The sequence below is a fragment of the Bufo gargarizans genome, chromosome 3, assembly GCF_014858855.1.
Source record: "Bufo gargarizans isolate SCDJY-AF-19 chromosome 3, ASM1485885v1, whole genome shotgun sequence".
In the NCBI taxonomy this organism is placed as follows: Eukaryota; Metazoa; Chordata; class Amphibia; order Anura; family Bufonidae; genus Bufo; species Bufo gargarizans.
Genome location: NC_058082.1, coordinates 582,490,958 through 582,635,136, shown reverse-complemented (window position 1 = coordinate 582,635,136; position 144,179 = coordinate 582,490,958). Strand labels below are relative to the sequence as shown.

General features: G+C 43.2%; 1 protein-coding gene across 1 annotated transcript; it reads left to right on the top strand.

Annotated features, from left to right (window-relative positions):
* Positions 1-37,509: 37,509 nt before the first annotated feature.
* ADAMTS5 (ADAM metallopeptidase with thrombospondin type 1 motif 5) lies at positions 37,510-135,032 on the top strand. Its single transcript, XM_044284354.1, has 8 exons — positions 37,510-39,412; positions 57,806-57,938; positions 79,688-79,855; positions 93,948-94,231; positions 96,930-97,113; positions 112,485-112,660; positions 113,416-113,591; positions 126,540-135,032. Exons 1-8 carry the CDS (start codon positions 38,378-38,380, stop codon positions 127,093-127,095), a joined length of 2,712 nt encoding a protein of 903 aa, XP_044140289.1. The 5' UTR covers positions 37,510-38,377; the 3' UTR covers positions 127,096-135,032.
* The last annotated feature ends 9,147 nt before the right edge of the window (positions 135,033-144,179 follow it).

Genomic DNA, 144,179 nt, shown 5'->3' with positions numbered 1-144,179 from the left:
TGTGCGCAATTAGATTTTACAGCGCATTAACATCTTAATACTGCTATTACTGGAGCTGTGGTAAGTTGACCTTTTCTTAACCGTTTCAAGAACTTCATTTTCCTACAGGACGATTTATTTGTGTGAGAATCGTGAAGGTTTTAATAAAAGTGGAGAGGGTCTGAGCTCACCGTCCTTTCTTGTGTGGCCTGATATGAGTCATCACCACCACAACCGCAGAGAAAAAAGAAGGCTCAGCACACTACTGTATATAATCACTTCACTGCAGAGAGATTATCTCCTTTAACTTTCCATTTTTTTAGGTAATGATGAGAATGTTAGAATGCTATAATTTTATCTGCTTTCTTTTTTTTTTTTTTTCTCTCCGTGGCTAATTTAAATTATTCACCTCTAGTGATGAGCGGCAGGGGCAATATTCGAATTTGCAATATTTTGTAAATATCTTGTAGAATATGCGTCATATATTTGCGAATTCGAGATTATATTCTTGATTGCAAAAAACGGCAATGTATTATTTGCGTAATGCGGGCGAAATACCGGCATGGGTCACTTTTGCTCCATTTTTCAGGCTGGTATAAGTTTCCTGAGACTGGAGAAAATGGTTAGCATGGCAGAACATTAGAATAGCTTTATATGCAGATAGAGTGCTCCAATATATTTGACCTTGTGAATTTTTGGCAATTAATGATGCGCAGATTATTTTGCAATACGTGCAACTTGTGACATCACAGCACTGTAGCATGTTTGTATGGACAGCAGATCCTATTACACTGCCTAACACCCTGCACTGGAACCAACACTGACTATCTCCCCCTAACTATCTGATGAGGGGAGTTTTGCTTATTGGAAACTTGATAAGGTTATTGAGGATTTCCCTCAGGTCCTCTATTCTCACCCAATAATCTTATGCCCCTTTTACCTTACCACTTAGGGCTCTTTCACACTTGCGTTGTCCGGATCCGGCGTGTACTCCATTTGCCGGAATTACACGCGGGATCCGGAAAAACGCAAGTGAACTGAAAGCATTTGAAGACGGATCCGTCTTCAAAATGCATTCAGTGTTACTATGGCAGCCAGGACGCTATTAAAGTCCTGGTTGCCATAGTAGTAGTGGGGAGCGGGGGAGCGGTATACTTACAGTCCGTGCGGCTCCGAGGGCGCTCCAGAATGACGTCAGAGTGCCCCATGCGCATGGATGACGTGCCATGCGATCACGTCATCCATGCACGTGGGGCGCCCTGACGTCACTCTGGAGCGCCCCAGGAGCCGCACGGACGGTAAATATACTGCTCCCCCACTCCCCACTACACGTTACCATGGCTGCCAGGACTTTAGCATCCCGGCAGCCATGGTAAACATTCAGAAAAAGCTAAACGTCGGATCCGGCAATGCGCCGAAACGACGTTTAGCTTAAGGCCGGATCCGGATTAATGCCTTTCAATGGGCATTAATTCCGGATCCGGTCTTGCGGCAAGTGTTCAGGATTTTTGGCCGGAGCAAAAAGCGCAGCATGCTGCGGTATTTTCTCCGGCCAAAAAACGTTCCGGTCCGGAACTGAAGACATCCTGATGCATCCTGAACGGATTTCTCTCCATTCAGAATGCATTAGGATAAAACTGATCAGGATTCTTCCGGCATAGAGCCCCGACGACGGAACTCTATGCCGGAAGAAAAGAACGCAAGTGTGAAAGAACCCTTACTTAGACCCCAACAAAAATTACACAAAGCCGTACATTGGAATTAAATGGCCACAGCAGCCTTTTATTAATACAAACATAACATGTAACATCTCTATAAATATATATACCTAGACCTGACAAAGGAGGTCCTAGAAGACCCGATTCCAGCTGGTGCCCCAAACACCCGGTTAAGCCACCTTGCCTCCAGCCGTATCACTCCAGGTCGGAGACACCGAGTGATGGTCACCCCACTGAAACCAACCAACTTTCCACACCTGGGAGTCCAGCCCCACCAATTGAGGCCCTCCCATCCACAAACACCAAGCCCTACCACCGTCTTCCAGGACCTCCTACCGCCACAGACGCGCAACTTGACCCTTAACCTCAAGCTTGTGGGGCCCTCCACACCCTCAAGGCTAGCTCGATCCCTTCTTGCAGACCCAATGACCACAAATAAATGCCCACTGCATTGAGGTGGACCCCGTCTGCCCTCCAAAACTCACAGACTCCGGGCTCCAAATCAAAATGACGTACCACAACTGCCCCATTCCGCGCCACAAATTTTCCAACCGCCCTGTTAACTTTAATCCGGGCCTTGTTTATCCTCTCCACAGATCGCGCCTCGCGCCAACGCCGCCTGGGAGACCACACCACTACCATCCCGGGAAACAACGACCAGACGTAACAGGTCAAACTTAACATCCCAAATTAACTCTCTCACCGGCTTCAAGCCTAAATCGTTCCCTCCCGCATGCAGCACCAATACTTCCAGAGGCCGATCCAGCTGAACAAAGCAGTGAACCTCCCTCAAACTTTCCCCCCACAACATACCTCGGTAACCCAGCCACCTCCCTATCAAAGCGTAGCTGACGACTGTTTGGCCTCACATCCACCCTTAACGCCCCCCCAAAAACAAATGGATGTCCGATAATCCACACCAGAGCCGGGGGAACACCTGAAATGAAATAATCAAAACAACCACATTAAAATTGGGGCCCTCAACCCGCAACCCTTACAGACCGCCCAAACGCACATATGACCGAAATCTACCCGATTCCCACCGGCCAACCCTGCCGCCAACCAGTCAACACCTGCCGCACCGAAAAGGTCTTGGTACAGTCCACCAGCCCCTGCAACTTGAAACCAAAAGCTAAACCCGACAAGCACTTATTCACCTGAGCCACCGACCACCCTTCCTCCTTTTTTTCACCCAAAAACAACACCAAGGGCACCTCCCCCGCATCCACCCCTACGCCAAGCATGCCACACCAACTATCCCAATCCCCATCGTACGATGCCCACGTACCGGCCAACAGAGAATCCATGAATAACCTGCTCACAGTAACTCCAAGATCTCCCACAGCAGCCCCAGACACTCCAACCCGATGACCTCCGCATCTGGCGCCAACTGCCGAAAGCGCTCCCACTGCGAACGAGAAAGAGCATCCGCAACACCGTTAGAGACCCTCGGCACATGAACCACCCACACATTTAGTGCTAAACAATGCAATACCATATGCTGAAGCAACCTAACCACTGGAGGGGATGAAGCCGACAAACTATTAATAGCCTGCACCACCCCCATGTTGTCCCAATGAAGCCTCACCTTTTTGTTACTAAACATATCCCCCACAACTCCAGCGCTAACACAATAGGAAAGAGCTCTAACAATGCCAAATTCCGAACCAAACCCCTCATCCCCCATGACTCAGGCCAGCGGTCCGCACACCACTGCCCGTTGTAGTAGACCCCAAAACCAATCCCCCCTGCCGCATCAGAAAACAAATCAAAATCCACACTATCCACAGCATCCCCCAAAACCAACGCCCTCCCGTTAAACTCTGCCAGAAACTTAGCCCACACCTCCAAATCCCTTCGCAGCTCACACCCCAACCAAATGAAATGATGCGCTGCCGTCATACCCTCAGTCGCTGCCGCCAATCGCCTACAAAATATTCGCCCCATGGACATAATGCGACACGCAAAATTCTACTTCCCCAACAACGATTGCAAATCCCTCAAATGAATCTTAACCGACCTACCCGCCCTGTCCACCTCCGCCCGCAAATCGTGCAACTTATTCTCCGGCAACCTACACTCCATAGCCACCGTGTCCAAAACAATCCCCAAAAAACTCAACTCAGTCGTGGGCCCTACCGTCTTCCCTTCTGCAAGAGGCTCCCCAAAGAAGGCAAACACAGACTGCAAAGTAGAAAGCAACAATTGACACACCCGCGAATCCGCCGGACCCAAACACAAAAAATCATCAATTTGTTCGGCTCCTTCTTTGGCACCACCCCCAACGGCAAAACCTTAAGATCATTCAACGGCGGAGCCATAAACGGACCATCCATACGCCCCAACAACACCTCCTTTGCCAGCTTCTCCGACACAACTTCCGCATGCTCCCCAGCCGAACGCAAATTCCTACCAGTAAAAGGGCTCGGCCCTGTGTCCGACGGGATACGAAAACCAAATCTAAAACCTTCCAACAATAACTGAGCCGCCGACCGAACCGGATACCTATTTAAAAACGGCTCCATCCTTCCCACCCGTACCGGCGTCAAACCCCTTTCCACTAGAATCCCCCCCCCCCTTTGGCCTACCCCCTCGGAAACATCTGTACACCCCATGGGCCCCGCCACAGGAACTTGCACTTCGCCACAAATTTACAGTTCCCTTCATTAAAAAGGAAGCACAAACCCTTTGCAGCAGCTGTTGACAACCCCGACTGCCCCGCCCCGCCACCTGCTTCCCCCCCATACACCCAATACGCCTCCCGATCGCGTCCATATAACAAAACAGCGCGGAGCAGCACTCCGGCACTTTTTCCCCAATGACGCTTGCCAAAATAGCGAACGCCTGCAGCCAATTAGAAAAAGTATGTGGAATCATCCGATATCTGCGTTTCTCATCTTCCTCTTTCTTCCCTTCCTTCCGCCGTGCCCTATCCAACTGAAATCTCTCCAAGGGCAACAAGGAAAAAATCTCTATATATTCCCCCTTCCAAATACACTCCTTCACCTCCATTTTCAAATGCGCCCCTAATGGGCCTTCAAAACAGACGTACACCTCCCCTTGTGCCGAGTCATCATCCCTCCGCTGCTCCTCCTTGCCCCCCGCCTGGGTCTGCACCGATATTGACTCCCCCCCGATGTGTAGTCTGCACCTCCCCTATAACAGCAGTCTGGTTGTGTAGTCTGCACTTCCCCTATAACAGCAGTCTGGATGTGTAGTCTGCACCTTCCCCTATAACAGCAGTCTGGATGTGTAGTCTGCACCTCCCCATATAACAGCAGTCTGGATGTGTAGTCTGCACCTCCCCCTATAACAGCAGTCTGGTTGTGTAGTCTGCACCTCCCCTATAACAGCAGTCTGGTTGTGTAGTCTGCACTTCCCCTATAACAGCAGTCTGGATGTGTAGTCTGCACCTTCCCCTATAACAGCAGTCTGGCTGTGTAGTCTGCACCTCCCCATATAACAGCAGTCTGGTTGTGTAGTCTGCACTTCCCCTATAACAGCAGTCTGGATGTGTAGTCTGCACCTTCCCCTATAACAGCAGTCTGGCTGTGTAGTCTGCACCTCCCCATATAACAGCAGTCTGGATGTGTAGTCTGCACCTCCCCCTATAACAGCAGTCTGGTTGTGTAGTCTGCACCTCCCCTATAACAGCAGTCTGGTTGTGTAGTCTGCACTCCCCCTATAACAGCAGTCTGGCTGTGTAGTCTGCACCTCCCCTATAACAGCAGTCTGGCTGTGTAGTCTGCACCTCCCCATATAACAGCAGTCTGGTTGTGTAGTCTGCACTTCCCCTATAACAGCAGTCTGGATGTGTAGTCTGCACCTTCCCCTATAACAGCAGTCTGGCTGTGTAGTCTGCACCTCCCCATATAACAGCAGTCTGGATGTGTAGTCTGCACCTCCCCCTATAACAGCAGTCTGGTTGTGTAGTCTGCACCACCCCCTATAACAGCTGTCTGGATGTGTAGTCTGGACCAAGCACTATAACAACAGGCTGTCTGTGTAGTCTGGATCACCCTCTATTACAGCAGTCTGCTTGTGTAGTATGGGCCACCACCTATACCAGCAGTTTTGCTGTGTAGTCTGCACCTCCCCCTATAACAACAGTCTGGCTGTGTAGTCTGCCCCTCCCCCTATAACAGCAGTCTGCTTGTGTAGTCTGCCCCTCCCCCTATAACAGCAGTCTGGATGTGTAGTCTGGACCTCCCCCTATAACAGCAGTCTGGCAATTATATGTACTGTGATTGTCCTTATTGCCTCCTTGGCTGGCTGGATTCATTTTTCCATCACATAATATACTGCTAGTTTTCATGATTACAACCATTCTGCAATCCATCAGTGGTGGTCATGCTTGCACACTATAGGAAAAAGTGCCGGCCTATGTGGTGGCCAGGACCGTGGGAGCGCACATAGGCTAGTGCTTTTTCCCATAGTGTGCAAGCACAGACACCGCTTATAGATTGTAAGGTGAACCATGTAAACAAGCAGTGTATTATGTGGTGGAAAAATTAACCCAGCCTGCAAAGGAAGCAATACGGACAATCACAATACATTAATAAGTGCCTTGTATTAACTTTCTCTACATGATAAATGCCACTTGCTGAAGTGAGACAACCCCTTTAAGTATCTAAGGGGGCAATAGCACTTGTGATCTAGAGTGCACAAATAGACAGTTGGGCAGCAACCAAAAAGAGGGGACCCTACTACATGTATTGTAACTTTTTTTTACCAACTTTACCAACTATATTACTATTAATTCTTTATCTACCACTATTAGTAGTAATAATAATAGTAATATAGTTTAGGTTAGTTTCACACTAGCGGCAGCCTTCTCTGGCAGGCTGTTTTGGCGGGTGAACAGCCTTCTGGATCCGTGCTGCCGCTAGTGCACGCATGCTCCGGCACCATTTACTATATTGGGGGTGGGCCGGAGTTCCAGCTGCAGCATGGCAAACATGCCGAGAGGCGCCGGACTAAAACTACATGTCGAAGTTTTACTCCGGCTGCCTCTCGGCATATTTGCCATGCTGCCGCTGGAACTCCGGCCCACCCCCAATATAGTAAATGGGGCCAGAGCGGACCTCCGGTGGTACGCGTGCACTAGCGGCAGCACGGATCCGGCAGGCTGTACACCCACCGGAACAGCCTGCCGGAGAAGGCTGCCTCTAGTGTGAAACTAGCCTTCGTAAAGCAATACACAAAAAAGATAAAGTAATGAATTTTTCTTTACATAAATCCATAAAAAGAATAACAGCCACAGAAAAACTGCTGATGCCTCCCTTGGATGCTTTGTGAATCTTATTTTGCAATGAGAAGTCCTCATTAAATGCTTAGACTTTATCTCCATGCTGTCTTTTTCTCTAAGCACTTTAAAATAGGTCAGTTTCCATTAACTCACTGCAGCCTCCATGGTCTTTTGATGTAGTCTTTCCACATGATGAATGTAATGTATTTTGAAAAAAAAGGAAAAATAAAAATACAGCATAAAACTCAAAGCAAACTAAGGCTACTTTCACACTAGCGTTCGGCTGTCCGCTCGTGAGCTCCGTTTGAAGGGGCTCACGAGCGGACCCGAACGCTTCCGTCCAGCCCTGATGCAGTCTGAATGGATGCGGATCCGCTCAGACTGCATCAGTCTGGCGGCGTTCAGCCTCCGCTCCGCTCGCCTCCGCACGGACAGGCGGACAGCTGAACGCTGCTTGCAGCGTTCGGGTGTCCGCCTGGCCGTGCGGAGGCGTGCGGATCCGTCCAGACTTACAATGTAAGTCAATGGGGACGGATCCGTTTGAAGATGCCACAATATGGCTCAATCTTCAAGCGGATCCGTCCCCCATTGACTTTACATTGAAAGTCTGGACGGATCCGTCCGAGGCTATTTTCACACTTAGCTTTTATATGCCAAAATAATGCAGACGGATCCGATCGAACGCTAGTGTGAAAGTAGCCTAATACAAACGGATCCGTTCAGAATGGATGCAGACGGTTGTATTATCTGAATGGATCCGTCCATGACGGATCCGCACAAAACGCAAGTGTGAAAGTAGCCTAACTCACCTGTAAATAACAGATAAAAAAGAAACATTTTTATTCCATCAAAGTTAAATTACCTTTTGCATGAAAACGAATAAAATCGGACAATTGAGATCAATGGATTAAAAAATTAAATTAAAATTATAGTAAAGAGCTGGCCAATAAAGTTGGCCATACATTTTAAATAGCTGTCAACCAATTGCATGTTCATTCGATAGCTATCTCTTTAGAATACCCACACACAACCATGCTTGTCTCAAGCCCTTGTGCATGTGTTCTCAATGGGAAGATTGGAGTAAAGTCCAGTCTACTTGGGTGATACACAGGGCAATGGTCAGGAATGAACTGCCCCCTCCCGATCTATGCCCAATAATTTAGCTGCAATTATCTTTTCTGTATGGAAATGAATTATCTCTACTCTGATCACTCATCTCCATACAGATTCATTGTTTGTCGGCAGCACATCCGTTCACACCGGATGCTGTTCTGCCCACAAACAATCTCAAATGCCTCATAAAGGACAACTCACCCAGAATAATTGGAGGCGATCAGCCTGTGGCATTTCTGAAGTGTTATGGAAGCCTAGGTTGCTCTGAAAGTGGCCTTCAGCTCGTCTGCATTGTTGGGTCTGGTGTCTCATCTTCCTCTTGACAATACCCCATAGATTCTATATGCGGTTTAGGTCAGGTGAGTTTGCTGCCCAATCAAGCACAGTGAAACCGTAGTTATTAAACCAGGTATTGGTACTTTGATAGTGTGCACAGATGCCAAGTCCTACTGGAAAAGGAAATCAGCATTAGACCTCATGCACACGACAGTTTATTTTCACGGTCCGCAAAAACGGGGTCCGTAGGTCCGTGATCCGTGACCGTTTTTTCGTCCGTGGGTCTTCCTTGATTTTTGGAGGATCCACGGACATGAAAAAAAAGTCGTTTTGGTGTCCGCCTGGCCGTGCGGAGCCAAACGGATCCGTCCTAAATTACAATGCAAGTTAATGGGGACGGATCCGTTTGACATTGACACAATATGGTGCAATTGCAAACGGATCCGTCCCCATTGACTTTCAATGTAAAGTCAGGAGTCCCTTTACTTTCACACTTGCGTTTATATAATATATATATATGGTTCTGTTCAGAGAGGATCCGTCTGCATTATATTGTTAAAACATTTCTAAGTGTGAAAGTAGCCTTAGACGGATCCGTCCAGCCTTTACATTGAAAGTCAATGGGGGACGGATCCATTTGAAAATTGAGCCACAGTGTGTCATCTTCAAACTTATCCGTCCCCATTGACTTACATTGTAAGTCTGGACGGATCCGCTCGCCTCCGCACGGCCAGGCGGACACCCGAACATAACTTGAAGCGTCCCCATCACCATGGGAACGCCTCTATGTTAGAATATACTGTCGGATATGAGCTACATCGTGAAACTCAGATCCGACAGTATATTCTAACACAGAGGCGTTCCCATGGTGATGGGGACTCTTCAGGTTAGAATATACTGAAAAACTGTGTACATGACTGCCCCCTGCTGCCTGGCAGCACCCGATCTCTTACAGGGGGCCGTGATCAGCACAATTAACTCCTCAGGTGCCGCACCTGAAGTGGTTAATTGTACTATCATATCCCCCTGTAAGAGATCAGGGCTGCCAGGCAGCAGGGGGCAGACCCCCCCCTCCCCAGTTTGAATATCATTGGTGGCCAGTGCGCCCCCCCCCTTCCTCCCTCTATTGTAATAAATCGTTGGTGGCACAGTGTGCGCCCCCCATCGCCCCCCTCCCTCTATTGTAATAAATCGTTGGTGGCACAGTGTGCGCCCCCCATCGCCCCCCCCCCTCCCTCCCTCTATTGTAATAAATCGTTGGTGGCACAGTGTGCGCCCACCATCGCCCCCCCTCTCTCCCTCTATTGTAATAAATCGTTGGTGGCACAGTGTGCGCCCCCCATCGGCCCCCCTCCCTCTATAGCAGTAACAACATTGGTGGCAGTGTGCGGCCTCCCATCTCCCCCCCCCCCCCTGATCATTGGTGGCAGCGTAGTTCCGATCGGAGTCCCAGTTTAATCGCTGGGGCTCCGATCGGTAACCATGGCAACCAGGAAGCTACTGCAGCCCTGGTTGCCATGGTTACTTAGCAATAGTACAATAGTAGAAGATTCATACTTACCTGCTTGCTGCTGCGATGTCTGTGACCAGCCGGGAGCTCCTCCTACTGGTAAGTGACAGTTCTTTAGCAATGCGCCGCACAGACCTGTCACTTACCAGTAGGTGGAGCTCCCGGCCGGACACGAACATCGCAGCAGCAAGAAGGTAACTATGAATCTTATACTATTGTACTATTGCTAAGTAACCATGGCAACCAGGACTGCAGTAGCGTCCTGGTTGCCATGGTTACCGATCGTAGCCCCAGCGATTAAACTGGGACTCCGATCGGAACTCCGCTGCCACCAATGATCGGGGGGGGGGGGGGGGAGATGGGAGGCCGCACACTGGCCACCAATGTTGTTACTGCTATAGAGGGAGAGGGGGCCGATGGGGGGCGCACACTGTGCCACCAACGATTTATTACAATAGAGGGAGGGGGGGCCGATGGGGGGCGCACACTGTGCCACCAACGATTTATTACAATAGAGGGAGGGGGGCCGAAGGGGGGCGCACACTGTGCCACCAACGATTTATTACAATAGAGGGAGGAAGGGGGGGGCCCGATGGGGGGCGCACACTGGCCACCAAGCTATTATTACAATAGAGGGAGGGAGGGGGGGGCCGCACTGGCCACCAATGATATTCAAACTGGGGAGGGGGGGTCTGCCCCCTGCTGCCTGGCAGCCCTGAGCTCTTACAGGGGGATATGATAGTACAATTAACCCCTTCAGGTGCCGCTCATGAAGGGGTTAATTGTGCTGATCACGGCCCCCTGTAAGAGATCGGGTGCTGCCAGGCAGCAGGGGGCAGTCTTGTACACAGTTTGTAGTGTATTCTAACTAGAAGCGTCCCCATCACCATGGGAACGCTTCTGTGTTAGAATATACTGTCGGATATGAGTTTTCACAAAGTGAAAACTTAGATCTGAAAAAGCTTTTATGCAGACGGATCTTCGGATCCGTCTGTATGAAAGCAACCTACGGCCACGGATCACGGACACGGATGCCAATCTTGTGTGCATCCGTGTTCTTTCACGGACCCATTGACTTGAATGGGTCCGTGAACCGTTGTCCGGATACACGGATCACGGCCTCGGCTGCAAAACGGTGCATTTTCCGATTTTTCCACGGACCCATTGAAAGTCAATGGGTCCGCGAAAAAAAAACGGAAAACGGCACAACGGCCACGGATGCACACAACGGTCGTGTGCATGAGGCCTTAGTGTTGATCACGAATATTCGAATTTTGAATTTTTATCGCGAATATAGGTACTTTGAAAATTCGCAAATATTTCGAATATAGTGATATATATTCGTAATTTCGAATATTCTTTTTTTTTTTTTTTTTTTTCCTTTTCTTTTTTTTTTTTTGATTCGATTATTTATTTTTTCAATCAGTACACATGATCCCTCCCTGCTTCTAGCTTGTGTGCCAATAAGAAGGCTGCAATATACTTGACTTTAGGAGTAGTGTTGTTTGCGAATTTTTGTAATGCAAATTTTTTGGCAAATTTTTAAACTTACAACTATTAGACAAAGAAGATTATAGCACTATATTAGCTAAATTGCTCTGTATTCGTTTTTTTAGAATATTCACTATATTGCTATATATTCTTATTTTAGAATATTGCGAATATTCAAAAAAACTAAGTTATAGCAATATAGCAAATATAAAAAAAAACTAATATAGAGCAATTTAGCTAATATAGTGCTATAATCTTTTTTTTTAATAGTTGTTATTTTTTTCCAATCTGAACTGCAGATGAGAAAAAAAATACAACTATCAGACAAAGATTATAGCACTATATTAGCTATATTGCTCTATATTAGTTTTTTTCGAATATTCGCTATATTGCTATATATTCTTGTTTTAGAATATTATGAATATTCGAAAAAACTAAGTTATAGCAATATAGTGAATATTCGAAAACAAAAAACAAATATAGAGCAATTTAGCTAATATAGTGCTATAGTATTATTTGTCAAAAAGTAAAAAAATTTGCAATAAAAATTTGCATTACGAAAATTTGCATATTACACGATCATTACCTTGCCGATTTTTCGAGTAAAAAAAATCGCTGAATATAACGAATATTCGAATTTGCGAATATTCCACGAATATTCTACAAAATATTCGCAAAATATCACGAATTTGAATATGACCCCTGCCGCTCATCACTAATCAGCATCTCCATAAAGTAGCATGAAGCACAAAGTGTCCCCAGAGGGAAGCATGAAGTGCTCTAAAATTTCCTGGTAGATTGCTGCACTGACTTTGGACTTGATATAACATAATGGACCAACACCAGATGACATGCTCTTCAAGCCCTAACTTACTGCGGAAACTACACCGTGAACCTCAAGCAACTGTCACGGATGGTGTTGCAGAAAACAAGAAGTAACAAATAAGGATCCGACTGACTTGATCCCAAACTAAGGAACAAATGAGTGAGCCCTATAAAAGCCCTAGAGCTCTCCCTGACTGCTCAGCCCATGCAAAGATCTTTATGATAGAAAGTTGCATGTCCACGTACCTAGACTGAGTGACATCTGCAAACCCTATAATAGTGAGGGGTCACGACCACCGGCTCCCTGCACTTAATACGGAGGGAGTCAGGGTCACCTAGAATCAAGCCAACAGGAAAACACAAATACAGAAATAGACTTAACTGAGGAACCAGCAGTAGTAGCATCTAGCAGTGAACACAATCCAGGAAGTAGTATAAACCACAAAGTGAGGCAGTATGGGAGGGGATATAAAGGGAGGCAATCACTGCTAATAGATGACAGCTGGAAGAGGGAGAAGAGATGTCAAAGCGAAACCAAAACAAAAGAACATCCTGCAGGAGGTACTGAAGAATGTCTATCAGAACTTCTCAGAGATCTGGCGGTGACAGCTACTTGGATTGTGTGGACTCCACTCTTCCTCCAGACTCTGGGATCTTGATTTCCAAGTGAAATGCAGAATTTACTTTCATCTGAAAACAGCCCCCCCCCCCCCTGTCCTGGATGTGCCTGGGTGTGGCGGCGGTGGCTCTTGAAGCACTGGTTCCAACCGCAGTCCACTACCTGTGATTCCCCAGCAAATTCTTGAATGTTCTTTTCTTGACAATCCTTTCAAGGCTTTGGTTATCCCTGTGGCTTGTGCATCTTTTTCTACCACACTTTTTCCTTCCACTCAACTTTCCATTAATATGCTTGGATATAGCACTCTGTTAACAGCCAGCTTCATCAGTAATGACCTTTTGTGACTTACCCTCCTTGTGAAGGTTGCAAATGACTGTCTTCTGGACAACTGTCAAGCCAGCAGTCTTTCTCATGATTGTGTAGCCTACTGAACCAGACTGAGAGATCATGTAAAGGCTTAGGTAACCTTTGCAGGTGTTTTGTGTTGATTAGCTGATTGGAGTGTGAGACCATGTGTCTACAATATTGAACTTTTTCACAATATCATACTTTTCTGAGATACTGACTTTTGGGTTTTCATTAGCTGTAAGCTGTAATCATTATAAAAAAAATGCTTGAAATAGATCACTTCTGTAATTAACAAATCTATTTAATATGTGAGTTTCACTTTTTGAATTAATTACCTAACTGTTTTGCCGGAGTCCAGCTCAGGCAGTGGGAAAAGTAACTAACTATCTCCTGAATGATATCAGCTAGAAACATGCAACTGGTCTTGTTTGAAAGCTGGCAGAAATATGTTCAGTACAGGGGGAAGTTATCACTGATGGAAATCAGGATGCTGTGAATGCAGCTGAAAGTGAAAGTAAAAGGTGGTTTTACCCACAATTATTTTAGCTGCCATTTTAGTCTTGTATGGAAGCTTGGAATATCAGCTTTCAAACAAGAACAGTTGCATGTTTCTAGCTGCTACCAATCAGGAGATAGGAGCATCTAAACCAGCCCTCCCCCTCCAGTTAGCTACTTTTCCCACTGCCCGAGGTGGACTAGGGCAAAACAGTTAGGTGGTTAAATTACTGAAATAAATTAACTTTTCGTTGATATTCTCATTTATTGAGATGCACCTGTACATGGTTGTTAACAGTCCAAAAATTCTGAGACAATCTACGCAAATTTGACAGAATATGGTGCCTCTCCTAAGTGGGTGATATCAGGTGGGTTTGGGCTTACCAACAAAGATGTTGATAGAAAATTCCTTTTAGGCCTCAAGCACACAACTGTATTTATTATCCTCATCCGATGTGCATTTTTGGCAGACCGCACACAGACCCATTTATTTCTATGGGTCCACAAAAAATGCGACCAGCACATGAATGTCACGTATGGCCATTACACAACTTATAGTACATGTCCTAGTCTTGTCTGTTTTGAGGACAAGAATAGGCAGTTCTAGTGAGGAGAATGAGAAAATGGTGGCATGCAGCTGTTCAGTAAATATGTATTTGTAAACTTACATCAATAATTAAAAGGGTCCAGGGTTAAAAAATATATATCATGGCTGCTTTATTCCTGTCATCCTGTCATTGGGTTGTGAAAAGTTAATGGGACTTAACTACAATACCTCACATGTCCGATTTAGCCAATACAGGACCCATATCCCCCATAAAATAACAATTTTAGAGCATATTTTCTTGTGCTATTCCTCAGGTACTCCTCTTGGAAATATATAACTAATGTAGAAAATGGGTGTTACCATTTAACTTGGACAATCAAAAAGCACTGTCCTAAAGATAACTAAACGGCAAGACCCTAAAAAAAAGCTTAAGGGAAAAAGGGTGCTGGGTGCTGTAGGTGAAAGGTATATTTAGCACTTCCTCCAGATAGCTCAACCAGGATTAGAACATACAGAGTGGTGCTTGTTAAAGAGGACCTGTCCCCTCTCCTGAAAAGTTTTAGTAACTACTTGCATAGCCCATGTAATAACAATTTTGGAGCAACTATTTTTATGATTCCTTTATTATTCCTGCTGGAAGTTATGAATGAATTACTAGCAATTTACTAGTACTGCCAGTGTCAGATCTTTACCTTTAACTGGTAACACCCATCTGGACCTCCATGGAAAACTGTTAGTAATCTATTCCTAACTCCTAGCAGGAATAATAAAGGAATGGCACAACATAGATTCATATGAATTGGTGCTCCAAAGGGAGTGTAAGTAGTTACTAAAACAAACATATAAAGTGTGGTGATGGGTCCTCTTTATGTGCGCCAATGAAAATAAACCAGTATTTAATAATGTACATTATATAACATATATTCTATTAGGCAAATGTCATCTTCCTTATTATCCAGCAGCCTGAAGTTCCCCATTCCCTGCCTCTGTAGTACCCAAGACCTGGTGGTACTACAAATTGTATATTATTATATTGTGCACTGTGTATTATATTGTTTCTGGCCATTACAACCAGCAAAGAAAGGTTGGCAGAAACAGGGTTAATCACCCTGTTCCTCCCCTCCTTGTAGGAATGGGCTAGTCCTTTTTCCTGCCAGGAGGGGAGTTCCTGTCCAGAGACAGAGTGGAGATGAAGCAACTTGCAGAGCTCCTGCTCCTGTTACAGATTTCTCCAGGGAGAACTACTCCAAAAAGCCTCAAGTAAAGCCTTGAGAGTCTCGACAGCAGAGTGACCTGTTACTTCTGCATCTACAGACACTAGATTGTACTTAATCTACTCGTCCTGACCTTGGCTTGTTTCCTGACTAGGGTTTTGACTGATTATTTTATACTCCCGCTCCAGTGCCTCTCAGTCCCTGTGGGTCATCATCCACTTGACAGAGTCTACTCCAAGAGGTAGTAACCTGGTGGTTCCCCTGCAGCAGAGTCTGAATCCCTGTATAGGTGTTAAAGGGTGAAACCAAGGGTGGCCACATAGATAATACCCTTAGGAGTAGCCCCAAGGGAAATCTATTCCAGGGCACAGTGGATCCACATCCGCTCCTGTAACACAATACTTCCTAAAGGATAAATCAAATGACATATTTCATATCTACAAAAAACTTTGAAGAGCCAACTAGAAAAATCTTGAGTTGCAGGGATTTATCCACTTGGTGCTTTAAATAGTCTTTAAACGTTGTGTAGCTTGTTGTCTGACTGCTGTTATACAGTAGTTGATCTGCTATTCTTTCAAGAATTTTTATTATGTCTTATGGGTTTTATTCTCAACCTAGCAACAAGAAGGGCTCAAGCTTACAAGAAAGACAGACAGCTCTGAAGTGGAAACAAAGAAAAAAGCTGAGATACAGGAAAAGAATAAGAATGGAGAATAAGAAGATATTGAATGGGCTCAAGTACTATGGGATGATGAACTTATGGTGTTTTATATGTTTATATGTTTTATAAGGCTGTTCAGAAAACATGGCTAATCCATCTCTGAGAGATTTCTATACATATGCTGTCATCCATTCATTTCACCTACTCGGGTTCTGTAAATGTTTTATGTTCTACAATCTACATCACAAACTTTTTCTACTAAGGCCTCTCCCCCTAGAACATGGAGATGCCTGGGCCTCACCAGTGGTTGAATTTCATGCCAAAAATTATGGGAATGTGTCTTTCACTTGTTTCCTCCACCCAGCACAAAAAGAGGTAACTTGTTCCTAAACCAGTGAGTTTGACATTGCAATACAGTGGTATAGTTTGGGGTGGCCATGGGGGCTATGTGACCCAAGTGCTGGGGGGGGGGGGGGGGGGGCTCAGTGCAAAAAGATTTTACAAATTCCAGTGAGTTCAATGATAAGTGTATGATTTCCTATCCACTGATCTCCTCCTAAGTGGTGGCTACAGGAAGCCAGTTTTATAATATATGGTGTGAGCTGAAGCAGATGATTTAGAGCAGGGATGCCCAACCTGCGGCCCTCCAGCTGTTGCAAAACTACAACTCCCAGCAATTATAGACAGCCTATAGATATCAGGACATGTTGGGAGTCAGTGTCGGACTGGGGTACCTAGGGCCCACCAGTAAAATTTATTTTGGGGGCCCACCGTACGGATACATTCGAATATAATAAATAATTTAACAAGTTTTGTTTTTTTCTATGAACATAGGCTGGTTGAGGTGCTGTACATTGAATACATGTATGTAGTGCAGTAAGTCTACTGTGTTATGTGCCACTTGTGCAGGCGGTGGGGGACTAGGGGCTCACCTTGCTCAGGGGCCCACCTGGGGATTCCCCTGTACCCCTGTGAGCCAGTCCGAGCCTGTTGGAAGTTGTAGTTTTGCAACAGCTGGAGGGCCACAGGATGGGCATCCCTGATTTAGAGCTTTATTGTTGAATGAGTGACATATTTATGAGTCACTTATAACACTCCTTCCGACATAGAAATCCAGAAAGTAGGTGAAAGCATGATTCTTATCTTCTAATAAAAAGGCCTCCTTGATATAAAAAATAGTCAATTCTTCAGAAATCTCATTGGGGCCCTTGCTAAGTGCCATGGGGCCCTATTATGAGAGTTGTACATGCAAAGTACTGCATGCGAGTGCATGTCCTGTGAATGGTTCCAACTGAAATGCAAGTAATATTGTGCCAATGACTGTTGCTGCTTGTTTGTTATAAATAGCTACCATTGCCTCATGTAGTATGATCTGGGGTGTGCAATAGGTTATGGGTCTAGTCTGGGCACTGTGCTCCCAGGGCTGGAACAGTCCCCCCGATCACCACATAAATTATATAAAAATTCTAATTATCTTCCATTCCCCAGAATATAAATAAACAATAAAAAAATGAAGATTATTTTCACTACCGCAGCCCAAAATGCCCCAACTATCAAAATATACTGTAAATGTATTTATTCTGTATGGCGAACACTGTAATGGAAAAAAGAAAAAAGAAAATGTCCGATTTACAATTTTTCATTGTTTCACATCCTAAAACAAATTAATAAAAATTAAGGAAAATGTCATGCACACTCCAAAATGGTATCAAATGACAGATCACTGCACAAAACATTAGCCCCAACACAGCTCTGTAGACATAAAGTTATGGAGGTTCAGAATATTGTGATGAAAAGAAAAACAATTTTTTCCCAAAGTTATTTGTTGTATTAAAACACAAGCAAAACCATACTAATGTGGTATCGCTTTAATCGTACTGACCCAGAGAATAAAGGACACAGGGGAGTTTTACCTCATAGGGAATGCCGTAAAAACGAAACCCACAAAACAGAAGCATTATTGTGTTTTTTTTCCCGCTTCCCACTGCATTGTATGCAATATTAAATAGTAGTATTACAAAACACAAGTTATAGTTTCGAGAAGGTAGGGAATAAAAAATGAACCCGCTAAAACAAAAAATGAGTCAGAAAATATTAATATTCTAATCCAGGTAGTCTGGATATAGTGAGGAGGTCTGGTTTTGGGTCTGAAATTAATTTAGGAGCCTGGTCTGTGACCCACTAAACTTATCGGTGCATTGAGCCCTTGAGGAGCCAGTGAGGAGGATGGGAGTGGGAGTGGTCCTGATGAGGTGTTGTGCAGTGAAAAGGTGGTTTGAAGAACCAGGCCAGAAGTAAAAGTATAAAAGTTTTTTTTTACTTAGTACAGAAGATAACTTGTGGCACATCTAGCAGTATTAAGTACAAAGTGCATTTTCTGGCACCAGATGAGGAGGTATGGTGGCTGGCTGTTTGGCAGTTAAATGTTACTTGTGGGTATAGGTGTCCACTGTGTGATAAAGGCTTGAAGTTAGTATGGCCTGGTGGTTATTTTAGGTGATGGGTGTCTGACCTGTTTTCCCTCACCGGCAGCAGGGTCTGTCAAGCTGAATCTTGCTGGTCATTTTACTGACTTTATCCACTGTAGCTTTCAGTAAAGCTGCATCTTCACTCTGGCAATCATTCTGATGTAAGGGTACATGTATGGCACTGGTCGGATCTTTAAAGATGGCGCTCGCACCTGAGCACTACGGAAACCATAGCCGCGGGTGGCCGCCTGCTTCTTATAGCAGACACCCACTGCTAATGTCCGCAACTGATAGTATTGCCGATCGCAGACATTTAACTCCTCAGATGCCATGGTCAGTCCTGACCACGGCATCGGAGCGCGTGAAACACCGGAAGCGCGCTCTTCTAGTGGTGCTCTGGCTCCCCCGGGCGGCGATCGAAGGAGTCGGAGCGTGTGTGCAGCAGCCCCTGTCTTTGTTAATGACATGAGGCTGCTGAATAGTATTTCCTATGGAGCCCTTGCCTGTAATAGTGCTCCATAGGAAACAAGCCATTTTCTCATAGACTCCAATGCTAGTGCATTGGGGTCTATGATAATAGCAATCTAATGATTGCATGTTATAGTTCCCTATGGGAACTACAAAAAAGTTTAAAAAAAAAGTTTAAAAAAATAAAAAAATAAAATAAACATTAAAATTCAAATTACACCCTTTTCCCAAAATGAAAATAAAAGAACTAAAGAAACGCCCATAGTATAAAAATATATTTCCTATAGGGCAAACAGCAAATCTAAAAAAAAAAAAAAAAGCGTCGAAATGGTTGATTTGCCGTTTTTGGTCGCTTCATTTTCTACAAAAAAATTGAATAAAAAGTGATCAAAAAGTCATACATATCCCAGAATGGTATCAATGATAATTTCAGATTGCCCCGCAAAAAATGAGGCTCTATACAGCTCCGTACACATAACTACAAAAAAGTTATAGGGGTCAAAATATGGAGACCAAAAAAAAACACACGTATAAGGTATCGCCGGATTCGTACTGACCTGTAGAATAAAAGAAACCAGTCAGTTATATCGTACATTGAACGTCGTAAATAAAAAAAAACGTAAAACTGTGATGGAATAGCTTTTTTTTTTGGCAATTTTACCCCATTTGGAATTTTTTTCCCGATTCCCACTACATCATATGCAGTATTAAATGGTGGCGTTAGAAAGTACAACTTGTCCCGCAAAAAAAACAAGCCCTCATATGGCTATGTTAACAGAGACATAAAAACGTTATGGCTCTGGGAAGGCAGGGAGAGCAAAACTAAAACTCCCCCCCTCCTCCAAAAAAAAATAAACTCCCATCCTGAAAAGGGTTAAAGTCCCTTGGAGTAGGAGCTCAAGCATGCGATTCCTATCTCCTCTCTGTTTGGACTCGAACTCCCCCTCCTGGAAGGAAGTAGGACCAGCCCACCCCTTCCAAGATGGGAAGAATGGGGAAGTACTAGTCACCCCTGTTCCTGATGACCATTACCAACTATATTTCCTCTGCTGGAAGCCTTCAGGTTAATGTCTCAGTCGCTTAGTGGGAATTTTACTTTAAAGTATTGTCCTTGCTTTTCATTTAGATCTGTCTGTTGCTTGCTTCTTTCTCTGTCCATATCTTCTTCGACATGACTAATCCAAGGTCATGTCACTGTGAGCCTGAAGTGGAAGCATGTCCACACATCTCGAGATCTGCGCAATTACCGGTGTGTACAGTAGATAACACTTTAATAACTTATTGAGCTTTGCCAGCGCTGCCCTCCCTGTAAATCTGTAATATGAAACGTTCGACACCACTTTAGAATTCCGTGTGACAATGTCAGCGTGGAAAAATTTATTATCAGATACTTTCCATTTGACACATATCTGATGCCGGAGATTCGCTCCAATCTCGACAGCTAATGTAAAAAAAAATAATAAAAAAAAACAGGAGAAGAAAAGGAGTTAAAAATAAAACTTCTGCAAAACAAACTCCAGTTAAGGCTACTTTCACACTGGTGTTTGGTGTGGACTCGTCATGGATCTGCACAAACGCTTCCGTTCAGATAATACAACCGCAGGCATCCGTTCAGAACGGATCCGTTTGTAACATAGCCAAAACGGATCCGTCTTGAACACTATTGAAAGTCAATGGAGGACAAATCCGTTTTATATTGTGCCAGATTGTGTCAGTGAAAACGGATCCGTCCCCATTGACTTACATTGTGTGTCAGGACGGATCCGTTTGCCTCCGCATCGTCAGGCGGACACCAAAACGTTGCAAGCAGCCTTTTGGTGTCCGGCCTCCAGAGCGGAATGGAGATGGAACGGAGGCAAACTGATGCATTCTGAGCGGATCCTTATCCATTCAGAATTTTTTCTCAATTTTATTTGGAGCTGTTTGGCGTTGTCACCCTGGTTTCACGTGGCCGCATGTTTCCGTCTATCGGCCTCAAGACCAGGAACTCTCTCCTGATTCTCTGATCACCAGGTGGATCCATAGTGATCTAAGTTTTGGCCACATGTGATTTTGTAACCGGTCTTAAAGCGGTATTCCCACAGAAGTTGTAGCATATCACTATTTCATGACTGGAGGTGGTCAAATCTTTGGGAGCCTCCTCGATTCTGACCACTGTGAATAGGGCTGTGTTGCAATTCCGGCACAGCGGGAGGCAAGTGAAAATCTATAAAGGTGCGGTAGGGATCGGGAGAGGTCCATGCACACACCGTTTTTTGTCCAGACGAATCCCAGGATATTAGCCAGGTAGCTGCTGTCTGATCTCATTATAGTCAATGAGAATGGTGTGTAAGCCATGTACCAGGGTGGGCTCCCCAGGATACAGCGAAGTCACAGACAAGGAAAGCGACACTGACACTAGCTAAATTTGCAAGAACAGAAACTTTACTTAGGCAAAAGTAATAACACAAGAATAACCACAACAATACAAACATGCACAGAAAACGCTATATCCCAGACCCACAGTCACTGTCTCTGCCCAACGGACAGGCCTAGCCGATGGCGGACACAGCAGAGCCTGCAAAGTCAATACTGTGCTGCAGAACAGGACAAACCTAGCTGATGGCGGACACAACAGAGCCTGCAAAGTAAATACTGCTCCGCAAAACAGTCCTGTACAACCTGACAATCACACAACTCTAACTATCTATCTAGTTTTCAGGCCTAGGCTTAGTCTCTGTTGCTTCAGGCGCCACTAGTATAAAGCATGGAGTAAACGGATGTACTGACCTGTGTCGGTTCTGGGCCCTAGGATGCTGCTTACCCGGGATGGCCACCAAGCTCTCAGCAATCGTGCGGCCTTGCTTGATGATAAGGCTTTCTGTCCACGCACTGGATCTGGTGTTCCTGGGACAACCTTTTTTTCAAAGAGATTCAGTAAGGGGAAAGCAGCTACTCTCCTTCCTTTGAGTGTCCATTCACTGCCGGACGTTCAGTCCCTCACAGCACAATCCTTTCACCATGTCAGATCAGCTCAGACTTCCTGTTTTTTTTAGAAGCAGCTTGCATGAGTCATCATCTGCTTTGCATATGCAGATCCCAGAGTGTGCTGACTGTAGCTGCAAAACAGTGGCCTCTAGTGCCCGGAATGCCAAATGACAGCTCCAATACAATCTAGGCATAAACATTACACAGGCAGAGTTTTTCCACAATCTCACAGGTGGGCTCTCCGGTAACATCCGGCAATGCCGGATCCAGAGTACTCATAATGGCAGTGTGAAACCGGTCTTAGGGCTCATACACACGACCATGTGCCAGCCGGGCCCGTGCTGCCGACCGCAAATTGCGGTCCGCAATGCACGAGCACCGACCGCGGGGCCGCCGCATGTGGATCGCGGACCCATTTATTTGAATGGGGTCCACGATCTGCATCCAACTGTCCGGACTGCAAAAAAGTAGTGCATGCACTACATTTTTGCGGTGCAGAGGCACGGACAGAAAACCCACGGAAGCACTCCATAGTGCTTCCTTGGGCTTCCTATCCGTGCCTCTGTTCCACACCACATCTCCCGGATTGCGGACCCATTCAAGTGAATGGGTCCGCATCTGTGATGCAGGGTGCACACGGCCATTTGCATGAGCCTTTAGAAGGTGTCATATTTGTATTTGGAAAGTTGTGATTTCTAAAGACTCCATCACACTGACTTTTTAAAGTTTTTTTTTTTATAAGCATTTGGGTTACCCCACACAATATTTTGTCCCTGTTTTTTTTTTTTTTGGGGGGGGGGGAGTCTCAAAGATGTTCGATTGATAAGTGTTTTTGTGGTGTTTTTTTTTAACAGTTTTGTAGTTGTTTTTTGCTCCCATAGTGTGTTTTTGCAGCTATTGTTTTTTTTATCGCTTTTGTCTGAGAGGAAAGTATGTGACCCTTTGTAATGTCACCTCCTCTTTAGAGCTGTGAGGGGAAAAAGAATATTGCTAATGTTAAAAAAAAATGCTAATGTCCATTGTACACAGGGGTGCACCTAGCCTTTCTGCTGCCTGAGGCGAAAACTGAAATGGCGCCCCTGCCTCCCCAATGCCAATTTCTTAACCTAACTCCTTCCCTTCAGCCCATGGCCCTTCGGCTGCCCCTCTTTTGCCCCTACCTGGTGCTGCCTGAGGCGATCGCCTCACCTGGTCTCATTGGTGGTGCACCCCTGATTGCACATGCATTTTTTTTTTAAGCAACAAAAAAAATATACAATGGGAGAAATACTCCAGACCATAAGGGAAAAATATCAGATTCAGAGCATGCTACGATTTGAAAAAAAAAAGACAAAAAAACACCATTGACCAAAATTAACCACACCTCGAGGGTAAAAAAAAAAAAACATCAGTGCATATAAAAGCCTGTTTGCCCCACTTTTAATATTTATTAACTTACATAGCACCGCACTTTACAGACATTATCATCCCTCACTGTCCCCAGTGGAGCTCACAATCTAATTTCCCTATCAGTGGGAGGAAACTGGAGTACCTGGAGGAAACCCACAAGGAGAACATACAAACTCCATGCAGATGTTGTCCTTAGGGCTCATTCAGATGGCCGTATGGATGAGTCTGCATCCGTTCCACAATTTAGGGAAGGGGTGCGGACCCATTCATTTCTATTGGACTGCAAAAGATGCGGACAGCACACCGTGTGCTGTCTGCATCCGTGGTTCCGTAGAAACGGTAGAGCATGTCCTATTCTTGTCCACAATCACGGACAAGAATAGGTATTTTCCATTATGGTTGCGGCCATGAGCGGTCTGCAAATTGCAGAACACACACGGCTGCTATCCATGTTTTGTGGATCCGCAAAGCACTATGGTCATCTGAATGAGCCACTGTCTGATACACTGCCATGCAGTATCTGGAGCTCGTACTTAACCTCCCTGGCGGTATGATTATGTCAGGAATTTTGTTGCAAAAGCGGTACCATTTTTTTGCATGGAAATTTGGTGTTATGTATTGTAGGCCTGCAATTCTTAGTAATTACTTACTTAAACCTGACCAAAGAAGACTCTAGTAGACCTCTCAGATGTGATAAAGTTCGAAAAAATAAAATCATGAGTTATAATCTAATAAATAATATAATTTTATTCAGTAATGTAATTAATAATGAAATTTGTCAAACAAAAGAAAATTCTGTAAACATCCTGGGTGTGGTAAATTTTGAAACATGGGACTGCACATAGACCAACGTCACAATCAGGGCAATGGAACCTGGTTTCCTTTCGGATTTTTTTTCCATTTCCATCTCGCTTTGAGCAGCAAACTACACACATCCTTGTAGGTGCTGCCTTTTTTGCGCTTGGCGGGATGTAATCCATAAAGTGACGACCAGTCAGCCTCTCTGGGTTTACAACGTCAACAGCGCGACGTCCAGATCTGTTCACGGCCACTGATGGCGTTTGGTAGTTCACAAAAATCTGCTCCGCCACCTTCCAGATGAAGTCAGAGTGAACAAGAGGCTTGTCACTCTTTCCTCCGTGCAGTATATAGGCATTCCACAGACATTGTTCCAGGAGATGCCTGAATATTTTTTTGTAGTATTTTTTTTGTTGCTTCCGCATTGCTGGATAGAATGTCATCGCCTGATCGGCTCTATCGACTCTTCCCATGGTGTTATTATAGTCGATCACAAGTTGTGGCTTTATGACATCTTTCCCACCTCTTGTGTGGACCGTGGTAGTGGAGGTGTTATGTACTGTACTCATTAGGCACACGTCTTTTTTGTCACGCCAACGCATTGCCATCATCTTTCCTTTCTGCCAGGCCACCATTTCTCCTGTTTTCAGTTTTTTTTTGGAAAACATACATGGCAGGCCACGTCGGTTGGCCCTAACGGTTCCATATCCGTCAGTCTTGTTTTTTAGTAGAAACTCGTACAGCTCAGGCGACGTGTAAAAGTTGTCTGTTGTCACACAATACCCCTGATTGAGCAATGGTTCAAGCAGTGAAAGGACTGATGACGTTGCCATCCCATAGCCGCTGTACCTGGGGTTGAATTGTGTTCCTTTGCCGGTGTATATGATGGAATTCCATATATAGCCAGTTGTAGACTCGCAGAGCATATAGGATTTTATTCCAAACCGCGCTCTCTTGGATGCGATGTATTGAATCCAGCTGAGGCGTCCTTTGTAAGCCATCAGACTTTCATCAATGCTGATGTCTCTGTCTGGCACATAGGCCTGCTGGAAATTGGTTATGATCATTTGGAATACTTCCCAGATCTTCTTCAGTTTTGGCGCTGGATGTGTGGCTTCGTCAAATTCCTCATTGTTGGTGAAGTGTAAATTCTTCATTATGAGGGAAAATCGGTACTCGGACATGATGGTGCCAAAAAATGGGGTTGCCAGCTATTTATTGGTAGTCCAGTACCATTTCTGCAGGGGTTTCCCCACCACCCCCTGAAGAAGTATTAGCCCCAGAAATTTCCATATGTCCTCCTTACTCACCGGTTCCCATTTTCTGGTTCTGGAAAACTTGCTGTGCAGAGTAGTGGATTGCTGCTCTTTGTAGCGGTTTGTCTCCGTGACAATCTTTTCAATGACGTCATCAGTCAGAAATAATTTTAGGTACGCCAAAGGATCATTGTGATCAACTTCTACCTTCATCCCAGGCGATCCTGTAAACGGGAATCTTGGCGGTGGTACTGCATCCATACCGCAATCAATAGGGCACCAAGAGCGCACCTCACTGAGCTCAAGTGCAGATTCGTCGCTGTCGCCACTTCTCTGGTCAGGTTCAGAGTCGGATGATGAATCTTTCCACGAATCGCTATCGCTGTCGCTCAATTCTGCGAGGGGCTCTGTGTCGCTGTCGCTGTCACTTATCTGATCCAAACCCGCTTTGGTGATGCTAAAGTGACGCTTTGATGCCATGGTAAAAAATATATTTTTTTTTATATTTTTTTTTTGCTTAGAAAAAACAGCCAGGGCAGTCAGGGCAGTGTAGAATGATCAGATCAAATCTGTCAAATCTGAGGTGATAGTGTAATCTGACAGGATTGTATCACCTAACTTTATGTGTGTGTGTTTGACTTATATACAATGTATTTTTTTTGAATCTCCCGCCCAGTTCCGCCTCTGTGAGGCGCTGCGGCTCACAGAGGCGGAACCAGGAAGAGAGATGAGACATCCGCCGGGGCTCTCACCGGCGATCACAGCGGGGAACATCGCCGGATCGCCGGGATTAGGTAAGGACACCCGCGGTTCCCTCTGCAATCTACCCCGAGCGTGACTCGGGGTTACCGCTTCTGGCAGCGAAAATTAACCCCGAGTCACGCTCGGGAATACCGTCAGGGAGGTTAAAGAGGCAAAAAATGAGTTATTTGTTTATATACAGGGTGGGCCATTTATATGGATACACCTTAATAAAATGGGAATGGTTGGTGATATTAACTTCCTGTTTGTGGCACATTAGTATATGTGAGGGGGGAAACTTTTCAAGATGGGTGGTGACCATGGCGGCCGTTTTGAAGTCGCCATTTTGAATCCAACTTTAGTTTTTTTCAATAGGAAGAGGGTCATGTGACACATCAAACTTATTGGAAATTTCACAAGAAAAACAATGGTGTGCTTGGTTTTAACGTAACTTTATTCTTTCATGAGTTATTTACAAGTTTCTGACCACTTATAAAAAGTGTTCAATGTGCTGCCTATTGTGTTGGATTGTCAATGCAACCCTCTTCTCCCACTCTTCACACACTGATAGCAACACCGCAGGAGAAATGCTAGTACAGGCTTCCAGTATCCGTAGTTTCAGGTGCTGCACATCTCGTATCTTCACAGCATACCATTGTTTTACTTGTGAAATTCCCAATAAGTTTGATGTGTCACATGACCCTCTTCCTATTGAAAAAACAAAAGATGGATTCAAAATGGCCGACTTCAAAATGGCCGCCATGGTCACCACCCATCTTGAAAAGTTTCCCCCCTCACATATACTAATGTGCCACAAACAGGAAGTTAATATCACCAACCATTCCCATTTTATTAAGGTGTATCCATATAAATGGCCCACCCTGTATTTATTTTATGTGTTTTTTTCAACCATGGGGTTCATTTAGGATCAGTGGCATTTTTGAAGGGCTGACATTATTTCCTCCATTATCTGGGGTTTCTTCAAGAAAACACATGTGCAATGTGTCTTGGCATGCCATATTGCCTTATTTTGTATTTCCTCAGAAAAAGATGAAATAAAAAAATTAGGCATGCAAAAAATTATAATAATAATAATATTTTGATAGCGCTTTTCTCCCTGGGGACGCAAAGCGCTGTGACCCTGCATTCTGCAGTCTCAAAGGCTCGTGGCTGGTACTAAGACACACAATGAGGGAAATTTATCAAACTGGTGTAAAGTAGAACTGGCTTAGTTGCCCATAGCAACCAATCAGATTCCACCTTTCATTTTCCACAGCTCCTTTGGAAAATGGAAGGTGGAATCTGATTGGTTGCTATGGGCAACTAAGCCAGTCCTACTTTACACCAGTTTAATAAATCTCCCCCTATATGGGCAAAAACATCTCAAAAACATCCTAGAATGCGATCCGAAAAATGCTGATCAATTCAGTGGTTTTGTGAGCCATTTTCTATTGAGACCATAATCTATGTGCGAAGGAGCTCTTAGGCTGGTTTCACTCATATACGCCTCTTTCACACAAGCGTATCAGTCCGGATTCCGGCTACGGATTCCAGATAATATGCCTCCCAGACTGTCATCAGTATTGCTTCAGTAATTTATCCGGATTTACATGCATTTTGATGCACTCCCATAGACTATAACGGGCACACAAAATTAGGCCATGCTGCGGATTTCAAATCTTGATAGAGACGAAGCAGATTCCAGTACACAAAATACACGCCATATACAGATTACAATCATGCTTGTGTGAAAGAGGCCTTGGGAAGATTTATGAAGCTGTCTTAAAGGAAAACTGTACTTGTTGCCCATGGCAACCAATCACAGCACAGCTTTCATTTTACCACAGCACTATTTAAAATGAAAGCTGTGCTGTGATTGGTTGCTATGAGCAACAGAGACAGTTTTGCTGTTCATTTACAAGTGGTGAATGTAAATAGTGAGACTTAAAGGGGGTTTTCTGGGAGATAGTGAGGTCATCAATAGCTGATTGGTGGGGGTCCGACACCCGGGACACCTGACGATCAGCTGTTTGAGAAGGCTGCTCAGCTCGCAGTAAGGGCTCATTCACACGACCACATGGTCACTGTGCCGGTGTGGTCCGCAATCCATGGATACCAGCCATGTGAATCCCGTATTGTGGTGTGGACAAATTGACTTAAATGGCTCCGCGATCCACAAAATATGGCAAAATATAGGACATATCCTATCTTTTGCAGTGAGAGGCACAGACCCGAAAGCCCATGGAAGCGCTTTAGAGTGTTTCCGCGGGCTTCCGATCCGTGCCTCTGCTCCGCAAAAGATAGGAAATGTCCTATCTTTCGCCATATCTTGAGGATCGCAGTGCCTGTGTACTACGGACCCACCGTTAGCAGTCTGCAATACGGGCACGGACCCCTCACATTCGCTTGCATAAGCGCTAACCCTGTGCTCTTCTCTCAGCTTTCCCTAGGCTGTGTGACGTTCGACATTCATTAGTCACAGGGCTTAGAAGTGAATGGGGCTGAGCTGCGATACCAAGTACATCCAGTATACAATGTACGGCGCTGTTCTTGGTGAGCTGAGAGAAGGTCTCAGCACTTCTGCGAGAGCTGCTGCCTTTTCAAACAGCTGATCGGCGGTGGTCCAGGGTGTGATACCCCCACCGATCAGATACTGATGACCTATCTGGAGGGTCATCAGTAAAAAAATTCTCGTAAAACCCCTTTAAAAAGGGTTCTCCATGATTTTTGTACAGATGACCTATACTCAGGATACGTCATCCATATCACTTTGGTGGAGGTCTAACTTCCAGAAACCCCGCCGATCAACTGATCAGGAGTAGCACTGGAACTGCACATCCCCATCCATTGAGGTTACTGCAGCGCCACTCTCATTTACTTCAATGGGAACTGCACCGCAACAGTCAGCCCCTGCCACTACTGCATGGTGAAGGGAGCTGTGTTGTTCAGGTGCCTATTGAAAAGCAACTGATCGCTGGAGGTGCTGGGAGTCAGACGCCTTAGGCCTCTTGCACACGACTGTATGGCTTTTTAAGTGTTTTGAGGGCAGTTTTTACTGGATCCGTTTTTTGTTTCCGTTGTGTCTCTGTTTCGGTTCCGTTTTTCTGTATGGCATATACAGTATGCAGTAATTACATAGAATAAATTGGGCTGGGCATAACATTTTCAATAGATGGTTCCGCAAAAACGTAACGGATACGGAAGACGTACAGATGCATTTCGTCATGTGTTTTTTTTTTTTTGTGTATACCATTGACTTGAATGGAGCCACGGAACGTGATTTGCGGGATATAATAGGACATGTTCTATCTTTTAATGGAACGGAAATACGGAAACGGAAGGCATATGGAGTACATTCCATTTTTTATGCGGATCCATTGAAATTAATGGTTCCGTATATGAACCGTATACGGAACACAAAAAATGGCTCATATACGGAAAAAAAAGGTTGTGTGAAAGAGGCCTTACATATGCATATACCAATTACATATGCATAGTTGCCAACAGTCCCTAATTTTTAGAGACAGTCCCTGAAAATTTGGGCTGCCCCGGGGAGTATGTAAATCCTGTGGTTCTGTGCTGTTAGAGGGCGTTAGGGTGACTTCTGTCCCAAATTTACCAAAGGATCAGCCACCAGTGCAAAAGTTTTAGAGAACCCCTTTAATACTACTAATACTATATACTGTAGGTAATTGGCGCCTAAGATAATAAATGGTTTTTATATCATACAGTCCTGATCAAAAGTTTAAGACCACTTAAAAAAAAGACAAAAAAATAATATTTAGCATGGCTGGATCTTAACAAGGTTCCAAGTAGTCATCAACATGCAACAATAAGAAATGAGAGTGAGACAAAACATTTTTTGAGCATTCAATTAATTGAAAATAACGATTAAACTGAAACAGGCTGTTTTTCAGCTGATCCAAATTTTAGGACCACATGCCTTTAAAAGGCCAAATCTGTGGAAAGATGTGGATTCATTGTCATTTTCTGTCAGGTAGTCACACGTTGTGATGGCAAAGGCAAAAAAACTCTCCCTTTTTGAACGTGGTCGGGTTGTTGAACTGCATAAGCAGGGTCTCTCACAGCGTGCCATCGCTGCTGAGGTGGGACGCAGTAAGACAGTCATTTGGAATTTCCTAAATGATCCTGAGGGTTATGGAACAAAAAAGTCAAGTGGAGGAATAAAAAAGTCAAGTGGAAGATCCAATTGGCTGTCCGTCAAGACACTGGACGATCCTCGACCCAAATAAAGGCCCTTACTGGTGCTGACTGCAGCCCCATAACCGTCAGACGGCATCTGAGACTGAAGGGCTTCAAAAACAAAAAACGTCTTCAAAGACCTCGTCTCCTTGAACGCCACAGAACTGCTCGTTTGGACTTTGCAAGAGAGCACCAAACATGGGACATTCAAAGGTGGAAGAAAGTTTTATTCTCTAATGAGAAAAAATGTAACCTTGATGGTCCTGATGGTTTCCAACGTTACTGGCATGACAAGCAGATCCCACCTGAGATGTTTTCTACGCGCCACAGTGGAGGGGGCGCCATAGTGTTCTGGGGTGCTTTTTCCTTCAGTGGATCAATGGAGCTTCAGGAAGTGCAGGGGCGTCAAATGGCCGCTGGCTATGTCCAGATGTTGTAGAGAGCATTCCTCATGACTAAGGGCCCTCGTCTGTGTGGTAACGACTGGGTTTTTCAACAGGACAACGCTACAGTACACAATGCCCGCAGGACAAGGGACTTCTTCCAGGAGAATAACATCACTCTTTTGGCCCATCCTGCGTGTTCCCCTTGATCTAAATCCAATTGAGAACCTTTGGGGATGGATGTCAAGGGAAGTTTTCAAAAATGGACAACAGTTTCAGACAGTAGATGGCCTTCGTGCGGCCGTCTTCACCACTTGGAGAAATGTTCCCACTCAACTCATGGAAATGCTTGCATCAAGCATGCCGAAACAAATTTTTGAAGTGATAAACAATAACGGCGGAGCTACTCATTACTGAGTTCATGTTTGGAAGTTGGATTTCTGTTTTGGGGGGGTCTAGTTTTTTGGGGGGGAGATTTGGTCCTAAACTTTTGTTTCTATTAAATTGAATGCTCAAAAAATGTTTTGTCTCACTCCCATTTCTTCTTGTTGCATGTTGAAGCTCTACTTGGAACCTTGTTAAGATCCAGCCATGCTAAATATGATTTTTTTGCCATTTTTCAAGTGGTCTTAAACTTTTGATCAGGACTGTACAAGGAAGCTTGTTTCTTACATTTCATATATATTTGTGGATTTTGAGCTATAACAGTGCACATGGGTCCTTGCATTGTGGTGGAAAACAGGCGAGCCAACCAGCTGCACAGCAAATCAATGTCTGACAGATGACCAGGTGAGGAGGAGAGTGATAGTAGCAAAAATGGTGGTTGTAGTTGACACTCACTCTGACGCTCCCCTGTATCATGCAGTAATAGAGAAGGGTGCACCTTTTACTCCTTTTGGGACACTCTGCGACCTAATGATGGTTGAGGTGCCCTTGGTGTTGGTGGATTTGAGGTGCAAGGCAGGTTCCCTTGGTGCAGCTGTGGATGTCGGTGCAGTGTGACGGTGCAGGAAATAAGCAGGCCAGATTATCAGCAAGCAGTGCTTTATTGAAGTTCAAATGCATAAGATACAGTTCTCAGCATGCATGGACTGGCAGTTCTTACACAAGTGTAATTTTGTGGTGGATACTGATTGATGATGGATCAGGTTCAGAAGAATGAAGAAGGAGAGGTGAATGGGTTAGAAATTAGGAGGTGTGATAGGCCACTCTACAAATATGTGTGTTTAGGGAGAACCAAAAACTGTGGATGTTGAGAATTAACCTGATGTCTTGGGGTAGGGCGTTCCAGAGAACTGGTGCAGCTCGGGAGAAGTCTTGGAGATGGGAGTGAGAGGTTCTGATTATGGCGGATGTCAGTCGTAAATCATTGGCAGAATGGAGAGCACCTGTAGTATGAAAGACAGAGATGAGGGAAGAGATGTAGGGGGTGCAGAACTGTGGTGACATTTTTGGGGGAGAATGAGCAGTTTAAATTGAATCCTATATTGTATGGACAACTAGTGCAATGACTGGCACAGGGTGGAGGCATCGCAATAGTGGTTAGGGCTCATGCACACGGACGTTGCTGTTTTTGTGGTCCGCAAATTGCATCCTATTCTTGTTCGTAAAAAGGACAAGAAAAGGACATGTTCTATGTTTTGTGGGTGCCGCAGAATGGACATACAAATGCGGACAGCACACAGTGTTCTGTCCGCATCTTTTGCGGCCCCATTGAAGTGAATGGGTCTGCATCGGAACTGCAAAAAATGCGGATCAGATGTGGAGAAAAAACACGGTCGTGGACATGAGTCTGGCTGCTGCATTCAGGACAAATTAGAGAGGGGAGAGTCTGCTAAGGGGGAGACCAATTAGTAATTAGCTACAAAGTCGGGAATAGATCAGAGCAACTGTGAGAGTTTTTGTTGTTTCTACAGTAAGAAAGAGGCTGCTGTGGCCACATTTTTTGCATGGTCACACAACATCAAGTGTCACTATTTCCCAGTTTAGAGGTTCAGGCTCCTTACGCTACAATACCCTAGTCAAGGGACCCTTGTTCTGGAGCTCAATAGCCTCTTGATATACCCTTGCAATAAACCATAAACTTCTTATTAGGGCTCATGCACACAAAGTATTTTCTTTCCATGTCCGTTCTGTTTTTTTTTTTTTAGGACCGTATGTAGAACCATTCATTTCAATGGGTCCGCAAAAAAAACGGAAGTTACTCTGTGTGCATTCTGTTTCCGTATGTCCGTTCCGCAAAACAAAATAGAACATGTCCTATTATTGTCCGCATAACGGACAAGGATAGGACTGTTCTATTAGGGGCAAGCTGTTCTTTTCAGCAAATTACGAAATGCACAAGGACGTGATCCGTATGTTTGTCGGATCCATGTTTTGCGGAACTCAAAATACATACGGTCGTGTGCATGAGCCCATAATATATTAAATTGACCACTATAGTGTTTTTATTTTGGTTGTTTTTGAAAACTAATGACACTTCGGCACCCTATAAGTGACAGAGACACCTTAGCATGATAGATGTGTATTTGCTGAGTGGGACCGCAGGGGAAACACGTGAGGCTACAGTGGGCCGATGGGGGTAGTAGTTGTTTGTACTCACGGTTAGAAGAGCCTCCCTGGGCCGGCAGTGCAGTGGATGGGAAGACAGCACTAAATCCTCCGGGGCACTCTCTATTTGCAGGGAACACCAGACAGATGGACGTTGAGGTGCCCTTGATGGCATAGGTGTTTAAGGTGCTTTGGTGGCTGGGCATCTGTGTTCGTGATGCCAGCACGGTAAGGTGCAAATGTTGAGTGTTGTAGTGGAAATGATGAGGAGGCAGTTGTAATAAAACTGTTGAACATTTACTGAATCAATTGTCTTCAGGTAGTCAGTACAGATACAGTTCATTTGTATCAGAAATCGGTTCAGTAGTATTCTTTTTATCAGATTTAGGCAATTGTCAGTAGAGGAGTTCTCTTTAAGGCTGACACTTTACAGCCAAGACTTCTGTATTATTCCATATCCAAACTATAGCACTCTGGTACGAAATATGCTGTTTTCTACCATATCTTGAGCTATCCAATAAGGGCGTTCTCCCTCGTGGCAGGCAAACTCTCTGCGACATTATTTGCAGGATCCTCTCCTGAAGTATTCAGGTTCACTATTTCCTGAAAGGCTTCTAGTGAATAAGGATAATTATGGCCCTTAATCATCCAGTTGTGTCCAGTAACTTGGAAAGTTACTCTTGGTCACTTGTGCTTGTGACGTCCATAGGCCAGACTCTAACCTTCACTAGGATTGCTTCATATTTAGATGTAGACTAAGGGTTCATTCACACGTCCGTTGTTTGTTTCCTGATCTGTTCCGTTTTTTGCTGAACAGATCTGGACCCATTCATTTTCAATGGGTCCTGAAAAAAATCGGACAGCACAATGTCTGATTTTTTTTCAGGACCCATTGAAAATGAATGGGTACAGATCTGGTCCAGATCTGTTCAGCAAAAAACGGAACAGATCAGGAAAGAAACAACGGACGTGTGAATGGACCCTAAGTTTGTCCTTTTCAGGATTGATCAGGTGTCGGAGGAAAGAAATTGCAGCTACATGGTGGATAAGGCCTGTTTCTCTACCATCCATACACTTGCTTTCCTCCTCTCACTACACTCTGAACTAACTGAATTCACTTTCTGTTAACTAACTTTATTAGCAAACCCCTGGCTATACATATTATGTGGCGCCAGCACCACCTAGGGGCAAATGAGTGTAATGACATTGCCAGCCTGATAAATAGGAAATACCATACAGTGCAACTACATCAGATAAATAGGCAGATGTTTAAAGTGTCCCTTTTACACATATGTGGGACGCTGCAAGTCTGCTTGGACACTCACCCCCTGGTGGAGGAGAAGACCTGCTTACTCTGCGTTTAGCATGACTGATCCATGGAGGCTCCCATTTGGTGAACTGAGGGAGGTCCACAGCCGATTTTCTAATATACTTCTATTATCCAAATTGTTCCATTCATTAGTGGGAGAGTAGGAATTTGAAAAGAGCAATGTAAGGGCTTGTTCACACGACCGTGCTGTGTTTTGCGGTCCGCAAATTGCGGATCCGCGAAACACGAATGCTGCCCATGTGCCTTCCGCAATTTGCGGAACGGACGGCCTTTTATAGAAATGCCTATTCTTGTCCAAAAAACGGACAAGAATAGGACATGACTTAAAATTTTTGTGGGGCTACGGAACGGAGCAACGGATGCGGCCAGCACATGGAGTGCTATCCGCATCTTTTGCGGCCTCATTGAACCACGGTTGTGTGAATGAGCCCTAAGGAGGCACCTTCAGCTTAAGTGCCTTATGGTATAAGTGGTTCCCACTGTTACTGTCAACTTTTTACCTGCATGATAGTGAACGGAGAACGGTGGGAGACGCTTCGGGTCTTTGTGTTGAAGTGCGCAGATACTGCCTCATATACTGTAAGTCGTCGTAGGTTGGAATTATACAGGCAGAAGCTGATTTTCTCCTTCTAGGTCCTTTTCTGGCTTTGGCGCTAAAACCTGCATTAAAAAAAATGCATGTGTGTTTCTAGCCACAACCCTGACAAGGGGCACATCGGTCAATTTAGGATAGTGTACTTGTAACAATGCCGGGAAATCAGGGGTGACGCCCCCAGTTCATTGTAGAAGTGTCATTCTGTCCATAGATCATTGATAAAGAGGCATAAGGCTAGGGCTACACGGTGACATTCATGCCACACCAATGTCGCGCAACATATTTTATAATGCTAGTCTATGATGTCACACAGCGACATGCGACTGTGACACGACAGTCGCACAAAAATCCATCTTTGATGGTTGTTTTGCTTCTGTCGCATGTCCATAGACTAGCATTATAAAATATGTCACGTGACATTACTGCGACAAATGTCGTCGTGTAGCCCTAGCTTTAGTGTTGTCATAGGGGAGACACAAATCTGAACGACAACTGCTTACAATGGTAGCATGTAATTGCATATCTAGAGACATTTTGCATTCAGGATCCTGGGAAAGTTGGATCACTTTGAGCTATAGATGGTAAACACAATTGACTATGATTATTAAAGAGAACCTGTCACTATTCCCTTCCCCCCGACACGTCGATTTTTAGTAAATCTTTGCATTCCTCAACCATTCTGGAATTTTTTTTTTTTTTTTTACTAATTTGCACTGCATTGTCCCGTTCCTCTGTTATTACTCCTGATTATTTTTGACAACTGGATGTTACCTTCCCCTTTGTCAAAGGTACACGTCCCTACATCCTGGCATTTCCACTACTGTGTAGAAGAGGCACACCTCCAACCGGTAACAGGCAGCTGTCCATTAATGTATACATTTCCATGAGGATCAACAGAGGAACAACACACAGCAACAGTATAAGAAAAGATGTCCCAGCATTGTTATGTCAGGATGACAAATTCTCTTTAACCGGGAATTACATTTACAGGTGAATCTTACATGAATTTGTTTTGGGGGGGAGGGGATGCCAGTGAAAACATACTAATGTTGGATAACGACTACCTGTAATCAATATATATATAGCATCCAGCAGAGTAGAGGAGGAGGAAGGGAGCCCCATAGTCAAGAGAAAAATGTGGTGCCTTTCGGGAGCTGCTTGACATTATTGGGTTCCTGTGGCACCTGGCACTTCCAGTACTGATTGGATAGGATCTGACTATGTAGAGGCACGCCTCCTCCAGGTAACACCCTGTTGTCAATATACATTTCCAGGAGGAGTAACAGAGGAACAGGATAAGATGCTCCAGCATTGTCAGGGGCATTGAGGCATCCTCCTTAACCAGAGAAAGAGACCAGTAATTATATTTACAGGTGAATTGTACAAGGTATCAATCATCAGCAGTCACTTTTATCAATCTGTTTTTGGGATTTTTTATTTACTTAATTTAATATATTTATTTTTATTCATTTGGAGAGGGGGGGGGGGGGGAGGGGGCTGCCGGTGAAAAAATACTGATGCTGGATTCCAAAAACCAGTACAGCACTCCAGCTGTTGTGAAACGACAACTCCCAGCAGCATGCTCCATTGTCTTCTATGGGATTTCTGAGAACAGCTTAGCAAGTGTGGATGCTGGGAGTTGTAGTTTGATACAGCTGGAGAGCTGGAGGCTGCTGATCATTGACACAGAGGAAGGAAACCCCATAGCAAAGATACAAATGTGGTGCCTTTCAGGAGACGCTTGACACTCCTGCACTGCTCCTTACTCAGGGCAGGGGATGCCCCCAGTAAACTGCATGACATCGCAGCACCTGCGGAGACCACCTACTATATGTTCTGGGACTTGTAGTTCTACAACCAGCAAGCACCCAGGCTGCCACACTGAGGGCACAGGGTTTCCAATCATACATTTGTGAGTTTCAACTCTTCTCATTAAACAGTACTGTGCCCCCCCCCCCCCCTCCTCCTCCTCCTCCCTCCTTCCTCTCCACCCCAACCCCCCTCTTTTTGGGAAATGAATCTCTGCAGGCTATTTCATTACCAGTAGAAAATATTGCTGAACTCAGATCTAAAAAAAAAAAGCGAACCACAATCAGGATCCTTAATCCACGTGTCATCTGCAATTTCATCCCAGCACAGTACTGGTGAACAGAATCTACTGGGATGGTTTCTATTTAGCACTTTTTTTTTACTGCTTCTCCATTTATGTGTGACCTACCTTAAGGTTATACAATCAGGGTGAAGGCTGCACAAGACAAATGGTTGGGCTTGTGTTTATTCAGATGCCAGTGGCACAGCATGCCCAGTCCTCCCCCCCAGACCCTTCCCAGTAAACAGGTCCCATCCATAAGGACAATTAAGTGACACCTCATCTATCACTTGACAGCTTGGATAGCAATAGACACAAGGCAGGTAGATCCAGCCAAAGCATGCAGGCAGTAGGACATTCCTGATCCAGTCCTCCTCCCAGAAGAGTCACTACAACCCCCACCATCCAAGGGGATATTTTCGTGATGATAATGATGATGATGGGATGATGACTGCCTCCTGTAAATTTTCCAGTTTCCAGGACAAGACATTAAAAGGCAATAAAAAGGAGGTGCTGGAGATGAAGTCAGCTGTTGGTCAGGACAGTTGTGAAATAGCAGCAGCAGCTAGAAGCAGAGGAGAATGAAAGAAAAAGCCATGCACAGAGTGGGAGGGAGGGGAGCACTCCCTTTAAGAGGCAGTGACTACTCACATTTAAAAAAGCATTCCAGTATAAATTCATTGTTCCTCCTCCTCATCTTCACATCTCTGTCTCTCTCCTCTTCTTGCACACGGGGCTGGAGAGAGTAAAGTGCAAAACACTTGGCTGTGGAGGACTCCAGGGAAAAAAAGCTCCCAAAAAATATCAAATCCAGGGACCTTGCTCCAGACAATCTGTGGTTCCCAAGGAGTTAACTCATGCTACCCTGCAGAGCCTAACAGCTGTGGGCTCCCAGTGCCTGGGGTATTGTTCCTGGTAGCCTAGCAAGCTGGTGGATCTGATGGAGGAGAGGAAACAAGTCACCTCCAAGAAAGTTTAGAGCCGTCTTTGCTCCTGTTGACATTTCACTGCCGGTTGATTCATTCCAGGCTGGTTCTTTCCTTCTTTTTTTTTTTTCTTTTTCCTCTTCTCTCTCCAATTTCCAGAAAGAAGAACAATGATGCTGATCGTGCTAGTTATATTAGCTGCTGCTAGTACTGCAGACACCAAGCCTGGGAATCCACCTGCTTCTTCCAAGCATCACCAAGGTTCTGAACCCCAGAGAAGGAGTGGGATAGTGCAGAACATTGACCAGATCTATGTTGGAGGAGGTAAGGTGGGCTACATCCTCTATGCAGATGGAAAGAAGTTCATTTTGGACTTGGAAAGGGACGAAATGCTGCTTTCTCCTCACTTCAGCACCAAGTACCTGGGACGTCTGCATCCTCAACATCGTTTTCATAGGCACTGCTTCTACAGGGGGACCGTAGACTCCAGCCCACAGTCCTTGGCCGTCTTCAACCTTTGTGGGGGTCTGGATGGCTATTTTGCAGTCAAGCATGCCCATTATACCATCAAGCCTCTCATTAAGGGCAAGGCAGTGATAGGGCAGATCTACAGGGACGGATCTGAGAGGGTCCTACATGTCTTTATCAAGGATCGCTTCAGTTTTGAGACTGTGCCTAGTAGAGCTAGCTGTGAGACCAGAGGTTCTGGCAAACATCTCCATAAACATGGGAATAGCTCCAGAAGACATCACAGCGAAGACCACCCTAGGTTGGGTAGCCCACACAAAGCCAACCAAAGTCTTTCCTCTTCTTCTGCTGACCCCAACCTCAAGGAAACCGTCTTATTACAGGAAGTAACCGCACTAAAAAGACGCCAGAGGAGATCCATCTCTAAGTCCAGACACGTGGAGCTCCTCCTGGTAGCTGACGAGTCTATGTCCAAGAAGTATGGGAAAGACCTCCACCATTATCTGTTGACCTTGGCTTCCATCGCTTCCAGGCTTTACAGTCATCCCAGCATTGAAAACCACATCCGCTTGGCAGTGGTGAAGGTGGTGATGGTCACTGACAAGGAGAAGGGGCCTGAGGTGAGCAAGAATGCTGCCACCACTCTGAAGAACTTTTGCAAATGGCAACATCAACACAACCAGCTGGACGATGAGCAGGACCAGCACTATGATGCTGCCATCCTCTTCACCAGAGAGGTAAGTGCTTGTGCCAATCTGCTGGGGTGGGTTCTCTGCCTTACATGACCTTACATGACTTGGTATGTTTTAGCATTTACTTTATGGTTTGCAATGTGTATTTAGGCTAACCACAATGGGAATCACTAGTTGGAGGACTTACTTTGCTGTAGGTCAAATACTTATGGCTCTTGACAATATGTATGAATGTTAATTAGGGCAGCCAGGCATTTCTATCCTGTATACCGAGCTGGCACTTGTAGTTCCCCTTTACCTGGCATGCTACAGACTACCTCCTAGTATGGAATAATGAGGGTGGAACTAATAGCTCCCAACTCCTGGAGCATGTGACTTGTAGTACCACCACCTACTGCTAATGTAAGGGTGCCAGATGTAGTATTAAACTATATTTGCCCAGAATTCCTTATTTGAGGTAGATCATCATAAAGGTTTGCTGAGATTTGTAGTTCTTCACAACCTAGAGCTTGGTTCCTAGGTGCCTACAGCTTTTCTAGGCATGAATTAGAACAGCCAACATGATTCAGCATAGTTTGGGTTAATAGAGCCAGATTTGCTGAGGCTTGTAATTCCCACGCATGATCCATACTGCCTTGTAGGTGTTGAGTAGAATTACACTGCAATCTTGGGACTTGTAGTCCACCCTGTATAGTTTATCCTTAGTAGCAACACCTTGCCTTACATTGACTTCCTATGTGATGCTTGTAATACCCGTGCTGGCATTTTCCTTGTACACATGATGGCTGCATGCCAGGGAGTGAAACACTACAAGTCTCAGCACCTCCCTGCCACCCTGTAAACCACGCAGAGGCTTCTAGTTCCCTCGCTGCCTGGCAGCCAGCCTAGAAAAACAAAATTGCCAAAAGAGCGCAACGTTAAGTATGCAAGCCTCGCCGGGACTCTAGAGCCTAGAAGCTATAGGTTACCTACATTTATGGTCGGCTGATGTCTTCAGTCGAGCTTCCCAAATCTGTAACACGGAGTCGGCTTTATTACATTACAGCTCAAAAATAGAAATCTTTGTGCACAAATACAATAAATGAATTGTATACCTCCAGTTGTGATGGAAGCATCTTGCAGTCCTTCTCCGGCAGGTGTTTCCAGTGATATATTATTATGGAAGAGTGTCCCATAATAACATATTCTAGTTCTCCAGTGTAGTCATTCATTTCATTCTGTATACACAATGGGAGAGGTACACCCGAGCTTTCATATGGCGGAGATATTCCCTGACACTATGAGTAATTGGAATAAACAAGCACATTCCTTCCACATCAAGTGCCTGGGGCTGCTGCAACCTCTTACGTCTACTAGTAAGCAGAGGAGGATTCCTTCCATATTATCTTCATTATCCGTCTATTCCTCAAAGAAATAAGAGTCAGTATGCAGTAGTTTGTAATTCTCCACTGACTTGCTTATTGAGAAGAGTCTTGACAGGTGACAAATGACAGTCTTCAGAATGTCATAGCTCATACACATGTAAGTCTCCTACCCTTTAGACACACATGTAGACGTGTCCTCTACCATATATCGGGTTCACAGCACGGTATAATTGCTTACATTGAGTTGCCAAACATGTTTTCATCCAGACCTGGAAACATGGATGCCTGTGAGATGACATCACCGACTTCTACCTGCAGACCAAAATATTAGTGTAACTAACGTTGCGAACCATTACGAAGGTGACAAGTACACAACTTGATCGTTATGCAGCATTGTTCAAGAAGGTAGTCCAGTTTTTCACTTATTTTTTGGAACCCCCCCCCCCCTTTATTTGCCTGGGGTCACGCTGAGCACTTTCTAACGAAGGCCGTGCAGGTTGGGTGGAGGAAATGTGAGAGCTGCAGCTGAAAGTTTAAACAAGGCCCTGGAGGATTGCTACAGCTGGCTAAAACTTGTATCTTGGCCGGCTGCTTTATATTTGAGAGGTCGCCCAAAGCCTTGAGGAAAGGCGTGGGTAACGTAGCTCCTGTGGTTCGTGGGTAAGATGTGAATTAGACTTTTGCCCACAGAGAGGTATTAAAGTTCATAGAGAAGGTCTTATCGTAAGCTGGAATAAAAAACACGCTTTCTTTTGACTCGACATGAAGAGTAAGATTTACACTATTTTTTATATCAATCAAATGTAAATGCCAAAAACCACATCATGGACCACAGGATGGACCATTTAACACTTGTGTATGTAATTTCTAGGCTTGATATATATATATATATAACCAACATCTGCCATTGCTAAACTATGCATAATCTGAGAAAGAGCAGGTCCACCCAGGAAGATTATTTACATGCAGTTTCGGACTGAGGTTCTTTGGGACCGAGGGAACACCATCTATCGACATCAACAGTCTACAAAACATATACTGTAAATGCAATCTAAGGGGTTATCTGCGAATCATCCCATAGGAAATAAACCCTAGTGGTAAGACTCCAAAGTCAACAAAACGGGGGTCCTGAGCCCCCTATTCCTCCACACTGCATGACTGCAGTGAGGAGAATTTGGAATGGAGCAGAGGTCGAGAATGAAAGCTGCCACTTCATTTAAAGTCTATGGGATCGATGGTGACAGCCATGTTGTCTCTCTACGTCAATCCTTAGACATTGGGGTACATTTATTATTAATAAGCCCCTGCACTGGCACTGAATTACTGAAGTTATGTAGAGGCCATCTCTTACATTTAGACCATTTTCTATTCCTAAACCAGATTCCTGGCGTGAGCGGGGGAAGAAGTCGCAGATTCTGCCACAACTTTGCATGCTACAGAATCTGTGCCAGATATACACCACAAAAGTGGCATATATCTGTTCGTAAATGACCCCATTGTTTCTAGTGGCAGGACACATGCTTGTTTACCATACCTCTTTAAATTTCTTCTCATTATGATTCTGAAGAGAGGATGAGGGCTCGGATCCTTTGTTCCAGTGACCAATGGGTTCTTATTGCTGGAGATATTTTTCGCTTATCCTTTGGATAGGCATTCAATTTCAATTTTAGGAAAACCTCTTTAAGAGATGATCGGCTTGGATGTACTTATAATAGTCTGATAGCTACTGAGATAGTGCACCCATGGTGTGATTGTCGCACTGTGGCAGTTCATCTTTTGCTCAAGTCATTTGAAAGCGACTACACTTCCAACAGTTTGGTCTTTTATATGGGACAGGGAGGTCAGGCAGTGAAGTCCTGGGCAACTAGGTCAAGAGCATATGCACCGTAGGGACAGCCAGTGTATCTGTGGGTCCATGAAGGTCCAACTAGGCTTGCCCCATCCTTCTTCCCAATGGATAGTGGAAAAAGGGAAAGGCTTAACCCAGGGTTATGTGGCCAACCGTCCTACAGTATGTGAATGTTGATGAACGAATCTGTCAAATACCTTTCACACTCAAGTAGGAGGAATTAGGACCAAGTTAAGGTGAAGTTTTCTTAGGAAAGGTGCAAGCATGCTTAGCAGCACTAAAACCATGCTATTCTATTTTCTACTGCCCCAATAGACAATCTCCTTAAAAGATGTAGTGAAGGAACAAAGCTTAGCAATCAATGTATCAGCTCACCATTTTTCTTAAGGGTTACGCCATATGTCCCAGCTTTGTTGTAGCGTTTTTGCAACAGTTTTCCTGAAAATAATAATATAACTGCTATGGGGGGACCTTTAGAGATATTACCCTCTAGCATAACTGATATTCCAACTTGAAGGGAGTTTGTCAGCATTTATAACCCTGCAAAACTGTTGACTGCACTAGATAGGAGATCTTAAGACCTGTTTAACCCTGTCATTGGGTACTGTATGTTCTTTGTATTAGCATGACACAGAGAATGTTTAACTGGCACCCACTACTTTGGCAAGTGTCCTAATGCTGTAGAGCTCTTAACTTTCTGCAGTGAGTCCTTCACAACCTCTCACCCCCTGCTCTTGAGTGATGGCTTAGCGTCCATCCAGGAGCCTGCTCCAGCCATCATCCTGTATAGTGATGTACGCTTACTGCAGATAGCCAAGGGCACCTCAGCATTAGAGAACATCCAGAGGGCACTTGCCATTGTGGCACACTATGGATCTATTCTTCTTTTTCTTGATGATACTGATAATACAAACATACACAAAAGTATGTTTAAGTGGGTCTTCTATCTAGTGCTGCAGGGTCAAAACTGCTGATAAACTCCCTTTTATAAACATTGTGGTCATCCGACCTTATCAAGGATGGAGGATCATTTGGAAGTCCTTTGGTCACCATGCTTTCACCTCCACTAGAGTTTCTTAAATATCTACAGCCACAGTGAAAACCAACATTAGTAAGTCTATTAGGGTCATCACCGCATTGTATACATACCACTGTCAAGTGGTAGAGACTCAGTCAAACATTCACATGGGAAAACCACAGCACTTTCCTGAGTGCAGAATATAATTTCTATTTATGCTGACGACTTGCATTCATCAAAGAGTCAAAAATAAGGAAATGCCACATGTGAATAAATCTTCCAATGTTACACTCCTCCCAGACCTTGATCATGGTGACAATCTGCGGTCTGTTCAAAGGAGGTCGACTGGAGGAGGATGGTTGCACCCAAAAGTGGTTTTCATATGTGACTGTGAAAGCCAATGACAGGAGGTCAAAGACAGTAGTAATATTTTTTGTAGCTACAGTACATTTCATCGGGAGCTTGGGATTGATTGCTTTGCATTTACAACAGCAGATAAAATCCTTCCAAGCAAGTGAAAAAAATGGGGCAAATTTCATTGAATCTACCTGTTTCTGGCTGATGGCTGTGCTTGACGTCAGTTATTACTATTTTAACCATACTACATGCGACTGACAAGAGGTAGTTTAATGAATACATCTTGGGTAGACCGATCCAATCTGCTCACATGGAAGAACTTTATAGTTGGTGCCTATTCCATATTTCAAGTCCTTCTACCAAAAGCTGATTGAATTCGGGGGCAAAGCTACAGGGGGTACAGAGGTAGCTGGGGAACCTGAGCCCTGGTTCCTAAAAGGACTCAGAGTCCCTTCTGCCACATAGGAAGACACCAATCGTATTAATGAAAGATGGTAGCAGGGGGCCCTGTTACAGAATTAGCTCTGGGACCGAGGAGCTTCAAATTACATCTCTGCTGGCATTTCATTGGTCTTACCTCAATGTAATTTCAATATAAATGCACCAACTGGACATGAATGGATGTGCCAGCTGTCTGTTGTATTTAAAACGGTTTTGCGAGATTCTGATTTTAATGACCTATCCTCAGGAGAGATCATGAATATCAGATTGACTAGGGAACCAACACCCAGGACCCCACTGTTCAGCTGAGGAGGTTGTGGTACTTTGGTTAGAACCATGGCTTCCTCACGTGGTCCATTGGATAGTGGCTGCGCTTTGTAGTGCAGCACAGCTACATTCACTTCATTGTGACTGAGTTGCGGGTAACGTGACTGGTGATCATGACATCACTGGACTAGGAAGAGGCCGCAGCATTCACCGGAGCGCCGAGGCCTCTTCAAACAGCTGATCAGCGGGGGTGCCAGGAGTCAGACTCCCACCTATCTCATATTGATTACCTATTCTGAGGATAGGTCATCAATATAAAAAACTTAGACAACCCATTTAATGCACCTGTGGTCCTCCATATGTAGTACACATGGCTGTCAGCTTCCATTAATAGAAGCAGCTCCTGGAAGATTCGATCTTGGCTTTCTAAATATACCTTTAACCTTTAGCTGATTTTTCATAGAGGTGGGAGGACATGGTGTTTACTCATACACAGGTGGGTTTATCTCCCTATGTTTGTCTAACCTACTGCAGAACCTCTTGAAATAGCATCAGGAAGAAAAGAGAAGAAATAGTTGATAACATTTTGTAATGACTAGTCAGTAGGACATCATCAGACTGTAAGACTCATTGCCCACAAAGTACGGTATTTATTTGCAACAAGCAGTCATTGTGCAATGGCTATTCAAGAGGAAGTCACCTCCCTTGGTGGCCCAGATATAATCCTAAAGCTAAATGGCCCCTGGTGACCCAGACAAATCCATCCATCGTCAGATTCTTCAAACGTGACACTATCGTCAGTTTCCAATGCATTACATTCACCCCGTCTCTTCTTTTCATGTTAGATGTTGCATGCCAACCTCAGAGTTTATAAATTCATTTCCACATCAGAGGTTTGGAAAAAATGTCCCTGGAATGCCTTGTGGAAACCACTCGTCCAGATGGCATGGCATAACTTCCAGAGCTGGAACTGCTTCTTAGCGGGTACTTTTGCTTTTCTCCACTTTCCTCTTGAGAATTCTTTTTGCATTATATTCTGATCCATCCTGGTGAAGCTTTATGACCCAAGCAAAATCATTGTTCTATTTATAAGTCACCATGAGACTGCAGATGACCCATTCCTCCCTCCCCACCGATGGTCTTAATCTGATTAAGAAACTCTAGATCATATTCTAGGAGAACGTGTAAGCCTGAAGTTTGGCCACCTTCCCTTGGCAAGTGGTTTCCCCTAAGATGAAAGTCTGTGAAATTATAATTGGTTCACATAAACAAAGCGTTAAATTTAGATGGTAAAATATACAATGTAGTATTTGTTTTCATGATCTACAATAGGTAGTCCCAGTAAACTTCATGCAACTAACTCAAAACATATGCTACAACGGTTCGTCCAACGCACCGTAACCCCAGGAGAAGTCAGCTTCCTAAATATGTTTGGAACAATGAAGCAAAGGGTTTGGAATTTGCAGTTACGACGTCTGCATTATTGTAATATTGAAGGCCCTTTTGGAAAAATGATATTCACGCTGGCTTGCCTGAGTTAACCTTTTATTTCAGATGAAGAATGAACACAAATCTATTACCATGAATGGCACGAAAAGGAGAAATCACCTTGGATATTGAGATTACATATTCCTCCGAAATGATCTCAGCCATTTTTTTATTTTTTCGATGCAGTGGGTAGAGCGGTCCAACTTTAGCAAATGTGTTTTTCATGTATAAAGTTGGTTGCTTGGAAACGAGACGCTAAACGACCGTCTCGGTGTTTGGATGGGCTGTGACTGCTGCCTTTGCCTAAGTTTGGACGTCCAGATGTCGTCTTCTAATGGCATGTTTACCCGCCATGAAGCAAATGCATGAGGTACATTTTCCATTCCTGTTTACCAGTGAAGTCAGCTTTGAACTTGGTGTCTATGTGTGAAAGAAATAATATTTGCATTTCATCTGTCAGTGAAATACATCTCACGAGTGGTTGGTAACTGGGAAATGCACTGAAGGTATGCATTAGCGGAACACAGGAAAATTTAGAGCCAGGCGCACAAGTGAAACTTTGGAATTTGTCATAAACATTACCTGGAGTGACTCTGTACATTCGCTTTTGTTGCCAGGTTATCCATCCTGAAGCTTATCACAACCTTGGTGCAGTTGGCGATATATTCTAAAAAAGTGAAATAATATTAATGCAAATGGAAGAATACTATGAGATATGATATAGGAAGCTGGAAGAGGTACGAAAGGTAGCGCTAAGCAGTTATGTAACCTTGTTAGTGCTTTTCACCACCAATTTCACAGTCACCATGAACTGCATGGACCTTCTGACCAAGGAGATCATTTATTATGGGACGTACGCTACTTTTTGGTGTACTTTTGTCGCAGATTTGGTCACAAAGGGGCTGAAACTGTGACTTTTCCCTGCTCACGCCACTTTTCCGATGTGGTGGAAAAAGGGGGCATGACGTGGTTTGGGGAAGGCTGGCAGACCCATCTGATTCATCATTTTATATGCCTGTTTTTGTTTTTTGTAGTAGAAAATGACTTAAATCTACACCAGCAAGGGAGCTGGCGTAGATTTAAGCAAGTCGCACGGCCGCCGGTAAAGCACCTAGGTTATGTAGAGGCCAGTGCTTCTACATAACTTAGGTGCGTCAAGCGGCAGCTGACAGGGACTAAGATTGGCGTCTAAATTGCCGGTCTTAATAAATGTCCCCCCAAGTTTTTCATTTAGGTTACGGTAACATAAAAGGTTTGATCACATGACATGAAGATTGCAATGACACATTGTGACTGCATTCGGTTTCTTTGTGGCATTCAACCTAATGTGAGCGCAACACAACTGTTGCCAAAACACTAAACCTGCTGGGTTTCTGGTTAAATATGGCTTTGAAATAGGTTACGATCTTCGGTGTACAAGTCCCCAGTTCATAACCTCAGTGTGAACTCCCATCAACTGTAGGCGAAAAAAGAGCAAGACAGGACTGGATCAGGATTCAAGCCAGGGTTAGGACCAGTATGTGAAGCAGGAAAATCGCTGGAGGACAGGATCATTAAAGAGATGATTTTGCCAGACTTTGTAACCAAAGCAGCAACCAAAAGAAGTCCCAAGGAGAAACTGATATCAAGATCTAACAAACAACAAGAATCAGAACTAGGAAGGGCAAACACAGAAGACATACCGCGCCTGGATGTGGGATTAAGACCAGGAGCCAAGATTGGGACATAACCACACAGACTTCCAGACACAAAAGATAAACCAGCTGCTATCGTAAGAGGATGTGGCACTAAGAATGAGCAAATTTCTCAAAATTATTTGTATTTTCTGAAACTGAATCTGAACACAAATCCACCCTTAGCTTTCTTCCTCTCCTTTACCAAGGTAATCTAATGTGCATATGTTTTCCCAGAGACCAAGAGGAGCATTGTCTAGCCTTTAAGACTCCTCACACCCACTAAGTGCTCAGGTCCTCTCCATAAGGAGAAATAGTACCAATGCTACTCACCTAGCTAAGCCAGTTTTCTCTGCTCTGCACTGATGAGAGACATTCTAATGTATGCTTCAAGTCCTGTTTAAAAGGCTAAGCATTGAGATATTGGATTAAGACCTATTATCCGGTGGCATCCAAGGCTTAGCTTTCTGTTCTTTTTGGAAGGAAAGCTAATATGTATACTTAGAAGAGGCTTGCCTGATAAGACTTATCCTGTAGGTGAATATCTCCCTCTCTCTCTGATAAAATTGATGTCAAATATCAATTCTAACAAATTGATTTGTTCATTTCTAAATGGCACCTTAGGGTCGGCCATCAATGTTTAGTCGGTGATGTTCTGATCTGTAGGACCCCCACTGATCTTCACAGCAAAGGGAATATGTCATTTTACCCTCATTCATAGAGGATCATCCATTCACTGCAGCTCATCTCATTCATTTTTATTTACTGGTCACCTCTTGATTTTTAGGAGGGCTAATGACAGGATAGTTTTTTATCTCTTGTACAACCACCACAAACGTGCTGGTTAGATTTCTACTAAAACCTGTGAAACATAGCGTCAAAAGTAATATCGCACTGAGAAAATCAATGAAAGCAACATTATTCTTCTGGTGCTGGGAACAATGACATTTTGGACCTCTGATCGGGAAATCAATATTAATTTTAGCTTCAGATTTCAGGAGGACATCTGTATATTTTGAAGCAGAGAACTAAAATGCCAGCGTAATCACACAATGTCATGCCCACAACGCTGCTTGTGATGAATGTACACAGATTTTCTTTCAGCTGACCGATATATATATATATATATCGGTATACAGTATACATTATATGATATAAAAGAGTAGCCTATACGTTCTGCAGAATCTAGTGCCTTGATGGACACTTGGTAATCCAGGGAGAGCATGTTTCCCCTAAATGATATCACTGCTCTTCCTGGCAAAGTGGCCTCACAAAATCTGGTGTGTGTTTCTCACCTTTACACCTAATCCAAGATCCTTGGGCCAATTCCTCATCCCTTACTTGGTAACATTGCCCAAGGAGTGAAGAATGATGCACCATTCCAAAAGTGCTAAGCCCCATTCTCTAAAGGTCCCTTGAATAGAGTCTTTGTACAACTTAGGTGTGTGATCTACGTTATCTTCACACCTACTGTAGTGTGGTAGATGCCCCTATAAGGTAAACATTTTAAAGGGTTCTCCCATTATCTCCTATCCACAGTGCCAAGCACTCTCAAACACAAATAGGTACCCAGTGTTCTCTTATTTAATGGAACGGTGGCCATGCATGCAAGCCGCCACCCCATTCATCTATGGGGGACTGCTGGAGATAGCCGAGAGCTTGTGCTATCCAGTGGTTAGGGGATAAGCAGGGGCGTAGCTATAGGGGGTGCAGAGGTAGCAGTCGCTACTGGGCCCAGGAGTCTGTGGTGGCCCAAAGACCCTTGAGCCGCATAAGAAGACACCAGTATTATAGAAAATGCATGCTGGTCAAGAATTTGGCATGGTGGTGGTGGTGGGGTGCCATTTCAATTTTTGCCTCAGATAGCACAAGGCTATGTGCTTCCCTGTCCCCTGGTCACAAAGCTTTGAGAGAAGGGGGACCCAAGCTGAATTCTTGCTTGCACCAGGGCCCATGAGCCTTTAGCTACGCCCCTGGGACAAACCAACAATTTTCTTATTTTGTTTTGGAATCATGAGTCTTCTTCTTCAAGGGAATGTTTCATTATAGATATTTATTGTATAATGATGGCACTGACCAATTGACTATAGACAATATCGAGCTCAGGATATTGTGTAATATGTACAGTCCTCTGATGTGCTCAGGGTAATTGCAGTTGAAATCTATGCCTGCCCGTAGCAGCAGAGTAGATTCTATTTTCTGTCTTTAGGATAGTCCACGATGTACCAGATTTATTAAGAGGTATTCAGCAGATTTGTCATATTTCATTCCGAGGAACTTCAGGATAAGAATAGCACATTTAACCCCAGGCTTAATAAATCTCTCTCCACCTGTCTATCAAGAAACTGAATAAATGATCATTTTAGAACAGTTGCTGAACCTTTGTAGGCCTCACTCACACATTTCTAATCCCTTCAATCCTGCTTGTGTGTGAGGAAAAAAAGGGAGTGTGACTAGTGTTGAGCGAGCATGCTCGGCCGAAAACCACGCTGTACTTTTATGCAGAAGATCGCTGTACAGTGAGGGAATTCCTCAGTGTGAGTCCGTGGCTTAGGAGTCCCTGTTCTGACTCCATAACTTCCATTTTTAGGTCCATCATTCAGTTACAGATCACTCATTTCATAATATACTGGCCTTTTTTTTTTAAAACAAATCCTTTGTACTGACAAAGTGTTAATTGATAACATGTTGTCTGCCTCCAGCCACCACTAGAGGGAGCTTAAGAGCACACAGTATACTAGGTTGTTATTAAATTTAATGCATTTCAGTATGCAATAAGTACCACCCTCTAGTGGTGACTGCAGGCATCTAGAATTTTACATTTCACTAAGTCAATGCAGAGGATTTGGGGTTATTTTGGACTTAAATATTGATAACCTATGGTTCATCATTGCCAAATCAGTTGGTGACTGATTCCCTGTCCATCAGTTGTTTGAAGGGGTATTGATAGTTGGACGAACACTTGTTTTCTGGCAGCAAATGCCTGTGGTTGTATATATTGTACACCGGTACCACCTGGGGTCATCTAATCCTCCTTCTTCATCTTTCCTGTCTTCAGGGCTGAAAAATGGCTGATGCCAATAATTAAACAGTGGAAGTGCCCCACCGATCAGATATTGATGACCGATCCTGAGGATAGATCATCAGTATTTCAGTCCTGGTAACCCCCCACAACATATCCCGCTGTATAGGCATTCTGTATGCAGAAAGCATACTATTATGGCCAATGCTGGGTGCATGGAGGACTATGGACTTGTCAGGCTTCACACCTATCAGTTAGGGTCCATTCAGACGTCCGTAGTGTTTTGCAAAACACTGACACTGCACATGGCCGGCACTATATAGAGGATTCCTATTCCTGTCCGCATCTTTTACAGCCCCATTGAAAATGAATGGGTACAAACCCGTTCCGCATAACTGCGGAACGGATCTGGACTCAAAGTGCGGACATATAAATAGATCCTTACCATGAGCCAAAACCCATAGGGAAGCCTACTCAGAGATCAGGTGTGATGTAAAGATCTGCATCTATTCTGTGTTTTTACCCAAACCTGGTTTTGGCTCCCAATCACTGATGCAAATAACTGACCAAATAACCGAAGTGTGAACTCAGCCTCAGGGCTCATGCACATGACCGTTGTCGGCCGGTGCCCATATTGGGGCCCGCAAACACCATACAGGCCGTTTGTGCACCACATCATAGATGTGGACCCATTCACTTGAATGGCTCCGCAATCCGGAAGATATGGTTTGGTGCGGAACGGAGGCACGGAACCCCAAGGGAAGAACTACGGAGTGATTCTGTGGTTTTCTGTCCATGCCTACTTTTTTGCGGTGCAAATGAATGGGTCCAGTGTCCATATACGGTGGCCCTACGGTCGGTGCCTGGGCATTGGGGACCGCAATTTGTGTATCTAGACACGTAAAAAAATTCGATGTGAACAGAGTGGATATGAGCGAATCAATTCATAAGAATTGCATCTGCGATGGGGTGTCCCCGAAGTGGAGGAAGCACGCCCCCCTCGCTGCTTGGTTAACAAGGCTGGACATTTTGGCTGGCCCTACTAATGTTGGGCCTGCGCTGTTGCTCCTAGTAGCGGCACATGCGCTGAGGCCCTGCTTTCGCTACTGAAACGGCGACTGTGCTCTCGAAGCACCGGTGCAGGAGCGAAATTGGTGAGTCCGGCTGAAATGTCCGACCCCATATCTCAAGTGGTGGGGAGAGCATCCTCAGCTTAGGGGGCGCTCTCCCTTGCAAAATCGGGCTTAATGAGACAAATCGATAGTTACAAATCAATTCATTCATCTCTCGAGTCCGCACACTGACCCTAGCGGTCCTAGTCAAAAAATAGAATGACATCCACAGGCCTGAGAAACACATACTATACAATTTTATGCAATAGTTACTGGTACTGTGAACTATTATAGAAGAGTATATACCGTAATGTGAAAATGTAATAAAAAGCTGTCACTTTCTTGGCTGGCGCGCTATCCGTCCTCCTCGTTTCCCGGTTAGGATTTAAATAGCACATCTTGTAATAATCTGTTGCCATGTTCCTTCATGATTTTATCATCAAGTTACCATGACATTTTCCTCGGTTACTCTGACTGTAAAAATCCATCATGAAAGGTAAATCTACGTATTATGTAATCCGCTCCTATTAATACCTCCTTATATAAGAAGGACAAGAAAGGAAAGCCCAATACGGGGAAAATCACTGGAAATGTTTCAAGTAATGTCATTATAACCCGGGAAATAGAAAGATCTATGACCTCCTTATCTAGGCCATGATTGCATCGAATACATAGATTCCTGTTATTCTTGGCCTGAATGGATCTTCGTTATTTCTCCCAGGTCCCTTATTTCCTAGGGATGCAGCATCCTCTGAGCGGTGGGGTTCAAGGTCAGTCTGACCTTGAGCAGAAGCCTCATACATTGCCTTCATTTCAAATCTGGAGAAAGTCTTTATTCATAAATATAAAGCAATAACGGGTGTAAAAGAGGTGAGCCTCTAAAGGGAAAAGTCTTTGGGGGAGACTTATTAGGACTGGTATCGTGTACGCCCCCGTCTTAGGCTAAGTTCATATCACCGTTTAGCTTTCCGTTCTTCTGAGCCGTGAGAAGAAGAGAAAAAAAAAATAGGATCCTGTAAAAAACGGATCTTGTAGCATCAGTTGGAGCCATTTCCGCCTGAAATCTGTTTTTTAGATGGGAAAAAAAGTACTCTCTGCAGGATCTTTTTTTCTGTCTAAAAAAAACGGATCTCGGACAGAAATGGCTAAAACCTATGACAACTGATGCAACTGATACGGTTTTTATTTTTCCTCTCTCTTCTTCTGACAGATCAGAAGAACGGAAAGATAAATGGTGATGTGAACTCAGCCTTTCTCCTGCTTGGGTGTGATATGCTCCACAATTATTGAAGGGGTTATCCCATGATTAACGCAAAACAAATTAAAATCAGACATCCTATAGCACATGACAATCTCTTTCTAACAAAGCTAAAACCGGCCCTGTACCTCACATGGGTCCAGAGATCTCTCCATTCATTGCTCCAACTGCTCTTCTACATTTATATGAAGATGGCAGCTTGAGGGGCGTGTCCTTTCTGCTGCAGCTTTCTCCCTATCACAGCTCAGGAGGCAGTTGAAGGATAGAACTGAGCATGTGCGACCATAAGAAAAACAAACAAACAGCAGGTGGCGCTATACAGATAGATTTTTATTGAATAACTCAGTGGCTATGCCAAATTTTTAATTACCTGCAATTACAAAAGTATTCAGCTCCAGGTGCTGGTTTGAAAACGTATTTTTCGCGGGACAACCCCTTTAATTATAACTGAAAACAACATATTTTCCCTCTTCTGTAGGCTTCTTTCATTGCGGTTTTATAGGTCCTTCTAAAGGAAGTGACATATCTCGGAAAACATTAAAGCTCCTAATAATAATGTTCAGCTCTTTCAGAGCCGACGTGGTGTACGGAGAATTTTTATGGGAACAATTAGTCCCTGTCCGAACGGCGTAAAATCAAATTTTCGCAGTCACAGGCGGAGGGAAGAAGCCGGTCTCGCAGAGTACAGTCAAGTGACTCTGATACCAAAGTCTTTTGTAATTAAATCAAAGGTCTCCTTATCAGCCGGCTGCAGTATTCCTGAAATTCTCCAGATGATAAAGTAAAAAAAAAAAAAAAAGAAAAAAAAAAAAGAAAAACACGAGAGCATATGGCGCGGAGTGAACGGCTTAATAGAAGTAAGCAGGATCGCCAGCCGTTCGTACACGTATGTTAATCCTGTCACCTGTGATGAGGCAGCTACCGATACGCGTCTAATCATCTCGCCTCAGCCGCACTGATTCCTAGCGGCAGGTTGGTGACAGACAAGCTTCAGCATCACGGTCGATTATAAAACAGGAATTTGTAGACGATCCGCTTTTTTTATGTTGTACGTGAATTCTAGCAATTGTATTGCAGGAATGTCTCTACACGCTGTGTCACCCGGCATGGAACCTCGCTCGTGGCAGGAGTCGAGTAAAAGTACTTCCAACCTGTGATTAGGTGCAGCGTATGATTTCTATTTTTGTAGATTGTGAGGGTATTTAGATGTAGCAGAGCTGGGTTTGTCATTTATACTACTTTGCGTGCTATGAATTATGATAAAGGGGAACTTAAAGGGGTTTTTTTTATGATATGCGGCTGCTGCATCAAGGTAGACATTAAATGAATTGACGCCCCCTCTCCATTTAATTCTATGCCCCCCTTCCCGCATCATTTCTATATTAAAGGAGTTTTCCGGGCTTTACTATTGATTACTAGTGTTGGTCGAGCACCAAAGCACAGAGCACCCGAACACAATGGAAGCCAATAGGAGAACCCAAACATTAAACCAGGCACCCCCTGCTCTGAAGAAGGGAGGGTGTCGGGACTCTAGTTCGGCTTAGGAGTCCCTGCTCTGACTCTATATATGGCTATGTCCATATATGGAGTCAGTGCTTGGGGACACCCCAATGTATTTAAATCTAATATAGCCTCTATTTCTGAAAAATTTCTGGCAGCATTCGAACTCACAACCTTCTACAGTACAGCCAAGAATCCTAACCACTACACTATAGAGCTGCAAGGCCAGTTACTTTAATAATAATAATAGTAATAAAAACTAGTAGTAAGTATTCCTATACAGCAGTAGTCTCATATATATATTTTTTGCAACTGGCCACGCAGCTGTATAGTGTAGAGGTTAACATTCTGGGATGTTATGTAGAAGGTTGTGAGTTCCAATCCCGTCGGAATCTTTTCAGAAATAGAGGCTAAATTTAATTTACACATTTACTGTATATGTTTTTAGCAATAATATATTTGCATATATTATCATATATTTAGAATATATAATATGTAAATATGTTATGGCCAAAACATCAGTAGTAGTTTCCCACATATTATGCATTCAGATATATCAGAAGCAGGCTCAGACTGGCTCACAGGGGTACAGGTGAATCCCCCGGTGGGCCCCTGAGCAAGGTGGGCCCCTAGTCTCCCACCCCCTGCACAAGTGGCACATTAGACTTACTGCACTACAGACATATACACAATGTACAGCACCTCAACCAGCTGATGCTCATATAAAAAACGTGATAGATTATTAAAGACACTACTCAGTTTATTATTATAGACACGATCAGAGCTGAGATGACTTCTAGGTATAGAGGAAAGCTACCAGTGTCCTCTTCTCCCCAGGACCTACCTTCTCAAAGTTCCAAAAGGGGCCCCTATATTCAATCATCTGGTAGCATCTTGCTGCTGTGTGAACAGGTAATATTTGAATGTATCCATACGGTGGGCCCCCAAAATAAATTTTACTGATGGGCCCTAGGCACCCCAGTCCGACACTGATCAGAAGTATGATCTTATCTATCTATCCATATATCTATATCTTCCTGCTCTCTTTGCCATAGACAGCAGCGGTGAGCATGAAGACAGACAGGAGACGGCACCTGCACACTGCATGCGTCGTCTCCTCATACAGCTGATTGGTCGGGGTGCCGGGTGGCGGACCCCCGCCGATCTGATATGGATGACTAATTCTGAGAATAGGTCATCAATATTAAAAGCCTGGAAAACCACTTGAGTAGACATGCATTACGGCCCCTCAAGAAAAACTCAGCACCGAACCTTGGGTGAATGCATCCGCGTGATAGGAGACTCAAATCATTGAAGGGGTTCTCCGACGAAAAATATTTTACAGTTTGCAAACCAGCACTTAGATCAGAATTCTATGTCATTAAACATGTACTGAGCTGTTCAATGAAATCTATCTGTATAGCGCCACCTGGTGCTTGCTCTTTTCCTAATTTCTTTGTCCACCTTGTGGACGCACATGCGCAATTGCATCCATCAAATGTTGCCAGCTGCAGTAGAAAGGGCATGCCCCCTGAGTAATGACAGGGCCCCTGGGCTTGAAATTAATCTAGCAGAGCAATTGGAGCAATCTCTGAATCCATGTGACGTACAGGGCTGGTTCTAGCTTTCATGTGTGCTGCTGTCATTTAAGAGGTGAGGACTGTTACATCCCTTCCCCATTCTTTACACTGCAGCTCTTCTTCATACTGCACCATATAAGCACAGGCATAAATACGATAAAGGCATATACAGCTAATTTCCATTACTGCAAAAATGTAAAAATAAAATTGTGATTAATGTATGATTGCCTGGGATGCCACCAGTGGTGGTCCAAGTCCCAAAATTCTGGTCCACCTTCTTCTGCGGTGGATGAACATGCTCAGTAGTTCCCTGCCCCCCTCCCCTCAGTGCTGGTGTAGTGATTTCATAGTGGGGCAGGTTGAGGACACCTCTCATTCATTCCATTGTCCGTGCCTAGAGGTATATAGAGAGTGGAGAGGGAAATTTAGGAGGGGATGATGTACTGTAGTGCTATGTATTAGGGGAACCGTTGTCTGGGCTGTGCATGAGGGACTATTTTCTATGCAAGGTAGGAAGGGGTTAACAAGAGCTGATTGCAATGTGCCCATGGGAGATGCAGGTGCTTCATGAGCTGCTGCCCACCCACAGATAGGGAAGAGACAAGTCCTCCGGATAGGTAAGTAAATAGAGGATAAAAATAACACCATATTTTTTGCAGTAATGTAGTAAATATAATTGTGCATTACTCCAGATATATATATCTATCTTATTTTTATTTTATTTTTTCAAAGGGCATCTATCAGCAGTTTTGTACCTATGACACTGGCTGCCCTGTTACATGTGCATTTGGCAGCTGAAGGCATCTGTGTTGGTCCCATGTTCATATGTGCCGCATTGCTGAAAAAAATGATGTTTTAATATATGCAAATGAGCCTCTAAGAGTAACGGGGGCGTTACCGTTACACCTAGAGGCTGAAGTCTTTCTGCAACTGCTGCACCCTCTCTACTTTGATTGACAGGCCGGGCAGTGAAAACGTGATCACAGCTGACCCTGTCAATTAAAGCTCAGTGGATGTGGCATTTGCACAGAGAGCACAGAGCTTCTAGGTGTAACGGCAATGCCCCCATTGCTCCTAGAGGCTCATTTGCATATATTAAAACATCCTTTTTCTCAGCAGTGCGAGCACATATGACCATGGGACCAACACAGATGCCTTCAGCTGCCGAGCGCACATGTAACAGGTCAGCAAGTGTCATAGGTACAAAACTGCTGACAGATGCCCTTTAAATTGATGTAGAAGATATTGAGCTCTGTCTCCCTCCTGTAAAAAGGATGAGACAGGTTAAACATCTCTGGCGTGCTTGTTTTTATACTACTCCAGTCTGCATAATACGGAAATGTGAAGGTTCTCTGGCGAGGAAGTGCCTGTTATAGAGACAGGTGATGCCTGTAATCCACCGGCCGCAGGCTCTGTCTGTGTAAGTGGCTGACAACACCTTGTTACTCACTGTTTAACGTAAGAAAACAAGATTTGCATGACTTATTTTTTTCCCTTCTTCTTGGGCAGGATTTATGTGGGCATCATTCATGTGATACCCTGGGAATGGCAGACGTGGGGACCATATGCTCTCCGGAGCGCAGCTGTGCGGTAATTGAAGATGACGGCCTCCATGCAGCTTTCACCGTCGCTCATGAAATTGGTATGTAGCGCTGTTTCTGTTCTGTGGCCAAATCAAACACTCTAACCAGCTGCATTAGGAACCAGAATACCCGTCAATGAATTCCAGGCCTGAGGTTCTCCGTCTGTTCACAAGCTCGGGTCATCAGAGGGATAGACACAGAGCACTCTTCGGGGTGTCATAGGACCGAGTGATCATGAAAGGTTGTGGATGTGTACAGGAACAATGACACCAGGCGTGTAAATCTCATAGGGTTTACCCAACAAAGACGAATCACACGGTTCACTGAGCCAGATAAGTACAGACCGCAGTGGGGCGACTTATCTCCTCAGTTCGCCTCCTCTTGACCCCTTCCTTCCACGTTGGAATCACAAATTCTATAATATAATTTATAAGATGGGGGAGGAATGCGATTCACTAATAAAAGATATTATAATATTTTAGAATACGATTCTCCATCACAGAGAAGCTCTACACAGGCGGTATAAAATCTGAGTTAAAAATCGGGAACATGAACACTCCACCCCCACCCCCCGTCAGAGCCATGGGACCCATAGCGAACACACTTAGGGTCATGCACACAAACTTATTTTTTTGCCGTATCTGTTCATTTTATTTATTTTTTTGCATTTACCTCAATGGGTCCGCAAAAAAACGGAAATAACTCCATGTGCATCCCTTTTCTGTGTGTCCGCATGGCCGTTCAACAAAAAAGATAGAACATGTCCTATTCTTGTCTGTTTTCCAGACAAGGACAGGCATTGTTACAACGGATCAGCCAGAAAAAAACGATGCAATACGGACGTCATCCATATTTTTTGTGGATCCATGTTTTGCGGACCGAAAAATACATACGTACGTGTGCATGAGCCCTTAGGCTACATTCACACGACCGTATCCATTTTCCTTGAATGGATCCGCGATCCCTCCGTTCCGCAAAAAGATAGAGCATGTTCTATCTTTCTGCAGTGCGGAGGCACGGAACGGAACCTCAGAAAGCCCTCCGTAGTGGTTCCGTAGTGTTCCGTGCTTCCGTTCCGCATCTCCGGATTTGCGGACCCATTGAAATGAATGGGTCCGCATCTGTGATGCGGAATGACAACGGGACGGTGCCCGTGTATTGTCGTGAACGGAGTTTCATATTATTATTACCTATCCTCAGAATAGGTCATTAATATCTGATCAGTGTGTGTGTGTGTGGGGGGGGGGGGGGGGTTTGACTCCTTGCACCCCATCTATCAGCTGTTTGAAAGGGCCAGTGCAGCTCCATGGTCATTGACATCACATTCATCGGTCACATGGCCTGGGTGAAGCTCAGCTCCATTCAAGTGAATGGGGCTGAGCTGCAATACCAAGCACAGCCACTATACAATATATGGCGCTGTGCTTAGTGTGTTATGATTTGGCTGTAGCGTCCACCGCAGCCTCTTCAAGCAGCTGATATGTTGAGGTGTCAGCTGTCAAACTCCCACCGATCACATACTAACGGCCTGCCCTGAGGCTAGGCCATCAGTATTGGACTTCCGGAAAACCCCTTTAACCTTTCTATGTATTACTCATATGCTCAATTCAGATGAATGACTTGCAATACTGTTACTTCATGGGAAATAACTGGTTGGCTATGTTTTTTTATGGTTTTACGAACGTAAAAGACCCCGATGTGGCAATGACAGTAGCTGAGCAGTCATGGCCACATCAAAACCACATCTGTTCTTTCATTTCCAGAGCATCTACTATAGGGTATTGTATGCCATGCAACAAATGGACAGGCAGGGTCACCAGAGAAGGATGGACATGAGGAAAAAGGTTGTCTTCATGAGACATCCTCTGTTATGACTAAGGTCAATAAGTTCCAACACCACTAGAAGATCTGATTACAAATGCCTCAATATTAGTGATGAGCGACATAGGCAATATTCATTTTCACGATATTTTGTGAATTTTTTGCATAACATTGGCAATAAATCCGCAAATTCTAGAATTCGTGATCTCCAGTCATTATTTTCGCGATTGCGCAAATCGGCAAAAATGATGCACACTTTTTCCCCCCAATAAGTGCAACTTCACATTTTATCAGGTCTGAGTAGATATTACTGATTGGCGCACTAAGTATCGTTGTGACATCACAGCACTATGTCTGTAGCATGTATGTATGGACAGCAGAGAAACAGTAATTCCCTATCACACTGCCTAACACCCTGCACTGGAACCTATCAGCTGCACTATATCACTATCTAACCTACACTGACTATCTCCCACTAACTATCTGTATTATATATATGTGAGCTAACTATCTAATGTAATAGGATCCAGATGAAAGCACAGAGCACAGCAATGACACTGCTCTCTCTCTCTCAGAACTGTAAAAAAAACTGCAGAAAATGGCTTCTGGGGAGGTTCTTATATAGTAAGGGGTAGGCAGCTTTCCTATTGGTTGCTAGGGATGTTGCTGAGCTCAGACAAAGATATTGTAGCCTTCTCATTGGCCCACAAGCAAGAAGCAGTAGTACTGATTAAAACAAAAAAAAAATAGAATATTTGCGATTACGAATATATAGCACTATATTCTAGATTTTCGCGAATTCTCGAAGTGCCGATGTTCGCAATAAAAAATTAGTGATTAGAATATTTGCGATCAACACTACTCATTATGTAAACCTTGGCTAAGATCACATTTGCACTTAGCACAACAATGCAGGCAAAAATATAATATACTGCACAGGCGTTCCATCACGTTCTTCTAGGTACTTATAGACTACACAACTGTTAGTATGATAGGATCCATCTGACTTGGACCTTGCTTCCTTGTTGTAGTAGGATATGAGGGAAGGAACTGATTGTGGTGGTGGCGGTGGTGGCCTTTGCCAAGACTGTTTAGACTGCTGAGATTTCCCAAATTTCTTTCTATTGCTGTCAGTATAGCCTTGAAGATGCTTTCATAACCTTGCTCCACATTGCAATACCCTTTATGGAATCTCAGTTTATTTGTAATGCAAGAGCCTCTTACAGTTCATATAGAAGATCTAAGGAATTAGGTCAATGGACTTCATGTGTGCTTATAAAAAAGTATAGTAAAAAAATGAGTTCTGAAGGGAGATAGCCAAGCTGCTTGTCAGACAGGATAAAAGTAAGTTGAGTAGGAGCCCTTAGTTTGGCCAAGAAAATTGACTTTCTAGGAGTGGTGCCAGCATCTTGTACAGGTCCTAGTAATGAGGGATTGGGGCACCCATCCACTGAGTATCATGAATATTTATTAGAAACCAATTAATATTCAGTAAATTTTATCCAATATCATTTTGTATGTCATTGGTGAAATTGGACTCAAAAGTTGAGGGTTTTGACTTCTCGAGAAGCGTTGCTATACATGGATTCTGTCCTATCTCCATTGACATCAGACTAGAGGCAGATGTGGTATGACATATGAACAAATACAGAGATCCCTTTGACTCATTATAAATTGCCCTTTACTTATGGTACTTAGATCATCCAGTAGCATACTTAAAGGGTTTTCTGATGGATAGGTCATCAGTATCTAATCGGTGAGGGTCCGATCAGCTTTTCCTAGGCCACTGATGACACGTTCATCAGTCACGTTGCCTAGGAGCAGCTCAGTCCCATAGAAGTGAATGAGGCTGAGCTGCAAGTACCAAGCCCAGCTGCTGTACTATGTACGACACTGTGCTTGGCGAGCATGGAGAAGGCCGCGGCACTCACAGGAGCAACGGTGCCTTCTCAAACTGTTGATCATGGACCCCCACCGATCAGATACTGATGACCTATAGGATAGGTCATCACTTCATCAGTATTAAAGTCTTGGAAAACCCTTTTAAGGCTTGGATACCCTACACAAAATATAACTTTAGTCAAACCAAGCATCCTCTATACCCGTAGGTGACTTTTCAGTTTTCTTTCGGTTGACTTACAAACTCTGAAATTTCCATTATTTCTTATTGGGGTTCATCACACCTAAGTAATGGTTTACATCTCTTCCTTTTTGATTTGTCTCAAAGCTATATGAAAGTACGGTTTTCACTCTCTAAATTGAAAGAATTTCCTGAATTGATCCACACCAAGTTGCAAAACCGAAAGGTGGATTTAATGGTCATAGGAAGGACACCCATATGGATAATAGGTATAACTCCCAGTAGAAGCAGAAGATTTGTTATTATGGATGAACTTAACATTTTTTTTACTCCTATACTGGACTCCTCGGATTATACTTTAGTTGTAAACCACTTTTCTGAGACCCCAGAAATAAAATGTATCCTACGGTATGGAATACTAGATGTTTTACAGAAGCATATCTCCTAGAAAAAAATTGTTCACCAACATGCCGTGTAATCGGATTCATGTGCATGAAATCAGAAGCATATGGAGATATAGTTAGGTTTCATATTCAGTAAGTTTATAGATGGCAAATTCCATCTTCCTGCGAGTCAGAGGTTGGATGGAACCACAATACACTTGTGTCCACGAATTCTTAGCTAAAAGAAAACCAGGTGTGGTGACATCACATCCCCAAAAACTGACTCAGAAACCCAGGATGAACCAGTCTATAACCATCCTAATGTTCATTAGGATCTGTACAGTAAATCCTATAGTAAGACCCTGTACACACTGCTCTCATGGTCACTGATGTTGACATTGACACGTAATTTACCTAATCGGTTACGGGCTGCTTCAGAGAGAAATGATTAACCAGACTGAAAAAACACAACTTCACAACACGTTATTCTCTCACTATTTAAAGTGGTTTGAACTAGTGAACCGAGACTCAAAGGCAAACTTTATTTTGATTTGGCAATGACTTATAAGTAGTTTTAAAGTTGGCAGTTTCAAAATCTGTTTCTTTCGTGTTGTTTTTTCCCTGCCAAGAACACGAAATAATATTTTCTTTTTTTTAATTTTCTCTGTTTTTATCTTTTTTTTTGTAAAATAATGATATCTCCAAAAAGTCATGTGCTTTGTACATGATACCATGAAACGGCCCGAACAGGGTTAGTTCTAAACTATCCTTTAGCTGGGGCAAACATTATATTTTCTGCTATAGCCATATATCGAAATACCCTGGTCATGGCATTTAGAACGCCAACTGAGGAACCTTAGAAGACCATAAAAGCATCTAGCACACCTACCTACCAAGGAATGCAGCATGCTCACCAAGAAACTATACAAGCCTTCTATGGCACCTAGCACACCCACCAAGGAACCTACCATGCATAAACATGCACCTAGCACACCCACAAAGGAGCCTACCAAGCCTACCAAAAGCCTAGCGTACCTACCAAGGCACATAGCATGCTCACTAAGGAACCTAGCACACCCACCAAGACACCTAGCATGCTCACTGAGGAAGCTAGCGTGAGCACGAAATACACCTTGGTTACGCCTGCCATAACTACCCGTGCACCTAGCACACCCATCAAGGAACCTACCATGCCAACCAAAAGCCTAGCATACAAAGGCATGTAGCATGCTCACTAAGTAACATAGCACACCCACCAAGGCATGCTCACCGAGGAACCTAGCGTGACTACCAAGACCCCTTGGTTATATGCCTAGGCTCATAAATATGTTGCCTAAATACATTTGTAAGCATACAAGCCTTCACAAGAGGTCTCAAACCTGTAGCTCTCCCTACAACTTCTGGTATTCACACCATGAGCTGATTTGCTCAGTCTGCTGTCTGCTTTTCTCTTAAAGATACTCATTACTTTTCCAATTTAAAGGGATTGTCCATTTTTTTTTTTAGATTTTTTTATTGCTATGCATGGTGCAAAATAATAAAAGAAATCATACACACCTTACCGAACAACCACTGATTTTGTACTGACACTTTTCGGTCCTCTGCTGGTCTCTGTTGACACGCAGGATATGGCCACTCACCCAATCCCTGGCCTCAGCTCTGACCCACCTGTGATTAGTTGAGTGGTTTATTGGTCAGAAGGAATTTTATTAGGGTGGTTAGCAGTAGACATGAGTTGGGTGCCAATTTTATGTACTGTTATTAAATAATAGAATGGGCAGTTAAGGAAACCCCTTCACTAAATCTCTGGGAGCTTTATGTTGGCAGTGTCGCCATGTTCTAAAAAAAGATAAAAACGTTGTCATTGAAATTATTAAATTTTTAGATGTAGACCTAGACACTGACCGATCATATGCATGTATGTTCTGAAGGACATAGCTGGGGATATACTGTAGTTATATTTCCACAATCAGCAAACAGTGACACACAGAGACTCTCTGACTTCTCTTGAACTTCCGCAGTTTTCTCCTTCCCCATCCTTCCTGCTGAGCTTGAGACCATTGATAGGCAGTGAGTGACATAACCTGGATCAGTGAGACCCTGGCAGCTCTCCAATGGCCGCAGTCTTGAATAGTAGGGGATAATCAGCTACAGCAGGGAAGTCACTGTATAACCGGGCCAGAGATAACAAATAGACTGACTACGTCCAGCCAGCAGGAAAGGCGAGAAAGTTGTTTTATTTCTATTGTACAGAACAGGAGCGAAGCGTTGGCATGTGTAGAGCGATCCTCGGTCTGACCTGCCAAGACCAAAGACATAACACAACGTGGCTCTAACTATTTACAACCTAACAGCCAGCTCGTATCTGCCTGGCACCGAGAAGCCTGCTGAACTCGTAGTGTTCTGAACTGGTGTAAACGTGAAGGATTAAACATCTCAGATATGCAGAATTTGCCATATGGTCACCCCTATGCAAGCCTGCAAATAGACAAAGGGCAATTTCAGCTATGGTGTTATTGTGCAGTGTATAAGATGGATTCCTGGCATAAAAAAAAGTCAAGTCCCTCATAAACACTCCTGGCAACTGGCCTTGGTGAGCTAATTGCATATGTATTTATGTTGTTCCCATTGACTTGAAGGGGTTTAATATGGATCACATCCTTAGGATAGGTCATCAATGTCAGAAGGCCAGGGTCTGACTCCAAGAAGCCCTGATGATCAACTACTTGAAGTAGAGGTGCTGCATCGAAACCAGACACCGAAACACCAAGCAGATGGGAGCGTTGCTGCCGTAACCAAGCACGCCCATTACTCAACATGTAAAGCTGTGAAGTTCTGGTGCCTGGTCCGACGCAATAGCTGATCGACGGGGGTGGGGGGGTCAGATCCCCAACTATCTGATTTTGCAGATCTATCCTAAAGACTGTGGGGCTCATTTATTAAGACCGGCTTTTAGAAACCAGTCTTAATAAAGTCCCATAGCTGGCGGAGGATCTGCCAAAGTTATGAAGAGGCGCAGGCCTCTCCATAACTTTGGCGCATCCAACGCCAGTTCTAAATTTACACCATTTTCTACGCCTAAAACAGGTTTAGAAAATGGTGAATGAGACGGGCCTGTCCCCTTCTCCGCCCACAATTTTAGACCCGGCGTGAGCGGGGCGAAGTTGCAGATAATTTAGGTGTATTTCAGCTTAGTAAATGACCCCGTCTATTTCTAATAATTCCTAGGAAATGGTCGATGTGCACCAGACTTTATTTGCACCCAGCAGATGTCAGGCTGCCAACAATTTAAGGTATCTCCCAGGCTTCCCCTACACACTGGTGACGAGATGGATTTTTTATGGTTAGGCTAAAATTATAACTGAAAAATGAGACCACTTTACTTCTGCATTAATTTGTTCGTAGAAGCTAAAAGCTTTTAGGCCAGAGGTTTAGATTTCAGGCTCTTCAGATGGTGCAGGTCCCAGTGGATGTCAGATTTCTTTTGTAATAGGACCCAAGGTTCTACTGAATTGCAGAGAAGGAACTGCAGGGGTTTCATTGAGGCTCATGCCCACGGAGTCAGTACAGCCTTAATAGCATACTTGTCACTCTCCCCCAGCCTCCAGGCCCTCAGACTCCCATAAGAGATGTCAAGCCTACTGAACATCACCTATATGGGACAGGTTGTATATGTCTGCAGGCTAAGACGCTCTCCTCCTGACTGTACAATATATTGCTCTGCCCCTTTGCATCATTGATGTGTCTCTGTGTTGTCTCATGAAAAGTATTCTACATTTTCCAAACCAGTACCTGCATCTGAATACTTTTGTAACTGAATGCAATAAAACAATTTGTATAGTCTACTGAGTTAGGGTACATTCACAGGAACGTATAATTTTATCCGCATCCGTTCCACATTTTGCGGAATAGATGCGAATCCTTAGATTTCTATGGGTGAATAAAATGTGCGGAAAACGTTCAGTATGTTGTCCGCATCCGTGTTTCCGCATTTCTAGTCAGCAAAAATATAAGGCTTGTCCTACTATTGTCTGCACAGATCGGTCCGCAGCCCCATTCAAGTCAATGGATCCGCAAATTGCGGATGACATACGGAATGGTTTTCCTATGTCATCCTTTTTTTGCAGATCCGTTTCCGCATTTTTGAAGACCTTAATAATTCTTTTTTTTTTTCTCTCTCTCTTTTTTTTTTCCTTCCATTTTTTGCGGACCGTAAAAAACGGAAGACATACAGAACACAAACGGGGGTCATTTGTCTGCAAAATGCAGACACGTGGTTCCGTTATTTGCGGACCGCAAAACGGAAAGGATTACACACGGTCGTGTAAATGTACCCTAAGTCAATTAAATGTGTATGTATAGCGCCCCCATGCTGTTTGTATTTCTAATTTCTCTGTCCACCTCAATGAGGTAGACACACATGTTCAGTTCCATCCTTCTATTGACACCAGCTGCAGCAGACAGGGCACACTCCCTGAGAAAGGACACACTTTCTGAGCTTCCAGCTTGAATTAAATCTATCAGAGCAATTGGAGCAATGTCTGATTTTCATTTCTTTACATCAATCATGGGATAAACACTTTAAAGGGGTTGTGTCACTTCAGCAAATGACATTTATCATGTAGACAAGGCACTTACTAATGTATTGTGATTGTCCATATTGCCTCCTTTGCTGGCTAGATTCATTTTTCCATCACATTATACCCTGCTTGTTATGACCACCGCTGCAGCGCAGATATGAGGTGACCCGGACAGGAGCTACCACGGTCACCAGACAGGCCACTTTTCCTATAGATTAATAGTTGCCAACTGTCCCCAATTTGCCGACTCTGATTTTCAGAGACAGTCCCAGCAAATTCAGCTCTGTCCTGGGCAGAAAATGGGTGGGACTAACACAAACCCCACCCACCATTGGGTGTTTCCAGCGTGTTCGGTGCGTTCAAGGGTCGGGGCTTATATGCCCTGATTTAACCAACTGAAATGTTGGTAATTATGTAGTTATGCAAGCACGACCACCGCTGCTGGATTGCAAGGTGGTCGTAATACCTGGAAACATGGAAGTATTGGAGAAAGCCGAGCGGTGTACTTCTCTGGTGCTCCCATAGAATTGAATGGAGTGGCAGTGTGCATTTCCGACCAGCCTGCTCCGTCCATTCAAGGGAGCTCCACAGGGTACAGGGCCCCCGTTCTTGTGATCTGTGGGGGTCCTAGAGGTAGGACCCTCACCAATCTGATAGTAGATAGGGGATAACTTGTTATAACCGGAATACCCCTTTAAATTATAAGATTAATTCCTCATGGTTTCCAGGATCTCTGCTTGCTGTTGGTGAATGGAAACAATCTCGCTTACGTCCAGGTGGTGTTCATTGCGAAACTGACACAGATGCAGGGCTTGTTACAATTTATCAGTGCAGTTTTTGTTTTGTTTTTTTCGCCCCTGCATTGAAACCATTTAGTTGACGGTTAGCAGTGATCTTGAAAACAAAAACACTGAAAAACATAGTACATTATAAAGTTACAGAACATTTTATTAAAGCATGAAGGCAACCTTACATGAAACCGGAGTGCCCCTTTAAGTAGCTCCTGTATGGCCTAACAATTTGTAGCATGCAATAATCCAGATGTATAGATTGAGCAGATTTGGGGAATTTTGCTGTGAAGTTGTCCAGTGTAGATGTCTGTACACAGATTGAGAACAGATGTTTGGATGCTGTGACTATCCCTCCGCGATGAAGCCTGCACATTGTGTCTGGAGACCCAGGAATGCCCTCCAAGATGGCTAGATAAGGAATTTTAAAAGCTTCGGCAGTAATAACTGGCATCAGCATTTGTCACTCTAATATATACAGGGCTGTACTGGATCCAAACAGGATTGTTTTTGTCTGTCATCCTTGTGTATGGAGGATGGGGGTAGTAAACTGTAATGGTAGGCGCTGAGTCAGCCACATTCCCATGGGAGTAGCTGGTGCCCATAGCAAATGCTTACACTAGCCCTTCACTATGTCATGTTTAGAACAGCAGCAGTGACCAGTGTATGACCTGAAATGGTGGTGTTAAAGGACAGCTAGGATGGACTGAAATGGTTAATCCACAGTCATTTACTCATTTCTTAAATCATATATAACCATGACAGTGCTAGTTACATCACTGTGGTCCTGTATTACAGGCATTGTCCCATTAGGACATCTCAAGACTCCCTTCCTTTAGCCAGAGCAGATAGCTGCTGTAAAGAGGGTCTTAGGCTCTGGAGGACTCAACATGACCACGTATTGGTACAGTACTCTAGTGACTGAATAGACGTCGTGTAATACCAAATCTCTCCTGAAGTGGCCACTGCAGAAATAATCTGTGGTCAACTACAAGGAATGGCTGATCAGCTGGGGTTTTGTCGAAGCGATCAGATGATCGCTAATGATCCCTATTTAGAGATGTGCCATTTGGAGAACCCTTTAAATAGTAAAGATATAAAATACAGTGATTTCAGATTTCTTGTCTGCTTTCTTCGAGAAACAGCGTCACACCTGCCCACAATTGAAGCTTAAAACTTTAAACCACTTCAGGACCGCCTGTCCTGAAAAGTTCCTGAATTTCCTTGAAGAGTTTGTAGCCGGGCACTAATTGTTGCAGCAGGCCTTCAACACAAAGGAAACGGAGATGTTTTTACTGTCCTTAACTACTCCATCATTGTATACACAATGAGCCAATGCCGATGCTTCCTGCTCTGGCCCTAGCGATCATATGATCACTGGGGTCCTGGTTGTCTGCATGAGCTGCTGGACCTTAGCAGATCCAGATCAGCTCTGCAGTGAAGCTGAACAGCTTTGTTCCAGTCTGCAGGGACTGTATTCCACCTTCTGGCTAATATAAATAGATAATAAGTAAAAACCTGCGGCTGCTACCACATGCTAACACATGCTCACTCCCAGCTACCATAACTATATGCCCTCCTATATCAAAAAGGGACATGATTTAAAAAAGTATTTTGTGCTATTAAAAAGTGAAAAAAAACAGTGAACAGACAATTTTAAACTTTTTTTTCCCGGGTATCAAAAAAAATTTTAAAAAAATTCTAAACTAAAATAGCATAAAAATAAAGCCCTATGTATCACTGAAAAAAGGCACAAAAATTATTTACTTAACTGAAAGCTATCTATCACTAAAAAAAAGTGAAAAATGTTTTACTTAACTGAAAGCTATCACTTCTGCATGTACTTAAAAAAAAAAAGTAAATGTGCCTAGTTAGGAAAGAAGGTAAATGCCATGGTCTTGAACTGGTTAAAGGGATTTTCTGATATTTTTACACTGATGACCTGTCCTCTGGAAAGGTCATCAGTATTTGATCAGTGAGAGGTCCGACACCAGGGACCCCACCAATCAGCTGTTTGAGAAGGCACCAGGGCTCACAGTAGCGTTGCGTCCTTCTCCGGCTTTGCCTAAGCCAGGTGATGTCACGATCATCGGTCACATGGCCTAGGTGAAGCTCAGCCCCATGCAAGTGAATGAGGCTGAGTTGTGATACCCAGCACAGCCACTATCCAATGGACGGCGCTGTGCTTGATGAACTGAGAGAAGGCTGTGGCGCAACTGTGAGTGCCGGTGCTTTCTCAAACAGTTGATTGGCAGGGGTCCTGGGTGTCGGACCCCCACTGATCAGATACTGATGACTTATCCATCAGTTAAAAAAATCTTGGAAAACTCTTTAAAGATGTCTCACTAATCTTACCTATAGTCCTGTGGAAAACTACCACTAACAACACAATGTGATGATGGCAGATTGTATTGTCCCAAGCAGCAAACTCAGCTCTGCTCCTTCTGTAGCACAGCGCTACAGTGGATTTTCCCATCCTGTAATAGTATATCTATTGCTAACATTTGGCTACGAACACGCAAAGTTGTAATTGTATCACTGAGTTTCCTGTTTGAACCACAAACCCTTTTCTCTTTCCTTTCAAAATATGTTGTTCCATTTCAGGCTGCTCTTTCTACCAAGACGCTGCCGGTCCTCATCTTTCTCCTTTTAAGTGATGTTGTTCTACTTTCGTGCTCGGAGTTTGTGACTGCGGCTGGTAAAATGAGTCAAAGGCACAAGTTAGACAATCTGAAATCAAAGCAGAATGTTCAGCCAAGATATTAGGAAGTGCTTCAGACACAACACTATCTCCGCACGGAGTTTGCTGAGGTTTGAGGGTTTTTTCCTCCAGCTTCTGCTGATCCATGTAAAACTTATTCCCAACAAATGGCTAAATTAAACAAGACTTTTATTTTGAGAGCTGTTGGGCAGGCTGATAACGTAACCGTAAAGGAAATCTGGGGTTACCGCTGCATTCCTTTTTACTAGATCTGAAATAGAGTAATCTAGAATTAACACTGGAAATTGATATGTGACCAGGTAAGGAATCTAATTATATCGCTCCATTCTCTTACATATAAAAGTTCAGTTTAGGTTGTGTAAGAAAATACTGAAGTCCCTGCCCGGAGCCATGGCCAGCAAACTCCGAGACTGTTGCCAGTCTTCTTTAACCACTCCACTTGGTAGGAAGCTAAGGTTACTCCTAGGTTCTTCACCAGAGCCTGCCACAAGGCTGGATGGACTTAACTGCTAGGAACCGTGGTTACGTCTGCGGTGTAACGTAGCAGTAAACTGCTGTGAGCTTGCTAAGCACACCTACCAGAATAACCTGAGTTCAAAGGGTAGTAGACAAGCAGGGTGAGAACCAGGAGAGATGGATAGAGCCAAAACAGCAGATGAGGGTTTGACCTAAAAGATAGCCACAGTCTGAATACTAGGACCATAAGTAGAAGCAAAATCAGCAGATGAGGGGTTAATCCAAAAAAACAAGCCAAGGTCAATACACAAAGTGTTAACAAGCTTATCTGTAGAAAGCTCTCTCTCTCTCTCTCTCTCTCTCTATATATATATATATATATATATATATATATAAAAAAGGAAACAAATGGCGGCACTGGAAAAAACAATATGGGTGCTATGTCCAGGGATGTAGCTGCTTACCCCATATAATACAGATAAAAAACGGACAGCACTCCAAGTAAAAGTAGTGATGTTTATTCACCCATGTGGATGGCAATGTTTCAGCTCATACAAGAGCCTTTTTCAAGCTTGAAAAAGGTTCTTGTATGAGCTGAAACATTGCCATCCACATGGGTGAATAAACATCACTACTTTTACTTGGAGTGCTGTCCGTTTTTTATCTGTGTATATATATATATATATATATATATATATACAGTACAGACCAAAAGTTTAGACACACCATCTCATTCAAAGAGTTTACTTTATTTTCATGACTATGAAAATTGTAGATTTACACTGAAGGCATCACAACTATGAATTAACACATGTGGAATTATATACATAACAAAAAAGTGTGAAACAACTGAAAATATGTCATATTCTAGGTTCTTCAAAGTAGCCACCTTTTGCTTTGATTACTGCTTTGCACACTCTTGGCATTCTCTTGATGAGCTTCAAGAGGTAGTCACCTGAAATGTTCTTCCAACAGTCTTGAAGGAGTTCCCAGAGATGCTTAGCACTTGTTGGCCCTTTTGCCTTCACTCTGCGGTCCAGCTCACCCCAAACCATCTCGATTGGGTTCAGGTCCGGTGACTGTGGAGGCCAGGTCATCTGGCGCAGCACCCCATCACTCTCCTTCATGGTCAAATAGCCCTTACACAGCCTGGAGGTGTGTTTGGGGTCATTGTCCTATTGAAAAATAAATGATGGTCCAACTAAACGCAAACCTGATGGAATAGCATGCCGCTGCAAGATGCTGTGGTAGCCATGCTGGTTCAGTATGCCTTCAATTTTGAATAAATCCCCAACAGTGTCACCAGCAAAGCACCCCCACACCATCACACCTCCTCCTCTATGCTTTACAGTCCATCCGTTCACCTTTTCTGCGTCGCACAAAGACACAGTGGTTGGAACCAAAGATCTCAAATTTGAACTCATCAGACCAAAGCACAGATTTCCACTGGTCTAATGTCCATTCCTTGTGTTCTTTAGCCCAAACATGTCTCTTCTGCTGTTGCCTGTCCTTAGCAGTGGTTTCCTAGCAGATATTCTACCATGAGGGCTTGATTCACACAGTCTCCTCTTAACAGTTGTTCTAGAGATGTGTCTGCTGCTAGAACTCTGTGTGGCATTGACCTGGTCTCTAATCTGAGCTGCTGTTAACCTGCGATTTCTGAGGCTGGTGACTCGGATGAACTTATCCTCCGCAGCAGAGGTGACTCTTGTAGCGCTTGATGGTTTTTGTGACTGCACTTAAAGACACTTTCAAAGTTTTCCCAATTTTTCGGACTGACTGACCTTCATTTCTTAAAGTAATGATGGCCACTCGTTTTTCTTTACTTAGCTGCTTTTTTCTTGCCATAATACAAATTCTAACAGTCTATTCAGTAGGACTATCAGCTGTGTATCCACCTGACTTCTCCACAACGCTACTGATGGTCCCAACCCCATTTATAAGGCAAGAAATCCCACTTATTAAACCTGACAGGGCACACCTGTGAAGTGAAAACCATTTCAGGTGACTACCTCTTGAAGCTCATGAAGAGAATGCCAAGAGTGTACAAAGCAGTAATTAAAGCAAAAGGTGGCTACTTTGAAGAACCTAGAATATGACATATTTTCAGTTGTTTCACACTTTTTTGTTATGTATATAATTCCACATGTGTTAATTCATAGTTTTGATGCCTTCAGTGTGAATCTACAATTTTCATAGTCATGAAAATAAAGAAAACTCTTTGAATGAGAAGGTGTGTCCAAACTTTTGGTCTGTACTGTATATATATATATATATATATATATATATATATATATATATATGTGTGTGTGTTTTTAGCCATAATATATTTACACATATTATTATATATTTAGAATATATAATATATTATAATATATGTAAATAGTTTAGTGTAGTTTCCCACATATTATGCATTCATATATATCAGAAGTATAATTATATATATATATATATATATATATATATATATAATTACACATTTATATTGTGCCATACATTTTTTACAATTACAAAAAAAAAATATAAAATATATAAATCTAATTTAACCTCTATTTCTGAAAAAGTTTGTGACAGGATTTGAACTGGCAGCTCCTGCATAATAGCCCAGAACTTTAACCACTACACAAAAGAGCTGCATAGCCAGTCACAAAAAAAAAATACAATATGAGACTTCTACTATATAGGTCTCAGTAGAAATACAGTACAGTAGAAGTCTCATATATATATATATATATATATTCTTTTTTTAAGTAACTGGCTATGCAGCTATTATAGCTGAGTGGTTAAGTGCCTTGCCTCTAATGCAGAAGGTTGTGAGTTTAAATCCTGGCAGAAACTTTTCTGAAATACAGGCTAAATTAGATTTAAATACACTGGTGTGTCCCCAAGCACTGACTCCATATATGGACATAGCTATATATAGAGTCAGAGCAGGGACTCCTAAGCCACGGACTCACACTGAGGGATTCCCTCACTGTACAGCAATCTTCTGCATAGAAATAGAGGCTAAATTAGATTTAAATACACTGACTCAAGCACACACGGTGTTCTGCTGATCATAGCGACGCTCGAGCCGAACTGGTGTTTGGCTGAGCATGCTCGCTCAACACTAATAATTATAAGGGTTGAGAAACGCTGGTTTAGAGTACTGTCTTACATGGATATTAAGAAGTAAGGCCACTGAGGGTCTTCTCTGTAGAAAGACTTCGGGGGTCATTTATCAAACTGGTGTAAAGTAGAACTGTTTTAGTTGCCCATAGCAACCAATCAGATTCCACCTTTCATTTTGGACAGCTCCTTTGGAAAATGAAAGGAGGAATCTGATTGGTTGCAATGGGCAACTAAGCCAGTTCTACTTTACACCAGTTTGATAAATGAATCCCATAGGCTTCTTATCTCGAACAAATAAGTGAAGAAGGGGAATGAGAGCTACCATAAACAGTAGCAGACAGTTGAGGATTTAGTTGTTGCCAAGTAAAGGGATAAGGTGAATATGGTCAAATAGGCTGCCAACTGGGTTAAAATAGAATGGATTTACTTACCTCACGCACCTCCACCAGTAGACATTTTTTGTCTCTGGCTGAGGCTCAAGGAAGTTGTCCATTACCAGCTAATTCACATGATTTTCCTTCTTCCCCACTGGGACATCATCAATGGTATCCTTTTTCTTTACCTCACACACAGCTATGCTCACTTACTAGACATGCCAGGATTGACGTCATGTCCACTTACCCGTAAATGCTGTCACTGTGAGGGGTTCACTAAAGTTACGTAAATATAATAAAACCTAATAAAGTAATTTTAAAGACAGCTTAATTCATGAAGACAAATCCAATGACATTGAAATGACATTATAGAGTGCTTTATTTCCTCTACGTTTGGATGTCATGGCTCATATGATTTATCTTCTGTGAATTTTTTTTATGAATGAAGGATCTGTGCATTTTGATAGGTGTTTTTATTTACTAAGTTGCTCATAGAGTTTTAGGAGATTTTAAAAAAAACATGGCCACCCTCTTCCAGAAACACTGCCACTCCTATACATGGACTGTGCCTGGTTCTGAGGCTGCTCCACCTCATTCACATAAATGGGGTGAGCTGCACAAATAGATTCAAGCTGCCTATAACCCTTCAACTTCCAGCATCCGTCTGGCCTACCAGAGGATCCTTCAGGAGGCCCAGGCTCTCATACCACAGCAGACCCCAAAGTTCCAGGAGGAAAAAAAATACATTTACAGCTGCCTTTGGAGCTAAAAAGTTGCTATGGGGGTCTATTTCTTTAAATCAAATCAAATTTGATTTTGTTGAGGATATTGGGGCTGGGCCACAAGAATAATTTCCTCTGGTAGACCCAGGCACTCCAATCCAAACCTGTCTAGATCTGTTCTTCTCAAATCCCCATACACATGCAGAATTGGTCTGTCCAAGCATGCCTTGTGTTTTCAGTGGTGAGTAATGATTAAGCTGCTGCCAAACACCTCTGGTGGTGGCTAATCTACTGACAAGACAAAGGATCAGGAATCCTTCTGTTCATATCCTCCATCCAGAGAGAGTTGGGAGGCCACCATACACACAAGATATTGTCCAGTTCCACCAAAATTGGCATGGTTGGGTGATTTTTACTGTATGTATATAGGGCCTTTAACCTATAGAAGATGCTGTGACCTTTTAAGTCACACTGTAAAGTAGTTGTCCACTTCCAATCAACTCCTTAGATCAAGCTAACCAGCAAGATTAGCACCTTCAGAAGTCATGAGAACATGTTGGTGATGAGCAGAATTTATATGATTCAGTATTTTGACAGAGAGGCATTCAGTAGTCTAGAACATTAGCTAGTTCATCCCAGTCTAGACTCTTGATGATCAAACATACTGGATAAATGGAATTTGAATTTATTTTCTTAGATGACTACAAGACATCTACAACTTTATTGATACTGAGAGGAGCTATAGATGGAGATGGCATACTGTATGTCAGCCAATGGTTACTTTTCCAAACAGCTATTTCTCCAGATTCTACTATAAATTCATAAATTTAAAGGGGAGGGGGGTGAGGGGAAACCGCTGCCAAACCTCTGGTAATCAGCTAGGCTGCACTTTAGATATGCATAGTATTAAAAAACTTTGTGAGTGTGATCGTGTAATAGATTGTTTATAAGCCACTGTGGACTCGTTGGTGCTATAAACAATTCCCGTTTACACTTGTGGAATTCTGGATGGCGAATGGTGATTTTGGCGACAAACTAAAACGATTATTGCTTGTCCTTTGATCGTTCAATGTGTTTATACTTCTCGATAACTGATGATTTTTATTTTTTTTTAAGATTATCTACACATGTAAATCCTGTATTACACTGCCCAATTTTTCGGCAGATAATTGCTGACGAGCGTTCGTTTTTATTTGCTTTCATCTGGCAGTGTAATACTACCACAGATTGCCCCATGAATAAGCAAATGCTAGATCATCGGGCAATCCAACGCTTTTGACATGTTAAAAAATTAGTGTTTGTAGGTAGCAGATCATGGTGTCTAGTAATGATCTGCCGCTGGCAAACCACTATACAGTAAGGGGATGAGCGATCGCTTCTCCCTATGCTGCGGAGGAGATGATGCAGAGGTTTTAGTAGCGATCTCCTCCGCTAGCGAACAGACGATTGCCAGGAGAGAACGCCTCCCTCCCGACAATCTTCTGCCACATTGGGCTGTGTAATACAGCCTTAAAGGGGCCTTTAGCACAAGCATAAACAAGCTAAGTCAACACAGAGATAACTCCAAGTAAAATAAAGCCAAACACCTAAAAAAAAATAAAGATCAGTTGAAATATTAGCGAGAAGCGTAGTTAGAATCTGTACTCTTCATAGCCTATCCTAGAAGATTGGCAGGGGTTCAGCACACTAAATCCTCCGTTGACCAGCTGTTCTGCAGTAGCTCTGGTGCCGGAAGTCAATACCGGAACTACACTGCTACATCCACTGAGTAGTGAATGGGAGCAATGCTGCATTTACGAACTCTGTCTGCAAAATGAATAGGGCAGTGTGGCACCAACCTGTGGCGCTGAAGCTAAAGCTAAACAACTGATCGGCAGGGATGTGGGGCTTTGGACCCTGCTGATCTGATATTGATGGCCTGTCCTGAGGATAGATAATCAATAGGAAATGCCTTTAAGAAGCAGCAGAGCCTGGGTGCAGTTGTTACCTCAGTACCCCCCATGCAAACGAATGGTAGAATTTGTTCTATAACTTTTTAGAATTATTTTCCAACTGGTGTTTTTTTATAAATATTGTTCCAAAACGGTTACCAAAGATTAGAATCTGATGTTTTTGGGCTCAAGTGTTTTCAGATACCTAACACTTTGAGAAGCACAGGAGGGAACAGCATGTGTGTTTCTTAATTTAAGCTTCTTAAATTCTTAAGTCTATGAAATGCAATCTACACACCACTTGATACTCGCCGTGAATTTGCTAGTAAAGCCATGTTAATGTTGGCATTCGGCACTATGGAAAAAATCTAAGGTGACAAGAAGCAATTACGTAACTTTTACCGGGGGAATAAGCTCTGGGCAATTAGTGCTTTGAGTCGGTTGTTTAATTAAATACTAAGTAGCACACCTGCAATATGTCGACACTTTGAGACCTGTTTACTTTTTTATGCTACTTTGCTGTTAGTTTAATAGTTAAAACTTGAGCACATTATGACGGTATATGCACACAGCGCTGTGTTACTACAGAGACTTATTGAGCAGCAGAGAAAATATGGAAGAAAGTTCTAAGAGGGTGACTGGCCAGAGATGGAAAGATATGTTAATGAACCCCCCAGGAACCTTGTTCATTACTGAGAGTTATGTCTACAGTACTACAATAATTGCTGACATAATGTTTTTATGATACATGTTTAAAATTTTTGTTGTGGATGATTAACTGAATTTTAATGTGTGATTAAAGGGATTGTTCGAGCCTGCAAAAAAATATAAAAAATCGGGGGTGGCCGTGCACGGTGTGTAAGTGCAAAAAAAAAAAAACACTCCCGCTCTGGTCATCTCATTTCTATTGTCCCCACCTGGCCAGAAGTCTGATGTGCCAATTCTCTTCATGTTACCGTAGCCGGATAATCAGCGGCCTCAGCAGACACGGCATGTGACTGCTGACCCCATCGATTGACTGGCAGCAGTGACATGCAGGGGATCAGCACATCACACTTCTGATAGGCAGGGACTGGAAGCATAAGTGTGAATCGGGAAGACCAGAGCAAGCAAATGTTTGTTTTTGCTTTTTTAACTCACTATGCCAAATCAGGACAACCCATTTCATTGATTTTTTCCCCTATTTTTTCTTTTGTCATGACACAAAACCTGGTTTAGGTAACTTTATAATGTTAAAGGGGCTTTCCAGGACTTGAGTATTGATGGTCAATTCTCAATAGGTCATTGGTGGTGGAACGACTCCTGGGACCAATCAACTGTTGAAAGCAGCCACAGTATTCAGGAGCGCATCGGCCTTTGATTCTTGGGCCAATGAATTCGCACCAATTGGTCACATGGCCCAATGTGGCCCTCATGCATCTCTGTCCCATTTAAGAATGTGACTGATCTGCAGTACCAAGCACTGCTACTATGCCATGTACGGTGCTGCGCTTGGTATACCATAAAGTGGCCACAATACACTTCCTTTAAAAAGCTGGTGAGTGAGGATGCTTTGAGTCAGGGTTAGACATGCCATGTACAGTTGTATAGGGTCAGTATGTAATGAGGTCTACTGCCACTAGTAAAAGCTGATTCCTTCCTAGATTGCCTTTAAGGACTGAGCTTTTGAATTTCATGGTTCACAATTACTGGTGGATTATTAGAGGGACACATGAGGGTGTTTTATGCTAAGCTATTAGAAACCAGTGGGGCTCCATGTTCTGTTGACATGGGGCCACCTACTGTCATTGTATGGAAAAGTGCCAGATGCAACATCTTTAGGGTAAGAGTTAAATAGCAAATCCCCTTCCTAAAAAGTAATAGCTGATCACTAAGATATGCCATCACCTGCAGCATGGTCCCATGTGTATGATGTTAGGCTGCAGGTCGCTGCTCAGCCGGGTGGCCAGAAAAGGCCTTGGGTAGAGAAGACCTAGATGGACGCAGGGCTACACCACTGCCCTTCATTTTCAGGATCTGAGGGGGTCCGGAGGTAATCCTAGCAAGTCATAAAGTGATGGCATTTTCAAGATGGGAACAGACCTTTAGATACCCTAAAAGAAACAAGTCAGACAAAAGCACTCTTGCAGTTGCCCATGAAGTCTCATATGGGGCAACACAAAAATCACTTCAGCTCTGTAAATTGAGCAACCATGAAACATGTAAGGTAGTGAAGTGCCATGGATGCCATTCAAGCAGTGCACTTAGTTTACATAGCTGCACTCTCTTAGGTGCTGTTCAACAGTAGCCTTGTGCGGCTTCTTGAATTTCTAAGATATTATAGGTGACGGGTAGAGATGTACCGTAAGTTAAACATCCTGAACCCTGGGAAAAATGTGTAACAGAGCCCTTCATCTACCATGTGCCGCTTATAATACCGCTGTCTTTTTTATGTGATAGGGGTACCATTAGGCCTCTCCAGGGACCGAGTGCCACTGCTACTTCTACACCCTCTATAGCTACACCCTGGTTGCAGGGCTAGTCCTCGGTAGAAGACCCATTTAGTTAACAAGTATCTTCAACTATGTTTATGGCCACTATGGGTATTCTAGGAGAGTATTAAAGAAGAGAGTGATGCACTTTAAAAGGAGATTGCAATATACTGTATGTATAGTGATATACAATAAACACACTGTAAGTGCACAAATACACCCCATAGAATTACATACATTGGTATTACATATCTAATAACTACAATCTCTGCATGGAAAATGTTTGTAGGTGTCTGCTTGAAGACATAACCACAGCCTTCATACCGTGCTCTGTAATACATTCCATCCATATGTTTTCTCAATTCACAGGACATCTCCTTGGGCTTTCCCATGATGATTCAAAATTCTGCGAGGAGAACTTTGGCTCACTGGAAGATAAACGTCTTATGTCATCTGTTCTAACGAGCATTGATGCCTCCAAACCATGGTCAAAGTGCACCTCAGCGACAATCACTGATTTTTTGGATGACGGCCACGGTAAGTGCCTCGAAGTGCGCAAATTGTCAAGTATATTCCATAATTTTAATCACTGACAGTTATGAAGTCAGCGGGCAATTTATTACTTTGGAAGTCTGGTTCATTAAAAATACTTTCTATGGTAAATGATAATGCTGCTGGGTCAGGGACATTAGCCATCTCTGAAATGGGAGATGAAATGTGCTAAACTTCGGCAAGTTCTAACATATGGAAATTGACATAAGTTCATATCTGTTAAAATGGATCCTGATAGTTCTTGAAATATTGTGTCAGAGGGAAATCAATTTTTGCCTGACTCCATCATAGCCATACACAGTGGAGTGGACAGAGTTGGCAGCTGCACTCAAGGTAAGTTGGCCCACTGCCACCCTGAAAGCAGTTTCCTACTGGTCGATTGTTAGAGATACTAAGGGAGGTGCTGTATGATGTTCCTCTGCTGTTGTACATGGACCCAATACATAAGAGGTGGTGGTTTGTTAGAGCAACTAAGAGAAGTTCTCTGTGATGAGTAATTGGAGACCGAAGGGCCCATATAGGGGTCCAGTAGATAATGGGTCACACACTGCGACCTAAAAGCAGCTTCCAATTGCTGTACTGTTAGGGAGACTTCAGGACGTTTTCTATGAGGGATCATTTTTGACCAAGGGACCCATGTACTGCTCTTACACAGGTGACCAGCACATAAGTGGACCTTCTACCACTTAAAAACAGTTTTCTACTAGCAAATTGGTATAGAGACTAAGAGAAGGATTCTATGATAAATCATTGGAAACCAAAGGGCCCATATACTGTTCTAATATAGGAGCCCATTAGACGAAAGACCACTACGTCCCTAAAAATGGATTTTTGAGATGCTCTATGATGAGACATTTTTGACCAAGGAACCCAGATGCTCTAGCACAGGGACCAAGTCAGTAAGTGGGCCCACTGCCAACAAAACTATATACCTACTTGTGCATAGTTAAAAAGACTAAACATGGCTATAGACACTAAACAGAAGTAGTCTGGTGGTTCAACAACCCTCAGCTGGTGAACGATCATTGCCCTGATGAAGTCAGGATTAGTCCATATTGAATGTTATATTCCTACTGGCCATATATACTTCAATGACACTGACAGAGTGAAGAAGATCATTCTGGAAATAATCTTTCATGTTAAAGATTGTTTATGGACTAATACAAAAAATTCAAGCATGTCTTTTTTCCAGGTGATGATGTTCGGTCAGCTAAAACGATCGCTTATGTATATGATTTCACCCTGCCATTATGGTTGAAATTGCCTGTTCTGAGCTACTTTGGACTAATGTTTATGGCCAATTAAAGGAAAGTTAACTTCAAAAAGCTATTAAAGACCATAGATGGCCTGTAAATTGGACTTGCACATGTCTTTCTTTTGTCTTTGCCTGCCCCCATCCATAAGATCTGATAGTCTCTAGATAATGGCACACTCCTTTCACCATCCTAGAAGACTAAACCTACAAAGTACGCTTAATCTTTCTAAACCGCAGGATCTATTTTCTAGAATTAGCTACGGAGCAAACTTCCACCTACCATAAAATAATATTTTTTTTAGCTTTTTAATCATCTGTCCTTTGAGGTTTGTGGGCGATTGACTGAAATTAGTCTGAAGAAGCCTGGCATACCACAGAGACAATTTTAGATCCTATTTTACGGAGATGAAATGTGATAGTCTGGTGCCCAGCATTGTTGGTTACAGGGTTTCTCACATTCCAGCTCGCAGTTGTTACCAATTATTACTGAGTGAACCGGAAACGCGGCGGACTATGTCTAGGTTATATTTATTATTACAAGTATTTGCAAAGGTCCGTTAAGATTTAAGAGCTAATTTATTTTGGTTCCTTGGATCTTGCTCCAGATTTCATCTAGTTTATGCTTCTGTATATCTTGATATTTGTCAGAAATATGTTGGATTTTCGTGAATTTCTCATTTTGTTCGACAGTTTGTACAAACCGGATTCCAAAAAAGTTGGGACACTAAACAAATTGTGAATAAAAACTGAATGCAATGATGTGGAGATGGCAAATGTCAATATTTTGTTTGTAATAGAACGTGGATGACAGATCAAACATTTAATCCGAGTAAATGTATCATTTTAAAGGAAAAATACGTTGATTCAAATTTTCACGGTGTCAACAAATCCCCAAAAAGTTGGGACAAGTAGCAATAAGAGGCTGGAAAAAGTAAATTTGAGCATAACAAAGAGCTGGAAGACCAATTAACACTAATTAGGTCAATTGGCAACATGATTGGGTATAAAAATATTGTGGCAGTGTCTCTCAGAAGTCAAGATGGGTAGAGGATCACCAATTCCCACAATGTTGCGCAGAAAGATAGTGGAGCAATATAAGAAAGGTGTTACCCAGCGAAAAATTGCAAAGACTTTGCATCTATCATCATCAGAAGATTCAGAGAATCTGGAACAATCTCTGTGCGTAAGGGTCAAGGCCGTAAAACCATACTGGATGCCCGTGATCTCCGGGCCCTTAAACGACACTGCACCACAAACAGGAATGCTACTGTAAAGGAAATGACAGAATGGGCTCAGGAATACTTCCAGAAACCATTGTCAGTGAACACAATCCACCGTGCCATCCGCCGTTGCCAGCTGAAACTCTACAGTGCAAAGAAGAAGCCATTTCTAAGCAAGATCCACAAGCTCAGGCGTTTTCACTGGGCCAGGGATCATTTAAAATGGAGTGTGGCAAAATGGAAGACTGTTCTGTGGTCAGACGAGTCACAATTCAAAGTTCTTTTTGGAAATCTGGGACGCCATGTCATCCGGACCAAAGAGGACAAGGACAACCCAAGTTGTTATCAACGCTCAGTTCAGAAGCCTGCATCTCTGATGGTATGGGGTTGCATGAGTGCGTGTGGCATGGGCAGCTTGCATGTCTGGAAAGGCACCATCAATGCAGAAAAATATATTCAGGTTCTAGAACAACATATGCTCCCATCCAGACGTCATCTCTTTCAGGGAAGACCCTGCATTTTTCAACAAAGGATCCGGGTAGTGAAATGGCCAGTCTGCAGTCCAGATCTTTCACCTATAGAGAACATTTGGCGCATCATAAAGAGGAAGGTGCAACAAAGAAGGCCCAAGACGATTGAACAGTTAGAGGCCTGTATTAGACAAGAATGGGAGAGCATTCCTATTTCTAAACTTGAGAAACTGGTCTCCTCGGTCCCCAGACATCTGTTGAGTGTTGTAAGAAGAAGGGGAGATGCCACACAGTAGTGAAAATGGCCTTGTCCCAACTTTTTGGGGATTTGTTGACACCATGAAATTCTGATTCAACATATTTTTCCCTTAAAATGGTACATTTTCTCAGTTTAAACTTTTGTTCCGTGATTTATGTTCTATTCTGAATAAAATATTAGAAGTTGGCACCTCCACATCATTGCATTCAGTTTTTATTCACGATTTGTATAGTGTCCCAACTTTTTTGGAATCTGGTTTGTATTTTTCTTAAAATGCCGTCAATATCTACCCTGTTCTCTACATGAATAAATGCAACCTCAAACAAGTGGCAAGGCTCCAATACATGCAGGTATTGAGGGTAGAAGATCCTTAAAACCTCCACATTGCATGACCCCCAGATATTTAGAATTTTAGGCTTAGAATATCGTGCCTAACAAAGGCAAAATTATAGAGTAAATAATATTAAAACAATACATGTCTTATGAAACTTGGTTGCTGCATTCCCCCCCCAAAAAAATACATTTATTCTGTATGCAAATGAATGCTTCAGTGCACCTCAGATCCTCAGATTTCCAGTTCTGCCCCCCCCCCCCCCCCTCTTCGGTGCACTGAAGCTCTCATTTGCATGAAGAATAAAAGTTTTTCTTATTAATGCCACAATCGACTTAGACAAGACAGGTAACAATTTAGGCTTCCTTCACATTTGCGATACAGCCTTCTGGCAGGCTGTTCCAGCATAGACTGCCAGGAATCAGGCGGACAAAAACCGTTGCATGTAGCTTTTTTTTTTATGGCCAAAGCCCAGCGCATATTTTCCGGATCTCTGCCGGACCCCATTAGTTAATGGGGCCAGCGGGAATTGCAGTAACATCTGGTAATGCCGGATCCAGAGAAGTCTGGCAGACTTTTCTCTGCCAGAACAGACTGACGAAATGTTATTGCGGTAGAGGTGGTGTACAGTAAGTCTAAGTGAGGCAAAGGAACTGTGTTGTTTTTGGTATAAAAACATCGAACTAATGTGATAAAAGCTAATTTTTTTAAAACCCGCCGGCCACACATGATTCTCTTCACCCATTAATGTTTTTGAGATATGTGGATTGGTCACTGCTGCCATCCCTGACCTGTTGGTTCTTTTATAACCTGATTTATCAATTTCAGTAATATTACAATGGTATGTGCTGTTTTTTATCTAGTATTATATACTGTATGTACTATAATATCTTTCACTAAGTAATGTTTTGCGCTTGAGAAGAATAAATCATTTGTAGCTCGGTACTTGCATACTATAGATAACAGGAACACTTATCTGTGGATATGGATGTACTTAAGTATAATTGCATTTTTATTTTGAAGTTGGTCCAGAAGGCGTCTTGCGCAGATCTTCCTGTCCGTGTCGGATTTGGATGGTCCTGCTTATCCTCTAAGTATAAACTGATTTTGTCAACACAGCTGTGTTTTCACAACCGTGACCACCATCCCTTCTGCTTTCCTATATCTTTCCGTCTTTCATGTCTTTTCCCCAAAGCCTATCATTGGTGTCTTGCTTTTGATTTCCATGAGCTCGACACATTTTTTACATTGCTGATTTATTAATACTGTGAGTTTCTTGATCACACTGTAAATGTGGAAAATGGAGAAACACAAAGCAGCTCCATCTGCTTTTCAGTTCTGCCATATTAAACTAGTTAATGTAGTTTAAGGGGTTTTTCTGGACTTTTATATTGGTGGCCTACCTTTAGGATAGGTCATCCATATGTGATTGATAGGGGTCCTACTCCTAGGACACCTGCTGATCAGCTGCTATGCGTAGTTCCGGTACCAGAAATAGGTGACAGAACTACCCAGTCCACGGTGTAGTATAGCAGTGCCACAGTAGCCAGGTCATGGACGGAACTGTGTAGTTCCAGTGAGGAGGAAATGATGGAAACAGGTGACAGGAGATGGACAACGCCGATCTGATATTGACAGGGAAATATCCTGATGGGCCGATGCCCAGGGGGCCTCCCAAGATCTTCTCTCTGATGCTGGTCGGGTACATAATGAGCTCTCATCGGTAATTAACTCTGTGAGAATCAGGTACTCATGTGCCCAGTTTGCGACTGCACATGCCCTCCTAAATACAACTGCTGTGGCCCGCATCTCACCTCCTATGCCTTTATCACAGAGAACTGGAGGAGGAGGACAGAAAAGGGCAACTATTGATGGCCACCACAGAGGGACAGCTTTTGGGGCAGTATATTGTGCTGCACTGTGGTATATGGTTATGATGAGGACAGTATTTTTCACTATGATATTGATGATCCTGCCTACATGTATTGTCCTGCCTTCTGGCAATTTGGACCCCCTTACAACATGGGGCAACTTTAGTTTTTTTTACCAGGGCCACTTTAATTTCCCAGTCTGCCGCTAGATATTGATGACCTATCCTAGGGATAGGACATCAATATAAAAATCACAGAAAACCCCTTCTAATTTTATACCATGATCCTTATTCTCGCTTTCTACCACTAGGTGACACATGGCTGGGTGATTTGACTGAGCTCCTTGTTACTCATCTATATATTACCACTCAACTGCACACCACCTGGTCAAACATGGTATTTCAGGTGGAATCCCAGTTTTGGAGTTTATGAGTGGGATAGCAGCCGTATGATTAGAATAGCAGCCGTATGTTGCTTTCTACCATCTGTCCCTCTTCTACTGGCGGTATATTAGCGAGTGCAAGAGGTAGGTGGGAGGAAGTAACATAAAACTGCATGATCAGCTATCACAAGTTTTTGGTGGACACCAAACTGTATTTTTAATGAAGTTTATATGCAAAGTTTCATTTGATCCAAAATTGCACACATCATTTAAAGGGGTTATGGGTTTCCAGGATCAGACTATTGATGTCCTTTTCTCAGGCCGAGTCATCAGTATCAGATCAGTGGGGGTCTGGCTCTCAGCATCCCTGCCAGTTAGCTGTTTGATGGACCCGCAACACCTTTTCAATGTTTATCAGAGCTTGTCTGCCTGCCTAGTGGTGGTGATGGGTATTGCAGCTTTGTCACACATTCAAGGAGCCATTCTGACAAATACTGGTGGTATTGTAACCAGCAATAGCTGACATTATGATTAGCTTTTGGGGAGAACACTGTGACTGGCACCAAGTTTGCACACTGTATGGAGGGTACATTACTGTAGTCAGTGAATGGAGGGGCACACCGTAACTGGTGCTGGCAGTGCTGGCAGTGTAATGTTCCCCCATTTTGAAGCTGATCATTTTATATTAAACAATTGCTATAATGCCATTGCCTAATATTTCATTAGTGGTGGAGTTCCCTTTAAAGTCATTACGTAAAACCAGCTCTAATCCCGAACAGATGGGTCTTCTGCAACTTGATAGACACACTCTTTAATATGATGGGATGGAGATAATAGAACAAACTTTTACATATACTTATGTGCTCAACCCAAGATTAATGGTTCTCAGAAAATGATGTTTTAAGTTCAGAATAGTAAACCCTGGATTAATACAGACAGTGCATCTGTGCGGAAACCAAGTGCTTAGCGTATGGCGAGCAGAACACTGCGCTAAATAACATAAAAAGTGGCTGCTGATAGGAAGATGGATGGCTCATGAATTTATAAGGGGCACACAAGTTATTGCCTTAAAATAGAAGGAGGTAGGAGAAGCAGCTGCCACATTCAGATATTTGGATGGGAGCGTACAAGGGTTAGAGCACAGAGGGAGCAGAAACCAGACCATACAGATGTAAATACTATAAAAGAGGCATTTGTAATATAAACCACCTTCCCCCCACACCTCATTATGTGATCAGTGCAGCCACTATCGTAACACAATGTTCTAAAACATTAAATTATTGATATAGTAATTTGGAGGACTGCTTCACATATCAATACAAATCTCCTACTATATAACTCTATGCTGGTTCTGGCAGTAAAAGTCTTGTTTTCCTGATACAGAGCAGAATTTCTTCTACTTAAGCATAAATGATTAAATGCTGATTGTCTGCAGCCACCACTAGGGGGAGCTTGAGAGCCTATTGTGTACTGGTATATTATTAAGCTCAATGCATAAATAATATGCAGACAAGTCTAAGCTCCCTCTTGTGGGCAGTTGAAGGCAATGAGAATTTTATAATTGAACCCAGTCTAAGCAGGAAGTGTGCAGCTTTGTATCTGAAAAAGAGAGGCACAACTGCTATGGATATATTCAGAAATTAATAAGCCTAGGATTTTGGACCTATTTAGCTAAAAGGAGTTGCCAGGGGTTAGAAAAAGCAACCAAGCATCCTGTCTGCAGAGTATTGCAGAGCAGCCGCATGACAATGAAAGGTGCTGAACTGCAATTCTACCCGCGGAACATGAACAGGCATCCAACCTATGGGACCACCCAGCTGTGTAAGGGACTGTAAACAGTCTAATTTATTCTTATAGGGCCGTGCTGTCATGTTGGCAAAGAGGCTATTGTGCAGGGAAAAACAGTGAAGAGACACTGCCCTAAACTCACAATGTGTCCCCTTTATTCCCAGAGGGTAGACCTCCACCAGTCGTGAAGTGAATGTACAACCTGCCGATATGCCATCATTTTTGTGAGATGGGAATGCCCCTTTAAGAGATAGGGTATCTACATTTTAAAGTATATGAGGGATGATGGCAGTTTTTATTTTCTATACCATTACAATGGACTACATAGGAGAGAGAAGGGCTCCACAACAAAGACCAAATTGTACTCTCCCCGATTCTGGTGCTTGGTTTTGTCAACCGGTATGAAAGGGTCTATTAATTGTTTGTTAGCCCTTCCCGATGAACTTTGGGCTGATTCTTATCCATTCCTTGCTAACAATGTAGTTCCTCCTGAGTTCAACCAGGGTTGGACCTCTTCTCTCTGACGGACCCACAGCAACCTCATAGTCTGGAGCCCTCTCCCATAAATGTAATTAAGAACCATTCTTGCCATTCTGCTCCACAATTCAAACAATGATAAAGACAATCATTTTTTTCTTTTGAAGGAAAATGAAACGAACAAAGTAAAAGTATTTCATTATTATTTCATGAGACAAGCCTTTCCTTTGTCAAGTCCTATTAGTTTTTTGGCACAGTTAATTACTTCTTATCTGGCTTAATAACATTAACTGAGGACCATGGCAGCTAACCATTGAAGTTCTCTGCCAAGCATTGCTTTGAGCTGAGTAACTGCTGCAAGTTTCTTTGAGGACACAGTCAAATAAACTCTGAGAACGTTCATACTTTTGTTTAGGACGTACAGGTCGTGTCATTTATTTTTCCACTTCCTGGAGATAAATGGCTTTTACATGTGACTGCTACTGATTATTACACAACAAGAGTGAACCATGAGCGGTTGTACTGAGAGTGTCCCTGGCTTGAAATACTTTATATATTAATATTGGGAAATGAGTTGCCTAAGGTGAAGACAATGAAGATTTCTCAAAGAACGTTCATAGATATTTTTCCTAGTCATTTATCACTGGGATGGATTTGAATTGACCATGTCCAATTATAAAAAAACATTATCAAAAAAACATACACTGCCTGTCCAAAAAAAAAGTTGGCACCAAAAAAATAAATAAGATTCTCAATGGGGTTAAGGTCTGGACTCATGATGTCTCATGCTCCCTGAACCACTCTTTCGCAATTTGAGCCCGATGAATCCTGGCATTGTCATCTTGGAATATGCCTGTGTCATCAGGGAAGAACAAATCCATTGATAGAATAACCTGGTCATTCAGTATGTTCAGGTAGTCAGCTGACCTCATTTTTGGGAGCACATACTGTTGCTGAACCTAGACTTGACCAACTGCAGCCACCCCAAATCATAGCACTGCCCCCACAGGCTTGAATAGGCACTAGGCATGATGGGTGCATCACTTCATCTGCCTCTCTTCTTACCCTGATGCGCCCATCACTCTGGAACAGGGTAAATCTGGACTCATCAGACCACACAACCTTCTTCCATTGCTCCAGAGTCCAATCTTTATGCTCCCTAGCAAATTGAAGCCTTTTTTTCTGGTTTGCCTCACTGATTAGTGGTTTTCTTACGGCTACACAGCTGTTCAGTCCCAATCTCTTGAGTTCCCTTTGCATTGTGCGTGTGGAAATGCTCTTACTTTCACTATTAAACATAGCCCTGAGTTCTACTGTTGTTTTTCTTTGATTTGATTTCACCAAACGTTTAAGTGATCGCCAATCACAATCATTCAGGATTTTTTTCCGGCCACATTTCTTCCTCGAATACGATGGGTCCCCACTATCCTTCCAGTTTTTAATAATGCATTGGACAGTCCTTAACCCAATTTTAGTCAGTTTCTGCAATCTCATTAGATGTTTTCTCTGCTTGATGCATGCCAATGATTTGACCCTTCTCAAACAGACTAACATCTTTTCCACGACCACGAGATGTGTCTTTCGACATGGTTGTTTAAGAAATGAGAAGCAACTCATTGCACCAGTTGGGGTTAAATAACTTGTTGCCAACTGAAAGATAATCATCCATGCAGTAATTATCCAATATGAGGCTCATACCTATTTGCTTAGTTAAATCCAGGTGGTGACTTTTTGGGGGACAGGCAGTGTATGTGTTTGCCTCATCGACCAAAGAAATTGATTCATTCATTACTGAAACACAAGGTTAAACAGGTCGACCTGAGCAGTTAAGCAACCAAGTGTTTCTGAAGGGTCAAACAGGAGAGGTGGCTCTTAGACTCTTCTACTCTAAGTAGATGATACTTCTCTTTGGTGGATTTACATGTGCCATCCCATATTATTCCTGACATATCTGTACAGCGCCACCTGCAGTTTTTTTTATTTTCCTTATTGCTCTGTCCACCTCACTAACATCTTTCTGATGGACACACATGCTTAGGCCTCCAGCACATGAACGTAGATGTCCCTTTCCATATTGCGGACCACATATGTGGATCTGCAATACACGGGAACCGTTCCGTGTGCATTCCGCATCACGGATGTGGACCTATTGACTTAAATGGGTCCACAAATCCGGAAATGCGGAATGGTGCGGAACAGAAGCACTACGGAGTGCTTCTGTGGGGTTCCATTCCGTACTTCCTTTCCGCAAAAAGATAGAACTTGCTATATCTTTTTGCGGAACGGGCGGATCACGGACCTATTTAAGTTGAATAGGTCTGGATCCGTCCCGGAGGCTGCACGAACTGGGGTCCCCAATGCACGAAATGGAATACATATGTTCGTGTACAGGAGGCCTTAGTTGCATCCTTCAAATTCCACCAGTCCTATCTTCAGACCCCTGAGCTGTGATAGGGAGAGAGCTTCATCAGAAAGGACACACCTTCTGAGCTGGGGTGGATCGCAAGTCAGGTGACTAAAATAACCAGGCTTATTGGTTAGTTTGTTCTCCTGTGTAGGGATAAAAAAGTTATAGTTATGGGACTATAGGTATGTGACCTATGCAGATGCACATGATTTAACACTGATCACTAGGGGCGTTGATAAGCTGGACACTTGACGCTTGAACCCTAAATCCAGAAGTTACTTATATGTTAGTGGTTATTTAGCACTCCGACATTGTATTATTTAGGTGCTGTAAAGAACACTGTTGGGGAAGGGATGGATTGTACTGTAAAACACCCAAAGCAGTCCACAGTCCAGTAAACACTTTCTAATATCCAGAAGTGGATTTCCCATTAAACACTCATGTTTAGATGTGGTCCTGCATGAGCGGGTTCTGAGTCCTCAGGGTCATAGCTGGGTTTGTCTCTTACTGGTACAGCTGGTACAGTAGTCTCCATTCACTTATAGATCATCAGTATTTTATCGTTGAAGGTCCGACACCCGGGACCCTCACCATTCAACTGTTTGAGAAGGCTCCAGTGCTTCTATGAGCACTGCAACCTTCTCGCAGCTTATCCTAAGCCAGTGACGTCATGTTCATCGTTCATGTGGCCGAGGAGCAGCTCAGTCCAATTCAAGTCAATGGGTCAGAGCAGCATTACCAAGTACAGCCTCTACACACTGTACGGAGCTGTGCTTGATAAGCTGCGATAAGGCCACGGCACACACAGGAGCGCTGTAGCCTCCTCAAACAGCTGATCAGTGAGGGTCCATGGTATTGGAACCCCACTGATCAGATACTGAAGACTTATCCAGAGGATAGGTCATCAGTTAGAAAGACTTGGGAAAACCCCTTTAACAATATATTGCATGTATTATCATTAGCAGAGTTTTGCATTTCCTAATAACGCAGTAGGTGACTAACACAGAAATGTATGGATTTATAAGGTAGGTTCAGTTACCATAAGCAGACATGATGATAGAAGTCTGATAAATCCTGCTGTGCCACTATCTGCTGTATATGCAAACAATATGGGATCATATAAAACCTAAGAAGCTGAGGCAATCAGTGCTCCTAGGGTCGACTTTAGTAATTCTCGCATATTCATTATGATAATAGCAGCAGGAGTTTCCCGATAATACAACAAGGAATTGCCTCCATTCCACCTCAACTCTGCTACATCTGCCCAGGAATTCGAAAGAACATCGTATAAAGTGATCAAATGCTGTAGACACCAGTACGGGCCTCGCTAAACAGATTGTTCCAGTAATTACTTTTCATGATCATTGCCCCTATTAGACCGTTTTATGCCTGTCAGTGGAACAGCGAACGACACACATACCAATTGATAAAAGCTGCTGGAAGCGGAGCTGCATTCTTTAACGCAGTCAGAGGGTAGATGAGGTCACCATGATTCTGTTTTGGAAAGTACAGCAGAGTGCTTTCACGTTGGCCTTTTCTGCTCTACCAGCAGCCTGTTTTAATGTTCCGGTTTTCACGTTCGTATTTCTTTCCATAATACCCAACTGCTTCATTTGGTGCTGAATTACAATGCCAGCAGCGGGCACAAGGGTACAAGTGTTTTGATTCCTGGTGGACCCATGCCAGTGTTTTGAGTCCTTGTGGACCCATGCCAACGAGCATTCTTCGAGAGTCAACAAGAGCTTTACTGAATTCTACGGGGGTGCTTGTGTTTATACCTTTCTTCTTTGCTCAAAACTGCTGACAGTCATGAAAACCCATTTGAGAGACGATGTTGTAGCCAAGGATATGGAAAGCATTAGAGTAGGCTTATTCCCCGGGCGTGACTTCAGTGCTGTACGATGTATATGAGGATACGGAGTCTGTTTATTGATTTCAATCTGTTGGCTCGGCAATCTTGTTCTCAATAAAATACATCCATGGCTTAAACTTCCCTTCGAAATCTATCACTAGGCTTTACATGCGTCGTTGTCCCTTGCCAAAAATTCATTTCCTTTCTCATTATCGAAAAAAAAGGGGTTTCCTCTTTCACGGACACTAATTTTCTACGGGGTTTCAGATTGTTCAGTTGGAGAGCTTATCTTTCCCATTTCTTCTGTATTTCTAACAAAACTCAGGACTGTTGTCTATAACGTAACTAGAAGCTCCTTGACCCCAATGTAAAATTGGTCCCCACCTGCCATATCTGATTTATAATACTAGGTGGCTTCTTATGGAGTAGAGCAGACTTTGTGCCTGAATGTGACCATTACCACTCCCGTAATAGCTACACCCCTGATTTATCTGCCGCAGGTTTCTTCCAAAGAGATTGCTATATGTGTACAACATTCTGTATTCAATGGAAGTCAGTGGTGGGACATCTCCTTACTTGTCCCATGCCCTTGCCTTAAAGGTGTTATACTGGGTTATACTAGAGATTTTTGAAAAGATAGATTCAGACCATTAATTGTCTACCGACCTTTGTCACATTTTTGGGACACAGGCAAGAGTGACAGATGTCAACCAATGGCAAATACATGTCAAAAAGTTAGAATTTTTTGGTTATAGTCGGTTGCTAGAACACCATCCCTTCAATTGAAATCCAGATCAGGCCCCAGTTCATGGCGGAGATCAATTAGACAGCAACTATCACAGACCAGCCATGAACAAATTGGTTAGAAAATGGCAAATACATACGACCGATACAGCTTAAAGAGGTGGTCTCATCTCAGAATTTGTCAGATAGGTGTGGGTCCCTACCTCTAGGACCCGCTCCTATCTCCAAAACAGGACTCCCCCTGAAGTGAACGACCACGACCACCCTCCATTTATTTCCATAGGTGTTCTGAAAATAGCCAAGTGCTGGTTAGGCTATTTCTGGCAGTACCCTAGAGGGTAATAGAGTGGTGGGCGCACTTGTATGGTGCGGTCTTCGTTCATTTCTATGGAGAGCTTGTCACGCATGGCCAGTGCACTCTCCTTTACTTTCAGGGGCCCTTTCTGGAGATAGGTGAGAGTCTAACTGACATTGGTGGCATATCCTAGTGATATACCGCCAATGTCTGAGATTATAAAATCCCTTTAAAGTTTTTGCAACACATTCATAGCTATCATGTTCAAAAACTTTTGATGTGCCATAGTGAAATGAAGAAGTTTTGATCGGTTGGTTCCGATGCTGAGACCCTCACCACTGTAGACTGCTCCCTTCGAGGAGAGTTGTTCATAAATGAATTGGTGCTAGACTGCAGTACACAGGAGAGATTTGCCTAAGGCTGGCCCTGTATCTGCTTAAGTTATAGAGCAGATGAGTTACAGTTCAGCCTAAGCACAGATTTACAATTCATAAACAGACAGACAAGCCTCGAGTGATAGCATAGGTATATCACATGCCCTAAAGGTGTGACATGGATCAATACATCATTCCGCCTACATTTTGTTTGCATTTACTTGCATAATCAGGCCGATGCAAACAAACGTCAATGGGTGTGTTCTCATCCATCTGCGCTCGTACTGCCCATATATCGGCCAATGTAATTTCACCTTAAGGTAATATATCTTTTTTGTTAATTTTTTTGTAGGAAACTGTTTGCTGGACCAACCAAGAAATCAAATTCTGGGTCCTGAAGAGCTTCCTGGACAGAGTTATGATGCCGTCCGGCAATGTAAGCTTGCCTTTGGACCAACGTACACAGTGTGCCCCGGTATGGATGTCTGCTCACGACTATGGTGTGCGGTTGTTCGACAAGGTCAGATGGTTTGTTTAACCAAGAAGCTGCCGGCTGTGGAGGGAACACCTTGTGGAAAAGGAAGGATCTGTCTCCATGGCAAATGTGTAGACAAGACCAAGAAGAAATATTATTCGGTAGGTGTGCCGTTTACCACTCATTTTGATCACCCAGTGATGAATATACCAGTGATAAAATTATTTTCCAGTTCTTGTGCGTCTATAACCTGTATTGAAGCGGTATAGGTATATAGTATATACAGAGCTCTAGTAGTTCAAGGGAAATTCCACCTTAACTTGTAAGGTGAAATTTAATAGATGGAAACAAAACACTACATCTGAGTTGAAAAAAACTATGATCAGTACCAAAGGTGAGCAAGCATCCTGCGTTATGTTGTGGCCCCTTCATTTTGGGAAACACTGAAAGGCCAAACTCCTATACTGCCAGCTCCAACATATTTCTATGATATGTGCAAAAGGTAGAATTCCATTTTCCAGGATTTAATATGATAATCTGGTGGTGACTTACTTCCCAAGAGAGCAAAAGGATCACGCTTTGAAATTCAGAGTACCAGATCCTTCACTCCCCCAACATCATCTGTTGAGGGAGAGCCAGGGTCTTGAATGCCTTAGTACCCTAGAAGCTTGATTTACAGACCCCAAATACACAATTGTCTTTAATCTCCATTCAATTCTTCCATACTTGTCAGTATTTAAAAAATAATGCATACAGTTTAAATGGGTTGCATTTAAAAATAATGGCTACTTTTTTCCAGAAAGAGTGCAACATCTGTCCATAGGTTGTCGGTCGTATTGCAGCCCAGCTCAACTGAAGTGTGTAGCACTGTTTTGGAAAAAAGCAGCCTTAGTTTTCTAATCCTGGACAACCTCTTAAAGAGGTTCTCTGAGAATTTGATATTGATGACACATCCTCAAGATAGGTCATCAGTATTAGTGTTGGGCGCGAATATTCGAATTGCGAATTTTAATCGCGAATATCGCCACTTCGAGAATTTGCGAAGATTTAGAATATAGTGCTATATATTCGTATTTGTGAATATTGTAGATTTTTTTCATCTGAACCCATGATCCCTCCCTGCTTCTTGCTTGTGGGCCAATGAGAAGGCTGCAATGTCTTTGTCAGAGCTTAGCAACATCCCTAGCAACCAATAGGAAAGTTGCCTACCCCCTTACTATAAAAAGAGACTCCCCAGCAGCCATTTTCTGCAGTTTTTTTGCAGTTCTGAGAGAGAGAGCAGTGTTATTGCTGTGCTCTGTGCTTTGCTGTGTCATTACATTAGATAGTTAGTTAGCTCATATATATAATACAGATAGTTAGTGGCAGATAGTCAGTGTAGGTTATATCTTGATATAGTGTAGCTGATAGGTTCTGCTGTCCATACATACATGCTACATACATAGTGCACCAATCAGTAATATGTAGTCAGACCTGCTAAAATGTGAAGTTGCGCGTATTGCGCCAAAATATGCGCATAATTAATTGTGAATATATTGGAGCACTCTATCTGCATATAAAGCTATTGTAAAGTTCTGCCGTGCCAACAGTTTTCTCCAGTCAAAGGAAACTTCTAGCAGCTTGAAAAATGCAGCAAAAGTGATCCACGCCTGTATTGCGCGCGCAATACGCGCGTATTACAGTGCTGATTTTCGCAAACAAGAAAATAATGGCGAATTCATGAATTCACGAATTTATGACGAATATTTGCCCAAATATTCGCTAAATATCGCAAATTTGAATACTGTTCCTGCCGGCTCATCACTAATCAATATCAGATTGTCATGGATCTGACTTCCAGCACCCTTGCTGATCAGCTGTTTGAAGAGGTGATGTCGCTCTGCTGAGTGCTACGGCCTCTTCCTGGGCCAGTGAGATCACATTCATTGGTCATGTGGCCCAGACGCAGATTATTCCTGCTCAAGTGAATGGGGCTGAGCAGCAATACCAAGCACAGATGCTATCCAATGGACAGCACTGTGTTTGATAAATGCCGTGACCTCCTCAAAAAGCTAATTGGCAGGAGTGCCAGGTGTCGGACTCTTATATTAATGACCTATTCTGAGGAGAGGTCATCAATATCAGAATCTTGGAAAACCCCTTTAAGAAGTTTATAGGGGTATTAACGGGGTGAAAAGAACAACATTTTAAGAGGTTGACCAAAAAATTAATAATTATCACCTATCCATGCATGCGCAGCAGTACAAATCTGTGACCATCACTCTGTTCCCTTCTTATGGGATTGCCGAATATGGCTGTGAGTAGTGGATAAAATGTTTTTCATAGACAGACCTCTTTAAAGGGAACCTGTCACCGGGATTTTGTGTATAGAGCTGAGGACATGGGTTGCTAGATGGCCACTAGCACATCCGCAATATCCAGTCCCCATAGCTCTGTGTGCTTTTATTGTGTAAAAAAAACGATTTGATACATATGCAAATTAACCTGAGATGAGTCCTGTACATGAGATGAGTCAGGGACAGGACTCATCTCAGGGTAATTTGCATATGTATCAAATCGGTTTTTTTTAACACAATAAAAGCACACAGAGCTATGGGGACTGGGTATTGCGAATGTGCTAGTGGGCATCTAGCAACCCATGTCCTCAGCTCTATACACAAAATCCCGGTGACAGGTTCCCTTTAAGATCAGATTTTATTGCTATTTTTTTTTGCTTGTTCTTTGATGATTTACATAATATTTTGATACAGTTGTTGGATGTAATTTTTTTTTAAGTCTATTAATCATCTTTTTGAACTCACCCTATTTTAAACGTTGTCCTGTCTTCACTGTATTGCACTGTTTAATTGTATATTGCAGATCTCCAGTCATGGAAACTGGGGCTCCTGGGGGCCTTGGGGACAATGCTCCCGAACATGTGGAGGAGGGGTTCAGTTTGCTTATCGTCACTGTAATGACCCTGCTCCAAGGAACAGTGGTAGATACTGTACAGGGAAGCGTGCAATTAACCGATCCTGTAACATCAATTCATGTCCTTCTAATGGTAAGAACGTTTTCATTAGCATTCATTAGATAAAGAAGTAGAAAATGCATGATATACTCCTTGACAAAAAAAAAGAATGGAATGAAACTTCCTATGTGTGAATGTAATGATGATATATAGTGTTGAGCAAATCGAAGCATCCAAAGCAGAATTCGATCCGAAGTTTAGGAAAAATTTGATTCGCAGTAGGGGTGACAGATTGTCGTATACGATGGCTCCCCAGATCATGTCACCCACATTTGGAGCATTGTGTCGCTCTACAGCAAAGGCAGGATTGAAGCGCCCACCACCAGGCCTCCATACTCAAACCTGATAATTATCAGATCCCAAACAGAATCTGGATTCATTACTAAAGACAATGGAGGGAATTTAACATAGACCATTTGCTGCTGGAAGAGGCACCTAATTTTTCACAAGGGGCATGCCTTGTCATAATTTAGGCACATCTCTGGCAGTCAGTGCGCCTAAACTGAAATCCACGTCAGTCCCCAGCTGGAGCAGATTTAAGTCTTCTTTTACACCAGAAAACGGACATAAAAGAAGAGTGGCCTGACCCCTTCCCACCCTTTCACTCCCCTTTTAGAAAAAGTGGCGAGGGTGGTAATTTTTCTTCTGCTAAGCACGTGAAAATGCCCCGGGCAGAGAAAGGGGTGTGTAATAAAGTTGCCACCTAAGGCCAGATGATGGACAACAAAACTGTGGGACTAGCTTGCGCTTATAGGCAGATCAAACGATCCACTCTACTGGTGGTCTGTCTGGGCTGTCTGGAGCCCGTTTGTCACATGTGCCTGCCCTCATCTAACCAATGCTTCCAGCACCTCCTGACAGGTCAGAAGGGTCTAGATCAGGCATGTCCAAACTGCGGCCCTCCAGCTGCTGCTAAACTACAACTCCCAGCATGCCTGGATAGCTTACAGCTATTAGGGCATGCTGGGAGTTGTAGTTTAGCAACAGCTGGAGGGCCGCAGTTTGGACATGCCTGGTCTAGATGGTGGCCAATTCACAGAAACAAGCTTCCTGCTTTGCTCAGTCCAATGATGTGCCCGCTCTCAAAGAATGTCAACTGGGCAAAATATCTTCGAGTCCATTGTAGAGGCATATTTTGTGGACAATAATATCTCACCACCAAAAAGTAGCCTCTGAGAGCCTTTTTATAGGGCAGCTGAGGAAGCAGTTCTACGCCCACATGTGGCAAGACCCAGTGTCTAATCAGATCACATGAATAATCATTTAGTTGTCTGAGCCAGGATGCCGGAGCAGAGAAGTGGAGGGCAAGTGAGTATGAGTATTTGAACAGGTACCACACAATCTGGGGGCTAGGTAAAAACATCCATAGTCTTGGAAAACAACTTTAAAGGGGGTTGTATGTTAAAAAAAATACATCACCTATCTACCGGATTGGTAATAAATATATTATTGCTGGGGGTCTGACCACTGGGACCCTAACCGATCATGAGAATAGAGGTCCCTGATTAACCTTTATGAGACCAGAGGTGAGAGCCAAACCTGTACTTACAACGGAGCCCGCAAAATGCTGGAGCGTGCACCGCACATGAGTGGCCGCCGTGCATTCATTCCTATGGAAGCACCGAAAATATACAGCTCGGCTATTTTCGGAAAGTACCATTGAAATCAATGGGAAGCGCACCGCGCAAACGCACCGCCACTCCATTTACTTCTATTTGGCTGACGGAAAAGGCTGAGGCAGCACTCAGCTATTTTCGGTGCTCCCATAGGAATGGATGGAGAGAGGCACTTCTGCGGGCTCCCAGAGGTGAGACCCGCACCTACCAGACATTGGGGGCATATCCTAATGATATGTCCCCAGTATCCGAGATTGGAATACCCCTTTAGTTATCCAGAGTGTCTTGCTCTGAAGATCCCAGCCTGTCCATGGGTTACACAGACAGCCATTTCATGTCAGTAGGTTTCATGCAGTGCTTGAATTCATTCCGTAGAAAAATGTAACACTTTCTTCTAGGTTCTATCACAGATTATACCTGATTGCTGGGGATCTGAGCAGGACATTTGTGATCATCTTATTTTCAGGAACTCTTCGAAAAATTGTCTAAAGCAGACAGTCCTATTAAATTCTTTACCTTTGGACCCCCCACTTATAAGTAAAAAGAAGCGAAAGTGTAGCTACAGCATAATAAGGATGAGCAAGCAAGTGATTAGATGGAAAATGTAAAAAGCATCTTCATTTTCTCCCTCAGCATGTGTGAACATGAACGAAATCCATGTGGTCTGCTAACCGCAGCAAATTAAATTTTACTTTATCCAGGTGGAGATACCGCAAATACATGATCTAGTATTATCCCAGCGTTGTGAGCCGGTCCCTGCTGTGAATATGTCACTCTAAATAGAAAATGTTGTAAAGTCTCATTAGTGCCTAGTGTCTGTTTTACCAGCATACCAAATGTACTGTCAGAAGACAGACTGATCATATACCTCAGCGGCTTACTTCACAGAAGGTAGCAGCTAAACCCTACAGCAAATAAAGAAGAGAAAGAAATAAAATGCGAATAAGCCGAGAGGAACTTCACTGAATCCACAGCCCTGTTTGGTTTCTTTTAAGCACTGAATAATTACAAATCCCCTTGCGTTTCTCAAGTAAGGGTCAGCTGCCAATGGTTACAAGTGTAAGAGCGATATATTTATAGTGCCAGCTAAAACCCCAATACATCAAAGTTTAGATGCGTTCAACCTTGACTTTCTGAAATTTGGTGGGGGACTCTAATATATCAAAATGCAAATTCAATACAATAAGCTAGGTAGACCATAGACAGGCTGTGAATCCGATAACAACCACTTATGGACACTTATAGCTTAAACATCTCCCAACAGAGTATCGTGAAATCATGATAATTAGATTTTTGAAGCTGATCTTCTCACGCTACCCATCTTGGGAGATTAGGACAGGCAATGAAGAAGACCACATCTGTATTATATCTTACATTCTGTTCAGTATTACCCTATGAACATTTGTTCCAAAAGTTAACAAACTGAAACTCAACTGTTATAAGTAGGGATGAGCGAACTCGAACTGTATAGTTCGGGTTCGTACCGAATTTTGGGGTGTCCGTGACACGGACCCGAACCCGGACATTTTCGTAAAAGTCCGGGTTCGGGTTCGGTGTTCGTCGCTTTCTTCGCGCTTTTGTGACGCTTTCTTGGCGCTTTTTGAAAGGCTGCAAAGCAGCCAATCAACAAGCGTCATACTACTTGCCCCAAGAGGCCGTCACAGCCATGCCTACTATTGGCATGGCTGTGATTGGCCAGAGCACCATGTGACCCAGCCTCTATTTAAGCTGGAGTCACATAGCGCCGCCCGTCACTCTGCTCTGATTAGCGTAGGGAGAGGTTGCGGATGCGACAGTAGGGCGAGATTAGGCAGATTAACTCCTCCAAAGGACTTCACTTCATTAATCGATCGATCTGCAGCTGTGCATCATTGAGCTGCTGATACTCAAATGCTCACTCACTGTTTTTAGGCTGCCCAGACCGTTTGTCAGTCACTTTTTTATGGTGTGATCGGCGGCCATTTTGTGTCTTGTGCGGTGCTGCGACCAAGTGCATCCAAGCTGCGACCAAGTGCATTTAACCCTCAATGGTGTGGTTGTTTTTTGGCTGAAGCCTACATCAGGGTGAAGCTGTCACACCAAGTGCATTTAACCAGCAATAGTCTGTTCATTTTTTGGCCATATACTAAATCAGGGGCAAGCTGCGCCTGTCACCAAGTGCATTTAACCCTCAATGGTGTGGTTGTTTTTTGGCTAAAGCCTACATCAGGGTGAAGCTGTCACACCAAGTGCATTTAACCAGCAATAGTCTGTTCATTTTTTGGCCATATCCCAGTCTAATTCTGTCACTAAATCCATACCGGTCACCCAGCGCCTAAATACTAGGCCTCAAATTTATATCCCGCTAAATCTGTCCCTAGTGCTGTAGCTGGGCGAGTTATTTAGTGTCCGTTCAAGCACATTTCTTGTTCTGGGTTGAAATACAATTCCCAATTTAGCAATTTCATAATTTAGTGGTTTCTGCTATATCAGAGCTATTTGAAATCTATCCCTAAAAGGGTATATAATATTCAAGGTGCACATTGGGTCATTCAGAATAACTTCACACACACCCGCTACTGTGTATTTCCAAGTCTAATTCTGTCACTAAACCCATACCTGTCACCCAGCGCCTAAATACTAGGCCTCAAATTTATATCCCGCTAAATCTGTCCCTAGTGCTGTAGCTGGGCGAGTTATTTAGTGTCCGTTCAAGCACATTTCTTGTTCTGGGTTGAAATACAATTCCCAATTTAGCAATTTCATAATTTAGTGGTTTCTGCTATATCAGAGCTATTTGAAATCTATCCCTAAAAGGGTATATAATATTCAAGGTGCACATTGGGTCATTCAGAATAACTTCACACACACCCGCTACTGTGTATTTCCAAGTCTAATTCTGTCACTAAACCCATACCTGTCACCCAGCGCCTAAATACTAGGCCTCAAATTTATATCCCGCTAAATCTGTCCCTAGTGCTGTAGCTGGGCGAGTTATTTAGTGTCCGTTCAAGCACATTTCTTGTTCTGGGTTGAAATACAATTCCCAATTTAGCAATTTCATAATTTAGTGGTTTCTGCTATATCAGAGCTATTTGAAATCTATCCCTAAAAGGGTATATAATATTCAAGGTGCACATTGGGTCATTCAGAATAACTTCACACACACCCGCTACTGTGTATTTCCAAGTCTAATTCTGTCACTAAACCCATACCTGTCACCCAGCGCCTAAATACTAGGCCTCAAATTTATATCCCGCTAAATCTGTCCTAGTGCTGTAGCTGGGCGAGTTATTTAGTGTCCGTTCAAGCACATTTCTTGTTCTGGGTTGAAATACAATTCCCAATTTAGCAATTTCATAATTTAGTGGTTTCTGCTATATCAGAGCTATTTGAAATCTATCCCTAAAAGGGTATATAATATTCAAGGTGCACATTGGGTCATTCAGAATAACTTCACACACACCCGCTACTGTGTATTTCCAAGTCTAATTCTGTCACTAAACCCATACCTGTCACCCAGCGCCTAAATACTAGGCCTCAAATTTATATCCCGCTAAATCTGTCCTAGTGCTGTAGCTGGGCGAGTTATTTAGTGTCCGTTCAAGCACATTTCTTGTTCTGGGTTGAAATACAATTCCCAATTTAGCAATTTCATAATTTAGTGGTTTCTGCTATATCAGAGCTATTTGAAATCTATCCCTAAAAGGGTATATAATATTCAAGGTGCACATTGGGTCATTCAGAATAACTTCACACACACCCGCTACTGTGTATTTCCAAGTCTAATTCTGGCACTAAACCCATACCTGTCACCCAGCGCCTAAATACTAGGCCTCAAATTTATATCCCGCTAAATCAGTCCCTAGTGCTGTAGCTGGGCGAGTTATTTAGTGTCCGTTCAAGCACATTTCTTGTTCTGGGTTGAAATACAATTCCCAATTTAGCAATTTCATAATTTAGTGGTTTCTGCTATATCAGAGCTATTTGAAATCTATCCCTAAAAGGGTATATAATATTCAAGGTGCACATTGGGTCATTCAGAATAACTTCACACACACCCGCTACTGTGTATTTCCAAGTCTAATTCTGTCACTAAACCCATACCTGTCACCCAGCGCCTAAATACTAGGCCTCAAATTTATATCCAGCTAAATCTGTCCTTAGTGCTGTAGCTGGGCGAGTTATTTAGTGTCCGTTCAAGCACATTTCTTGTTCTGGGTTGAAATACAATTCCCAATTTAGCAATTTCATAATTTAGTGGTTTCTGCTATATCAGAGCTATTTGAAATCTATCCCTAAAAGGGTATATAATATTCAAGGTGCACATTGGGTCATTCAGAATAACTTCACACACACACGCTTCTGTGAATTTCCAAGTCTAATTCTGTCACTAAATCCATACCGGTCACCCAGCGCCTAAATACTAGGCCTCAAATTTATATCCCGCTGAATTTGAATACAATACATTGGGCCAAATAATATATTTGTTGTTGTGGTGAACCATAACAATGAGAAAAACATCTAGTAAGGGACGCGGACGTGGACATGGTCGTGGTGGTGTTAGTGGACCCTCTGGTGCTGGGAGAGGACGTGGCCGTTCTGCCACATCCACACGTCCTAGTGTACCAACTACCTCAGGTCCCAGTAGCCGCCAGAATTTACAGCGATATATGGTGGGGCCCAATGCCGTTCTAAGGATGGTAAGGCCTGAGCAGGTACAGGCATTAGTCAATTGGGTGGCCGACAGTGGATCCAGCACGTTCACATTATCTCCCACCCAGTCTTCTGCAGAAAGCGCACAGATGGCGCCTGAAAACCAACCCCATCAGTCTGTCACATCACCCCCATGCATACCAGGGAAACTGTCTCAGCCTCAAGTTATGCAGCAGTCTCTTATGCTGTTTGAAGACTCCGCTGGCAGGGTTTCCCAAGGGCATCCACCTAGCCCTTCCCCAGCGGTGAAAGACATAGAATGCACTGACGCACAACCACTTATGTTTCCTGATGATGAGGACATGGGAATACCACCTCAGCATGTCTCTGATGATGACGAAACACAGGTGCCAACTGCTGCGTCTTTCTGCAGTGTGCAGACTGAACAGGAGGTCAGGGATCAAGACTGGGTGGAAGACGATGCAGGGGACGATGAGGTCCTAGACCCCACATGGAATGAAGGTCGTGCCACTGACTTTCACAGTTCGGAGGAAGAGGCAGTGGTGAGACCGAGCCAACAGCGTAGCAAAAGAAGGGAGCAGTGGGCAAAAGCAGAACACCCGCCGCCAAGAGACTCCGCCTGCTACTGACCGCCGCCATCTGGGACCGAGCACCCCAAAGGCAGCTTCAAGGAGTTCCCTGGCATGGCACTTCTTCAAACAATGTGCTGACGACAAGACCCGAGTGGTTTGCACGCTGTGCCATCAGAGCCTGAAGCGAGGCATTAACGTTCTGAACCTGAGCACAACCTGCATGACCAGGCACCTGCATGCAAAGCATGAACTGCAGTGGAGTAAACACCTTAAAACCAAGGAAGTCACTCAGGCTCCCCCTGCTACCTCTTCTGCTGCTGCCGCCTCGGCCTATTCTGCTGCTGCCGCCTCGGCCTCTTCCTCCGCCTCTGGAGGAACGTTGGCACCTGCCGCCCAGCAAACAGGGGATGTACCACCAACACCACCACCACCACCTCCGTCACCAAGCGTCTCAACCATGTCACACGCCAGCGTTCAGCTCTCCATCTCACAAACATTTGATAGAAAGCGTAAATTCCCACCTAGCCACCCTCGATCCCTGGCCCTGAATGCCAGCATTTCTAAACTACTGGCCTATGAAATGCTGTCATTTAGGCTGGTGGACACAGACAGCTTCAAACAGCTCATGTCGCTTGCTGTCCCACAGTATGTTGTTCCCAGCCGCCACTACTTCTCCAAGAGAGCCGTGCCTTCCCTGCACAACCAAGTATCCGATAAAATCAAGTGTGCACTGCGCAACGCCATCTGTGGCAAGGTCCACCTAACCACAGATACGTGGACCAGTAAGCACGGCCAGGGACGCTATATCTCCCTAACTGCACACTGGGTAAATGTAGTGGCAGCTGGGCCCCAGGCGGAGAGCTGTTTGGCGCACGTCCTTCCGCCGCCAAGGATCGCAGGGCAACATTCTTTGCCTCCTGTTGCCACCTCCTCCTTCTCGGCTTCCTCCTCCTCTTCTTCCACCTGCTCATCCAGTCAGCCACACACCTTCACCACCAACTTCAGCACAGCCCGGGGTAAACGTCAGCAGGCCATTCTGAAACTCATATGTTTGGGGGACAGGCCCCACACCGCACAGGAGTTGTGGCGGGGTATTGAACAACAGACCGACGAGTGGTTGCTGCCGGTGAGCCTCAAGCCCGGCCTGGTGGTGTGTGATAATGGGCGAAATCTCGTTGCAGCTCTGGGACTAGCCAATTTGACGCACATCCCTTGCTTGGCGCATGTGCTGAATTTGGTGGTGCAGAAGTTCATTCACAACTACCCCGACATGTCAGAGCTGCTGCATAAAGTGCGGGCCGTCTGTTCGCGCTTCCGGCGTTCACATCCTGCTGCTGCTCGCCTGTCTGCGCTACAGCGTAACTTCGGCCTTCCCGCTCACCGCCTCATATGCGACGTGCCCACCAGGTGGAACTCCACCTTGCACATGCTGGACAGACTGTGCGAGCAGCAGCAGGCCATAGTGGAGTTTCAGCTGCAGCACGCACGGGTCAGTCGCACTACAGAACAGCACCACTTCACCACCAATGACTGGGCCTCCATGCGAGACCTGTGTGCCCTGTTGCGCTGTTTCGAGTACTCCACCAACATGGCCAGTGGCGATGACACCGTTATCAGCGTTACAATACCACTTCTATGTCTCCTTGAGAAAACACTTAGGGCGATGATGGAAGAGGAGGTGGCCCAGGAGGAGGAGGAGGAGGAGGAGGAAGAGGGGTCATTTTTAGCACTTTCTGGCCAGTCTCTTCGAAGTGACTCAGAGGGAGGTTTTTGGCAACAGCAGAGGCCAGGTACAAATGTGGCCAGCCAGGGCCCACTACTGGAGGACGAGGAGGACGAGGATGAGGAGGAGGTGGAGGAGGATGAGGATGAAGCATGGTCACAGCGGGGTGGCACCCAACGCAGCTCGGGTCCATCACTGGTGCGTGGCTGGGGGGAAAGGCAGGACGATGACGATACGCCTCCCACAGAGGATAGCTTGTCCTTACCCCTGGGCAGCCTGGCACACATGAGCGACTACATGCTGCAGTGCCTGCGCAACGACAGCAGAGTTGCCCACATTTTAACCTGTGCGGACTACTGGGTTGCCACCCTGCTGGATCCACGCTACAAAGACAATGTGCCCACCTTACTTCCTGCACTGGAGCGTGATAGGAAGATGCGCGAGTACAAGCGCACGTTGGTAGACGCGCTACTGAGAGCATTCCCAAATGTCACAGGGGAACAAGTGGAAGCCCAAGGCCAAGGCAGAGGAGGAGCAAGAGGTCGCCAAGGCAGCTGTGTCACGGCCAGCTCCTCTGAGGGCAGGGTTAGCATGGCAGAGATGTGGAAAACTTTTGTCAACACGCCACAGCTAACTGCACCACCACCTGATACGCAACGTGTTAGCAGGAGGCAACATTTCACTAACATGGTGGAACAGTACGTGTGCACACCCCTCCACGTACTGACTGATGGTTCGGCCCCATTCAACTTCTGGGTCTCTAAATTGTCCACGTGGCCAGAGCTAGCCTTTTATGCCTTGGAGGTGCTGGCCTGCCCGGCAGCCAGCGTTTTGTCTGAACGTGTATTCAGCACGGCAGGGGGCGTCATTACAGACAAACGCAGCCGCCTGTCTACAGCCAATGTGGACAAGCTGACGTTCATAAAAATGAACCAGGCATGGATCCCACAGGACCTGTCCGTCCCTTGTCCAGATTAGACATTAACTACCTCCCCATAACCATATATTATTGGACTCCAGGGCACTTCCTCATTCAATCCTATTTTTATTTTCATTTTACCATTATATTGCGAGGCTACCCAAAGTTGAATGAACCTCTCCTCTGCCTGTGTGCTAGGCCTAAATATATGCCAATGGACTGTTGCAGTGGTGGCTGACGTGAAGCCTCATTCTCTGCTATGACATGCAGACTGATTCTCTGCTGTCATGAAGCCAGATTGTCTGTTACGGGACCTCTCTGCTCTGCCTGTGTGCTAGGCCTAAATTATGCCAATGGACTGTTGCAGTGGTGGGTGACGTGAAGCCTGATTCTCTGCTATGATATGAAGACTGATTCTCTGCTGACATGAAGCCAGATTGTCTGTTACGGGACCTTTCTCCTCTGCCTGGGTTCTGGGCCTAAATTTATGAAAATTGACTCTTACAGTGGTGGGTGACGTGAAGCCTGATTCTCTGCTATGATATGAAGACTGATTCTCTGCTGACATGAAGCCAGATTGTCTGTTACGGGACCTTTCTCCTCTGCCTGGGTTCTGGGCCTAAATTTATGAAAATTGACTCTTACAGTGGTGGGTGACGTGAAGCCTGATTCTCTGCTATGATATGAAGACTGATTCTCTGCTGACATGAAGCCAGATTGTCTGTTACGGGACCTTTCTCCTCTGCCTGTGTGCTGGGCCTAAATTTATGAAAATTGACTCTTACAGTGGTGGGTGACGTGAAGCCTGATTCTCTGCTATGATATGAAGACTGATTCTCTGCTGACATGAAGCCAGATTCTCTGTTACGGGACCTCTCTCCTCTGCCTGGGTGCTGGGCCTAAATTTATGCCTATGGACTGTTGCAGTGGTGGCTGACGTGAAGCCTGATTCTCTGCTATGACATGCAGACTGATTCTCTGCTGACATGAAGCCAGATCCTCTGTTACGGGACCTCTCTCCTCTGCCTGTGTGTGTGCTGGGCCTAAATATATGCCAATGGACTGTTGCAGTGGTGGCTGACGTGAAGCCTCATTCTCTGCTATGACATGCAGACTGATTCTCTGCTGACATGAAGCCAGATTCTCTGTTACGGGACCTCTCTCCTCTGCCTGTGTGTGTGCTGGGCCTAAATATATGCCAATGGACTGTTGCAGTGGTGGCTGACGTGAAGCCTCATTCTCTGCTATGACATGCAGACTAATTCTCTGCTGACATGAAGACAGATTCTCTGTTACGGGACCTCCCTCCTCTGCCTGGGTGCTGGGCCTAAATATATGCCAATGGACTGTTGCAGTGGTGGCTGACGTGAAGCCTCATTCTCTGCTATGACATGCAGACTAATTCTCTGCTGACATGAAGACAGATTCTCTGTTACGGGACCTCCCTCCTCTGCCTGGGTGCTGGGCCTAAATATATGCCAATGGACTGTTGCAGTGGTGGCTGACGTGAAGCCTCATTCTCTGCTATGACATGCAGACTGATTCTCTGCTGACATGAAGCCAGATTCTCTGTTACGGGACCTCTCTCCTCTGCCTGTGTGTGTGCTGGGCCTAAATATATGCCAATGGACTGTTGCAGTGGTGGCTGACGTGAAGCCTCATTCTCTGCTATGACATGCAGACTAATTCTCTGCTGACATGAAGCCAGATTCTCTGTTACGGGACCTCTCTCCTCTGCCTGTGTGTGTGCTGGGCCTAAATATATGCCAATGGACTGTTGCAGTGGTGGCTGACGTGAAGCCTCATTCTCTGCTATGACATGCAGACTAATTCTCTGCTGACATGAAGACAGATTCTCTGTTACGGGACCTCCCTCCTCTGCCTGGGTGCTGGGCCTAAATATATGCCAATGGACTGTTGCAGTGGTGGCTGACGTGAAGCCTCATTCTCTGCTATGACATGCAGACTGATTCTCTGCTGACATGAAGCCAGATTGTCTGTTACGGGACCTCTCTCCTCTGCCTGGGTGCTGGGTAGTGTTGAGCGCGAATATTCGAAAAGCAAATTTTTTTCGCGAATATCGCAACTTCGCGATTTCGCGAATATTTCGAATATAGTGCTATATATTCGTAAAAACGAATATTCGTTTTTTGTTTCCCCCCCCCCCCCCCACAAAATTACAGTACACATATAATTGATTGTTTCCCAAAGGTCCAACAGCTCAGATCTTACTCACATTGCCTAGAAAGTGATTGAGGCGCGAATCTTCGTAAGGCGATTTTATTAGCGCACATGCGAATATCGGCACGTCCCAGAACAGAGGCAAAGGGCTTTGCATTCATACATTAGTGAATTGAGTTGCGAATCTTCGTAAGGCGATTTTATTAGCGCACATGCGAATATCTACACTTGTCCCAGAACAGAGGCAAAGGGCTTTGCATTCATACATTAGTGATTGAATTGAGCTGCGAATCTTCGTAAGGCGATTTTATTAACGCAAATGCAAATATCTACACTTGTCCCCAGAACAGAGAGGCAAAGGCCTGTGCATTCATATAGTATAGCACCATATTCGCGAATACGTAGAACTTCGTAAAATTCGATTAACGAAAATTCGTATTTTTTATTTTACTTTCCACCTTACAGATTACATTGATCTGTACTCTGTCAACTACTGTCATCACCCCCCACTGTATCTCGATTGATTCCCAAAAGTCTCACATTCCCTAGAAAGTGATTGAGGTGCGAATCTTCGTAAGGCGATTTTATTAGCGCACATGCGAATATCTACACTTGTCCCAGAACAGAGGCAAAGGGCATTGCATTCATACATTAGTGATTGAATTGAGTTGCGAATCTTCGTAAGGCGATTTCATTAGCGCACATGTGAATTTTGCATAGCATATGTATTATGCGATGCGAAAATTCGAATTATCGCATATGCGAAATAATAACGAATTTGAATAATCGCGAATATTTTACGAATATTCTTTCGAATATTCACAAAATTTCGCGAATTCGAATATGGGACATGCCGCTCAACACTAGTGCTGGGCCTAAATTTATGACAATGGACTGTTGCAGTGGTGGGTGACGTGAAGCCTGATTCTCTGCTATGACATGCAGACTGATTCTCTGCTGACATGAAGCCAGATTGTCTGTTACGGGACCTCTCTCCTCTGCCTGGGTGCTGGGCCTAAATATATGCCAATGGACTGTTGCAGTGGTGGCTGACGTGAAGCCTCATTCTCTGCTATGACATGCAGACTAATTCTCTGCTGACATGAAGACAGATTCTCTGTTACGGGACCTCTCTCCTCTGCCTGGGTGCCGGGGCCTAAATATCTGAGAATGGACTGTTCCAGTGGTGGGTGACGGGAAGCCAGATTCTCTGCTATGGAACCTCTCTCCAATTGATTTTGGTTAATTTTTATTTATTTAATTTTTATTTTAATTAATTTCCCTATCCACATTTGTTTGCAGGGGATTTACCTACATGTTGCTGCCTTTTGCAGCCCTCTAGCTCTTTCCTGGGCTGTTTTACAGCCTTTTTAGTGCCGAAAAGTTCGGGTCCCCATTGACTTCAATGGGGTTCGGGTTCGGGACGAAGTTCGGATCGGGTTCGGATCCCGAACCCGAACATTTCCGGGATGTTCGGCCGAACTTCTCGAACCCGAACATCCAGGTGTTCGCTCAACTCTAGTTATAAGCAAAAATGACAAACGCTCTAGGTCCCATATTGCGATATCTGTGTGGGTTTTCACTCCTTTTCTTCCCCATACAGTAAATGTGAACTGAATCGAGTTAACCTGGGAAATACAACTGAAATGTTTGAAAAAAATTACAAAATGCTAACTTGATATAGGGATGGTAATAGCTAAAATGGGATTTCTCTTTAAAATTTACAAAAGGCAAGAATTCTCATCTATAAAGTTCCCTGGATTCCAATAGTTGAATGCTGTGAGGTAGGAGTCAATTGGAAGAGAGCTAGACTGGTTGGTGAAAATATAGAAGGTGATTGGACAGAAATGTATAATCTTGTGCCTTTTGCAATGTATGGGTCCTTTCATACCTATAAGTTTTATTTTGTTTTTTTTTGTACACACAGTTCACAGTTGTTGGGGATGTGTCACTTCACCAAATAGCATTTAATATGTATAGAAAGTTAATGCAAGGCACTTACTAATGTATTGTGATTGTCCATATTACTTCCTTTGCTGGCTGGATTCATTTTTCCATCACATTATACACTGCTCGTTTCCATGGTTACGACCACCCTGAAATCCATTAGTGGTAGCCATGCTTTCACACTATAGAAAAAAAGCACCAGCCTATATGCGCTCCCATGGTCCTTGCCACCAGAGAGGTCAGACTCAGCACTTTTTCCTATAGTGTGCAAGCATGACCACCACTGCTGGATTTCAGGGTGGTCGTAACCATGGAAACAAACAGTGTATAATGTGATGGAAAAATAAATCAAGCCACCAAAGGAGGCAATATGGACAATCACAATACATTAGTAAGTGCCTTGTATTAACTTTTCTACATGATAACTTTTTCTACATTTTCTGTAGTGAGACAACCCCTTTAAGGTCCTTTAAGAGGCCGGTGCCAATTGCCCTATATTAGGGGAAACAATTCCTGGCCAACTTTAAATATGGCAATTAGAATAAATCCCTGGATCAGTGTTCTAATTCAAGAAATTTAGTACATATAACTATTTGCAAAAAAGGCATCTTGGCCCCTCGGAACATGTTCAGTGAATCAACAATCACCTTGTGGCAGAGAGTTCCAAAGTCCCATATAGTGAAGACATCTGCCCTAAAAAGGTCAATTCCTTGAAGGGTCTTTCCGAGCATTTTATACTGATGACCTATCCTGAGGATAGGTCAATAGTAACTGATTGGCGGAGGTTCCAACTAGGCGCAGCTCAATCCCATTGAAGTGAATGTGGCTGAGCTGTGATAGCAATCACAGCTGCTTTTCAATAGATGGCACCATCACTTGGTAAGCTGCGAGGTGGTTGCGGCGCTCACCAGAACGCTGCAACCTCTTCAACCAGCTTATTAGTAGGGGTGCTGGATGTCCTGTCCAAGTGTCTGACCTATCCTTAAGCCATCAGTATAAAACACTCGGAAAACTGTTCAAAAGGGGCAATTCCAAACATGGACATTTATTGAGTGTCCATAGGATTCATCTGTGATAGGTTGAGGTCCCACTATTTATCACAGAACAATAGTCCTCAGGATTCCATTCAGCAGTCCAACATAGTTAGCATGAGCTGAGAAAGGAAAAATATGAACACTCCTTTTCACAGTTGTCATAAGTCACTTTGTATTACCAAATGGCTTCCGTGAGACATCCAGTTTCCTAATAGATGGGACAGGGAAAACATTTATAAAATATCCATGTTGGCATGTCTGATATCTTCCTTGGAAATTAGCGAGGAGTTCTCCAGGAAACAGGAGAAGAGTTGTCAGTTGGGGTGGCGTACTGACTTGAGACACTCAAAGGTGCTTGGCATGGAGGCAGGCAAAGCTGTCAACAGGGAAGGGCTACTTGACTTGCACCTCCACCAAGTAGAAGTGGAAGTAGAAGGTTTCCCAGAAAAGGGGAGAAAATTCATAGGTCTGCCATTGTAAAAAGTTTGGGAATCACTGTTTAAGGACCGCTTTTTGGGCAGTTTCTGCATATTTTTTGTCAAAGATGGAAATTGATCCCAGCAGAAGAAAGTAGCGAAACCTTTGACAAATTAAATTATTTCCAACTTTCCTCCTGCTGTGATCCGTTCCTGTTTTTGGCAAGAAATATGAGGACTAGACACATCCACACAGCCTATTTTTGTTCTAAGTATGTACAAGAAAGTGAAATTTGAAAGGAGGCACAACATTAGAACGTTATTTTCTCTTCCCCTTAAGCTAAATCATTCCGACAGCAGCAGTGTGAAGCGAGGAACGGTTACCAGACTGATGCAAAGGGTGTGAAGACATTTGTCGAGTGGGTTCCGAAATATGCAGGGATTCAGCCGGGAGATGTCTGCAAGCTCATATGTCAGGCTAAAGGAACTGGATATTATGTTGTGTTTTCACAAAAGGTAAACTTATTACAATACGAACTTAGAAAGTAAAACAAAATAGAAATCTGTAACCCCAGACAAAAGTCTCTGACGCTGATCAGCCATTCTCATCTGTATACTCCTTCCCTGCAAAGCTTAAAGGGGTTGTGCAGCGCAAAGATATTGATGATCTATCCTCAGCATAGGTCATTAATATCATGTCGGGGGTCCAAACCCTGGCACCCCCACCAAACAGCTAATTGAAGTGGTGTGAGTGCTGCTTCTGCTTCAAAATTACCTCTGCACCATCTCTTTTGCGGCTTCGGCACAGTATAATTGTAACTGCTCATCCTATTCACTTGAATGGGACAAGCAATTGTAATTACACTGCGCAAGCTAGATGATGGGCTGGACATTTTGAAGAGGGAGTAGCCTGTGCTACCACTTCAAACAGCTGATCGACGGTGGTGCCGGGAATCAGACCCCCTGATCTGATATTGATGACCAATCCTGAGGATAGGTGATCAATATCTTTACACTTCACAAGACCTTTAAGCAGCAGTGGTATGCAAAATGGAAATGGTGGGCATAAATCCACCGTGAATGTAATAATGATGTGACACACACACGGATGTAGCAGAAATAAAATTGTTTGTGTTACCGTGGCCTATGGTTCGAATGAGAAACTCAGAATAAAAAATTTACATCTTAGGAGCTCCTCAATATCTGCAGTGTATAGATTTTGCACAAAACATACTTATGATTGTAACATGTCTGGTTTCTTTGGCCCCTAGGTGACCGATGGCACTGAATGTAGACCATACAGCAATTCTGTTTGTGTAAAAGGGAAATGTGTCCGAACTGGCTGCGATGGAATTATAGGATCCAAGCTTCAGTTTGACAAATGTGGAATTTGTGGAGGAGACAACTCCAGCTGCACTAAAGTCATGGGAACCTTCACCACTAAAAGGTATTTGTTATGTACGATGTAAATATTTTTTTTTTTTATAAAAGTCGATACTTTTCAGAGAAGGTCATGAAATATTATGATGATCTGATTGGTCTAGGATTTGAGATGCCAATTATATGTTCTCAGGATTGGTCTGATTGCACTAGTGCATATATTTTCCCCTGGGGTGTTTCATTAAATTTGACCATGGCCTCCCAACTTACTCTCCAGAAGCAAATCATAGAGTTCAAGCATCGACACAGAAAAAAAATTGCTAATGAATAATTGCACTGGAAGTCTCTGGTTTTACTGAAGTTTCCAAATATGTTGTATTGATCCAGAATAAGGAGAATAAATAGGACAATACCTCCATCAACTCTACTTATAGTTTGTCTTTCATATATTACTTTATCCTTGCTCACCTGCCGGATTTTACATTGGGTATGAAGAATAGTGATGAGCGGCATAGTCAATATTCGAATTCGCTAATTTTTGGCCGAATATTCGCCATAAATTCACAAATTCGAGAATTCGTGATCTCCAGTCATTGTTTACTTAATTGCGAAAATTGGCAATGTAATATATTTGCGATAAATTCGCAATAAATTCGCAATTAGAGTATTCAACACTATTTGCAAATACGAATATAGAGCGCTATATTCTAAATATTCAGGAAGTGGCGATATTCGCTATTAAAATTCGCAATTCGAATATTCACACTCAACACTAATGAAGAAGGCAATTATGAGTGGTACAACTGCCAAGGCACCGATATGATACCCAGGCAGTCTCAGACAAGGTCCTATTAATTAGAATCGGACCTGCGTATGAGGTTCCTTGATGGCCGTATGGTTGCCTCAACAACTATACCATCCAGCACCACTATGATGATGTAAGGTAAGATCGGTCGGGGGAGAGATGGGAAAGTGACATTTTAAACAAGCAATTTAGGCTCGCAATGGATGTCTAGAACAGTCTCAATCCTAGATTGTCTGGGATTATTTACATTAATGTGTAAAAAAAGAAATTAGCATCTCATTTTATAACATTTATTTTTATAAACTTCCTCCTTTAGATTTAGTGGCCCTTTAATTTGGTAGAAAATGCTTCTAATTTTCTTTAGGGTCATTTTCCTGTGAATCAGTCACCCCAGTGCAGTAGAATATTATGGCTACCACTATTATATGGCAAGCCATTGTGCAAGCTCGCATGATGTCCACCACCAGTGGCTTTATTGTCAAAGTCACCACCAACTTCTAGGATTTCAGAGTAGCTCAGCAGGCCATTTGAGCAAAAATGTTACCGAGTTTTACAATCTCTTAACTATAAGACTTTCTTGGTCTTTCTTGAGCATTCAGCACTATGCTAATAGACATCTTCACATCACGTTGCTCGGAGACTGCAAAGGTTGGCTTTAATCTAATGTGTTCCACCCATCAACCCCACTTTAAATCCTCAATGCAGTGGAGCTAAACAGAAGATATTAAAATAAACTTGAAAAGATACTTTATAGAGCCGCCGATGCGGGTGCCTTATCCTGCAAAGCATCTCCCTCCACTCGACTATGAAAGGCGCTGAATTTGCTGGGACCGTTCTTCCTCCCGCTTCTGATGGAAGGCTGAATACTTCTAATGTGAAAATACAATTTAAAAGTGAATGAAAAGTGAATTTCTTAGCCTGCAAATTGGCCTTTACTGCACGCACTACTAACACGACGAGCTTGTTTAAATGAATTTGGATCTCAATTTATCCCATTTTAAAGAGTCATTTAAATGTTACAGAACTCTACTCAATAAAGCAATGTAATAAGGTAAGACTTATTATGAGAATCTAAGAAGCTAAAAAGTTCTTAAGATGTCATATAACTTCTTCCAAGCACTAGACAGAATATACCCATTATATAGGTATTAATAAACATTTTCAATGGAAATTATCTACGGATATCAGAATACAAAAAATGATAGAGGTTGTTGTGCAACAGTTCTAGATCTCTATGACTTACTCTAGATCTCATGGAGCAAATAGGAGAATGGCCCCATGGCAAATATCAAAATGAGCCCCTATTATGACTCTGGTTTTTCTGCCCACCATTGACACGACCCTTGGGCTCATTCCCCAATCCCCTGGCTTTCAGTTTCTCTACAGAGAAAGTTCTTACAGGTTCTCACCATCCAGTAGCTAAAGGGATGAGAGCACATAGGGGTATCCCTCTCTCTCCAAGAGCCCTGTAGCAGCGCCATGGTCTGCTCTGTGGAATAAACGCCCTTGCTAGATTGACTAACCACCATCAATGCTTCTTCTCTTGTCTGGCACTCCTTAACCCAGAAATACTTTGCTGCCAGGAGGAGCTTCATGTGAAGAAATAGTGATTGACATGAACATAACCTTTCCTCTTTCAAAAACTTCTTTGGAGTTGATGAAGGGCACTGAAGCCATGTAACTTTGAGCATGAGGTGATATTTTGTCAGAATGCCAGAATCCTTACTGGAAACCCAACAGACCCCATTGGGATTTGTCTAGTGCTGGTGGTATCCGCCATAGGCTGTGTGGCGAAACCAACCTCGCTACTGGGTTTTGGAGGGGCCTGGCTATTAGCCTCTTGCCCCAGGATTATGGCCCATACTTTCTTTGAAGGAGAAGACAGACCGGCCGCACAGCTTAAATCTGTGGAACTGTTTTGGGCAGGAAAGCCATGCTTGCGGCCGGCCAAATGTGACTTCCATGGAATTCGGGAACCCCTGCTCGGATCTGGGTGATTTTTGGATATGTTGTTCACCCAGATCAGAGCTATGTATAAATGTGTATAAATCAATGCTGTGTGTTCAAATAAAGGGTTCCTGTTTTACCCTTTACCAAGTTGAGGCTGGTGTTTGGGTAATTGATAGACACTGGGGATTGCTATACGCTGAAGATTTGCTATACTCCCCTGGCTATAACTATTAGCTCTTGTTAGAGCTGTTCCTGTTCCTGCTCTCTGGATTTAGGAGAGGTTCACCCACTGGATCCTGGAGCCTTGTCGTAGGTCCAGGGTGGGTAGGAGACGGTGAGACCCCAACCAAGCTTCGGCAGTTCGTGGGGTCTGAAGTGTCAAGTGGAGTGTTTAGAGTCCTCGGAATGCACTAGGAGCATCTATTGAGGTACCCGGTCGGGGTGCCAGGAGAGCCGTTACATTTAGGCTGGATTTGGTGGTTCAATTTTTCTGCCCCTATTGCGATACAGAATTAGTGCCCGCATGCCATGTTTTACTAAAGGTGGATTTAGATGGGCAGATAATCGGGCAGATTGTCAGGAACGGACATTCCAGAGAACACTTGTTCCTGACAATCTGCTTGTCTAAATGGGCAGCCGATCACCCGATGAACAAGCGGGCACACAAATTATCTAAACAGCGATCTGCTGTCCAGAAACAAAGCAGATGTTTGACGACAAGCGATGGCAATAGCGAACCCTCGTTCTCATACTGTGGAGGTGATCGCCACATGTAAATGCAGCAATTCACTTCCACTTAACGAGCAACTGACTGTCAGGAAGGAATGCTTCCTTCCTGACAATCTGCTGCTCGTCTGCACGTGTAAATCCACCTTAACCCCTTTAAGATAATAATAGGCTCTAGAATAATTCTCTCATTGTATGCTGTGAAATGAAAAATTGGAAAACTGAGAATCCGAACCACCCCAAATAATCTGACTATACAGGACAGTCTGTATTGTCCCATGTATCCTTGTATTATTACATTCCCTTATAATGCATTAAGAATTTGGCAGCAGACCCTGTGAGCTCACTTTACAGCTTTGTAACTGGGTAGCCTTGAATTATCTAGCTGGCCTTGCTGAAAATGATTGCTCAATCTGTGTGGCTGAATGAAGGTTATGTACAGAAGACGGCTGGACATAGCGAAAAGAACAATGCAAATAAATCAGCCCTCCACCATGGCTTTGTTATCCCGTTACGTCCTTCAAGCGGTTGTCCATCCCTTTTTAAATATAGCCTGAAAAGCATTGTGCCTAAACAAAGAAATATACTCACCTGCTCCCCTCTTCCCCCCCCCCCCATTTATGCATACATGTTTTCATGACTTTTGCATTTTTGTGACATTTTTTGCACATTATTATAATTATAATTTTCTTTTTTATATATTTTTTTTTTTCGTGCCGGAAAGAAATGTTGATCTTGATGTTAGCTAAAGGTCTATGGGAATTATTAAATGCAGGCTCTATAAGGTATTTTTTTCTATTTTTCTCCTTTTTTCAGTGTGGTGGCTTTTTAATGTTTCTCCAGCTTATTTTTTTTTTCTTTTTAAAAAGGAGGCATGTTAAACCAGTGGTCCTTTTTAAGTGGTCTTCTAAATTAGGACAAAATGCCATACAAAATGCATGTGGTATGGAAAAAAAACACAAGCAGTTTCTATGGCTTTTTTAGTTAGGCCTCATGCACACGACCGTTTTTCGGGTCCCCATCCAAGCCGCAGTTTTTGCAGCTCAGGTGCGGACCCATTCACTTCAATTGGGGCCGCAAAAGATGCGGACAGCACTCCGTGTGCTGTCCGCATCCGTTGCTCCGTTCCGAGGCCCCGCAAAAAAATATATAACATGTCCTATTCTTGTCGTTTTGCGGACAAGAATAGGCATGTCTACAATGGGCCTCCCATTCCGTTCCGCAAATTGCTTCCGTTTTTTGCGGATCCACGGTTTACGGTCCACAAAAAACAGCACGGTCGTGTGCATGAGGCCTTAATGGCAGAACAAATTTGAAGGAAGACCAGGGTGCCTTCATATGGAATAGATTTTGTCACAGAATTTTGACTGTGACTGAAAATCAGTTCCATTTATCGTAATGTGGTTGCTCTGGCAGAATGTATAGTGGCTCAGTGGTTCAAATCTGGTCAAGGACAGCATCTGCATGGAGTTTGTATGTTCTCCCAGTGTTTGGCCGAATGCACACGGCCGTGTTCCGCGGCCGAGAGCGGTCCGTGGTATGCCGGGCTGGATTCCTGTTCAGAGCAGGAGCGCACGGCGTCAATGGTTGCTATGACACTGTGCTCTACATGCCGCCGCTGCACTACAGTAATACACTCGTATAGTGTATTACTGTAGTGCAGCGGCGACATGAAGCGCATGGCGTCATAGCAACCATTGATGCCGTGCGCTCCTGCTCTGAACAGGAATCCAGCCCGGCATACCACGGACCGCTCTCGGCCGCTGAACACTTTGTGTGTGTTTTTTTTAACACTCCAAAGACATACTGATAGGGAATTTAGATTGTGAGTGATGACAAATGTCTAGTGCTGCGAAGTATTGTCGGCACCATGTAAGTAAAATTAGCATCTGGGTTTCTGCAAGCACCAATCTAATTGAAAATGAATTTACAACTTAGTCAGTTGAGTATGACGGCACCCTGAAGAGAATAAATCACATAAAGACCAAGGAGCAGTAGTTGGTCTTTGTGCCACATGGCCAATTAGCACATTTTTAATGTGGGTTTGCAATGTTTTTTCTTTGCTGTGTAGTTTTGTGCAACACGATTTTAACCTGTTTCACTTGTGAAAACCACATAATTAGAGTTGAGCAATTTGAAGTCCGTGACTTTGATCCGAATTTCAGGGAAGCTAAAATTTCCTTTTGATTCATGGCAACGAATAGATTTTCCCTGAAATGAGTTAGAAAAAAAAACAAAAAACATATTTAACTCTTATCTGTTTGAGCGCGAAGAGCCGGCCGCCGCCATCTTGATTGAATATCCCATGCGAAATCCCGTGCTCGGTGATGTATGACATCACCACACCTGCCAACGTGGTGATGTTTTCCTGGGCCACGCAAGATTTTGCACTGGGTCTTCAATCAAGGTGGCGGCGTCTGGCTCTTCGCGATCAATTTGAGGGAAGTATGATTCTATTGATTTTTTTTATTTATTATTATTCACTTTAATTTTAAACTTAGATCCCGCGATCAGCAATGAACACGGCATCTGAGGGGTACAATGACGGGGAGCAGCGCTAAGCGAATTTTTTTTGCAACAAAAATTTTAATTTTACAAAACTTTGCTCATCACTACACATAATCAATAACTTTGTCACTAAACCATATACATTCCTGGTGAAACACGCACAGCTTTTGTGTACTTGGCCAAATGGCGTACTACCAGCCTTATTTGCTATGTTTTCATTTATGGGATTTTTTGGTTGTTTTCTATTGATGGCCTATCCTCAGAATAAGCTATCAATATCTGATCGACGGGGGTCTGACAGCTCCGCCGATTCGTTGTTCTGCCGGACCCTGGTGCCAAAAAGTCAGTGTCAGAACTACAGCTCTATCTATGGTGTGTAGTGGATGAAGCTGGTGGATACAGCACTCAAGCGAATGGGAGCAGCGCTGCAGTAACCAGCATTGTCGACTACACAATGGATGGAGCTGTAGTTCTGGTGCCAGAGATATTGCAGGATAATTGGGGTTCCACATGTTGGACCTCCTCCGATCTGATATTATGGGCTTATCCTGAGGATAGGCTATCAATATAAAGGACCAGAAAACCCCTTTAAGATCATTGGCCGCTATTCATTATAGAAAACCACCAACCTTACACAGGAAATGAACAGCTACTTAGTTACCTCTTTCTGTATAACAATGGTTGTATAAGATTTCCATGAACATATGTGGGGAGATGTATCAAAACAAAATGTATCAAACAATCCAAATATGGAACAGTTGCCCGTAGCAACCATTATGGATAATGGGTAACTACAACACTTTTTCCTTTGCGCCAGTTTTGATAATCCCCCCCACACACACTATGGATATATGAAATGATGCAAGAGTTTAGTATTCATCCACAGAGTAGCTCTCATCTCTATGGTCTGCTGTGAAGTCTTGGCGTCAATAGACACATTCATGTTACTAAGATGAAGGAGAATTTGGACATTAGTTGATGGCATGTAGACTATTTTGGGAAATCTTGAGCTGGTGGAAATGTAATTAAAGATATTGGCTTCTATGGAGCAAGGGAAATGCTGTTTTTAAGGCACTGTGCCCAAAAATTTGTTCTTGCTTCAAACATTTGGCTGCTGTGGTATGGAAGAAAAAAATATGTTATTTTCAGACTAGAAACACAACTGCCAGGCAGGGATTTACATTGCCACCCTAGTTAAAGGAACACTAGGCGGAACTGTATTATGTCTAGTGTAATGCAGGGTGATAGGCTGACGTGGATAGGCTTACTGTACGTCTTTTTCTCATCTTTACTGACTATGACCCAGGGATTCTCTATGGTTCTTCTGATTCCTGTGCCATGCACCCGTCAGCATAATACCATACAACAGTTTTGATGTGTTCCTGTAAAGGGGTTTTTCTGGGATTTAGATATTGATTACCTATCCTCAGGATACCTAGCACCCCCACCAATCAGCTCTTTTGGGAAGCTGCTAATGTCGGGAACTATACAGGGGACAGAAGGCTCCATTCACTGTGTGGTGCCACATATTGCAGCTTAGCTCCTATCTGCCACCAAGATGTAGCAGAGCTGATTTAGCTGATTTAGTCTGTAATCATGCCTTAAAGCTGTTGTCTCACTTCAGCAAGTGGCATTCATCATGTAGAGAAAGTTAACACAAGGCACTTACTAATGTATTGTGATTGTCCATACTCCTTTGCTGGCTTGATTGTTTTTTTATAGCATTATACACTGCTCGTTTCTATGTTCTATGCTCACTCCCCTGGTCCCGGCCACCAGAGAGGCCGGCACTTTTTCCTATATTGTGCAATCACGACCACTGCTGCTGGATTGCAGGGTGGTCGTAATCTATCCCTAGGAAAAGCCATCAATATGAAATCAGTGGTGGTCCATTTCCAATTGCCTCCAACATTCTGTGGTATTGGTTATGCCTTATATTTCAGCCCAGTCATGGCCTCCCCTAAATGTACAGAGCTGTGCCTGGACACAGCGCTTGATTTGGTGCCATGAACCCATTCAGTCAACTGATTGGTAAGAGTGTCGGGAGTTGGACCTCCACTGGTATTGATAGCCTAATCTAAGGATAAGTCAACAGTTATAGTCACAGAAGACCCTTTAACTTTGGTTTCCTGCCCTTTATCTGGCGAAGACAGAGTGGCTCCCTTGAACCCTGCACCTGGGGCTCATGCAGCCCATGCCCCCATCTAGCTACAATCCTACTCCCTAGAGTGTCCCCTTTATGGATTTCAGTGTCTTCAAATGTAACCTTGAAGGAGTCTTCATAAGGAAGATGCATTCATGTCGGTGTCAGCAGATGTAAATTCTGGCACACTACCATCTTTTCTATTAGCTTTGTAATTTCCCAATAGCAGAGCTCTCTGTGTATTCTGAGATAAGATTATTCAGGTTTTCGCTCTGTATTTCTCTTTGGACAAAACACAGCGGTTCCCAGATAGTGGGCGTCTCAGGCCTCCAACTAATGAACAAAGTTGAATTTAATACTGTATTAACACTGCATTGTGCTTTCCTCTTACACCTCGATCACAATATTTTAATAAGAAAATAATTTGTGATTTATTTATTTTTTCCTGTAGGACTGGAGTCATTTTGGAAATTAGATACTTGTGAAATGAATTATCATCTACGCATTAATCTTTCATATCTTTAAAGAGGACCTTTCATCTGGCAAAAGTATGTTAACTAAGTATCATGATATATACAGCGGCACCCAGGGATCTCACTGCACTTACTGTTATCCCTGGGCGCCGCTCGGTTCTCCTGCTTTGTCCTTCGGTATGTTCGGTCACTTGGTTATAGTAGGTGGAGACTGCCTTTGTTCTCCTGGGCGGCTCTTTCTCATAGGCTGTAGCGCTGGCCAATTGCGCTACAGCCTGGGAGAAGACACCCAGGAGAACAAGGACAGTCTCCTCCTACTATAGCCAAGTCCCCTAAGTCTCCACCTACTATAACCCGGTGACCGAACATATCGGAGGGCATAGCAGGAGAATGGAGCTGCGCCCTGGGATAATAGTAAGTGCAGTGATATCCCTGGGCGCCGCTGTACAGATCATGACACTTAGTTCAGAAGTTTTTTGCCAGATGAAAGGTCCTTTTTAAAGAGGTTATTCCCCTTTGTGGATGTTTTCTACAGACTGGATGGACCTTTGGTGGTAATTGTTAGGGATGAGTGAACCCATGGAAGCTCTGGTTCGCCAGGTTCGGCTGAACTGAAGGTCAAAGTTCAGAAACCGAACTTGACCCCGTAACCCCATTGAAGTCTATGGGGGCCCGAACGTCACTTTATTATTTTCTGTTATAGCATGGTTATATCAGAAAATAATAGCATTCTTAAGACAAAATGCAAAACAATATGGCCATTTAGGGGTCAAAAAATAAACAACTCACCTCATCCACTTGATCGCGCTGCAGCAGCTTCTTCTATCTTCACTGAACAGGACCTTCCAAAGGACCTGCGATATTTTATGCGTGATGACATCACAGCATGGAAGAGCGCGGTAACATCATCACACATATCGCAGGTCCTTTGGCGGGTCCTGTTCAGTAAAGATAGAAGAATCTGCTGCAGCGCAATCAAGTGGATGAGGTGAGTTGTTTCTTTTTTAACCCCTAAATGGCCATATTGTTTTGCATTCTGTCTTAGGAATGCTATTATTTTCCGATATAACCATGTTAATACGGAAAATAATAAAATCACCTGAACACCGAACCCGGACTATAGTGAAAAAGTCCGGGTTCGGGTACCCGAACTCGAAAAGTTCAGTACGAACCCGAACTTTGCAGTTCAGGTTCGCTCATCCCTAGTAATTGTACTTGCCTGATCCCTACCGCTAGGTTCGAGCTCCTTTGCTGGCTCTGTAGCTCTCCCCTCATCAACATCTGGCTTGACACTGGGTCAAGTAACCACTGGAGCAAATAACTGGACACAGCAGTGATGTGTATTGTACCTACCTTTTAAACAGGACTTGAGACATAACTTAGGATTTTAGCCAAACCAGCACCTCATCTGCAGACAGTTTCTTCGAGGTGATTGCTCTCTGTCAGATAAATGTGGTAGAGAGCTGTAATACAGACTGATATGAATCCATACTGTACCTCAGTATGACTCCAGTACTATAGAGTCATATAAAATTTTTGCCCTTTTTGGAAGGTTGAAACACGGCATGGTATGCTGGATTAGAGCAATGCACCTCAAGAAGTATTTTTGAAGAGGAGAATATAGTGCTGTTTGGAGACCTGGCGATGGTACGCATAGTGGATTTATGACTGTAGCGACTGTGCATAGCACACTATAGTTATGAGACCTCAGTTTATTATACCAGCACTATTCTAGTATCTTTGGACAAGACTGTGGAACTAAAAAACTTGTCATATATCTGTATTTCTCAGGTACAGTGTTATATTAGGGTAATGCCTTGTGGGTACTAGAATGAATAGAGTTTCTGTAACTACACAGGACAGCTTGTTCTTAAGAGTGAAGGTCCAAGCCCCTTGGGCTCTCACTGATGAGCCTAGGGACCACAACTGTTTTAGTGTGGTTTCGGGGACAATGGTGTATCTGTACATTTGGTAATACCTAGTCCTGAAGCTCAGACCCTTTTAAGTTAAAGTCTCTGCCGTTATGGCACACCTCTCCAATTGTTTAGATCCCGGACAATAAGGATAATATTGATTATTGCAACATCATATTTCTTCCATCATATGAAGCCATTTGCATCGTTTTTTTATGATGTACATCTGCTGTATATTAAATCTAAGCCAGCATTGGAAATCAAAATCCAAAGAAGAGATTTATGACTAAGAAAAACCTCAAACTTACATCTAAAAATGGAATGAAGCAGATCTATAATTTAGAAGTTGTCCTTACTATACAATTCAAAGACTTCTGCTAAAATCATTCCTTTTATACCAAAAAGCCTTCATAAGTTAAATCAGCCGCTCGATAAAATCTGGAAGATGTCGATTCTACCCTATGGCCCATATGCTAAAAGCTTCCATGTGGATGCAGTGTAAGCGCTCTTACTGTTTTGTAGATCTTGATGCCAGTCGTGACTGATATCTAGTCATATTCTGCATGTGACAGCAGATGATCTCATCCAGTAGGCAAATACTAAACATTTTCATGTTATATTGGAATTGAACAAAACAGTGAAATTCTCCACAGGAAGTTAATGTGTCTTTTAAAAAAAAATGAAGTCAGCGAATCATTTCTTTTATCAAAGTCTCAAGGGAAGAAAATGTGATTGTTTTCTTTGGTTGATATATTGTGCTCTTAAGCACCTCAGAGTTGGATGTGTTTACTTGGGTATTTATTTTATATATGGTAGAATACAACTTCTCATTGCAGTACGAAGAGCTCTGAAAACTAATTGGGTCTTCACTGCAGGACTGTACGGTTTTATAGTGAACAGGACAACTATGGTGTGTAGATACTGAGCACCAATGCATTTACTAAAACCAGCTTGGAGTAAGTCTAACTTAAAGGATATGTCCACTTTTGCCACCATTTTTTTTTTTTGCACCAATGCACCTAAAATAAGCACCTTTGCAAATTATCTTGAATTAAAATCTCCTTCTCGTTTGTGCATGCAGCTCCTGCGCAGACCAGTTTTTCCATGGTTGCAAACTACCGTAAATGTAACCTTTGTATACCCTGATCCTGCTTTTATATTTGCCTTCATTTGTATCCTACTCATTGCTATAGTCCTGATTGTAGGTTATCAAGACATAAGGGGTTCATGGAAGAAGTACGATTGTGAGATCAGGCTACACCGGTGGTCTATAACTATGGAGACACATAGGATTGCAAAGGAGCTGTTGTTCTCTACTGTATTATACACACGCAGATTCTGATAAGAAAGTATGTTTGTGGTGCACTTAAAAACCAAGGACTGCAGATACCACTAGATTACGAGGCAATAGACACAGTTAAAGAAATTTCAGGTTTCAGCAAAAATTTAAAAAAACAAAACAAAAAAAAACAAGATGAGAGAGGATGTAATAAAATAATAAAAGTAGCATTACCCATTTCTTCCAGCTTTGTTACAGCACCACTACTCCAGTCCTTCCAGTATCTGGTCTCAGCAGTATCTGGTACGAGCCTGATGAGGCCCGAGACTGGCTGCAGCAGTCAAATAGGTACACAGGCACATCACCACTGCAGCCAACTAAATAGAGACTGGAGTTGAGGAACTGGGACAGTAGGTACAAAAACCAAAAGTAATGCTTATTATTCTTTTTTACCCAACTTAAAAAAACACATTTAACAAATGATCTCCAGGGATTGACCACAATATATTACAATATAAGTTAGGATTGACGACAGTGTAGTCAATGGAGAACAACATAATTGTAGAACCTCTATAGTGGAGAAGGATGCAAGACCAATAAAGGCAGTAACAACATAGGTTTGTGTGTCCATAGTAAGTGCTTATTGTATATACCACTGGACATTGCAAGTTGGATGTAAATTATCTACCTATTATTTTACAAAAATGTGACCTTGTGAGCCTCATAGTTTTGTATTGGTGACACATTTAGAAAGTGGAACAGCTTTAAAGCAGTCTATTTATGTCCATTTTAAAATGAGACCTTATAGGGGTTGTCCATTGGGTTCAAATGATAGGCCTATCCTCACAATAGGTCATCAATATCTGATAGCAGAGGTCTTACACCCCACATCCTTGCTGATCAATTCTTTCAGGGTAGCTCCAGATAAAAGTGGTGTCAAAATTATACACCTCTGTCCACTGTGTAGTGAAAATTGCTGGCTACTGCACCACTGCTTCTGTTCACATCACACCTGAGCTACACTGAAACAGTTGATTGGCAGGGGTGTGGTGTGGTGGACTTCCAGCCTGAGAATTGGCCTTCACTTGTAAAAATCTGGATAACTCTTTGGTGTTCCTCAATCGATGTCCTTTAGTTTTTGGCTGACTACTATGTTTCATGGTGTATTTATATTGTATGTACCCTATAAATAACGTATTACTCTAATTTGCTTTACAGCAAAGGCTACACTGATATTGTCAAGATTCCCGAAGGAGCAACCCATATAAAAGTGAAACAGTACAAAGCCAAAGAACAGACTAAGTTTACAGCTTACCTAGCATTAAAGAAGAAGACTGGGGAATACATCATTAATGGAAAATATATGATATCAACTTCGGAAAACATCATGGAATTGAATGGCTTTGCCATGAACTATAGTGGCTGGAGCCATGCTGAGGATTCATTTCACAGTATGGGGCATTCTTCTACAAAGGAAGTTTTAATTGTACAGATTCTTGCTACAGATATTATTAGACCAATTGATGTACGTTATAGTTTCTTTGTACCATCCAAACAAGGTTCAACCACAAATAGCATTAACAATAATGTGGTTCCTCAAAGTTCCCAACCGCAGTGGGTGACTGGACCTTGGTTATCATGCTCTAGAACATGTGACACTGGATGGCACACCAGAACTGTCCAATGCCAAGATGGACAAGGGAAATTAGCTAAAGGATGTCTACTTTCTCAAAGACCTTCAGCATTTAAACAGTGCTTACTGAAAAAGTGTTAGCCAAAGGATAGACATTATCTTAAAAACGACACGGTCTTTGCTGTGTAAAAGTAGATCTAGCATGTCAATGTTGGCTAAGGTTTGGTTTGAGCTCAACGAAAATAACTCAAGGGCTGTACAAAATTTTGGCCTTCGTGAAGATACTATTTTTGAGACACAGGCTCTTCAACCAACCTTAAAGGTGGAAAGGAGTTCCTTATTAAACCACATTATGTAGGTGATGGGGTGGATGCTGGCTTACTTAACGTCTTGTTTGCATCACCTACCTCTCAAGAAGAAAGCCTTCAGGAACATCTGCTAAGTTATACTTGTGGACGGCATGTTGTAGGTTATATGTGTGGTGTTTTGTACATATGTGTCATTAGATGTGTCACTTTATATATCACTTGCTTCTTACGAACAGTGATTGACCAAAGTAGATCTACAGCTACATGTCTCCGCTTGTTCCAAATACAGCTGTGGATATTTACTGGTTAAAAAAAAAAGAAGCTTGCCGCTGTTTATCAGCTTACTAGTTTATTTTCAACTTTTTTTTTTGTCGACGAACCAACCTTGAATGACAGATTTTCATTTTGGAAAATAGTTGTAAGACGTCTGTTTACAAATTAGAGCAATCTACCAAAATCTAAGGTTTTAGCTGAAACTAAAATTTTTATTCCCTTTAGCCGAGAAACATTTATTTTTTTCTATGAAAAGGTTATTATTCTTTGTAGACATGATAAGGAATAAAAAATAAAATAAAAAGCAACAGCGTATTGTCTTAAGACAAGTTTCCCCGATGACCTGTTGTCTCTAGCTAGAACTAAATTAAATATCTAGAGACTAACAAAGACCTTCCAGAGAGGGTGTTTTTCTCCATCTAATGACTTTACAAATACTACAAAGTGCTACCAGTTATTCAGAGAACTAGTAGTGGTAGTTTGTTAGTACACTTGTATGAACACTAAATTTCTTTGTTTTCCTTAGATATGTTAGCTTTTGTTCTATCAAACATTTGCCATGTTTGGTGTGGTGCCTATTTTTCGATATGGCGCAAAACTTTTTTTTTTTTAAATCTACTTATACTATAACTATTGGGGGCTATCTGACCCAGTTAAACACAATTTTGAAAAAAAATTCTAAAAGTTTCTGCTGGCAAAGTCATGTATGATACCAAAGCATACATTCCACACTGGCAGGTTCTATTGCTTCTCTGGGGCTCCTAGAGGGGGCCACAGCTCTGTTTGGTTTCCCAAACACTCCGCAGGCAACATAAATGTAGACAATAAGGGACTGGGGAAATGGACCCAAAGGTCATATTTTCGTATATGAGCCTAATATATTATCAAGTAAAGAATTTTCTTGCTCTCATTGAAAAAAAGCAAAAACAATCAAAGTAAAAAAAAAAAAAAAAAAGGTATAATATACAGGAATGGCAGTAAGCGTTATATATAAAGTGTCCTCGACAGTATCATTTTTCTCAGTGACAAGGATATTGTTCCAAGATTTGGAGGTTTCCAGTTTCCAAAGGCTTATTAAAAGACTGCAGCCTCAGAGTTAGTTAAAAAAAATAACATCTCAAATACCAACCTTCAATGTTCTTTCATTGAGTTACAATGCGCAAAATAAATGTAAAAATAATCTTAAACAAAGGCAATAAAGGAGACATATGGCCAAATAGTAAATTAGGCTTTATTTTTGTTCTAAATATTCTATTTTTATGGAATAATTGACATTTATTCTGACAGTTTTAGCATACAATATGGAAATGAAAAAAATACAAAATATTTTTTCTAAAACAAAATGCCCCTTCTATTTTACAGATTTAAATTTTTTTTCAAAAATTTTTAAATCAAATTGTAAAATGAAAAGACTCAAAAATTGGTTGAAATTATCTATTAATTGCAGGGAGGCACTGAGAAAAAAAAGTTGAGAAATAATTTATTGTTTGTACAACTTGTATGTGAAAATACATTATGTAATGATTTTATTTATTTTTTTATTTAAAACAAAAATACCTATTGTACAAGTTCTGTATATAACGTGTTTTACTCTTGTCATTTTTATTTTCCTATTTATGCTTCCTGTGTGTTAATAGTATACACTTTGTGAGTTTACATAATGTGCAGCGCTGGTTGCTTTTCTATGTTTTTCAAAATGCATTCAATATAAGATAACTGTACATGTACACATACTGTAAATAATATATTCTCTTTATAGAACTATATTCTGACACCAGCTTGTTTTGCCTTTAAAAAAAAAAGTTAAAATACTAGCTTCTTTTTTATTTTTTATGACAGGCAATGGTCTACGCACACTGCTGAACAAAATGTACTTATGTAGTCTTATGAAATTCAGGTCAAACTATGTTCACTTGGTATAAACTACACATCAGATTGTACTGTTGAAAGAAACGCTTTGTAAAAACTTTTTACATTTTTTTCCATTATTGATGATTTTTCAAAAAATGCTAAATCTGCTATAATACATAAGAGGACAGATATAGTTCAAGGTTTAACTGCAAGTACGTGAATAGAAAACTATTAGATCATGGACCCAAGGTTGCATTTATTTTTGAGCCCCAGGCTAAAGAGAACTGTGGGTCTTCTTTTTAACTTTTAAAAAGTAGTTCCTGAGAATATTGAAAATTGGTGGGATTCTGAGAGCCTGTTATCAGAAGGGCATTTAAGGCTTAAGTAAATCTAACACATGTCCTAATGGCCGACTGCACAATTTTTGGGCCAAGTGTTCATAGAAACGCTCATTCACTATAATTGGCCCATTTAATCGATCAGCTGATCAGCTAATGAGCAAGAAAATGCTCATTTGTTGGCTGATGGGCGTCTTTCATTAGGATCAAAGATGCCTGATTACCAGCAGCACGTCTACCTTCGTAATTATGGATGTACTGGCAATAATCAACAGAACTGAATGAGAATGGAACGACTGAGGTTGCAATTGTCTCTCCCACATTCAGTGTCATCATTCATCGGTGCTCTCACTGTCCGAACGCTGAGCAGTGTAATAGGGCCTTAAGCTAGACCTAAGCAAAAAAATATAAAATAATTGAGCCCAACCTCCCAAAGTGGTAATCAGTTGAATAGGAATGCTTGTTGCATAGTGACTGTTCCCAGATGTTCCTCATCCTTACCTATTTAGTAGAGATTACCTATTATTCAATAAGTGTCAGCCTTGACTACTTATAAACAGGACTCTAAGCAGTCAGTAGGAAATCATTTCCTTCTTCAGACCCATAGCATTTAGTGAATGCAATTGCACCCACTTGTTCAGCTTTATTAGGACTTTGTAAAGATATCCCAAGTGATATCTGTCCTAGCTTTTCTCAATTTATTCTCTACATTGAGTTTACTTGTGTGGCCATTTTCTTTTTTATGTTGCTTATATTACTAGTATTCTAGAGTAACAAGAAACCGGAAATTAGTAAAATGTTATGACTGCTAATAGATAACACCCTGATCTGCAAGTAACATTCTAGTCCATTATCCTTAGTTACCAACTAGTAATGAGAGAATTTCCTAAAATTTGTTTTGGTCCAATTCGTCCAAATCAGCCAAGAGATTCGATTTGGGTACAAATAATTTTCACCCAAATTGAAAGTGTTGTAAATTCCTGTAAATTCTCTCTCTCTCTCGCTCTGGAAAAATTCTACCTAAATTAATCTGAGGAAATTCTGAGTCTACCGAATCAGAATGAAAAAAAAAAATTCTGTTCAAATTTTAATTCTAACAAATTCATTCACTCATCTCTATTACCAACAATTCCTTCTGTTTCTCATATGGAATGTGGGTTGGATATGGACTGAAGCATTGATTTTGCCCATTGATATTTGATCATTGGGGTACCTACCATTCCCTGGCTCTGCGTGCTGATCATCAGAACTAAGAAGCCACTACATTTGGTGAAGTATCACAGCCTCTTAAATTTTAATCTTGACACAACAGCACATCCGTAGGTGCATGGATTGTGCCACAGCTCATCTTCAGCAACGTTTTAGTCCTAGAAAATCCCTCTAAAGTTTGGATCAATATTGCAATCAAATAGAATTCTCTTTTTCCCAATTATTAATACTAAGATATGGAAATTCCATATCTAAGCTATTGACTTATGAGTATTAATTTAAAAAGTCAGAAAAAAAATCTGATTCTCCCAGAGTAAATTTTTTTTTAATGTGTGTACCATTTGCTACCACCAATTCTATATTAAATACAGTTGATCAATCCAAAAGGTAACACATAGTGAAGTACCAGTGTTAATAAAAGGATTGACATATATATATATTTTGTATTATAAATAGAGATGATTTTTTTCTCCCCCCTAAAAAAAACCCAAAAATTATATTTGTAGATAAATGAAATGGATTAAGTAAAATATACTTTTTCTATTTATAAAGCTGGACGATAATAGCCATAAACTAGAATTATCTTATATCTTATAAGTCAACTATCAATTTATAATGGGAAATATTACTATATTTTATTAAACTATCATACTGTATATTACCCCACCCCCATTCTTTGCACTCACATTTGCCATGATCACACTTTTTTTTTTTATGTTTGCACAAATAATCTAAGCAAGCATTATTATTGTGTGCATATATACCTATGTTATTTGTGTGTGTTAGGTATATTGTTTTCATTGCTTTATTAGGTGTATTTTGCCTCATACCATAGTTTCTACTGTACATTGTATTGAAAATGAATGATACTCAACAAATGGATGCTTGCTGTATTTTCAGAATGTATTACAGGCAGACTGATCAGGTAGACATCAGTTAGATGTATTTTGACGATGGCCAAACAAAATCTTGCATGTCTGTTTAATGTGAAAATGCAAATTTGAGCCTAATACAAAGTTAGTTACTGAATCTAACATGGGCATTTTTTACATGATAATATATATACTGTTGTATATTTTGCCTTTTTTATCGAAATGTATCTTTGTTGCCCATAGACAGCATTGGAGTAGCGTAACTTGGGTCCACCAAAGGGAAATATTCTGAAGGTCAACACTCCAGCCAGGTCCACTTTCATTTGTAAAATAAACTCAGGACATGTAGTGATATAAAGTAGTAGGTTCAGGGGCATAACTGTTTATAGAGGGCAGAGGTTGCAGTCGCAAGATAGGCCCTAGTTGCCCCTAAACAAAATAAGAAGTACCAGTACCAGAAATGGAACACGATGGTCTGTGGGCCCAGAAGCTTCAATTTATACCTATGGATAGACCTCATTCGGGCTCCATTGTTGTGCAACAACTTGGTCCAACATGAGCATCCCCCATGACACTGTTGGTGTTTATATGGTGGGCCTATATGTCGCCATGCATATCAACATTATGTTTGTTTATTGGCAAATAAGACTAGTTCCTTCTTTTAACTGATATTAGGCAATTATGTAGCGTAATAACATTATATTCTGCTCTCTATAAAACTGGAAAGGCTACAAAACATCCTATATTAATTGTGTAGCAGCTTTATAGCTATTGGTGAGGTAGGGTGTTAAAGGCTACAAAAAACCTTTACTTCTAGTCCCCAGTGAGTTCAGTTTGACTTTACTGATTTAGGTTCTGAACCGTAGCTGAACCTGACTAGACACCTACAGAAAATAGGTGTCCCATCCGCCACATATACTACTGTATGACCAGACTGACTTATTGCAATGTATAGTTCATATTTTCTTCTATTTTACCATTCAAGAGGTTTCCAAAATGATGTTGATATTATAAGGTTTGCTTCCAAACTAAGACATGTTAACTTTTCCAAATACAAATGTGCATGTGCACATAGATGGTTGGAGCTATTCTATTCCATTAAAATAGTATACAATAACAGGTTTCTTAATACATGATGTCAGGCGGAAGGAAACTGTAGTTAGATGACCTGTAAGTCAGTGTCCTAAAGAGACTTTGATTTTAAGTCAAGAAATTAGGGATTTTAGCCAAGAAAGATCTCCTGCAAAAGGAAGAGATACCTATCTGTATGCAGATGTTTCAGGGTTGTTGTCCCTCGTCAGTACAGAGCAGCCTCTTCCTTTTGAAAGTAAGTCAGATTTGACTAAAATTCTTCCTTATGTTTAAAGGTATGATCATTGGTTGGACATTGATTTATAAGGGAATAGTTTGGCATTTCCTTCTTCTGTGGGAAAGGTAACTTTCATATCCAAGGGAGCATTGCTTATAAGACTCCCTAAAGCTTGGCTGCTCGTTCAGTGGAGGTGAAGTGCTGCATTTAGATGCAGTGATCACCTCCACGGTATGAGGACGAGCGATGGTTACTGCTACCTCTCATCCTCATACAGCTACCTTGTATTGGGACAGCAGAGCGGTGTTTAGAAAGTCATAATTTAGGTTTCTAACAATTGTCTCAACCGATGAATGAGCGAAACATGTAACTTTACGATGGGTCAATCAGTTTTCTTAGGGCAAAGCTTACCAGACTCCTCTCTTGCCATATATTACTCGCTCCTATTATGTGGCCTTGTATGATTTTTAGACCACTATAGCTACAGCATGACTTATAGTCATGTTTAATATTGACTGTCTATCATCAAGGCAAGATCTGTTCTGATTAGAACATCTGTACAGTGTCTTATCAAATTGAACTACTGGATACAATTGCATCCACGTAAACAACCATCACAGGTTCAGTAGGAAACCAAAGGAAGTGAGATTTCCCCGTTAAACTTTATGATAATGTGCCTTGTTGATGGACATGTGTATGGACCAACCTTCTAATTAGAGCCTCAGGAGGCCAATTGGTGGGTTTAACTATCAATTTCACTATATTAAATTATTTTCAAAGCAAGCAGAGACCAATAATCAAATTCCTCATCACAAACATTAGAAAGCCAATCCTTACTTAACAAATTCTATTAAATTACTTTAGTCTCATCAGATGATCCTTGACTCAGCACTCAATTGGTGTTAAAATAATTTTTCACTTGTTTGCTCCTTTATGTTAGACATATCTCAGGCTAAAACAAACTACTGCATGGTAAAATTGGGTTCTTAGGCATCATGGCTTCTGGACATGTAGCTTAAAGGGTTCATCCGGTTTAAAAAGTAGTAGATGGGGTCCCTGATACAGTGTTCTCTTAGACAAGTTCTAAACAGTTTCTCTTGCTCTGCACGCTCATTAGTTACATGGACAGCATTTTGATTTCAGTGGGAATTGTGAAATGTTTAATTTCTCCTGTGGTGGTCTCCTGCAGAGGAATTGAACAATTTCTGCAAAGATTCCTCCACAGCTTATGGCCAATCACTGGGGATTCTAGTGATATAACACCATGTAGTGAGCTCATCATCAGGAGATCCTTCTAACAAATAGGGAATATCTAAAGTGGACATCCTCTTTGAATAAGCCTAACAGTCTGGTCACTGGGAATACATGCTATGCAAGTATGAGGTGCTGTGGAAATGCCACTACCATCTCTGTTCTGTACCTCTATAAGGTCACCCTAGAAAAAGCTGAAAGTTGTGGTAGTAGACAGTCCATTTAATATATGTCTGTCTTCCTTTTATAAAAATAATGGATGGATATACTCTAACCCACAGACATACAATAAGTATTTCGGATGAAGGGATCGATCAGGTTATTACGAAAGGAGGAAAATTTGAGTTATACATTTCAATTGTGTCATATGTGATTTTCTTAATATAATGCAGGTAAATTGTCGCCATGTCTACTAATTAATGGCGTCAAGAGACAAACTGTATAGCCGTATATGTTATCATTATGCAACTAAGGTTCTCCACGATGAATGTCAATGATAGGATACAGATATTTTATGAGCGGACAGCTCAGTCTATCAGGCTGAGATAAAAAAAATTTACAATCAACTGCACTATTGGTTCTAAGGGTAGATTATATATCGTTACGCCCTTTCATTAATTTGTCTCCTCTTCGTATATGCAGTAGTTTGCACCTCATTATCCAAGAACTGTAGGATAAAAAAAATGTACTGTATCAGCAATGTAATGGAATGTTAATGTCACATTTTCCAAAAAACTGAAAAAAAAACTTTTTTTTTTTTTAAATGTAAGCAGAAAATAATTATGTTTTATTTACGATGTATACTCTCGACTTTGAATTTTGTTTGATGTTTTGGCGAAATTACAAAAAATAAATAAAGATGTAGTACATGGTTATTTTAAATTACCCACTAGCAATGCTTCTTTATTGTGTTTCCCTATGCGACAGTGGCAGAGGTGACTTTGGTCGGTACTAGGCAGGCAAAAAAGCATAAGGTTGGAATAAGCAGCAAATGATGAATTGGGAGTGGGAGAGAATGAGATTCAGCATAAGAAGGTGTATTAAACAGAAGAGGAATTTAGCTGGAAATTCGCCCTGAGCATCATTATAGCCCATCAGCTATTTGTACATTTCCAGCGTACAGAAAGCTGAACCACAGGAACATTATTCAGCCTGTTTTATTTACCGGCTATGGAGTAAACATCACTTTCATTACAGTCGTCGCTGTTTTTCATACGAGCAGACGGACTAAGGGTGGGTTCACATCTGCGTTCTGGATTCCGTTATGGCTTTTTGTTATAACATGGTTATAACGGAAAATAACGGAATCCATGAGGCGGAAATCAAAACTGAAGCCTTTAACTGATCCGCCTGATTCCTGTTAAGCAAGACAGAAAATAAAGTCCTGTCTGCATAACGGAAACGGGATGGATCTGTTTTGCTGCCCATAGATTTGTATTATGATGGAATGCAAAACGGAAGCCTTTAAAAGGCATTCCATTGTGCTTTCCGTCATAATAGAAGTCTATGGAAATCATAACGGATCCTTCCCGTTTTCGTTATGCAGAACGGAGAAAAAAGTCCTGTCGACAGGACTTTGTTTTCCGTCTTGCATAACGGGAACCAGACAGATCCGTTATGATTCCCATAGACTTCTATGAAGACGGATCAAAACGGAATGCCTCTTAAAGGCTTCCGTTTTGACTTCCGTCTTAGAGTACTTTCACAATTGTGTTTTTCTTTTCCGGCATAGAGTTACCTCCTAGGGGCTCTATACTGGAAAATAACTGATCAGTTTTATCCCCATGCATTCTGAATGGAGAGTAATCTGTTCAGGATGCATCAGGATTAGGGATGAGCGAACTCGAACTGTATAGTTCGGGTTCGTACCGAATTTTGGGGTGTCCGTGACACGGACCCGAACCCGGACATTTTCGTAAAAGTCCGGGTTCGGGTTCGGTGTTCGTCGCTTTCTTGGCGCTTTTGTGACGCTTTCTTGGCGCTTTTTGAAAGGCTGCAAAGCAGCCAATCAACAAGCGTCATACTACTTGCCCCAAGAGGCCGTCACAGCCATGCCTACTATTGGCATGGCTGTGATTGGCCAGAGCACCATGTGACCCAGCCTCTATTTAAGCTGGAGTCACGTAGCGCCGCCCGTCACTCTGCTCTGATTAGCGTAGGGAGAGGTTGCGGCTGCGACAGTAGGGCGAGAGTAGGCTGATTAACTCCTCCAAAGGACTTGATTAATTGATCGATCTGCAGCTGTGGATCATTGAGCTGCTGATACTCAATTGCTCACTGTTTTTAGGCTGCCCAGACCGTTTGTCAGTCAATTTTTTCTGGGGTGATCAGCGGCCATTTTGTGTCTTGTGCGGTGCTGCGACCAAGTGCATCCAAGCTGCGACCAAGTGCATTTAACCCTCAATGGTGTGGTTGTTTTTTGGCTAAAGCCTACATCAGGGTGAAGCTGTCACACCAAGTGCATTTAACCAGCAATAGTCTGTTCATTTTTTGGCCATATACTACATAAGGGGCAAGCTGCGCCCGTCACCAAGTGCATTTAACCCTCAGTAGTGTGGTTGGTCAAGCTGTGACACCAAGTGCATTTAACCAGCAATAGTCTGTTCATTTTTTGGCCATATACTACATCAGGGGCAAGCTGCGCCCGTCACCAAGTGCATTTAACCCTCAGTAGTGTGGTTGGTCAAGCTGTCACACCAAGTGCATTTAACCAGCAATAGTCTGTTCATTTTTTGGCCATATACTACATCAGGGGCAAGCTGCGCCTGTCACCAAGTGCATTTAACCCTCAATGGTGTGGTTGTTTTTTGGCTAAAGCCTACATCAGGGTGAAGCTGTCACACCAAGTGCATTTAACCAGCAATAGTCTGTTCATTTTTTGGCCATATACTAAATCAGGGGCAAGCTGCGCCCGTCACCAAGTGCATTTAACCAGCAATAGTCTGTTCAGTTTTTGACCATATACTACATCAGGGGCAAGCTGCGCCCGTCACCAAGTGCATTTAACCCTCAGTAGTGTGGTTGGTCAAGCTGTCACACCAAGTGCATTTAACCAGCAATAGTGTGGTTATTTTTTGGCCATATCCCAGTCTAATTCTGTCACTAAATCCATACCGGTCACCCAGCGCCTAAATACTAGGCCTCAAATTTATATCCCGCTAAATCTGTCGTTACCGCTGTACTGTTGTGGCTGGGCAAGTTATTTAGTGTCCGTCAAAGCACATTTTTTGTTCAGGGTTAAAATACAATTCCCAATTTAGCAATTTCATAATTTAGTGGTTTCTGCTATATCAGAGCTATTTGAAATCTATCCCTAAAAGGGTATATAATATTCAAGGTGCACATAGGGTCATTCAGAATAACTTCACACACACGCTACTGTGCATTTCCAAGTCTAATTCTGTTAGTAAATCCATACCGGTCACCCAGCGCCTAAATACTAGGCCTCAAATTTATATCCCCCTAAATCTCTCGTTACCGCTGTCCTGTTGTGGCTGGGAAAGTTATTTAGTGTCCGTCAAAGCACATTTTTTGTTCTGGGTTGAAATACAATTCCCAATTTAGCAATTTCATAATTTAGTGATTTCTGCTATATCAGAGCTATTTGAAATCTATCCCTAAAAGGGTATATAATATTCAAGGTGCACATAGGGTCATTCAGAATAACTTCACACACACGCTACTGTGCATTTCCAAGTCTAATTCTGTTAGTAAATCCATACCGGTCACCCAGCGCCTAAATACTAGGCCTCAAATTTATATCCCGCTAAATCTCTCGTTACCGCTGTACTGTTGTGGCTGGGAAAGTTATTTAGTGTCCGTCAAAGCACATTTTTTGTTCTGGGTTGAAATACAATTCCCAATTTAGCAATTTCATAATTTAGTGGTTTCTGCTATATCAGAGCTATTTGAAATCTATCCCTAAAAGGGTATATAATATTCAAGGTGCACATAGGGTCATTCAGAATAACTTCACACACACGCTACTGTGCATTTCCAAGTCTAATTCTGTTAGTAAATCCATACCGGTCACCCAGCGCCTAAATACTAGGCCTCAAATTTATATCCCGCTAAATCTCTCGTTACCGCTGTACTGTTGTGGCTGGGAAAGTTATTTAGTGTCCGTCAAAGCACATTTTTTGTTCTGGGTTGAAATACAATTCCGAATTTAGCAATTTCATAATTTAGTGGTTTCTGCTATATCAGAGCTATTTGAAATCTATCCCTAAAAGGGTATATAATATTCAAGGTGCACATAGGGTCATTCAGAATAACTTCACACACACGCTACTGTGCATTTCCAAGTCTAATTCTGTCACTAAATCCATACCGGTCACCCAGCGCCTAAATACTAGGCCTCAAATTTATATCCCGCTGAATTTGAATACAATACATTGGGCCAAATAATATTTTTGTTGTTGTGGTGAACCATAACAATGAGGAAAACATCTAGTAAGGGACGCGGACGTGGACATGGTCGTGGTGGTGTTAGTGGACCCTCTGGTGCTGGGAGAGGACGTGGCCGTTCTGCCACATCCACACGTCCTAGTGTACCAACTACCTCAGGTCCCAGTAGCTGCCAGAATTTACAGCGATATATGGTGGGGCCCAATGCCGTTCTAAGGATGGTAAGGCCTGAGCAGGTACAGGCATTAGTCAATTGGGTGGCCGACAGTGGATCCAGCACGTTCACATTATCTCCCACCCAGTCTTCTGCAGAAAGCGCACAGATGGCGCCTGAAAACCAACCCCATCAGTCTGTCACATCACCCCCATGCATACCAGGGAAACTGTCTCAGCCTCAAGTTATGCAGCAGTCTCTTATGCTGTTTGAAGACTCCGCTGGCAGGGTTTCCCAAGGGCATCCACCTAGCCCTTCCCCAGCGGTAGAAGACATAGACTGCACTGACGCACAACCACTTATGTTTCCTGATGATGAGGACATGGGAATACCACCTCAGCATGTCTCTGATGATGACGAAACACAGGTGCCAACTGCTGCGTCTTTCTGCAGTGTGCAGACTGAACAGGAGGTCAGGGATCAAGACTGGGTTGAAGACGATGCAGGGGACGATGAGGTCCTAGACCCCAAATGGAATGAAGGTCGTGCCACTGACTTTCACAGTTCGGAGGAAGAGGCAGTGGTGAGACCGAGCCAACAGCGTAGCAAAAGAGGGAGCAGTGGGCAAAAGCAGAACACCCGCCGCCAAGAGACTCCGCCTGCTACTGACCGCCGCCATCTGGGACCGAGCACCCCAAAGGCAGCTTCAAGGAGTTCCCTGGCATGGCACTTCTTCAAACAATGTGCTGACGACAAGACCCGAGTGGTTTGCACGCTGTGCCATCAGAGCCTTAAGCGAGGCATTAACGTTCTGAACCTGAGCACAACCTGCATGACCAGGCACCTGCATGCAAAGCATGAACTGCAGTGGAGTAAACACCTTAAAAACAAGGAAGTCACTCAGGCTCACCCTGCTACCTCTTCTGCTGCTGCCGCCTCGGCCTCTTCCTCTGCCTCTGGAGGAACGTTGGCACCTGCCGCCCAGCAAACAGGGGATGTACCACCAACACCACCACCACCTCCGTCACCAAGCGTCTCAACCATGTCACACGGCAGCGTGCAGCTCTCCATCTCACAAACATTTGAGAGAAAGCGTAAATTCCCACCTCGCCACCCTCGATCCCTGGCCCTGAATGCCAGCATTTCTAAACTACTGGCCTATGAAATGCTGTCATTTAGGCTGGTGGACACAGACAGCTTCAAACAGCTCATGTTGCTTGCTGTCCCACAGTATGTTGTTCCCAGCCGCCACTACTTCTCCAAGAGAGCCGTGCCTTCCCTGCACAACCAAGTATCCGATAAAATCAAGTGTGCACTGCGCAACGCCATCTGTAGCAAGGTCCACCTAACCACAGATACGTGGACCAGTAAGCACGGCCAGGGACGCTATATCTCCCTAACTGCACACTGGGTAAATGTAGTGGCAGCTGGGCCCCAGGCGGAGAGCTGTTTAGCGCACGTCCTTCCGCCGCCAAGGATCGCAGGGCAACATTCTTTGCCTCCTGTTGCCACCTCCTCCTTCTCGGCTTCCTCCTCCTCTTCTTCCACCTGCTCATCCAGTCAGCCACACACCTTCACCACCAACTTCAGCACAGCCCGGGGTAAACGTCAGCAGGCCATTCTGAAACCCCGCACAGGAGTTGTGGCGGGGTATAGAACAACAGACCGACGAGTGGTTGCTGCCGGTGAGCCTCAAGCCCGGCCTGGTGGTGTGTGATAATGGGCGAAATCTCGTTGCAGCTCTGGGACTAGCCAATTTGACGCACATCCCTTGCTTGGCGCATGTGCTGAATTTGGTGGTGCAGAAGTTCATTCACAACTACCCCGACATGTCAGAGCTGCTGCATAAAGTGCGGGCCGTCTGTTCGCGCTTCCGGCGTTCACATCCTGCTGCTGCTCGCCTGTCTGCACTACAGCGTAACTTCGGCCTTCCCGCTCACCGCCTCATATGCGACGTGCCCACCAGGTGGAACTCCACCTTGCACATGCTGGACAGACTGTGCGAGCAGCAGCAGGCCATAGTGGAGTTTCAGCTGCAGAACGCACGGGTCAGTCACACTACAGAACAGCACCACTTCACCACCAATGACTGGGCCTCCATGCGAGACCTGTGTGCCCTGTTGCGCTGTTTCGAGTACTCCACCAACATGGCCAGTGGCGATGACGCCGTTATCAGCGTTACAATACCACTTCTATGTCTCCTTGAGAAAACACTTAGGGCGATGATGGAAGAGGAGGTGGCCCCGGAGGAGGAGGAGGAAGAGGGGTCATTTTTAGCACTTTCAGGCCAGTCTCTTCGAAGTGACTCAGAGGGAGGTTTTTGGCAACAGCAGAGGCCAGGTACAAATGTGGCCAGACAGGGCCCACTACTGGAGGACGAGGAGGACGAGGATGAGGAGGAGCCGCCTGTCTACAGCCAATGTGGACAAGCTGACGTACATAAAAATGAACCAGGCATGGATCCCACAGGACCTGTCCGTCCCTTGTCCAGATTAAACATTAACTACCTCCCCTTAACCATATATTATTGGACTCCAGGGCACTTCCTCATTCAATCCTATTTTTATTTTCATTTTACCATTATATTGCGAGGCTACCCAAAGTTGAATGAACCTCTCCTCTGTCTGGGTGCCGGGGCCTAAATATATGCCAATGGACTGTTCCAATGTTGGGTGACGTGAAGCCTGATTCTCTGCTATGACATGCAGACTAATTCTCTGCTGACATGAAGCCAGATCCTCTGTTACGGGACCTCTCTCCTCTGCCTGTGTGCTGGGCCTAAATATATGCCAATGGACTGTTGCAGTGGTGGCTGACGTGAAGCCTCATTCTCTGCTATGACATGCAGACTAATTCTCTGCTGACGTGAAGCCAGATTGTCTGTTACGGGACCTCTCTCCTCTGCCTGGGTGCTGGGCCTAAATTTATGAAAATGGACTGTTGCAGTGGTGGCTGACGTGAAGCCTGATTCTCTGCTATGACATGCAGACTAATTCTCTGCTGACATGAAGACAGATTCTCTGTTACGGGACCTCTCTCCTCTGCCTGGGTGCTGGGCCTAAATATCTGACAATGGACTGTTGCAGTGGTGGCTGACGTGAAGCCTGATTTTCTGCTATGACATGCAGACTGATTCTCTGCTGACATGAAGCCAGATCCTCTGTTACGGGACCTCTCTCCTCTGCCTGTGTGCTGGGCCTAAATATATGCCAATGGACTGTTGCAGTGGTGGCTGACGTGAAGCCTCATTCTCTGCTATGACATGCAGACTAATTCTCTGCTGACGTGAAGCCAGATTGTCTGTTACGGGACCTCTCTCCTCTGCCTGTGTGCTGGGCCTAAATATATGCCAATGGACTGTTGCAGTGGTGGCTGACGTGAAGCCTCATTCTCTGCTATGACATGCAGACTAATTCTCTGCTGACATGAAGCCAGATTGTCTGTTACGGGACCTCTCTCCTCTGCCTGGGTGCTGGGCCTAAATTTATGAAAATGGACTGTTGCAGTGGTGGCTGACGTGAAGCCTGATTCTCTGCTATGACATGCAGACTAATTCTCTGCTGACATGAAGACAGATTCTCTGTTACGGGACCTCTCTCCTCTGCCTGGGTGCTGGGCCTAAATATCAGACAATGGACTGTTGCAGTGGTGGCTGACGTGAAGCCTGATTTTCTGCTATGACATGCAGACTGATTCTCTGCTGACATGAAGCCAGATCCTCTGTTACGGGACCTCTCTCCTCTGCCTGTGTGCTGGGCCTAAATATATGCCAATGGACTGTTGCAGTGGTGGCTGACGTGAAGCCTCATTCTCTGCTATGACATGCAGACTAATTCTCTGCTGACATGAAGCCAGATCCTCTGTTACGGGACCTCTCTCCTCTGCCTGTGTGCTGGGCCTAAATATATGCCAATGGACTGTTGCACTGGTGGCTGACGTGAAGCCTGATTCTCTGCTATGATATGAAGACTGATTCTCTGCTGACATGAAGCCAGATTCTCTGTTACGGGACCTCTCTCCTCTGCCTGGGTGCCGGGGCCTAAATATCTGAGAATGGACTGTTCCAGTGGTGGGTGACGGGAAGCCAGATTCTCTGCTATGGGACCTCTCTCCAATTGATTTTGGTTAATTTTTATTTATTTTATTTTTATTTTAATTCATTTCCCTATCCACATTTGTTTGCAGGGGATTTACCTACATGTTGCTGCCTTTTGCAGCCCTCTAGCCCTTTCCTGGGCTGTTTTACAGCCGTTTTAGTGCCGAAAAGTTCGGGTCCCCATTGACTTCAATGGGGTTCGGGACGAAGTTCGGATCGGGTTCGGATCCCGAACCCGAACATTTCCGGGAAGTTCGGCCGAACTTCTCAAACCCGAACATCCAGGTGTTCGCTCAACTCTAATCAGGATGTCTTCAGTTCAGTCTTTTTGACTGACAAACGGACAGATGGATCCATTCTTGCAATGCATTTTTAAGAAGGATCAGGATCCTGATTACTCTTAAAATGCCATCAGTTGGCATACGTTTTGCTGGATCCAGCAGGCAGTTCTGCCTGACGGATTCCTCTGCCGCAAGTGTGAAAGTAGCCTTATGGATTATGTTATTTTCGGTTATAACCATGTTATAATGGAAAGCCATAATGGAATCCAGAACGCAGATGTGAACCCACCCTAAGAAAGAAGGGAACACAATAGATTGATTACTTGGGTGGGTTTGACTGCTGGAATTGGCCTATGACAGGTGGAACATACCAGTCTTAAAGGGGTTGTCTCACCTCAGACATTGATGGCATATCAATATCGTTGTCAGAAAAGTGCCTGTCCCACCTCTAAGACCTGCTCCTATCTCCAATATGAGTTCAGAAAATAGCTGAACATTGAACGTTCGTGGGATTGCTATTTCCAGAAGTCCCACGAATGGTGGCCGCACTTGCATAGTGCATTCTCTATTTCTATGGGACTTATGGAAATAGCCAAGCATTGACTTGGCTCTTCCCACCAGTCCCATAGAGGTGAATGAAGTGGTGGACACACTAGCAAAAACAGTTTTCAATACATTTTTATGGGATCTTGGCTCTTGGCCATTTTCAGAACTCCCTTAGAAATTAATGGAGAGCATACCGTTAGTGAATGGTGCTCTCTCCTTCACTTTGAAGGGCCCGTTCTGGAGATAGGTGTAGGTCCGATCTCTGGGACCCCATCTATCTGACATTGGTGGCATATTCTAGCAGTATGCCACCAGTGTCTGAGATGATAA

What these genes read in the sequence shown, in the direction of transcription:
- ADAMTS5 (XM_044284354.1), top strand. Translation starts at nt 38,378, where the DNA reads ATGATGCTGATCGTGCTAGTTATATTAGCTGCTGCTAGTACTGCAGAC. An exon ending in CCAAGAAGAAATATTATTCG is followed by an intron (nt 94,232 to 96,929) that starts GTAGGTGTGCCG and finishes TGTATATTGCAG; the next exon opens with ATCTCCAGTCATGGAAACTG. An exon ending in CAATTCATGTCCTTCTAATG is followed by an intron (nt 97,114 to 112,484) that starts GTAAGAACGTTT and finishes CTTCCCCTTAAG; the next exon opens with CTAAATCATTCCGACAGCAG.